The sequence below is a fragment of the Lycium barbarum genome, chromosome 8 (genome assembly GCF_019175385.1).
Source record: "Lycium barbarum isolate Lr01 chromosome 8, ASM1917538v2, whole genome shotgun sequence".
Lineage (NCBI taxonomy): Eukaryota > Viridiplantae > Streptophyta > Magnoliopsida > Solanales > Solanaceae > Lycium > Lycium barbarum.
Window position 1 is genome coordinate 9,418,277 of NC_083344.1, and position 105,713 is coordinate 9,523,989.

The 105,713-nt window shown below is 35.1% G+C and overlaps 3 protein-coding genes, 3 long non-coding RNA genes, 1 other non-coding gene and 3 pseudogenes across 9 annotated transcripts; 5 read left to right on the forward strand and 5 right to left on the reverse strand.

The window, feature by feature from the left end:
• The first annotated feature begins 1,580 nt into the window (after nt 1–1,580).
• LOC132607661 (pentatricopeptide repeat-containing protein At1g62670, mitochondrial-like) lies at nt 1,581–15,706 on the forward strand (annotated as a pseudogene).
• On the forward strand, nt 8,921–9,027 carry LOC132608423 (small nucleolar RNA R71). The gene has a single exon (XR_009570346.1). It is a non-coding gene; the product is annotated as a small nucleolar RNA R71 (small nucleolar RNA).
• A 1,271-nt stretch (nt 15,707–16,977) lies between the features above and the next one.
• LOC132607662 (pentatricopeptide repeat-containing protein At1g62930, chloroplastic-like) lies at nt 16,978–22,635 on the forward strand. The gene is made up of 2 exons (XM_060321755.1): nt 16,978–19,275; nt 21,585–22,635. Exon 1 carries the CDS (start codon nt 17,150–17,152, stop codon nt 18,008–18,010), a length of 861 nt encoding a protein of 286 aa, XP_060177738.1. The 5' UTR covers nt 16,978–17,149; the 3' UTR covers nt 18,011–19,275; nt 21,585–22,635.
• Nucleotides 22,636–27,786: 5,151 nt separating this feature from the next.
• LOC132607663 (11S globulin seed storage protein Ana o 2.0101-like) lies at nt 27,787–30,673 on the forward strand. The gene is made up of 4 exons (XM_060321756.1): nt 27,787–27,950; nt 28,996–29,223; nt 29,944–30,196; nt 30,439–30,673. Exons 1-4 carry the CDS (start codon nt 27,880–27,882, stop codon nt 30,568–30,570), a joined length of 684 nt encoding a protein of 227 aa, XP_060177739.1. The 5' UTR covers nt 27,787–27,879; the 3' UTR covers nt 30,571–30,673.
• A 724-nt stretch (nt 30,674–31,397) lies between these two features.
• On the reverse strand, nt 31,398–33,708 carry LOC132605891 (uncharacterized). Its single transcript, XR_009569491.1, has 2 exons — nt 33,394–33,708; nt 31,398–31,717 (listed from the first exon to the last, which is right to left on the reverse strand). It is a non-coding gene; the product is annotated as an uncharacterized LOC132605891 (long non-coding RNA).
• A 6,784-nt stretch (nt 33,709–40,492) lies between these two features.
• LOC132607664 (disease resistance protein RPP13-like) lies at nt 40,493–47,574 on the reverse strand (annotated as a pseudogene).
• A 6,478-nt stretch (nt 47,575–54,052) lies between these two features.
• Nucleotides 54,053–61,593, reverse strand: LOC132605892 (uncharacterized). 3 transcript variants are annotated; one of them, XM_060319165.1, is made up of 3 exons: nt 61,488–61,593; nt 59,951–61,417; nt 54,053–56,923 (listed from the first exon to the last, which is right to left on the reverse strand). In XM_060319165.1, exon 3 carries the CDS (start codon nt 56,372–56,374, stop codon nt 54,317–54,319), a length of 2,058 nt encoding a protein of 685 aa, XP_060175148.1. In that variant the 5' UTR covers nt 56,375–56,923; nt 59,951–61,417; nt 61,488–61,593; the 3' UTR covers nt 54,053–54,316. The 3 variants fall into 3 exon arrangements, with proteins under 3 accessions (XP_060175148.1, XP_060175149.1, XP_060175150.1); XM_060319166.1 differs by having other exon boundaries at nt 61,453–61,552; XM_060319167.1 differs by lacking the exon at nt 61,488–61,593 and having other exon boundaries at nt 59,951–61,079; nt 61,224–61,429.
• Nucleotides 61,594–61,828: 235 nt separating this feature from the next.
• Nucleotides 61,829–64,234, forward strand: LOC132605893 (uncharacterized). The gene is made up of 2 exons (XR_009569492.1): nt 61,829–62,241; nt 63,888–64,234. It is a non-coding gene; the product is annotated as an uncharacterized LOC132605893 (long non-coding RNA).
• Nucleotides 64,235–67,557: 3,323 nt separating this feature from the next.
• On the reverse strand, nt 67,558–68,618 carry LOC132605894 (uncharacterized). The gene is made up of 2 exons (XR_009569493.1): nt 68,024–68,618; nt 67,558–67,918 (listed from the first exon to the last, which is right to left on the reverse strand). It is a non-coding gene; the product is annotated as an uncharacterized LOC132605894 (long non-coding RNA).
• A 27,902-nt stretch (nt 68,619–96,520) lies between these two features.
• LOC132605895 (disease resistance protein RPP13-like) lies at nt 96,521–100,181 on the reverse strand (annotated as a pseudogene).
• Between the last annotated feature and the right edge of the window lie 5,532 nt (nt 100,182–105,713).

Genomic DNA, 105,713 nt, shown 5'->3' on the forward strand with positions numbered 1-105,713 from the left:
CTTCTATATTAAACATCCTAAACATGCCAGGTTCAACATACACATAGCATTCTTCGGGAATAGAACACATAGCAAAGACTAGCCGAAGAAGGTCCTAACACATACTTAATAATAAAAACAATACCAACAAAAACACACACAATAACAATTGTCCTAAACACATGCTTACTATCATAATTTGGGATAAAATACCCACCAAAAACAAAAACAATAAAAACAATATCCAGTATACTAAAATAGCAATCCCAATCAAACAATAGCAATTACCCACACCCCCAACTTAAATTCATGCATTGCCATCAATGCATCAATATAATGCATCGAAAGAACGGAGGGCCTCCCTGGAGCGCACTAGGCGCTCGGATCTGCAGCAGCATCACGAGGTGGAGTAGTGGTGGTGTCAGGCTGGCCAACACTGGAAGTCCCAGTCACAGTGGGGGGGGGGGGGAGAAGCATGGTGAGCCGGCTCAATGGGATGGGTTGAGCTAGAAGTAGCTCCTGCGGTGTCAGAACTCATCCGGGACTCTTGGCGGATCTTCTTCAAAGTACGCCGCTCCTCCTCCTCATTCTGTGGGCGCAAATCAGCAAATGGATCAAGGCTCTGGAGAATGGGGTCGAGGTTTTCATCATCTGGCGAGGCTCTCCTGCGCTTCCCTTTGGCCAAAGAGGGGATATCCTCTTCCAACTCCTCATCGTGCTCTTCCTCAACCATGTCCTCGATGTCATCATCCCCTAGCAGGCTCTGTACCGGCTGGTATAGGCTCTGTACCAACTCCGTGTGTACTTTAGGAAGTTGGTCCGTCGCCACAGCCACTTCCTGGGCCTTCAATTTCTGCACATCATCCTTGACAGACCGCAACTCACTTCGAATAGCGCCCAACTCCATAGCAGGGTGTGTCCTGGTCAGCTCAGTCATTCTGTTCTCAATACCATCTATCCGAGAGTGGATCCGTAGGTGGTCATCAGCCAGCTGTTCTTTGATTGGCCGCAACGCAGCATCAATGGCTCTTTTAGTGTACAATTTCAGCTCAGTCATGAGCTGTTTGACCTACCTATCTGTGCGATCTGCTTGCAGGACCACTGCCCCAAAATTCTCCCTATTGAACATCATTTTTCTCGCAAGCTCGGGTGGGACTCCCGGTATTGGCTGAGCCGATGCTGGGCTCGCTCCAGTCGACGAGGTAGGACCACCCGAAGTAGGTGCGGCTGGAGCTGGCATGGGCTGTGTAGCATAAGAAGCCGGTGGAGCCTCAGAATCTGTGGGCTGACCCGCAGCAGCTTCCTCAGCACCCATGATAGCCAAGGGGATAACATCTGATCCCGTTGGCCCCTCCGGGACCTCAGAAGACGATGCAGATGGCATTGAACCCTGGCTCAACACATCATCCTTCCCCTTTGTGATGTCATAAATACTTCTGGCGATCACACTGTGATCGATATGAGGTGGGGGTTCTAGTTCTGCACGCAAGCATAATAGCGTAAGCAGACATGGATGAATGAGTGAAATGGCCGGCTGAGTGGCTCTCTCTCGGAGATCTGCTGCTATCAGTCGTCCGAAGTTGATCTTATACCTCGACATAATGGTAGCTACAAGAACAGCCCTGTCCGGAGTCAAAACATTATCTGTCTGGGTAGGGCGGATGCGAAATAGAACAATCTGCCACCAAAACTTTGCCTCTGGCGTGAGAGTGTTTTTCCAAATTCGCGCGGTGGCTGTCAACTTTGGCACCAAGGCCCATTCGGGATCTGTTGTTCGTGCAATAACTGCAGCTACCCATTTTCGGACGGAGATTGTATCTTTCTGTTCAATTTTGTATACAAACTCCCCTTCTTCCGCTGCTGTAGGCTCTATATAATCCTCCCCGAATAGTATTTCATTGATAGCCGTCGGAGAGATATCTATCTTCTTTTTCCACATTATTACCTCGGTTATTGCCGGTACTTGACTTGCGCGCTGCCCCTTTTTTAGTGCTTTGAATACAGCAGCCCCGTACGAAGCGTAGAATTCCCGAACAAAAACCGGGATGTAAACCCCCACAGAGTTTTTCAGAAACTCTAATTTATGGAAGCGGATAGTGTCACGAATGCCTGGATAACCATCGAGACCGTCGAAACTGACGGTCCTCTCCTCAAAAATACTCCGCCTTGGGTCCTGCCCCTCATTCTTTACCAGGTCACACCCCTTGTTGTACAAATCTTCAGATCCCTCCACAGAAAATCGGAGGATCTTCTCATTCATAGCTTGCATCCGAATGTCAAGTTCTCTTCTTTCCTGCTCGCGCTCTTTTTCGCGCTCCTCGCAGTAGGCTGTCTAATAGATGGTTGAAATCAGTGTGGTGGGGTGGCAGCCTGTCGAGGTTCACTCTGGCTCGACGAACTCGACTCCTCAGCCGAGGAGGAACTTTCTGATAGTGGGTCTGGCCGGCTGGGTGCGACTGGTGGGGCTGGCCTGGTAGGTGCGACTGGCCGCTTTGTAGTCCTGGCGCCCTTGATTAGATCGTCGTCGCGCAGCCTTGAGGTTACTTTGCTGGAAGCACGACCTTTTCCTTTTTCCGCAACCTTAGGTGAAGCCTTCTTTGCTTGCCGTGGTTTACCCATACCTGTGTAAGGTAAAGTTAGATATAATACACGAGAAGCTATTCAATTACACAGTGTATTGGTTCAAATTATGGCTTCAATTAGCTCAGGCACCGTAACACAGTCGACGGACCGTCATACGCGTTACGGTTCGTATCATCAAACCGTAACTCAGTTTGTTCATTTCTAACACAGGGACCGTAACACAGTCGACGGTCCGTAACATAGGTTACAGTCCGTAACATCTCACCGTAACATGACCAAAATTTCCAGAAAAGTTACTGGAAATTTGAGAGGTGTTACGGTATGATGTTACGGTCCGTCACTCGTGTTACGGTCCGTAACACCTCACCGTAACGTCTCTCAAAATTCCAGAAAGTTTTCATGGAAACCATCGATGTTACGGTGTGGTGCTACGGTCCGTAACATCCCACCGTAACATCAGCCAAATTTCCAGAAAGTTTTCATGGAAATTATCGGTGTTACGGTGCTATGTTACGGTCCATAACACACGTTACGGTCCGTAACACAGAATGACGGGCAACAGATTAACAAACAAATGGCTTGGCCAAATTTTCTTGTTTTAAGCACGAGGCCAAGATTTTCGACTTAATGCTCCATGGGTATGTTGTAAAACAATATTTTATCCCCTCACATGCCTCGGGTTACTCATACTTCACCCGGTTTTACTAAAGTTTTTATTGGGGACTTTTATCTAACAGTTGGTGGGCAAACCGATTTAGTAATTTCACGAATGAAACTTTCAATCGGATTGCCCTCCAATTCAGTGGGAAAAAATGTGCTTGTGCCCACGAATCTTGAAAATAGCACACATGCCAATCCCAACCCCCATCCATTTTCAAACCCCGCACAATTAATCAATGGGAATTCAAACTAAATCAACACAGTCAAAACACTAATTTCAACACATATTATATGAATTCACGCATAAAGATCATAGCATTCGTCTCGATAAAAGAAGAAAGAGAGTTAAGACATGGTGATACCTGATCGTTGGCGATGATTTGACGAAACTCGAAATGCAAAGACGGGATTTTGAACGATAACAAAGCAACTAGGTTGAGAAAGATATTAAGGAGAATGGGATATGTAGAGAGGGGGAGATTAAGAGAAGAAGAAAGGATTTAATGAGAGAAAGGGAGTTAAGAAGGAGAGGGAAAAAAATATATGAAGGAGGCGGTTCGTTTGGTTTTTAAAAAAAATTGTAACCGTCGGGTTATGTATTTAAACATAACCGACGGTTACGTTCCCTGTTACGGACCGTAACATGAGATACACACCATATCACGTGTTACGGTCAACCATACGACCCCGTTTTATTTATTCATTAATGACCTGGCACTACAGCTGACGGACCGTAACTCGTGTTACGGTCCATATCACCTGGCGTAACATGTTCAAAATTTCCAGTGAATGCCCAGATTTTGTATCAAAGTTACGATCAGGTGTTACGGTCCGTAATACGTACGACGGACCGTAACTCATACAGTAACACTCTTCTTCATCCTTCAGTGATTTTTTGATTTTTCTTTTTGCTTGTTACGCTCCATGATACGGACCGTAACATGAGTTACGGGCCGTAACATGGAGCGTCTCGCCTTGGATCACTCAGCAGTTATTTGGCCTCTTCAGTTCTCAAAATCCTACCACATTAGCACATCAACAACACCAAAGAACACAAAGGAAATACAAAATTTAAACTACTTACAAAGCGGTAAATGTGGGTTGCCTCCCACACAGTGCTTGGTTTAACGTCACAGCTCGACGTGATACCTCATTTTCGAGTTCAGGAACCGTATTTCAGTCGATACCTATCAACGACCTTACCATCATCAATACACCAATGGTAATGCTTCACTCTTTGTGCATTCACCTTGAAAGTCTGAGTGCCATCCTCGGATTTCACCTCAATGACGCTTTCATTTGGGGAAACACTTGCGATTTCAAAAGGACCAGACCACCGAGACTTTAACTTGCCCGGAAAGAACTTTAGGCGTGAATTGTACAACAAGACCAAATCCTTTGGCTGAAAATCCCTTTTTAGGATCTTTGAGTCATGATACTATTTCATTTTCTCCTTGTACGGTGTTTCACTTTCATAGGCATTGTACCTAAATTCATCCATCTCGTTGATTTGAAACAACCTCAGTTTTGTCGCTTCATGCCAGTCCATGTTCAGCTTTTTCAATGCCCAAAGGGATTTATGTTCAAGCTCAATAGGCAAATGACATGCCTTCCCAAATACCAACTTATACGGTGAAGTCCCGATAGGCGTTTTGAATGCCGTGCGATATGCCCATAAAGCATCATCCAACTTTTTGGACCAGTCAGTGCGATTTACATTGACCGTCTTTGCCAAGATGCTTTTTATCTCTCTGTTTGAGACCTCAACCTGGCCACTTGTCTGAGGATGATATGGAGTGGCAACCCTGTGATGCACGCCATATTTTTCAAGAAGATCAGCAAATGGTTTGTTGCAGAAATGAGAGCCACCATCACTAATAATAGCTCTAGGCATTGACTCTCCTACCATCATTGTTAGGCAAGGCCACTGCTTCCAACCATTTAGAGACATAATCCACCGCAACAAGAATGTATTTCAGGCCGTAAGAGCTAACGAAGGGCCCCATAAAATCAATTCCCCATACATCAAAGAGCTCCACCTCAAGAACAAAATTCATCGGAGTTTCATGCCTCCTACTTATCGTACCCTGGCGTTGGCATTTATCACAAGAGTGTGCCAACATATTTGCATCACGATAAATGGCTGGCCAGTAGTAACCACACTCTAGCTCCTTGGCTGCGGTTCGATTTCCACTGTGATGTCCACCAACCGGAGAATCATGGCACGCCTTCAAAATATCCATCACCTCAGATTCCGCCACACATCTCCGGATCATATTGTCAGCACACGTCCTGAATAAGTAAGGCTCATCCCAATAAAACTGTCGGCAGTCTCTCAAGAATTTCTTCTTTTGATATGCCTTCAACTCGTCAGGAACGATGCCAGTTACCAAATAATTGGCAATATCAGCATACCATGGTGCCACATCATTGGAGATGACCAAGACTCTTTCATCCGGAAAAGTGTCATCAATATCCAGCACATCAATCGGTCTCCCTGGTGCTTCAAGTCTGGAGAGATGGTCAGCTACTTGATTTTCGGACCCTTTTCGGTCTTTGACTTCAAAGTCAAATTCCTGTAGCAACAAGACCCATCTTATCAACCGAGGCTTATCATCCTTCTTCGCCATCAAATAGCGCAATGAAGCATGGTCAGTGTGAACCACTACCTTGGCACCCAACAAATAATCCCGGAACTTTTCAAAGGCATAAACAATAGCAAGTAATTCTTGCTCCGTTACTGTATAGTTCAGTTGAGCTCCATTCAGTGTTTTGCTGGCATAATAAATTGGGTGCAGGATTTTGTTTAGCCGCTGACCAAGCACAGCACCAATTGCAAGACCACTGGCGTCACACATTAATTCAAAGGGAAGTGACCAATCCGGGGACACAACAATAGGTGCGGAGGTTAATTTCAACTTTAACTCGTCGAACGCCTTGTTGCACTTCTCATCAAAATTGAATTTGGACTCTTTTTCCAAGAGTTTGCACATTGGATTTGCAATTTTGGAGAAGTCTTTAATAAACCTTCTATAGAATCCGGCGTGTCCCAAGAAACTCCGAACTTCATTTACTGAAACGGGCGGAGGGAGTTGTGAAATCACATCGATTTTAGCTTGATCAACCTCAATCCCTCTTTCTGAAATCTTATGGCCAAGGACAATGCCCTCCTTGACCATAAAATGACACTTCTCCCAGTTGAGCACGAGGTTGGTCTCCTCACACCGTTGTAGCACCCGATCAAGATGACCCAAACATTGATCGAATGAATCTCCCACCACAGAGAAATCATCCATGAAAACTTCACGAAAGTTTTCAACCATATCAGAGAATATGGACATCATGCATCGTTGGAAGGTAGCTGGGGCATTGCAAAGACCAAATGGCATCCGGCTGAAAGCGAATGTCCCATAGGGACAAGTGAAAGTAGTCTTTTCATGGTCTTCCAATGCGATATTGATTTGGTTGTACCCTGAGTACCCATCCAAGAAACAGTAATAAGATCTTCCAGCTAGCCAATCAAGCATTTGATCAATAAAAGGCATAGGGAAGTGATCCTTGCAAGATGCGATATTCAGCTTCCGGTAGTCCATACACACTCTCCAACCGGTGACAGTCCTTGTTGGAATCAACTCATTTTTAGAGTTAGGGACAACTGTGATGCCCCCTTTCTTTGGCACATACTGGACTGGGCTTACCCATGGACTGTTGGCAATCGGATAAACTTCCCCAGCATCTAGCCACTTAATAATCTCCTTCTTCACCACCTCTTGCATCGGTGGATTTAATCTTCGCTGATGCTCAACACTTGGCGAACTTTCCTCCTCCAACTGTATTCGGTGCTCACAAATTCCGGAGAGAATCCCCCGGATGTCTGCAATAGTTCAACCCAAAGCTCTTAAATGCTTCCTCAATACTGCGATGAGTCTTTGGATTTGGCCCTCATTCAGAAGTGATGACACAATAACTGGGAGGGTGGCATTTGCTACAAGAAACACATATTTAAGATGGAATGGAAGTTGTTTGAGGTCCAACTTCGGTGGCTCAATAATTGATGGTTTTGCTGGAGGAGTTGTTCATTTCTCTAAATCAAGAGACAGTTTCTTGGGTTCATAATAATAATACCCCAGACCGATGAGTGCATTCACTGTCTCAGTATATCCCTCCATTTGTTCAGCATCAAAATTCACCAAGATGGCTGATAGTGCTTCACTCAAGCATTCTTCTTCCATTTTGAATTCCACCGCTTCATCCACCTCATCAACCGAATTGATGACTGAAATACTTTGATATGGACTAGGTAATTTCATGCCTCTGCTTGCGTGAAAAGTCACCTCCTCATCGTTCACCCGAAACTTTATTTCGTGCTTCTCAGAATCCATAAGAGCCCTCCCTGTCGCAAGGAAAGGTCTTCCCAGAATAATAGGAATTTCTTGATCAATAGCACAATCAAGAATCACGAAATCTACCGGCAGTAGAAATTCCCCGATTTGAACCAGCACATCATCAACTACCCCCACTGGCTTTTTTATCGATCTGTCAACCATCTGCAACCTCATGGTAGTTGGCCTTGGCATCGCTAGCCCCGATCTCTTGAAAATTTCCAGGGGCATAAGATTTATGCTAGCCCCGTTATCACACAAAGTCCTGGCAAAATCCTGCTGCCCTATGGTGCATGGAATTGTGAATGCTCCAGGATCTTCCTTCTTTTGCACTGTGGTCTTAGAAAGAATAACACTAACGCGGTGAGTGATACCCACAGTGTCGTGTTTCAATGGCTTTTTCTTCTTTGTTAAGAGATCCTTCAAATACTTAGCAAAGCCAGGCATTTCTTGGATTTGGAACTGTATCACTTGGTAGTTGTCCTCGTTGAGGAGTATGCACTTCTCGGGAAAGGTCTCTGAATTGTGTTTCAAGCTTCTGAATGGAAGCTGAATGAGATAGTTGGACCTGAGACATTCCCTTGATTGTGCTCTCTGTTCTGTCTTGATTCATTAGCATTTTCTGCATCATACTTTTCAGTTCCGCAGAATCATTAGGCGTGTTGCCAGCAGAGTTGCTAGCTGAATTATCTCTCCACTGTTGGGAATTAGATGCTTGCCCCCTAGGTGGAATGTAGGGGTTCGAGCTCTTGTTGCCATAATTATAGTTGTTGTAATTCCCTTGATTTGGATTGCCCTGATCATTTCTTCCATAATTGTTCCCTTGAAATTGTTGTTGAGGCTTTTTCCATGGGTGATTACCGGGACCTTGATAATTTTGCCTTTGATAGCCCCCTTGCGAGTTGTTGACATAATTCGCATCTTCATATTGTGGCTGCCCCTCTAGATAAGCTTCTTCAGAGACTTGGTACATTCCGGGAGCATGAGGTGGCATCTCCTCTACAACATTCACACCTTTGACTTCTTTCTCCATAAGCCTCTTCGATAATAAATCCACGGTGGTTTGCAATTGAGAAAAAGCATGATCTCGCTCATGGTTTTCTTTGGCCACCGCGGCAGCAGAGGGACTACCATATGACAGGGTTTCACTATCACTAGAATGCCAAGCTTGGTTGTGGGTAGTAAGCTTGTCGAGCAACCTGGTGATGTTGACAAATGATTTGTCCATGAAGCATCCCCCAGCTGCAGTGTTGACAGCAATTTGATTCATGGTATCTAACCCCTTGTAAAATTTCTCTATGAGGATAACATCCGGAAATCCATGATTCGGAGATTGAGCTAGATAATATTTGAAACGCTCCCATGCTGCATATAGTTGTTCCCCCGGAAGTTGTTTGAACTCAAAGATCTTGTCCCTAAGCTCAGCCTTTTTGCTTGGTGGAAACCACTTTTTCAAGAATATATTGGCTAACTCGTTCCAGGTATGAATGGTATTGCTGGGGAGCTTTTCATACCATTCCCTTGCTTGGCCAGCCAAGGAATATTTGAAGACTCGTAACCGCAGTGCATCAACAGGAACAGCACCTTGGGATTGTTGAGAACATACATGCAGGAAATTCTTCAGGTGTCGGAGTAGACAATCCTCCGAAGAATTTCAGAAATAGCCTTCAAGTTTCAATAGCTGATAGATAGAACTATCAATTTTGAAATTAGCATTTCCCGTTCTAGGAGGAACTACAGCAGAAGCATAATCAGCTTCGTCGATGAATTTCGCAAATACATTCTCATCCTCCTCTTCTTCTGGTGCATGATGGTTCACTTGGATTCCCCCTTGGTTTCCTTGATTGCGATTGTGTCTTCCTGCCATGTTCACCTGGTTCGCTACAACAGCAAACAAGGTGTGATGGAATAGAAAAAGTTTTAAAGAAGAGTACACAACAATTAGTAATTTCTAAACCGTATTCCCCGGCAACGGCGCCAAAATTTGATACGCTCAAATTACACCTATTAATGATGTAAAGCGGACGTTGTCAAATATAGTAACCCAACAAGGTTGGGGTCGAATCCCACAGGGAATATGGAGAGAAAAGAGTACTAATCGTATGCGATACTAGTCTTCAAAAGCTTTAATCCTATTCCTGATAGTTTGAAATAGTTGTTGAATAATGTAATTAAGTATTTTGACTGAAATTGTATTTAATGTGAAATAGAGACTAAGGTTGTGTTCCCCAATTTGATTAGATATTATGCTTCAGGTTTCAATGTGATATACTTCTAATGGTTGTTCTATGAATATGCACTTGGTCTCTTAAGAACTTCGTAATGTTTTCCAACAGTTAAGTCGTATTTCCTCTTTATGATTCTTCCGAATGTAAAAGAGTTGCAATCGAAGAATGACCAAAATGCCAATTTAGACTTGTTCTCATCCCTAAGTTAGTCTATTAAACGAGGGTTAACGCCTCGAGTCATTGTCATTCAATCTTACCAATACTAACTTTCTTTCCCAAGAAAAGTTAATATAATGGCTTAGGATAATGCTTGCAATCATCACCCAACGCTAAATCACAAAAACTGAATGAATACCAACAACCATTATGCATATATCAATAATAGAAACTCATTCACATAATATCCATCATGGGACTCACAACCTTAGCTTTAAAATTAGCTACTCATAATCTTGACTAGCAAAGAAAGCTTAAAAGTTGACATAATATACTTACAATGCAATTACAAGGTGGAATGAAAGTGAAGTAGTTTTCTTTAAATGCTCCAAAAACTTCTAATATGAAAAACATAGAGTTTATGCTCTCAAAAATATATCTGGCTGCTGAATTAAAACCCTACATTAAGTATTTATAGAGCCAAAAATCGTGCCAAGTTTCTGGACAAAAATGCCCTTACGCCGCATCGTTACGGACCGTAACTCAGGTTACGGTCCGTCCTTCATTTCGTCATTTGTCCACTTGTTGTTACGGCCACCATGGACGGACCGTAACCTGTGTTACGGTCCGTCCTTCGGAAGCGTAACTTGTGACAATTACTTGGCAACTCTGTGGAATTTTGGCTGATGTTACGGTGATATGTTACGGACCGTAACACGACATCGTAACACTGATGTTTCCATGAAAGCTTTCTGGAAATTTGGCTCCTGTTACGGTTCAATGTTACGGACCGTAACATGAGTTACGGATCCAGTTACGGTCCGTAACATGAGTTACGGACCGTCATTTAGCTCCAATTTGTCTGTTTTTCAGCATTTCATCTCATTTCCGATTCTTAGTTAACCAACCCTATAAAACACAAAAATAACATAAGAAACAATGTAAAAACACTTAAAAACAAGCAACACTTCTAGTTACAAAGGCATAAAATGTGCCGAAATTCACGGCACATCAAGCGGTTCTGATTAAGAATGGTGCGAATTGCCCTTCTTTTGGGTGGTCTTTAAATTTTGCTCCTCATATTTGTAATTTTTAAATTTTGCCCTTCGGCTAAAATTCATGGGTTCCAGGTTCAAACCCCCACTCAGTCAAAAATTTTAAAAAAATTCGCAAGGCAGACTTTAAATTTCGCTATGCCCCCACCGGCAGAATTTTAGTTATATTTAACCAAAAGTTTTCCTATAAGGCAGACTTTTCCTTGAGACATATATTTTTTTATTTTTTTTACTTTTCAAGGTAAACTTTTAGTTATGCCTTAACTAAAAGTGTGCCCCATAAGGCAAAACTTTTCCTTAAGGAATAACTAAAGTTATGTCAGACCCGGCATAACTATAAGTTCCGCCTTACAAGGAAAAGTTTATGCCTTAAGAAAAAGTTCCGCCTTAGGGGCATACTTTTAGTTATGCTTTAACTAAAAGTCTGCCCCATAAGGCATAACTAAAAGTAAGCCCTATAAGGCGGAACTTTTTTTTTAACTCATAACTAAAAGTTTGCCTTATAAGGCAAAGTCTATGTCTTAAGGAAAAGTTATGCCTTATGGGGCATACTTTTAGTTATGCCTTAACAAAAAATCTGCCCCATAAGGCATAACTAAGAAAAGACTTTTAGTTAAGGCTTACCTAAAAGTCTGTCTATAAGTATGCCGGACCCGGCATATACTTGTTAAAGAATAACCAAAGTTATGCCAAGCCTGCCCATAAAGCATGAGTATACCGGGTCCGGCATAACTTTGGTTATTCCTTAACAAGTGTATGCCGGGTCCGGCATACACGCGACCCAAACCTTGCCTTGCGATTTTTTTTTAATTTATGCTTGAGCGGGAGTTCGAACCCAAAACCTCATGATTTCTGCGCGAAGCTCAGGGTTGCAACGCGAAGGACAAAAATTAAAGACTAGCAATATGGGGGGCAAAATTTAAAGACTACAAATATGAGGGACAAAATTTAAAGACCACCCCAAAAGAAGGGCAATCCACGCAAAAAAAAAAATGATTAAGAATTGGATTGGGTTTAGGATGAATTGGGCCCTAAATAAATCTAAATAATGATTTTTATTCTTTAAATATTTTTTGAATTTTTTTATAGTTGTCTCATTATTAAATATGTACCAAAAGCTGTATTTCTGATTAAAAAGACCATGAAAGCTAACTAAGTAAAGTTGGATAAACATGGAAGGTTACTAGGTAAAGTTATGACTTTTGGAAGATAAAATAAATTTCAATTACTGGGTATACTGAGTGATCATTCAAGCATTTAACTCGATTATTTGGTCAAATATCCATTCGGGGACATTCGGCAAAAAAAAATGGTTACGATCAAACGGGTTAAAATAATGTAATATGCGAGTGAAAATGCAACTCAAATTCAAATATTCAAAATCAAATTTGGAATTTAAATATATTAGAAGAACATAAGCAAATAATTTAAAAGAATATATTATTAGGGGTGCTTATCAGATAATTTAGTTGGATAATTTCACTTAACGATTCAGCTTATTGGCTATCAGATTTTAAATATACTAATTTGCTACCCTAACTAATAAGATATCTATTGGTTCGATTTGAATTTAAATGTTATCAATCGGTTACCGATTGACTTACCAGTCAATCGAAAAAGTCTATTACGAAAATACTAACCCAAAAGACTCATCATTAAATTTGCTTGTGTGGAACAAACAGGGCCAAAATATGACTTTCAAATTTAATATTCTATGCTAGATAAAAACACACATATCTTGCTGAGTATTGAGGGAACCGGAAGGAATTCTAGAAACAGAAAAGGGCCAAATATACCTCTGTACTATCGGAAAAGGGCCAAATACACCCCTCGTTATACTTTGGGTTCAAATATACCCTTGCTGTTATACTTTGGATCCAAATATACCCCTCCTCCGTTAAAATTGTACATGGTGAACATCAGATCTGACGTGGCACTGAGAACTCGGTGAGGTGGACAACACGTGGCATACCACCTCACCATCCCATTGTTAATTTCCGCCATTTCCACTTACTTCACATTCCTCTTATCTTTAAATGTTTCCATACGAAAGTTTAATTTAGGGTGGATCTGAAGGAAATATGGGACTTATTGCATCCTACTGTTTATCTTAGTTTGAGTTTGACTGTTAACTCAACAAGAAATAAAATATGACATTTGAACCTATTCTGCTTAAGATTAGTTATCTTTAAGTCTTTTTTGGTCCAAACTCTATTCATTTGTGATGGAAGTCATTAAAATTGATGACTGTAGTCTTTATTAGGGGGATTTCTAGTAAAGCAAACTGGAATTCTGATATTAATTGTGTATAAGATCAGCAAACCGCCAACTGCCTGCAAATATCTGTACTTCTAACAAGTCGGAGTGGGTGGGTGTAGCTAGCTAGCTAGCTGCTGCACGGTGGTTTAAATAATTTAGTTTTGCCTACTGGAACAGAGACACAAGTGTGATGGTGAGGTGGCATGCCACGTGGTGTCCACCTCACCGAGTTGTCAGTGCAACGTCAGATTTGATGTCCACCTTAGACAATTTTAACGGAGGAGAGGTATATTTGAACCCAAAGTATAACACCAGGGCTATATTTGAACCCAAAGTATAACGAGGGGTATATTTGTGTCTTTTCTGATAGTACAGGGCTATATTTGGCCCTTCTCCGTTCTAGAAAAGACTAGGACTGTTGCTGCTCTACGTTTAGGACAGAGAATTTAGAGTGTAACATTCTTTTTAATAACCTTTGAGTTTAACATCTTAGTTTAGAGTTTCTAACTTTCCATATTTTCTAAGATGCTGTTGAATTGTTCAAAATATTGGTCAGAGAGAAGATTTGTGAGCCCGACGAAGTCATGTATGCAATTGTCATGAATGGGCTTAGCAAAAGGGGACATACTCACAAAACTTTTAGTTTGCTTCGGTTAATGGAACAAGGAAACACTAAGCCCGACATATACATCTACAGTATTGTTATAGATGCCCTCTGCAAAGATGGAAACTTAGATAATGCTGTCTATCTTTTGAACGAGATGAAGCAGAAAGGGATTCCTCCGGACATAGTCACGTATAATTCATTAATTGACGGTTTGTGTAGGCTTGGTCAGTGGGAAAAGGTTAAGATTTTGTTCTCCGAGATGGTGAACCATAATATTTATCCAAATGTGCGCACCTTCAACATAGTGATAGATGGATTATGCAAAGAAGGAAAAGTTGAAGATGCCGAGGAAGTAATGAGACACATGATCGAAAAAAGTGTAGAGCCTGATATAATCACCTACAATGCGATAATGGATGGATGTTGTTTGCGTGGTGAACTGGATAGAGCGAGGAGAGCTTTTAATTTCATGATAGATAGGAACATTGAGCCTGACATTATTAGCTATAACATACTAATAAATGGATACTGTAAGGAAAAGAAAGTGGTTGAAGCCATGCAATTGTTTCGTGAAGTTTCAGAAAAGGGATCAAAACAAGGGATCAAAACCTGATATCTTTACCTACAATACTATCTTGCAAGGTCTGTTTGAACTTGGAAGAATTGGCGATGCCAAAAAAAATTATTCCGAGATGCTATCTGTGGGTCCTATACCTGATTTATACACGCATGGCACTTTGCTCAATGGTTATTTTAAGTACAAACTTTTTGAAGAGGCTATGTCAATCTTTAATAAGTTGGAAAGAAAGAGTGAAAATGCCAATATTGAATTTTATAATGTTGTCATTAATGGATTGTGCAAAAATGGTGAAGTCAATAAAGCTCATGCTATTTTTGAGAAGCTTTCTTCAATGGGATTGCTTCCGAATGCGAGAACATACAATACAATGATTACTGAATTTTGTCTACAAGGGTTGTTAGATGAAACTAAAGATATGCTTAGAAAAATGGAGGGCAACGGTTGTTTTCCAAACAATGTCACTTATAATATTATTGTGCAAGGATTTCTCAGGTGCAACAAAATTAGTGAAATGACAACTTTCGTGAAGGGACTGGCTGGAAGGGGCTTCTCATTTGATGCAACTACAGTTGAGTTACTGGTAAACGTTATAAGGGAGAATCCTTCGGTGCTTGACATGATACCAGAGCTTCACACGAAAAATATGAAGTGAATATTAATTTCGCTTGGTTTATTCGGCTATGATACAATTTCCTTTTATCCCTGCATGAGAAATGGCATCCAATGCAATTGCAGAAGTTGAAAAAATAGCAATTAGAACATCGTTTGAGATTTCCAGGCAGGCCTACGGAGGAGGTGAATCACTTTTGATATTTTGATTGTTTTTCCACTCTTATTTTCCTTGGATATCGTATGTCATTGCATTCTTAATATGAGTAATAATGTAGGTTCCCTTATGTGGACATGTTATAAGTCTAAGGAATATGATCTTCTGTGTTATTTAGTTGTCTCGTGTACTAAGGAATAAGATTTTCTGTGTTATTTAGTTATCCTCCTCGTGTAATATCATTTTCTGTCATTTTGAGAATCAATAACTACTGCCTGTAACTTAGAAAATGTTAAGGAAACAATCCTTTCTGACAAGTTCAACCCATTCTCTTGTCCTGAAATTGAAACAGAACATGTTCAAACTAATAGGGTATACTATATCTGGACGATCAGCACAATATTCAAATTATCTTAGATATATTTCTAGAGGTTTATATATGATCCGAGAATACTGGATGCTTTATTGGGAATTTACATTTTTCATTTTAATAAATTTGTCAGAGATAACTTCATTGTCCCTTTGACTAATTGTCACTAGATTTCAGAAAGGGCTTGCTCCGTATCGTCATTTCCAACTAACTTAGAAGATGGAAGGAGCCGATTTCTTTTGAAGATGTAGAAATCTGTTTGCAATTCTCTACTGTAATTGTTTGTTTCTAATTTTAGATTATGGATTTTAAGTAATCTCTGCATGTTATTGCAAGAATTTGCCGAAAAAAGGGTTCTGTGTCTGATCTTATATTTCAACACTGTGTTATACCGCATAATTAGAACTTTGCATAATCATAGAAGGGAAGCTTGCGTTATGCTCTGTACTCACTGTATGTATGCAATAAGAAAAAGAAAAAAAAATGTATACCTTGTGATATTGGGATGCATTTTCATTTCTCCCACTGTTATTACTATGTAATCGAAGAAGACTTACTTCACATTTCAGTTTCTAAAAGAGTTCTGATTTTTCCTGTCTTTGCGGTGACATTAAATAACGGAGTAACATTTTCAATCTTTCTCATTTGCACTTGTTCCAAGTGTAACATGACCTCAACTTGAAGTTGGACACAATATAACTTTGCTTAATCATAGAAGGGAAGCGTGTGCTATGCTCTGTAACATGACCTCAACTTGTATCAGATAGGAGCAACAACAACAACTACTACATACCCAGTGTATTCCCACATGGTGGGGTCTGGGGAGGGTAGAGTGTACGCAGACCTTACACGTACCGTGGGAGGTAGGAAGACTGTTTCCGATAGACCCCCGGCTCAAGAAAAGATGCCAAGACAACAATAATAATAGGCAGTAATAGCAACATATAATAAGATAAATGACGTTAAAGAAAGAAAGAAAAAAACAAGCAAGCTATATGAGAGATCTAAAAAATAAGCGAGTGAACAAAGATAATAATACTCCTAATGCGGAAAAGAAATCCTCGCGGCCGCCTACTAGCCCTCTACCCTGAAGCTCGACCTCCACACCCTCCTATCACCGGTCATGTCCTCGGTAAGCTGAAGTAGCGCCATATCCTACCGAATCACCTCTCCCCAGGCCTTCTTTGGCCTACCCCTCCCTCTCTTCGGGCCCACCATTGTATCAGATAGGAGCATATATCTAAAAATGTCACTCTGCATAATTTACTTGTAAACGTGATACAGCTTCAAACAACAATTAGATTGTCTTCAGGTACAATACCTGCTCTTTATTTGCTTCGCAGATTATAAGAGTATCATCTGCATATAGGAGATGTGATATCATCATTGATCCGTGGTCTTTTGTATCTACTCGAAAGCTTTTTATCCAGCCAAGATGTGTTGCCTCGCTAGTCATTCTACCAAACCCCTATGACTAAAATAAAAAGTAAATAAGAAAGAGTGTCCCCTTGCCGTAAAACCCCTATGAGCAGAGAAAAACCTACCGGTGTACCATTTATCAAAATTGAGAATTTGACTGTGGATGGATATTGCTTGCGTGGTCAACTGGATAGAGCAAGGAGAGTTTTTTATTCCATGATAGATAAGACCATTGAACCTGACATTATTAGCTATAGCGTACTAATAAATGGATACTGTAAGAAAAAGAAATTGGCCGAGGCCATGCAATTGTTCCATGAAATTTCTCAAAAGGTATTAAAAACGGTTACTGTTACCTACAATACTATCTTGCAAGGTCTATTTGAAGTTAAAAGAATAGGCGATGCAAAAAATATCTTTGCTGAGATGCTATCTACGGGGCCCGTACCTAACTTATGCACTCATTGCAGTTTGCTCAATGGTTATTTTAAGTATGGACTTGTTGAAGAAGCTATGTTACTTTATAATAGGTTGGAAGGAAAGAGAGAAAATATTGATATTGAATTCTACAATGTTGTCATTAATGGATTGTGCAAAAATGGTATACTCGACAAAGCTCATGTGATTTTTGAGAAGCTTTCTTTAATTGGAGTGCTTCCGGATGTGATAACATACACTATAATGATAAATGGATTTTGTCTTGGAGGGTTTTTGGATGAAGCTAAAGATATGCTTAGAAATATGGAGGACAACGGTTGTTTGCCAGACAATGTCACTTACAGTGTGTTTGTGCAAGGATTTCTGAGGTGTAGCAAAATTAGTGAAATGACAACTTTCATGAAGGAAATGGCCGGAAGGAGCTTCTCATTTGATGCAACTACATCTGAGCTACTGGTAAAGGTTATAATTGAGAATCCTTCCGTCCTTGACATGATACCAGAGCTTTACTCGGATTATAAGAAGTGAATATTTCTTTTGCTTGGTTTATTCGGCTGTACAAAAGAAATCAGATTGCATTATCACATTTGATGCAATATCTTGAGCTTTCCAGGCAGGCTTATTAATGAGTTACATCACTTTTGATATTTTTATTGTTTTTCGAATCTTCTTTATCTTGGATATCATATCTTACTGCGCTTTTAATATGATAAATAACGTGAGTTCCCTTATGTGTACACATTATAAGTCTTGGGATATCATTTTCAGTGCTATTTATTTACCTTAAGGTATTATCATTTTCTATCTTTTTGAGAATCTATCACAACTGCCTGCAACTTATAAGTTGTTATAGAAATCGGAAACAATCTTTCTTTTTTGATATTTTGTAAAGCTTGGTACATCAACCATAATTGGAACACCAGATCTTATAAGATCAACCCCCTCGTTCTGTCCCTAAACAATATAGTATGAGTATTTGTGATTTTCCTGAAATTGAATTAGAACTTGTTCAAATTTAATGGGTTATACTGTTGGTGATAGATCAACACCATATTCAAATTATTTAAGAATATATTTTTGGAGGTTTATATATGATCTAAAAGTACTGGATGCTTTACTGGGAATTTACATTTTCATAGAACAATAGTTGTGTCTAAGATAATCTCATTGGTCCTTTGATAAGTCCTTGCTATTCGGAAAAGGTTGTGCTTCATATCGTCGTTGACAACTAACTTAAAAGATGGAGGGAAGGGATTTCTTTTTCAGATGTAGAAATCTGTTTGCAATTCTCTACTGTAATTGTTTATTTCTTTATTCTAGATTATGCATTTTAATTTGAATAGGGACCCATGTCTTGTCTTATACTTCAGCACTGTGTTGAAGTGTTGGTAACTTAGTGAGATGGACGCAATAGAGCTTTCCATGATCATGTCTGCACGTGTAGGCTACACGATATAGCTTCCTATTGGACACGATTAGATAGGAGTGAAGTATATCTAGGATTTTTTTTTTTTTTTGGGAGTATATCTAGTTTCTTCTATGTTTCGTACAAAATTAACCTCGTCTCTAGAATCATTTGAATGTCAATTGTCAGCTGTGATCTTTTGGTAATTTAATTCTCTTTCATTAATATAATAAAGTGCATTTGATGTATATGAATTTTTAGGTGACAATACCGACAATTCCAGGCTTAAAAGTTTTGCAAGATGAACGTCAGGAACTTCGGGACAGAAGAGGTGAATTCAAAGGCTCTTCTCATATGAAAGCAGCAATGTGCAGTATCGAGATGACAGGTGCTTTTTTCTGCTTCACTTCTCAAGCCTCTAGCCCATTTTTAGTGTACTTGCTTCAAACAAAAGAACATTAATTTAAATGTGGGATTCACCAAGTGTCCTTATATAAGTAGTTGACATAGTCTTTTGATAAGTAATAAAGAATTTTATTATTTGTTGCTCCCAAGGGGTGCTTAGGATGTGCAGTTACCAAAAAAAAAAAAAAAAATCAGTTCATTTGCTGCACATGAAATGAACTTGGAAAGTCTCCTCAAATCGTCTGTTCCCTATCCACCTATCTCTCAGTTTAATGTGAATGTGCTCTGAGAATTTCCCCTTAAGTTTCTAATCCACACTTTTCCATCCCATATTTTCTGTGATCAGTTGCTTCCACATGTCTTCTTACTACTATTTCGCCTTCCCTCTTCTTTGTTATCACAATCTTCCATTTAACTAGGTTGAAGGCTTTCTTCTCTGATCTCTACTAATATAGATATAGAGAGCGTCCAACACACTATTGGTTAGGATTGGTCTTCCCCTAAGTATAAATACAACAACAACATATCCAGTAAATCCCACAACGTGGGGTCTGAGGAGGGTAAAGCGTAAGCAGACCTTACCCCTACTTTAGGTAGGGAGGCTGTTTCCGGAAGACCCTCGGCTCAAGACCCCTAAGTATAAATATTGCTTCCAATTTGAGAGCATCTTCTCACACTTTTCCAGATTGGCACCTGGTGGCACTTCGGTTGGTAATTGTTCCACATTGCATCCCAGGAGTTCTACCAACTTTGTGTTATTTACCGGGACAATTTCACTCTGTATAATTTAGTTGTAAACCTGATACAACTTCAAACAACATTAGGTTGTCTTCAGGTACAATACTTGCTCTTCATTTGCTTCACACATTAAAGTGTATCATCTACATATAAGAGATGTGATATCATCATCGATCATTGGCCTCTTGTATCTACTTGAAACATTTTATCCAGCCAAGCTGTGTTGCCTTGCTAGTTATTCTACCAAGGCCCTCCATAGCGAAAATAAAAGTAAAAAAGAAAAAGGGTCACCTTTCCTTAAACCCCTATGAGCAGAAGAAAAAAACTAAATGTGTACCATTTATCAAAATTGAGAATTTGACAGTGGATTTAAAACTTTATCCAATATCTCCATTTGTTTCCAAAACTCGACTACCATTGAATTCATCACAAATCCCCAATTTACGTGGTCGTACACCTTCTATATGTCCAGCTTTATCAATAGCCAAGTGCTCTTTTGTATTTTCTTTTTTCCAAAGCGTCATTTGCTATTAACGGCTTAATGCGGCTTCCATTATTTGTCTATCTTTAGTGAATGCCAACTAGTTTCTGTCCACTTTGCGGATAAATTGCTTGAAATCTCTTTCCATCAATTTGGCTAATTTTATATATACTAGTAATCAAACTAATGGATTTGAAATCTTTTAACTCTTAGCTCCATTTTTCTTAGGAGTTAAGCTTAAATCTGACTTCTGAACTATGTGTGGTTGAAAAGAGTCCTATTTTCTGCTTCTTTGTCCAACAGCATTAACTTGTACAGTGCCTCTGATTTTCTCTCTCAATGTTGTATATTCCAGCCTATCAATTTTCATTTTGCTGGCCATATGAAATCTGGTTTCCTGTCACCTCAAATTTGTTCCACGATTTTTCTACCGTTTTCACAAAGCCATGTTAATATGTACTGAGAACTAATACATGTGTTATTAAACCTCTGTTTTCATATTGGTTTCTTCTTTTCGTATTATTTTTTATTGAATGATGTTAGCTAGTATCTGAAAGAGTCATCTTAGCTGTTTGAGAAATTTTACATTTTTTTACATCCTCTAAATGTGTAAATACAGTTTTGGTTGGTACAAAATGTATTCTCTTTGTTTGACGTTCAATTTGCATGTAGCATTTTTCTCTCTTATTTTCTGGGACATAAACATGGTCTTGAGGCACTTTTCAATTTACTGAATTATGGGGTTCCAAAAAGGCAGAAGTACTGAAGGTAGATCTATGGGCATTAAAGAGTGAGAACTTGAGGGCAAAAGGATTTAAGAAAATGAAAAATTTAGGGTGCTTAAAATCGACGAGTTACATATTAGTGGAGATCTTTAGCTGTTGTCTAAAGTATGTACCATCATGTTTTTCAGCTGAGAAACTTGTATTTCTAAATATCCAAGGGAGAGTAATATCCTAGAATTTGGTCTTAATTTGCAGGTTTGTTACTCAGTGTTACAATTTCTTGTGTACTGTTATTGCAACTGACGGAAAGAAAATCTTACTTGGAAACTATATTTGGTTTACTTGTAGTGTTGCAAAAGTTTGAAGAAGTTGGATCTCTCTGATTGCAAGCAACTCAGAAGAACTCCAAACTTCAATGGTTCATGAAGTCTAGAGACTTTGTTGTTCAAGGCTGACGGAGATCCACAAGTCAATAGGAAATTTGGACAGACTAATTGATTTATGGATCTTCCGAGCAACATATGCCAGCTAAAATCCCTTGAATCCTTGGACATTAGGAGCTACTCATCTATACAGACGCTGCCAGATTACATTGGAGAGATGCGAAATCTACAATATCTTTTTGTACTTGATACGTCTACAAAACAATGGCCTGGATCTATTGAAATGCTAAGAGATCTTGAAGTTTTGGAGGTGGAAGGTCATTATTTCCATAGTAATAATCTTGCATCTTGGTCTAATGTATTGCAGGAGTTAAATATTTATCTCCACTGCAATGGGATTCCAGATTTGCGCAACAATCAAGTAACAACTTCATCTCTCTGCTTCGCTATGGAGACACATAAAGAGTATCAAATTTTTAGAAATGATTGTCTCATGTGTTTGCAAGCTTGTCAATGTTCGCTTTTCTAGTGGTGGCCAAGGCTTCTGCTGCTGTACTATTGCCGATAAAGAGACAATGATGTACTGCCTGCTGCACAACTGTCATGTGTACTCTACAGATATTGCTTACAAGAATCTTTTGATGGCCAGATGAATTCGCTATGTGTCCGTAACTCAACGCAAGAGATTGTGATCCTCTGTCTTCATTTTTAAGTATCAATTCTGCAGATGACTTGTCATGTTATTTATCTTATGAACTGCTGCGTCCTTTCTGATACAAAGTTCGTGTCTGAAGCTTTTAATATTTATTCTCTTTTGTATCTTTAAGGGTGAAATAATTGATTTGTTGTTGAATTCAAGATTTTCCCATTGTTTAATGGTAGTAGCTAGTATGAGTTATGACTGAGGTGCGAATGGGGCTACAAGTTTAAACTTGTTCTTTGGTTACTGTTCATTTGGCTAAGTATAGGCCACTGCAACTCTCATTTTTACTAATAAAGTAATAATTCTTCATTCTTGTTCTTGGTGTTGTTGTTACTAGTATTTCTTTTGTGCTAACTTCTTGATCAACCACGAAAATGAATAAGCATATATGTCATTTGATTGTTGGCTATGCCTTCTTTACTTTTTCTTTTACTTTTTTTCATTCTTTTGTTGGAGACTCATTTAGTGATCAGTTGTATATATCCATCTTTTTCCTGCCATCAAATTGAATCTTATTTCAGTACTACGTTGAATACCAAGTGCAGATATATAATATTGCCCGGAGGACCCCAATTTTAAGAATATCCAAAGTTTATAAATGTTTTTAAGTGTAGCCGCTTTAAAAATAACTTATACTAGCACACCTACAAAAACTTTAGATATACGGGTTTGAAGTTGGACTTGCCAAAATTATTTGGTCAAATGAGTTAAAACAGCATAAATGCCTAGTGAAAGCGCAACTCAAACTCAAATATATAAAATAAATTGAGATTAAAAATTATGTAGATTGGAAGAATGTAAGTTAATAACTTAGAGCCCGTTTGGATTAGCTGAAAAAAGTGGCTTTTAAGCACAAGTGCTTAAAGTACTTTTTAATTGCTGAAAGTTATTTTATAAATAAGCAGTTATGTGTTTGGATAAAAGTGCTTAAAGGGTTTTTAGAAGTAAGGGTAGTATTGGAATTAACAGAAAATATAAGGGATAAAAGGGTAAATCTTACACCTCGGAAAATTTCATGTCGTCGTGCGGCAAATAGACTAACGCAGGGTAAGAAGTATATGATGTCCCTACAAGTAAGAAAGGGTACTTAGTGATTCTGATTAAGATTCCAAAGGCATTTGAGGCAAGAGAAGAAAGTTCGTTGAGGAAGGCAAAGTATAAGTCGTGTTTTGGAAGGGTTTTTGCGTGGTGAAAGTGGAAGAAGGTTAGAAACCGCGGGGTGGTGCCGGCTCCAAAGATACAGAAGGTTCATTTTCGGGCTAATGAAAATTATAAAATATATCCGATTGGCTATTATTTTTAATTTAGGGTTATTTTGAGTTTATGACTAAAATGAGTTGTTAATTATACAATGTATGTTCATCATAATTGCAGTGTTACCTGGATGAATAGGCAGATAACATGTTCAGATTGTCATCGCAATTACATCCATTTTGTGGCCAAAGATATTTATATTTTCTAGATCTTATTCCAATGTAAGAAATTTGATTAAATTATACTTTTTGTTAAATTAACCGTGATGGCTTGTGACTACACACGCATAGCTTCTTTTAATATACGTTTTAACAATTAAGTTAGTGACTATTTATGTATTTTCTTAGTGATATTTAATTTTATTTTAACTATATGTAATTTTCTTAGTCTATAAATAATTGATTGCTACTACTTTTTATCTTGGTAATTTGATAATATATGTGTGATTGAAGAAAAAAAATTACTAACTGACCAGGGATGTATGTGTGGTGCACGTGTGACTCATGGGATGTACATGCAACACACACAGAAGTTGATTTTATTAAATATACTTGAAGTTTCTTAATTTGTTTTAGGCTACCAATTGCATTAAATATTTTTCACTTCATTTGAAAATCAGTGTTTTATCTTGAAAATCCAAATCCAACTCGAAGTTGTATTTCAAATTTAGAGAACAACTTATTACATGTTTTCCAACTCACTTTTCACTTTTAAAATCAAACACAACTACATCTCCAACTCCAACTCCATAAATTTCAAATGAAGTGAAAAATATTTTAATTCTATGGCCAAACGCCTACTTAATTTCGATCCCACCTAGATGTTGTCTATATATGACATAGGAGGCTCTTTTGTTTGCTAGTCTATGTTATCTTTTCTTTCATTTTGAACTCATGAGTAGCTGAGTTTTGGCTGAAGTTTTGGGGAGTATGTCCATTTGTCAATCACAAAGTTTCTTATACAGATCATGTACTTTGGTACTAAATTTTAGGCATAATACATAGATAGATATTTTAAATTGGTCTCAACCGGCAACTATAAACGTTCTAACTTTGAGAATGCACATCTAGACACTTCAACTTGTCTCCATTGTTTCTCATGGACACTCGATGCTGACGTGATATATAAATTTTGGAGGTGCCTAGATGATCATTTTGTAAGTTGGAGTATTCAACTGACACAGTAAAGACAAGTTGAGGTGTCTAGATGTGCATTCTCAAAGTTGGAGTGTTTATAGTTGCCAGTTGAGGCCAAATTAAGGTGTCAATCTAGATATCATGCCAACATTTTATTAATTACTCAAAAAAAAAAAATGGGGTTTGAAAGGAATTTGGAAGTGTTTGGAACTAGATAATGTGTTTAGCTCTCGGAAATTTGGAATAATTAATCTGGATTCTAATAGCAATTCAGCAGTTTCTCCATTGCCTACCCAATTTTGGATATGCTTAAATTGCTATAACGAAATTATACACTAATCTCTTTACAAATGCTTGAGTCTAAGATAACAAAGCCTAGATTCTAGCAAAAAGACAACACAAATGATCCAACTTTTAATTGTTCCTTTCTTAAAAGTACTACCAATAAATAGCAATCAGGGGCGGAAGGAGAGTATTAATCATGGGTTCATATGATCCAATAAATTTTGTTATGAGTCTGTATTTGGATTAAGAAAGTTCTGTATTTGGATTTAGAAAGTAGTTAAGTATGTATAAATATTTAAATGTGAATCCATTAATTCTGACGACTAGCTATGAGTTTGGTGGCATTTCGAACCCCATAAACTCTAAATTATGACCCTCCTCTAATAACAATCTGAGTAACTGACATTTCACCTTCATTCGTTACCTTAAAAAATTAAAAAAAAAATACATACAAAGATGTAAGAAGCTAACTAGCTAGTATAGATTAAAACAGGTATGCCATTTTGCAAGTTTGCATGCATGGCTAGTACTAAGCAATTGATAGTGTAAATAAATCATATACTCAATAATTTTAGTGAGACTTCTTATTAATTTTTTGTATTTTATTCCTTTAAAAAAAATTGTGAGATATAATGAACTTCAAACATATTTAGAGACGGACTCATGATCTAAAATTTGTGGGGTTTGGCTACCCCTAGCTTGCAACAAGAACCCTGACCCATTTATGCTACTGGATCTGCAACTTATTATATATTTACATATCTATTGAATTTTTCAACACATATACATGATATGGGCTAACTAAAGCTACTGAATTCTGCTGAAAACTATGCAAAAACATCATATAAAAGCAACAGCTTCACCTGCATAATTTGGTACCGTATTCTCAGACCAATAGAGCCATTTTAACACGAGAAGTGTAGCTAAAGTATGACTTATGAAATCGCCAGAATTCAGTAGCTTTGAATCAAATCTTGTATTTATCTTAAAACCCTATTTAATATATACCAATTATTAATTTTAAGCCCATAAACTTAAAAAAAAAAATATCTCAAACCCATAAATTTTAAATTCTAGCTCTGCCCCGTGCTTAATTAACACAAGTGACCAAGAATGCAAAAGAAACTTATTATGTGTAAAGCAGCATGGTTTACTAGTCATGCACAGTGCAAGATGCAAAGCTTTTTACCCTCTTAGTGTAAGTTACTAGAATGTTTACTCTCTACCTGTATTTTAACCGATTGTAGCTGGTTATTTTAATTTATTCCATTTCTAAAAGCTACTAAATTAGGATTATAAACAACTGCTATTGTTAATGAGGGGGGTGTTAGCTAGCGTGTCAGAAGCGATTCGAAAAAACTCAATAATTTTGATTTAAATCCTATATTTGTATTAAGAATTTCATTTGATGTGTACAAATTATTAAATTAAAACCATTACCCAGTAATTCAAAATGAGTAAATTCCAAACCCATAAATTTTAAATTTAGGCTCTGCCTCTGTTATTAACTAAGGTATCTCATCAACCTATTGGTGTAAAAAACTAATATAATAGTATCTCTGATCATGAAGGGCAATCCATCTTGATTACGAATTTCACAATAACAAGAAATTAATATAAATCGTTCGACACCTATTCGTTCTCCACTCTTTAATTCCGAGCAAAGAACATAGTTTTGACCTATCATTTGTTCAATTTGGCCGATTTAATACTTAATGAATGCTTTTATGATGTTAACTTCATTTTCTTTGGTGATGGACTTCCTGTTTTTTCTTTTTTTTTTTCGAATTACTCTATTGAAATGATCATAATCTAATACAGTACATATTGAACTTTTAACACATGAACTACCATTTGAAACTAGAGGTGTCAAAATGGGCTGGTTTAGCCCAACCCTAAAGGGTTAGAGATTTAAATGGGTTAGGACGGGCTAACTCTTTTTTATGGAAGGGTTTCTAAGGTGGCAGCCCAACCCAACCCTACGCGGGCCGCTGGATAGGACGGGTCAGCCCTTTAACATTTTTGTTCTTCCGAAATAGCATTCAGGGATTTTTTTGGACAATCTGAACACGAAAATTTTGCAATCTGAAATAGAATTTTCTATTGTACCATTTTTGCACGAACTCACATTACATAAACAAAATAAATTCAAACGAACAAATATAAATTATTTTTTTGGTTCACTAATCCAAGTCATGTCCAAAAAAAAAAAAAAAAAAAAAACATAAAATGATTTCTGAGGCTAAAACATATAACTCTAACTTCTAGTTAGTCCATAATAACTTCTAATTTAGTCCATAGTAATTAGTACTTTTTTTTCCTCATTAAATTTTCTGTCTTTTTATTTAATTTACTCATAACTTCTTAAAAATTAACTAATTTATTATTATTTTTTCCCAGCCTCAAGGGCTGGCCTCGGCCCAACCCTTGAGGCTGGCGGGCCAATAGACTGAACTATTGAGCCTCACTTCTAAATGTGTTAAGCTTTGCTTAGCTCAACTGTATTTAAATAAAGAGTTGGGTTGGACTGGCCTCGCGGGTCAATCCCATTTTAACAGGTTTAATCGAACCATACAGATAAAAACGAAAACTTCACCTGCATAACTTTGTACTATTCTCAGAGCAATATAGCCAAGTAATTACACTAAAACATGCATGAAGAAAATTTGAACTTATTATGTGTAAGGCAGCAAGTTATAGTAGCCATGCAAAGTGCAAAATGGCAAAAAACTTTTTACATCTCTTTTGCAATGTGTCAATCTAAAATACTAATTCTCACTACTATCAAATTATCAATACCACTCATTTCCTACTCTCCACTTCCCCTCAGCTCAATAATAATCATTTGATTTCATCTTCGTCTACTACTAACAATTATAATAATGGCTACCACATGGTTTTCTCTTATCTTGAGTTTCCTTTTGCTTTTGCATGGCAACTTTGCTCAACAAAGGTATAATTCAAAGATTGGTGATTGATCTTGTTTGTTAAAATGGGCTACTATTTTTTCACAATTTGTTTGGGTCATTTGCACCTTTGTCCCTATTGTGTGCTGGTCTTTAATTTTTGTCCTTCAAATGGACTGGTCTTTAATTTGCGTCCTTCAAATCGAACTTATGCCTACATGGTCATAGGTTACGTACTATAATATCCACAAGTTATGCTGCGTCTTTAAAGCACTTGTGCCTCTCTAGGCATAATTTTGATTTTGAAGTGCAAAATCAAAGACCAGTCCATTTGAAGGGAAAAACCGTGCAATTACTTGTTTGTTAGTCAGGATTCAGGACTATAAGGATGTCAATTTACATCAGGTGGCCACGTCTGTAGTCTATATTTAAAATTTGTCTATTTTATGAGAAGAAAAAAAAGTTACAAAAGTGATTTGAATATTTGTTTTGAATTTTAAACTTCGGATTAGGTGGCCATTTTATAACTTTAGATCACTGGGCTGTAAAAGTTGCCAACTTCTTAATACAAAGCCATAAAAGTGGCTATTTGCTTTCAAACTTCAGACCGCTAGTCTAATTTTGGAAAACTAAAGTTGCCAACTGGCCATAAAAAGTGCTTATTTTTGCAAATCAGCAGAGTACATGTTCAAATTGTGCTAGTAGTTGAGGATTTTTCTCAAGTTTTTGTTTTGAATATCGGCCTATACGTAGGCATATTCACTTTAATGTTTTCCATGGCATGACCAAAGTTAATTTTTATCTCTCCCTTTATTCTCTTATACCTTGTTTGGATGGTTGTTACCTATGGTATCATATTGTGTTGTTAGTTTCAATACAAATTTGTTTTAATTTTCTTATTTTGTCTTTATTTATTATTTAATAATCCTATTTTATCATTTACCCTACCTTTTACAATTTATCCAAACGTTGTATTTGTCAAAGCAATATAATGCGATACAATACAATATATTATAAATCAATACGTAATGCCCATCCAAACAGTGGTAGACTTTGTTTCTAATGTTCATATTCTTTTTAAATTTTCAACAGGTACCAACAACAACAAGGCCAATGTCAAATTAACAGACTTAATCCACAAGAGCCATCTTTTAGAATGCAAGTTGAAGCTGGAGTTAATGAGGTTTTTGACCCAAATGATCTACAATTTCAGTGTGCTGGAGTTTCACTATTTCGACATGTTATTCAGTCTAGAGGCCCTCTTTTGCCTTCCTACACTAGTTCTCCACTACTTGCCTATGTTGTTCAAGGTGAACAAAAGTGTTAATATATATAAGTATTTATTATATTAATTATTAGATAAATAACATTAGCAATGAGATATAAAAAACTATTCTTCCACCTATGTCGATACGAACCTAGTCATCGTACTCTCTTTGTTCTATTTTTAATATCACGTACTCTTGATTTTTATTTAGTGAGTGCTATTACTATTTGAAGAGTCAAACTAAGTCTTTTTAACACAACTTTTTCATTCTATTAAATGTATTTTTAATTAGTTAAGATTTGTAATTTATAACAACAACAACATAACAAGTGAAATCCAACCAGAATAATTTATAATATGATTTTTTATTTAGTTTCTAATTAATAAAATTTATTTTAAGAAAATAAGAAATGATTATGTCTAAATCAAAATTGAAAAAATGAAAGGTTTAATCCCCGCATTCATTTTTTTTTTTTTTTTTTTTTTTTTTTGGTGAATGGAGGGAGTATTATTTTTGAAAAGATATAACACTAGTAAAAGTATAGCTTAAGCCAACGCCTAATCATTCATATATAATTCTAGAATTGATCATAAGTTCATGTTGATTTTTTGAAATCAACATTGTCATGATTTGAAGATCACTATCCATTTTGAATATAGATGAATCATGTTATAAGCTAAGATCTGGTACAAGTGAACTAGATAAAACAGAAGAGTACCATTTTTTTTCATTCAAGTGATGGTGTGTCTATGTGATTCGATGTAAATAACAGGTTGATGATTTTATGGCATAATGAACTCGGGTTGCCCAAGACATTCCAATCATCTCAACAAACTCAACAGGGAATTAGAAGCAGCAGATTCCAAGATTGCCATCAAAGAATTGAGCAATTTAGACGAGGTGATATAATGGCATTTCCAGCAGGTGCTGCACATTGGGTCTATAATGAAGGAAATCAAGAAGTTGTTACTGTTGTTCTTGAAGATGCTTCTAACAATGCCAACCAATTAGACCAAAACGCAAGGGTACGTAAGAAATTATGTCATTGATGATTTTTTGATTGTCTAATCAAACTTGAAATTATGTATCTATTTATCGTCTTTTCACCTCTGCTCATTTCTCACATTAAATTTGTTCCTTTTGATCTTATGAATAAGAAATGTTCTCTTGGCCCGCTATAGAGAAAATTAAAAAGACCTTTTACTTCTTCACATTATCTTTACGTAATAAATTTGATATGAATTTAAGTTATATACACTACGTACAGAGGTTCTTTATTGTTGGAAACCCGCAACAAGGACGACAACAACAACAAGAGAGGCAATACCGTGGCCCCATGAGAAGGGAGCAATGTCAATCTGGCAATGTTTTCAGTGGCTTTGATGTAGAAATTCTATGAGAAGCATTTGGTGTTGACAGGTCATGTTGGGTATGCGAACAAAGTACTATATTGGTAGTCGGAAAGAAAAAAGAGTTACTTATAAAGAGTTGGATACTTTGTTATACCCCTTTTTAACTTGGTTAAATTAGAAGTACGACATATTGGAGATTCCTGTTTTTATTTATTTTAAGGAGTCGCCACCTAATTATTTATGGTGAATTAGGACACCTAAAGTTTATTAAAGTTATTTTTAAAGTTAGCTCTGTTTAAGGTCTGCGAAATTTAAGATTCTAGGTAAGGGTTCAATTAGTCTAAAGGGAAGGTATTAGGCACCCTTTAAGACCCATTAACAATGGTTAGCCGACCGGACTTATGATTAGTTAGGCTAAGGGTAAATATAATATTATAAATGTTTGGGAAATAACTTATGAATATAGCTAAAGTTTTAAAGGAAAAGATAATAATGTTATTAGAAATAAGACTTGTAAAAATAATAATTTGTATAAAAGAGTTTAGTTATAAATTGAAGGAGCGCGGGATATATTTGAAAATAACTCAAAAAGGGGGGTACCTTAACTAATTTTGTTTAAGAGTACAGACAAGATGGAACTTTCCCTTCTTCTTTATTATGTTTGCTAAGTACGCCTAGCTAAAAATGTACGTGACTGATTTAAAGTTGGAGAGTTATTTATAAAATATACTTGAATTTATATTTGTATATCAATAATACTTTGAGATTTTCGATATAGTAGGAATGAAAATATAATTCAAAATATGTATTTATGGCTTTGCACTTGAAAATCAATGGCTTTAATATAGATAAATATTAGAGGTACTATAAATAATTTAATATGAAAGAAGAAAATGAAACTAAGGAATTAATTATTGTTTCTTCCTACCCATTTTGCTAAAATCAAACCCACTAGTACCGCTAAGGTTCACCTAATCTAAGCAAATAAAACAAGTAAAGTGTTAGTCATACAGTACAAATTAAATGCACAAAGTAAAAAAAAAAAAAAAAAAAAAAAGAGGAGTGAAATGATTTAAATGGGTTCAGCCCATTGAGGACTGTCGTTGTTCTGCTACTGTTGGGCTTCGGCCCAGCAAATTTTATTCATATATTGTTGCAGGTTGTCTCGAGAAGAGGATTCCGTTGGGCTTTGGCCTAACACCAAATGCGGGAGATGACGAGTCCGAGGGACTCGTATGCGATATTCATGCATAAAAATAAAAGAAAAAGAATTAGTAAAGTGAAGATATACAAAACATTCTTCAGATAGAGTGCAAAATAAGGACAAGATGTATATGCTAGTAGCACGCAGAGGGAGTCAATCACATCCGTGACAGAGTAATACATGCGGTGACACACTCAAAGGCAACAGACCCGTCATGATAGCATTGGGAGAAACAGGTTAGTCATGGTGAGGCTGGAAATAGGCAAGTGTGAAGAATTAACAAAACAGCATAGAGAGACCAAGGACTGAGTTAAAATTAAGGTAATATGATATATGGATGCATTTGAAAGAGCTATAAACTAGGCATGAGATCACAAATTGATTGCAAGTTGATCACGGAACTAAAAAAAAAACAGTCACAAACCATGTACAGAAAGATCATGGTCACCTTAAGTCCGGAATATGATATATGACATGCAAGTGGAACCAAGTGACAAATTGTTAAGTTGAGAAGAGTGCAGTGATCCAAATAGCACAGGTAGATTATTAAAGGGGTAGGAATAGTTACAGAGATTTCCTTATATCATACTACAAGAGTGCAGGAGATCGTGCATATTTTCTGAATTCCTAGCTAAATGCAACAACAACATATGCAGGAAGGAGAGAGCATTTAACTGATTTTATACAAACACGGGACAACAGTATCATGCATGAAAACCATATCAAATAAGTTTCCTTCAAGGCAATTATAACCTAAGGCAAAAGGATCATGTCTAATTTCATACAAGCAGTACCAACAGTAATTTTAGGCATAGAGTGTTTTAACTGTTTGATCAAACAACCAATAATGAACATGCGAATCAATATGAGGATATACATATTGGACAACTAGACTCAACTGCTGCATACTAATGCTAACGCAGATAAATAAACCAAGATAGAACTAACTTATATGCTAACATATATTAAGGCCAAACCAACCAACCAATTTATATGCTGAACATGTCCAGTAAACTACAAATTCAATGCTTAAAACAAACATAGTTAAATGAGCCTGATCAGGTACAAATTTAACAGAAATGATCATATACTATACAACCAGCAATTTTTGTCAACAAAGGACTTTAAACAGCCTTACAGGACTTAATAGGGCATTGGTGCAGGTTTGCAAACTATGAACTAGACAGATGTTAACCCAAATAACTTATACGACAGTCGAATTTTAAGTTAAAACTAAACACTTATGCATTTGAAAACCAAACCATATAATCTAGCAATCTTCACTAAATCATTTCAACAGATAAAAGCATATCATTATCCCTTAACATCGATCAGATTCTGTCTTTTAACAAAAAAAAACAATCATGATAATGTAAACTGGAGGAAATCACAACTAAACAAACAAGCGACTATCATCTAGCATTAATCGAATTCGACTTAAACCGTGCAGCGAAGACATGGTAAACTGGCCTAAGTCTCAAACTAGCCATTCAACATTAATCTTATCAGTTTAAACAGGCAGCCATGATCTTGCAAATAAAATAAAATCAACAACCAATATCGATATGTCGTATAATCATTTCGTCACATCTAAACCCAGGTAAATTACGTTCGTAACAGAATACGTTATTTCGAACAAATAGAGCGAAAGAGGGACATTGCTGACCTGTTTTGGGTACAGTGAACTGGGTATCGACGGCCTCGAATCTACTCGAACACGACGAGCTCGAACTCGAAAAGATTTTTTCGAATCGAAAACTTCGGTATCAGCCGAAACAGTATATTCTTATTGAAAGAAGAAGAAATTCCAAAAAATTCCCCTAATCAGTGTTCTCCTCCCTAAACACTCCATATCCCCTCTTCTAAAACAATGTTCAGTCCCCAATTAGTGTTTAATCCCCAAATCGTGTTGAATCCCCCGAATTTTTTTACATACTCGACTTCGAAATCGTAAAAGAGCGAACAGAAATATGGGTTTCAATTTTTTTCGCCCCCCCCCCCCCCCCCCTCAGACACTGAATAATCCCCTTTTAAAAAAAAAAAAATGATCCCCTCTGTTCTAAGACCAAATCCCCCTTTCTAAAACAATCCTCCCTCTCCTCCAAAACTGAATCCCCTCCGGTTCTAAAATAATGTTCCGTCCCCTCCCAAAACTGAATCATCTCCCCTTAAAACGATTCAACTCGCCTTGTATTTATAGGGTTTCATTTGTATTGACAAAAGAGAGGAGCGTATGAGAGAGACGAAAGAGCGGGGAACAGGCGTGGGGGACAGAGGCGACAGGAGCGTGGGGGGACAAGAGAACGTGAGGAGCAGTGATGGTGGAGATGGCAGAACGAAGTGGGGAGAACGTGAGGGAGAGGAGAAATGAGGTCGAGCGAGAGAGAGAAGAGAGGAGAAAGAAGAGGCGGCTGAAGAGGAAAATGAAAAGAAAAAGATTAGGTTTTGGTTTTAGGGGGTAAAGATTGGACCAGGTCGGGTATAAAATAGTGGGCTGATCCGAAATTAACATGTGGGCTGAACTGAAATGTTGGGGTGAATTAATTAGAGTATGGGCTAATAATTTGGCAGAAAAGTAATTGTTCCTTCCTCTTCTATTTAATTATTTTTTGGCTTCTAATTTAATAATTAGTACAATATATACTATGTGGGGACAATTAATAATTAATATGTAGAAAATAAAGATTTTACAAAGTGTTGTCTTGTAGTTAATTTAACGATTCCAAACCCGAAAATGAAACGATGACGAACACTTAAAATTTGTGATAAAGTAATGCTAGTAATGTTGATAGTAAACATAGTAAAAATTAATAATACTGAGCATAAAGTGTTTAACTTATCAATAAGTTTAGATGCCTGAGTAAATAAATTGAAATAAGGAGGGACAAAATTGGGTGTCAACATATTTTTAATGATGTGAGGCCTTTTGGGGAAAACTATGCGGGCTTGGCCCAAAGCGGACAATTTTACATCATGTTGAGAGTATCTTTGGGCCGTTTTAGCCCAACAACTGGTATCAGAGCCAATGATTTGGCGGGACGAGTATGAATATGGCAGAGTGTTGCGTGGGGCCCGGCTTAGTGTTTACCAATTGATCCTACCTTTATATTTCAAAACCTAATTGATACACCCTCTATTTTACTGGAAGTTGTACAGGATAGGTAAAGGTATACACCCAAATTTTTATGTGGCACTCTATGTGTGAATAATTGGAGCTCACTGAAACTAATGCTTTGGCCAAATTATAATTGAGGATGTATTCAATTCGTATCATGTTGAGTTTTTTCCGCATGTAATTCTTGTGGATTTTCATGCGAAAATCTAAAAATTTCTAATTTCTAGAATATTTACCTGTGGATACGATTTCCCTAGGTAAATCAGTGAGTAAATTTTGTGCCAAATAATTAACTGGGAATTTATGTGGAAAAATAATCCCCTAGTATCATTTTCGTAGGTAAACAACCAAAAATCTAAAAAACAAAAATCCTTGTGAACTCATAGGAAAATCCCAAGGTATTGGTACTTGTAGACTTACCTGGGGATTATTTGTTGGGAATTTAGCTGGGGATTTTATCATCTAGGAAATTACTTGGGGATTATGTTCCTGCGAATTTAGCTAGGGATTGTTTCTAGGGGATTTACCGAGGAATTTTACCTAAGGAATCACTTAGGAATTTTATTGCTGCGAATTTAGATGAGAATTATAACTTGGGGATGTATCTGGGGATTTTATTACCTGAAAAATTACTTGGGAATTTCGTTACTGTGAATTAGCTGGGGATTATTTCTTGGTGATTTACCTGGGAGTTTTATTACCATAGAAATTACTTGGGGATTTTATTGTTGTGAATTGAATTGGAAATTGTTCATTAGAGATTTAAGAAATTATATATTTTTAGAAGTTGCAAAAATTAGTGATTGTATACAAATTAAATGATTTATCCGCGGATACGATTTTGGATTTCCAAGTGAATTTTCAAGTGATCCTTTTGTTTGGATTTTCAAGTGGTCCTTTTGTATTTTCAAGCAGTCCTTTTGTTTGGATTTTCAAGTGGTCCTTTTGTTTGAAGATATCATTTGCTCAAATAGAACATTAATGTATATATCAAGGATTATCAAATCAAAAAGTACATAAGCTTATCCAATTTTATGTTAGAATGAACAAAATAGTAATTAAAGGGGGGCGGCTACTCATGCGCCCTTTTGAAAACCATTTCAGCTATTCTATGTTACATTTTCCATTAAGAGATAAGAATTTATGACTTTCCTTATGCTTCTTGCAGATCCCGTCATCTTCTATTGATCAACCATAAGGCACTAAAGTTTCATTACCATAGAAATTACTTGGGGATTTCATTGCTGTGAATTTAGTTGGAAATTATTCATTAGAGATTTAAGAAATAATATATTTTTAGAATTTACAAAAATTAATGATTGTATACAAATTAAATAATTTACCTTGCGGATATGATTTTGGATTTTCAAATGGATTTTCAAGTGGTCCTTTTGTTTGGATTTTCAAGTGGTCCTTTGGTTAGTATTTTCTAGTGGTCCTTTTGGATTTTCAAGTGGTATTTCTGTTTGGATTTTCAAGTGCTCCTTTTGTTTGAAGATATCATTTGCTCAAATAGAACATTAAAGTATATATCAAGGATTACCAATTTAAAAAGTACATAAGCTTATCCATTTTTATTGAAGGGGGGCGGCTACGCATGCCCTCTTCGAAAACCATTTCAGTCATTCCATGTTACATCTTCCATTAAGAGATCAAAATTTATGACTTTCCTTATGCTTCCAGCAGATTCCGTCATCTTCTATTGATCAACCGTAAGGCACTGAAGTTTTATAATCATGGAGATTACTTGGGGATTTTATTGTGAATAAATTTCTGGGATATTTTATTGCTGTGAATAAACTCCCAGGTAAATTTCTTGAGAGTTTAAGTGAATTTTCAAGTGGTCCTTTTGTTTGAAGTGGTCCTTTTTTTTGGATTTTCAAGTGGTCCTTTTGTATTTTCAAGTGGTCCTTTTGTTTGGACTTTCTCCATATGATTTGCTCAAATAGAACGTTAAAGTATATATCAAGGATTATCAATTCAAAAAGTACATAAGCTTATCCACTTTTATGTTAGAATGAACAAAACAGTAATTAAAGGACCGCGGCTATGCATGCCTCCCTTTAGAGATTTAAGAATTTAAGAACTTATATATTTTTAGAAGTTACAAAAATTAGTGATTGTATACAAATTAAATAATTTACCTGTTGATACAATTTTGAATTTTCAAGTGGTGCTTTTGTTTGAAGTGGCTCTTTTTTTTGGATTTTCAAGTGGCTCTTTTTTTTTGGATTTTCAAGTGGTCCTTTTGATTGAAGATATCATTTGCTTAAATAGGACATTAAAGTATCTATCAAGGATTACCAATTCAAAAAGTACATAAGCTTTTTCGTTTTTATGTTAGTTAGAATGAACAAAATAGTAATTAAAGGGCGGCGGCTATGCATGTCCCCTGTTGAAAACAATTTCAGTCGTTCCGTGTTACATTTTCCATTAAGAGATCAGAATTTATGATTTTTCTTATGCTTCCTGCAGATCCCGTCATCTTCTATTGATCAACCATAAGGCACTGAAGTTTCATTACCATACAAATTACTTGGAGATTTCATTGCTGTGAATAAACTTCCACGTAAATTTCTTGGAGATTATCTGGGAGTTTTATTACCATAGAAATTACTTGGGGATTTTATTGCTGTGAATTTAATTTGAAATTATTCATTAGGGATTTCAAAAATTATATCTATTTAGAATTTGCAAAAATTAGTGATTGTATATAAATTAAATAATTTACCTTGCGGACATGATTTTGGATTTTCAAGCAGTCCTTTTGTTTGGATTTTCAAGCGGTCCTTTTGTTTGGATTTTCTAGTGGTCCTTTTGGATTTTCAAGTGGTCTTTTTATTTGAAGATATCATTTGCTCAAATAGAACATTAAATTATATATCAAGGATTACCAACTAAAAAGGTATATAAGCTTTTTCGCTTTTATGTTAGTTAGAATGAACAAAATAGTAATTAAAGGGGGGCTGCTACGCATGCCCCCTTTGAAAACCATTTCAATCATTCCGTGTTACATCTTCCATTAAGAGACCAGAATTTATGACTTTCCTTATGCTTCTTGTAGATCCCGTCATCTTCTATTAATCAACCATAAGGCACTGAAGTTTCATTACCATAGATATTACGTGGAGATTTCATTGCTGTGAATAAACTTCCAGGTAGATTTCTTGGAGATTTTACCTAGGAGTTTTATTACCATATAAATTACTTGGAGATTTTATTGTTGTGAATTTAGTTTGAAATTATTCATTAGGGATTTCAGAAATTATATATTTTTAGAAGTTGCAAAAAATAGTGATTGTATATAAATTAAATAATTTACCTTGCCGATACAATTTTGGATTTTCAAGTGGTCCTATTGTTTGAAGTGGTCCTTTTGTTTGAATTTTCAAGTGGTCATTTTGTTTGATTTCTAGTGGTCCTTTTGGATTTTCAAGTGGTCCTTTCGTTTGAAGATATCATTTGCTCATATAGAACATTAAAGTATATATCAAGGTTTACCAATTAAAAATGTACATAAGCTTTTTCGCTTTATGTTAGTTAGAATGAACAAAATAGTAGTTAAAGTGGGGCGACTACGCATGCCCCCTTTGAAAACCATTTCGGTCGTTCCGTGTTACATCTTCCATTAAGAGACCAGAATTTATGACTTTCCTTATGCTTCCTGCAGATCCCATCATCTTCTATTGATCGACCATATGGCATTGAAGTTTTATTACCATAGAAATTACTTGGAGATTTCATTACTGTGAATAAACTTCAAGGTAAATTTCTTGGAGATTTACCTAGGAGTTTTATTACCATAGAAATTACTTGGGGATTTTATTGCTGTGAATTTAGTTTGAAATTATTCATTAGAGATTTCAAAAATTATATATTTTTAAAGTTGCAAAAATTAGTGGTTGTATATAAATTAAATAATTTACCTTGCGGATACGATTTTAGATTTTCAAGTGGTCCTATTGTTTGAAGTGGTCCTTTTGTTTGGATTTTCAAGTGGTCCTTGTGTTTGGATTTTCTAGTGATCCTTTTGGATTTTCAAGCAGTCCTTTCGTTTGAAGATATCATTTGCTCAAATAGAACATTAAAATATATATCAAGGATTACCAATTAAAAAAGTACATAAGCTTTTTTGCTTTTATGTTAGTTAGAATGAACAAAATAGTAATTAAAGAGGGGGGGCTACGCGTGCCCCCTTTGAAAACCATTTCAGTCATTCTCTGTTACATCCTCCGTTAAGAGATCAAAATTTATGACTTTCCTTATGCTTCCTGCAGATCCCATCATCTTCTATTGAACAACCATAAGGCACTGAAGTTTTATAACCATAGAGATTACTTGGGGATTTTATTGCTGTGAATAAATTTCTTGAATATTTTATTGCTGTGAATAAGCTACCATGTAAATTTCTTGGGAGTTTAAGTGGATTTTCAAGTGGTCCTTTTATTTGGAGATATCATTTGCTCAAATAGAACATTAAAGTATATATCAAGGATTACCAATTCAAAAAGTACATAAGCTTGTCCACTTTTATGTTAGAATGAACTTATATTTCTATACTGCCTCCGTTTTTTAATAAGTGGTGTTTTAGCTTATGCAGACCCCTTAAGAAATTGCTCACTCCTAGAAAATTAGGAGTGTGTTTACTAACTTACCCCTGATCAAATTTTACCTTTTTCTAAGTTACTTATTTCCTAGAAAAGTTACTTAATGATTCTTGATTATGTTAATAAGGGTAATTTTTAAAGAATAATATCAATTTCTTCCTTAAATCCTATGCACTACTTATTTAAAAACAAAATGAAAAAGCATAAAACACCATTTATTTAGGAACAAAGGGAGTATATATTATTATTTTTATTATTATTGTTATTATAGAAACCACAGTTGGGGGTGTACGAACACTGCATCACATGGTAGTACAAATAGCAGCGTAAAGTGTACAGTGAATTTGGACTGAAGTGAATTTCAGCCCTCTCATACTCCTCAACTTTCTGACACGTGTTTGGCCTTTGTTTTCCTTGCTCCTTTTTTTTTGCCTCCGATTCTAAAGTCATTTAAAAATTTCTGATCCCGTTAGTATTTGGATTGTTGAATTTCATTAATACAAAATATAGTGGAAAGTCTTCTCATACCTTCGCTCAAGGACCCTCTTATTATACCTTCTAAGCTAATAGATTACTCAAACAATCAATTGCTTGTTTTCAAGTATTTTTTTACTTACTCATGTCCTCGATCTGTTCGGAGAAAATTGATCCAGCAGCCATGACACAGACATGTCTGAGTGGAGAAATATCTAGGCTTATGTACTGAAAAGAAGTTATGTTGTGTTTGTGATTGTAATGGTTCAAGGTTTCTCACATTTAAAAGTTTTTTGATGTTCCTCTAGGGATACGCACTTTCTATGTTTTCTTAATGGAACAACATACTTGGTGGGTTCACGGTCTTTGAAAGTGGGAAGAGATTTATGATATTGTACTTGCACCTAATAATTATGATCACTATTTACGTGATTTGTATCTATCTATCTATCTAACTTCTTGTTCTCCTTATGAGACGAGAGATTTCATTATTTGACTTGAGTGATACATTATTTGACTTGAGTAAAGGAAACAATTGTTGTAGAGCAATTAATTAAAACATCACAAAATTATTCTTGCATAGAATCCCAGAAACAATTCTATTCAAAACAAAAGGAAATTAAACACTCAAAAACCAAAGCAAAATTTTCAAGTTTGAGATCAGCTCTCATTGACAACCCTGAAATCTGATTAATGCTTCTACAATGTGAATGTCTTCAAGTGGTTCACAACAGTGCCCAGATTTGCCATTTTATTTTTCCACTAATAGCTAGTTGATTCTCCTGTTTCACCCAAATTGTAAGACATAAATAATAATTAGTAGTATTCAATAAAAGACGATAGATTTATCAATTATCTAAATTAAAGAATAATTATAATGCTTACTTAATGGTGAGAGTCATTTTCTATAGAATTACATTTAACTTCATATTCGTTGCTCCAACCAATACTGAAACAGTTTTGATAATTTTTAGTATTCAAAAATTTTCGTCAAGAAACTCTCCAATGTGCTTTATTATTATTGCAATTGCATGATATATGTTTTTGAAGTTATTTTCATTCACCTACTAAACACCAACAAATATTTTTTAGGAAAGTATACCCCATGAAAATCAAAATAATCACTTTTGTCATACAAGATAAAATCTCAGCCATAATTAAATTACTTATAGCCAATTATTTGTAATTGACTTTTATTAGTAAGTTTGTGATGTAAAAAAAAATAAAAATTAAACCTAATACTAACAGATGTCCGGCAGAATGAGTAAAATCAATTAAAGAAATGATGATTAGGGATTGGGATCTTGTTACCTCTGCTACTATGAAAGAGGATATCATATATGCTTGAAAAGCTTCATAAAAAATCAGATCTCTTCCAACCTCTCCACGCCTTTCATTCTCTCTGGAATCTCTTTTAGCTTTGGACAGTGATGGATACCAAGACCTTTGATCAGAGGCATTGCACTTGTGCCTAAATCCCATATTTCTAGGTTCTCAAGATCTTGAAGACGAAGGAACTCTAGTTGACTGAAGCTGTTATCACTGCAGGTAATTTCTTCTCCAAGATAAGCTCCTACTAATTGGAGATCCCTTAGGTTTGGCAACATTCCCAGAATAGGCATCAGATCTTCCATGAGTTCTGGATACTCAAGGAACATCATTGTGATTGAATTTGGAAATGGGTTTGACAGGGGCAGTTTTTCTAGTCTCCCATATAACCCCAATTTCTGGAGCTTTTGACAAGAACTAAGAAATTCTAGGGCTCGGAATGATTCACGAGTTAGTTCACACCCCAATTGGAGAGTGCTAAGGTTTTTCAAGCTGCTAATGTTGTTTAGGGAGTAAGATTTCTTAATATCATACAAGTTTAATTCTCGAAGATTGACTAAATCAATAGGGTTAAGATCTCGCCACTGATCACAACAAATGACTCTAAGAACTTAAAGACTTGTGAGGTTGTTTATATGTTGGAGAGGTTCTGAATAATTAACGTCTAAATGTCTTAGATTTACTAGGTTAGCTATCTCAGGAGGTAGTCGGGATGCTCTATCAATGTTTTTAACCAAGGCGTGGAGTGTCAGTAAATTTTTGAGGTTGCCTATGGAGGAGGGGATATCACATCTACCTGTAAAGCCTAAGTATCTGAGGCTGTACAAACTTCCTATGGCATCTGGTAATGTAAATATGTCAGAACCAATCTCCAAGTATAGCACATATAAATGTTGGAACATATTGCGGAACTTTATCCTATCCAGCTTAAGACCTTCTTGATCAAAGAATGTAACTGACCTACACAAATTTATTTCCTCCATGCATTTTAATTTGCTCACTTTTGACTTTTCGCATTCTTTGGATTTAATAAATCCCACGTGGATATATGCCATGGTATTGAATATTTATTTTCTTCTCATGTATACACTTGTGCACTTCTATTTTAATTTTCCGACACATATTTATTTCCTCCGTGCACTTTTACTTTTCACGTTATTTAAAAATTAATAAATGAAGTACTCCTTCCGTCCCATATTACTTGGCCACATTACTATACTTGACTTTTCACGTTCTTTAAGAATTAATAAAAATGAAGTACTCCCTTCGTCCATATTACTTGGCCACATTACTAAAAATATATATCTATTTTTCTATTCTATATTTATCTTCTTTTCTATTTCTATTATGCCCATTTTTCTTCTTTGTCAACACTTTAAACTGAAGAGAGGATGAACAATAGCAATGCAAATTTGTATCAAAAGTTATTTTAATGCTCCTACACATAACTTGTTCACCTTTGACTTTTCACGTTCTTTGAAAATTAATAAATAAAGTATATATTTTATCATAATATCCATAATTATTGGTATATAGTCTCAATAGCCTCAGAAAATGATTTGAAATGAATAATTAATGTGAAGGGTAAAATAAAAAAATAAAAAGATTTTTTCTTTCCTTGATATGATAACGTCGACAAGTAAAAGTAAAGGGAGGGGGTGACATTTATTCCCGTTTTCCTTCACTGTCAATACTTTACTTATTTACTCTCCTTTGCAATCTCTGATTATTGTTTCTTTACATTTATAAAATGTATTACATTATATTTTCATTTCAGAATTAAAATTTGGTGATTAATGATATAACATATATCTTTCTAATTTTGATTTCTTTGTAACAATTAATATAAAAAGTTATAATATATTTTTTAATAAATTTAATAAAAATATTTTAATCCAATATACAACAAAATGGTTCTTATGTTTGGATCTGAACAGTTACTTAATTGAAATGGATATCAACTTGTTGGTATACATATAAAATATTAAAGAATTTAAAAGAAAACATTTAGAATCAAAATATTAATTTTCCCTCATATTCTTACTAATTTTCTTTTACATCAATGAACAACTTTCATTGTCATGATAATGATAAAAAAGTCCGCCTCTTTTTATCTCAAAGACTTTTAATTACAACTAAAGTGATGGTACATAAAATACATTTTGTATATATAATAACAATTAGAATGTTTTTACAAGTTATTTTCAAAATACAAACCTTAAAGACTGACTAATTAAAGTGAATAGACATGTTCGGCCCGTGCATCGCACGGGCATGTATTGCTAGTATATAGATAACTATAGTGGTTATGACTTAAAATTCTAAGGGGCAGTGATTAAAGGCGGATTCAGGATTATAATTTTATGGGTTCAGTACTCAAGTTTTAATTACTAAACCCATCATCTTATTTAAGTTATGGGTTCATAGTTCAATATTTACAAAAAAGAAATCTATTTTACATAGAAAATCTAGGTCTAGGCTAAAAGTTACGGGTTCATTTGAACCCATAACTATTACTCCCTCCATTTCAATGCATGTGAACCTTTTCGGATTACGAGGGTCAAATTTTATAACTTTGATTGTAAATTTTAACATAGATTTTTCAAATTGGTAAAAATAAAATTTATATATTTATAAAATACAGAAAAAGTACTATAAGTCATGATAATTTATAATTCAAATAATTTAGAAAAAATATAAGAAAAACGTGATCAAAAAACCATCTCGTGGACTCTCCAAATAAATTGAACGGAGGCAGACAGTGGCAGTGACCATCATCCAACTATCGCGAGATAGAGCGAACCCATAGGATACATCATAATTAACTTCATTAGCCAATCGATAACTAAATAATAGGGGAAATTTAATAAATCTCAACATATTAGTCATAGATAACAATATCTGAATCATCTTCCCATGCTGAGAGCATAATCCTCAACAAATACATAACCCGTAATGAAAACATCTAAGAATCTCTACCAGACAGACCCCGCATGATAAGTAAAGTCTAAGAATTAAAAAGCATAAGCAAGGATCTGCATTTAAGCAGTAAAAGAGAGTGAATGAAACCATTTTGCAGAGCAGTTAATTAAAAGATCACAATTTGCAGAACAATTAATTAAAACATCACAAAATCATTCTTGCATAGAATCCCAGAAACAATTCTATTCAAACCAATTCCACACACTCAATAAAACCAAAAATAAAAGGAATTAAACACTCAAAAACCAAAACAAAATATTCAAATTTGAGATAAGCTCTCATTGACAATCCTGAAATCTGATTAATGCTTCTACAATGTCAATGTCTTCAAGTGGTTCACAACAATACTCACATCTGCCATTTTATTTTCCACGAACAACTAGTTGCTTCTCCTGTTTCACCCAAATTGTAAGACATAAATAATAATGAGTATTCAATAAAAGACAACAGATTTATCAATTACCTAAATTAAAGAGTAATTATAATGTTCACTTAATGGTGAGAGTCATTTTCTATAGAATTATATTTAATTTCATATTAGTTGTTCCAACCAATACTGAAGCAGTTTTAATAATTTTTAGTATTCAAATTTTCATCAAGAAACTCTCCAATGTGCTATTAATATTATTATTATTATTAATTTGTAATTGTAAGATATATGCTTTCAAAGTTATTTTCATTCACCGACTAAACACCAACAAACATTTTTTAGGAAAGTATACCCATGAAAATCAAAATAATTACTTTTGTCATACAAGATAAATTCTCGGTCATAATTAATTTACTTATAGCCAATTATTTGTAATTGACTTTTATTAGTGTTGGTGATGTAAAAAAATAAAAAAATAAAAAATTAAACCTAATACTAAGATATGTGCGGCAGAATGAGTAAAAGCAATCAAAGAAATGGTGATTAGGGATTGGGATCTTGTTACCTCTGCTATTATGAAAGAGGCGAAATAGGATATCAATAATCAATTCTCTCCAACATCTCCACGTCTTTGATTCTCTCTGGAATCTCCTTTAGCTTTGGACATTCATGGATACCAAGACCTTTAATCAGAGGCATTGCACTTGTGCCTAAATCCCATCTTTCTAGCTCCCAAAGACCGCAAAGACGAAAGAACTCCAGTTGGCTGAAGCTGTTATCACTGCAGGTAATTTCTTCTCCAAGATAAGCTCCGTCTATTAATTGGAGATCCCTTAGGTTTGGCAACATTCCCAGAATAGGCATCGGATCTTCCATGAGTCCTGATCTCTGAAGGATCGTCATTGTGATTGAATTTGGAAATGGGGGCAGTTTTCCTATTCTCCCATATAACCTCAATTTCTGGAGCTTTTGACAAGAACTAAGAAATTCTAGGGCTGGAAATTCTAGTTCACTCCCCAATTGGAGAGTGCTAAGGCTTTTCAAGCTGCTAATGTTGTTTAGGGAGTAAGATTTCTTAATACGATCCATTGTTAATTCTCGAAGATTGACTAAATCAACAGGGTTAACATCTCTCCACTGATCACAATAAATGACTCCAAGAACTTGAAGACTTGTGAGTTTGTTTATATGTTGCAGAGGTTCTCTGTATGGAATGACTAAATGTCTTAGATTTACTAGGTTACCTATCTCAAGAGGTAGTCGGCAGTAGATTCTACTAGGATAATGTGCATCCAAGGCGTGGAGTGTCAGTAAATTCTTGAGGTTGCCTATGGAGGAGGGGATATCACATCTACCTGTAAATCCTAAGTATCTGAGGCTGTACAAACTTCCTATGGCATCTGGTAATGTAAATATGTCAGAACCAATCTCCAAGTATAGCACATATAAATGTTGGAACATATTGCGGAACTTTATCCTATCCAGCTTAAGACCACCTTGATCAAAGAATGTAACTGACCTTAAGTTCAATCTGGAAAAATCAAGAGTGAGGTACCTTTCTCCTTGACCATAGATGGTATGTCTGCTACATGAGGAGGGTATGGAATGCTTTCTCGGACCATAAGTGTCAAAGAAGTTTACCTCCAATGCCTTTTGTATGGCAAGATCCCGAAGTAGATCATGAATCCTACATTCAGAAACTTCTTCCCAAAATGTCTCTACCACTTGAACCAAGCTTCGCCTTATCAGCTCATTTAGGATGTCTTGAGCTACATCCTCCATTCTTTCTTCTCCTCTTGGTATCAATCCATCGGCCATCCACAGCCACGTTAGGTTTTCAGCATCAATCCGACGATCTTCTGGAAAAATACCGAAGTAAAGAAAACAGCGTTTGACCACAGTTGGCAAATCATTGTAGCTCAGTGATAATATGTCCGAGATTGCAATGAAGTCATCTTTCACACGGTTCCAAAGGTGTTCCTTCACCCTTTCCCATTCATTTAGACCCTTTTTATGTGAAAGAAGCCCGCTTAGTGCAGCAATTGCAAGAGGTAAGCCTCCACATTTTCCCACCATATCCCTAGCTAGCGTTTCCATTGCTGGGATCATTGCCTCAACGTCGAGTAGTTTCCTGCGAAAGAGGTCCCAACTTTCTTCTTCTCTGAGGAAACGAAGGTTGTAGGGAAGACCGTTGTCATCTGCTCTTTTGGCCACATCCGCATTGCGCGTGGTAATAATAACTCTGCTTCTATTATTGCTATCTGGAAGTGCTCTTTCCAGACTTTGCCATGCTTCTCTCTGCCATACATCATCCACCACCACAAGGTATTTTTTCTCTTTCAGTAGATCCTAAAGGTGCTTTTCTAGATCTATGATTGTCATCTTTTCTAGCAGATCTAGAGTTTCCCTGTCACGTCCTTGGATGGATTTGATGATATCCTTAAGGAGATCGATGGTGTTATACTGTTGAGAAACACATACCCAAGCACATGCATCGAAGATACCGGTTAGGCTAGGGGAGTGGTAGAGATGTTTTGCAAGAGTAGTCTTGCCTAACCCGCCCATGCCATAAATGGAGATGACGGTTCGGCGTGGCTCTTCTTTGACAAGTTCAGCAAGCAATCTTTCTACGACATCCTTAAAGCCAACAAAAATCTGATCTTGCTTATCCATATAGGAGGTAGTTCTCCTCAAGCCAGATCTCTGACTGTTTGGCCTATAATTATTTGGTCCTTCTCCTACATTATTGATATCTCTAATACCATAAGTCTCTCGTTTGCAAGAGATATCCTTGATTCGCTGCTTGAGGGATTGGATCTCCTTGCTAACGTTGTAGAATTTGGTCTCCTTCCTGCAGATGCAAGCGCAAGCCTTCAGACGACTAGCAAGTCCATCGCCATCACCTTCAGCAGCCTTCAGACGATTAGCAAGTCCATCGCCATCACCTTCACCTGCCTCTAAGCTGTAAGTCTCTAGTATATGTCATACCCCTTTTTAACCGGGTTAAAGTAAAAGTACGACATATTGGAGATTCATGTTTTTGTTTGTTTTATTTGTTTTAAGGAGTCGCCACCTAATTATTTTATGGTGAATTAGGACACCTAAAGTTTATTAAAGTTATGTTTAAAGTTAACTCTGTTTAAGGTCTGCGAAACTTAAGATTCTAGGTAAGGGTTCAACTAATCTAGAAGGAAGGTATTAGGCACCCTCTAAGATCCATTAACAACGGTTAACCGACCGGACTTATGTTAATTAGGCTAAATATAAATATAATATTGTGGAAAAGAAAATAGCTTTGTAAGTATTGCTAAAATTATAGATAGAAATAGAATGCTATTTAAAATAAGATTTGTAGAAAAATAATGATTTGGGTAAAAGAAGATTCTGAGTGTTAAACGCGAGACTAAAAAGATGTTGCTACAGGCCTTAAATGGAAAATATAGTAATGTTATTCAAAATAAGATTTGTAGAAAATAGGGTAATTTGCTTTTAAAAGACAATTTGACAAATGTGATATTTAAATAAAAATGATGTTATATGAATAGGATGGCATAGAAATGCCTAGAATTATATTCTTAAATATTATGAAAAGGCCATAAGTTTCTTTCTATTTTTTTTATCACTCTTTACTTAAACAATTTCGGCTAAAAATATATATAATTAGGTAAATCTTGAAAAAATATATCTCATGTGTTGGTGAGGTTTTGAAATTCCTAAGCTAGTGAGAAGGAAAGAATAATTCCTTTAACCCAAACCATGTAGGCATGCTAGTTAAAAATCAATTATTCAAATGAATGTTATAGATCCTACAAATAGTTTAAAAGAAAAAAATAAAAATAAAGTGATTGTAATTTATGGAATTAACTACCCATTACTAAACTAAAACCCTTAATGTCACTAAGGTTTATCTTAATCAACAAACAAAATGTTAGTCATACAATACACATTAAATGCACACGAAGAAATAAAAATGAAAGAGTAGATATAATGTAAATGGGCTCCGCCCATTTGGGAATGCTGTTGTCTGCTACTGTTGGGCTTGGCCCAGTGATGATGTTGAGTCCCAAATCTAACGACAGCATAGTCTCAAAATGAGACTACTCGGGCAGTGGGAGTCTTTATGAAGACTCCGTTTTGCTCCAGAGTGTGCATGTAAAGAAATAAGAAATAAAGATAAAGATTAGCGAGCAATTCTTGCACAAACCATATCTTGCGAAGAACATGAATAATTTAAACACAAGTCCTTTCCTTATTTGAATATCTTTCTCAGAGTTCAAACATGTTTTTTACAAACCAAATATGAATGCACACGAAAATCCAAAGATATGGCAATTGCATAGGCATGAGCTAGTATAAATCCAAACCATTATGTTGCAACAATGTTTAACCAGAATGCTAAAGACTAAGGATTAAAATGATATCTTACAGCAATGATATTCTCACATAGATCCTTAAAGGTCACAGTTTATATGTAGGGGAATTAAGGCATGATATTAGATATAAACTTAGTTGTCTTCAAACATGGTAAGAAAATTTATGTATTCTGTTCAAATTTTAACTTAAACTCATCAGTAGGAACTCAATACATGAATAAAAAAAAACTTCAGGCCAAGATTTCTAGAAATATGATTTTTACTGTATCAAAATGCTGGCCAAACCATATCTACATACAGATAATAACGTGTTCTACAGAGAGTTTTCTATCAAAAATACAGAATACATTTCACAATTTGCATTTATACACAATACAGATTAACGGAGAAAACACACCTATAACTCTTTTTTTATACTAGAAAAAGTGGAGCAAAACGACAACTATTATATTTCAACAACGGATTTGAACCCTATAGATATACGGAAGAGCATACTAATGGATTTATGAAACATTACCAAGAAAGCAACTATTTCATTAACATCATGACACAGTGTCTTCTAGAAAATATGATTTCAATTACATAACATCTTAAACATGAGAAGTTCAACTAAAAAAAAAAACCTTACAGAAAAAAAACAAAAAAAAAAACAAAGTGTTTTCGCTTAGGTATTTGGTCGAACACCTAGTAGTCACATTTTAATACTATATCATTTGAAACCAATTTACCACAACATATGATTCCTAAAACATGACAGCGGCAAAAAAAGTATTTTAACATGTGATTCTAACAAAAACCATGAATATAGAATGACGATTTAAGTCAATGGTCAAGTAAGATGTTGTATACTTATTTTTATTTTTCACTATCAGAACACAAAAGAAATTAAAGTTAAACTAACAATACGTCCATGACAGTATAAATGCAGATTCAACCGAATTTATAGAAATCAAAACGAAAGGAAGAGAGGCGACTGACCTTTTTTGGGTGCAGCGAACGGGTATGAGTCTCGGATTCGTACTCGAACTCGAAGAAACCAATTAAAATAACAAGAGTTTCCAAACAAAAAATAGAGTAATTATTGGCAGTTCTTTTTCCAGTCAGACTATCTTTTGGTTAAAATCTGTATTTGTAGGGTTCTTTTTGTTCCAGATCCTTCGATCCCCTTGATTTCATCTTTCCTCTCCCTTTATAGAGTGAGGAGAGAGGAGCGTATGAGAGAGAGGAAGCGGGGAACAGGCGTGGTGGAAGTGTCAGGGAATATGGCACAGGCGTGGTTGTGGGGAAAACGTGAGTGGAGGGGGTGTGAAGGGGTGAGAGAAGGAGGGAGAAATGGGTGAAGATGAAAGGAGAAAGAGAGGTGGCTGCCTCTTTGGTTGAAGGGATTAGGGTAAATGATGAAAAATGTTAAGTGGGCCGGTCGGGTTGGTTAATGGAGTTGGGCTGGACCAGATAAAATTAAAACATGGGCTGTTCATTTTGAGTTGGGGCTGGTTATTTAAAATGTGGGCTGATTAATTGGGTAGGGGAATAACATTGTATTTGTATTTTGGGCCATTAATTTGGCTGAAAATTGTTGATCCTTCCTCCTCTGTTTAATTATTTTTGGGCTTCTAATTTAATAACTGGTACAATATATACTATGTAAAGACAATTAATAATTAATATGTAGAAAAATAAAGATTTTGCAAAGTGTTGTTTTGTAATTAATTTAACGATTCCAAACCCCCCAAAAAAAATGAAATGATGACGAATCATTAAAAAAATTGTGGTAAAGTAATACTCGTAATGTTAAAAATAAAGGTAGCGAAAATAATAGTAGTGAAAATAAAGTATTTAGCTCGTCAATAAATTTAGACGCCCGAGTGAATAAAATTAAATAAAGGAGGGACAAAATTGGGTGTCAACAGATGCCCCTCTTCGACCGGAGATGATGTAAGAATCTTCGGGCGAAGAAGTTGACGTAGTAGCCAATTTTGTTTGGACCGACGAATATGAGTTTGTAAGAAAGTACGGTTTAGGAAAATTGATGAAAAATATTGTGAGGACCGAAGGAATTATGGAAAATTATGGCCGAATCTCAGTTTTGAGTTGCCTACATATCTCGGGCTGCACGAGAATCAGGCCATGTGTAGTTCGAAAGTTTTTGTGGATTCATAATCTTGCGGGGGTTGTAGACAGGTGACGCGAACGTTCAAGAATGGAACATATGCTTATAGCCTCCTAATTATAAATGTGGCGCACAACACACCTTTAAGTAGGACTCTACTAGGCACGATGTAAATTCTTCAAAGATGCCCCAGTGTTGAGTTATGGAAACGTTGGGGATGTAGAAAGGAATATGAGATTGTGAAAAGAGTTGATTGAAATAGAGTTTTAGTGGGAAATATGGAAGAGAAATTGACCTACGTGTCACATGTTTGTGGACGTAGGCGGAGTCGAGTTCGAGAGTAGATCCGTGACCTTTGCTTGTGAGTTTGGTACTCCTCTTCAGCAAATTTGCCCCAGTTCACTGCGTAAGATAAAGTTCCACGTTGTGTTGCGTCTCTGCAGGTTGTACTTTCTGCCAAAACTGAAATTCATGTCAAAATTAGTAATAAAGTTGAAATTGTAAAATTATAAAGGATAGTAAATATGAGTGCGGGCATGAAGATGAAGCCGTGTGGCCAATGCTGTCTCTGGTTGTCAGCAGGGACTTGAATGAATGTGTGATGTGTATGCCGAGGATGTGATAAGGTCTCTAGTTGCAGTTAAAGATGATAGTGATAAGGCCTCCGGCTGTCTTCCGGGACTTGTTGATGTCTGCGAATTTCAAGGTAAAATTGTGAAAGTAGGAAAAATAGATGATGAAATAAAGAAATGAAGTGAGGAGTAAAGTAAGTGTATAGCCGTTTGGCTTATGCGAGTGAGGCCGTCTAGCCATGCGATGTCTCCGGTTGTCTTCGGGGACTTGATGATGCGTCTCCGGTTGTCTTCGAGGACTTGATGCTATGTCTCCGGTTGTCTTCGGGGACTTGACAATGTGTCTCCGGTTGTCTTCGGGGACTTGATGATGTGTCTCCGGTTGTCTTCGGGGACTTGATGATATGTCTCCGGTTGTCTTCGGGGACTTGATGATATGTCTCCGGTTGTCTTCGGGGACTTGATGATACATCTCCGGTTGTCTTCAGAGATTTGATGATGTGTCTCCGGTTGTCTTCGGGGACTTGATGATACATCTCCGGTTGTCTTCGGAGGCTCAATGATAATTCCTATAAAGTTCAGGATAAAGTCGTTAATGTTGGTAAAGTAGATGATAAAGTAGAGGGTAAAGTCGTAGTGTAGCCGTCTGGCTTATGCATGTGAGGCTGTATAGCCGAATGATGCCCCGGGTTGTCTTCAGAGACTTAATGATGATCCTTATGCATATGAGGCTGTATAGCCAGATGATGCCCCCGGTTGTCTTTGGAGACTTAATGATAATCCCTGTAAAGTCCAGGATAAAGTCGTTAAAGTTGGTAAAGTAAATGATAAAGTAATGGATAAAGTAGGGGGTAAAGTAAGAGTGTAGCCGTTTGGCTAATGCGGAAGAGGCTGAATAGCCAACTGGTGCCTCCGGTTGTCTTCGGAGATTTAATGTTGATTCCTGTAAAGTTCAGGGTAAAGTGGTTAAAGTAGGTAAAGTGAATGATAAAATAATTGATAATGTATGGAGTAAAGTGGTAGCATAGCCGTTTGGCTGATGATGTTGACGGTATTGTGATAGGCTGAATTAATGACGCGTGATCCTAATTTGATTCGCCTTTAACCTACAAAACAGGTATATTTGTTAATGAAATCATAAAGTTGTTGTGATAAAATAAAATTAAAGATAGAGTTAGGAATAAAGCTGTTTGGCTTTTGAGGCGAGGCCATAATGAGCCAGAGGATGCTTTTCGATCGTGAATGATAGACTTGGATGTTGATCCCGCGGTCTTTTAATTCCTGCACTCAAAGAAAAATTCTTAGTTTGGGAGGGGGGAAGTTGATTCGTGTTGACTCGAAGCTTGACGTTGTTGGCGCTCCATTCGTCTTGTTCGTTTGGATCTTGTGATCTCCGTTCAAGCCTTGGTAGATGAACAGTAGTGAAAACAATTGCAGGAAAGTGTTTGATTTGAAAGGTAGGTATGTAAGTATATGTATAAGGAAAGATATATACGCAAGTATATGTATATAAGAAAAGATATATATGTAAATGTATATATACGTAAGTTATAAAATATTCTGCCAACTTCAGATTGTGACACTTCTGAAACAGTTGAAAAGTCATTTGTTTATACTATTTCTTGTCTGGTAGCCTTAATATTGTCGAGGCACAACTGTTCTTTTATCTATATTTTTTCAAAATATGCCCCAGTTTTGGGTTCAGAAGAATATGCTAAATTTATGTTGTGGTGTGACCGAACCTTATATAGGTTGCCTACGTATCCTTCCAGGGAATCAGGTCAGAACGTAGTTCGTAAGGTATATAAGAACGGTTTAAATTTTTTAATAAGGGACCGAACCCGATCTGGATTGCCTACGTATCCCGCCATGGGAATCAGGTCAGCGTAGTTCTGTTATATCTATGGTAAAGGATTTGTTGGATTTTATCTAGGTGTGACGGGTTCATATGTTAATAGTGTATGAATCCCGCCGAGGGAATCAAGCTCTGTGTGGTTTTCTTTGTGTAAGGATTTTTCGGATTTCCTGTTATAGCACAACCGAACCCTATGTGGGCTGCCTACGTATCCCACCACGGGAATCAGGTCGGAACGTAGTTCGTACCCATGCTGTTAAGGAAAGGTTGCGAACTAGGTTGTCTTACCTAATGTCGTACTTTGATTTCTTCTTGGATTGCTAGCTTTCAGGCTTATGTTATCACCTATCGGCTATTTCATTTTTTTTAGTGGAATCTTGTCTTGTCCCCTAGTTTCTTTGTTACTCTCTCGAGATGTATGTTGTCTATTCGTTCATTTCATGTCACAATCATAGAATTGACGGATTTGATAATTATAGTAGAAAATAATAATAGTAGATGATTAAAGAAAATCAGAAATGCATTCATAGATTTGCAATCCAAAAGATGAAGCAAAGCAACAAAAGTTTTGAACATGATTCAAGCCTTTAAAAATAAAAGTTCACTACATGTTCAGTCTACCAAGACTACCGGCGTATCAGAGACGGAGTACAAGTCCAATTCTTCAGAGTCTCTCCTGATTCGGCGCCCTATATTGTTAGTGCCTTGGTGTTGTGAGTAGTTGTATTAGATTGTTCCCACGGAAGCGACAAAGTTGATGATCTGGCCATTTCCAACCTTCTGATTGACACACTGGATTCTTTCAAAACTTAGCATCTTCGTGAGCAGGTAAAGGATTGTTGACCACATTGGGTTTAGCTTCAGCGAGCTGGATTACTCCTTCCTTAATCAGGGCTTCGATTTTGTTTTTAAGCCCATAACAATCTTCAGTGGCGTGCCCAACAACTCCAGAGTGGTATGCACAGCGTTTGGAACCATCAAACCATTTTGGGATAGGCTCGGGAATTTTCCCTTCAATCGGTTGTATTATGCCTGCTGCTTTCATTCTTTCGAACAATTGAGCCAAGGGTTCAGCGATCCGAGTGTAATTACGGGTGTTTTTGGTGTCAGGGTTCGGATGGGCTCTAGGTATAGTATGTGGTCGATTTTGGTAAGTTGGAGCTTGGTTGGGTTTATACGGACGTGGGTTTTGATGTGGAGGTGCTCGGGGTTGGTAGTAGTTAGCTTGGGTGTTGTAGACAGGGTAAGGAGATAGTGGAGCTTGGTAGGGTTCAGGGTAGTGGTAAGGGTAGAAAGGTTGTTGTGGGTGGCTTAAGTATGGAATGGCTTGGCTCGGCTCATGCCTTTGGATGTTCATGACTGCAGTGACATCTTCTTTCTTCTTTTTAACCCCGTTGATAGAACCGGATTGAATAGCTTTGTTTATTGCTTGTAAAGCAATAAGATCCTGAATTTTCCCCGATTTGATTCCTTCTTCTAAGGCTTCTCCCATTCGGACAACTTCTGTGAATTTTTGTCCCATCATACCTATCATTTTCTCGTAAAATATGCCAGCCTGGCATTCAATGAAGGTAGCAGTCATTTCTCTATCATTCATCGGAGGTTGAACCCTGGCCGCTTCTGATCTCCAACGTAACGCATACTCGCGAAATGTCTCAGCTACTTTCTTGGTCAACTTAGTCATGTAGACTCTATCCGGCGTGATATCGGTGTTAAAACTGAACCTGTCCATAAAGTCTTGTGCCATGTCACTCCAACCCCGCCATTTACGGACGTCCTGTTGTGTATACCAAGTAAGTGCTTCGCCGGATAAGCTTCTTATGAAGAGCTTCATTCTTATGTTCTGGTCTCTGCCCACTCCAACCAGTTTGTCACAATAAGCCCTTAAGTGTGTATGAGGGTCGCCTGTTCCATTGAATGTATCAAATTTCGGCGGTTTGTAACCTACGGGTAAATCGACGTCAGGTTGAACACAGAGATCCTCATATTCTACACTCTTAGTTCCTCTAGCAACTTGAAGGTTTCTCATTGCTTCTTTGAGACTGTGGATCTCTTTTAGCAATATGTTATCTGCCCCTGCCTTTGCATCCTTTTCCATTTCTTCGTATTGATCTACCTCGGGTTGGAACCTGACCGTTACTGGGTTGGTAAAGGCTTGTGTTTCTGTGGCATATACCGGAGGAACATATTGTGCATTTGGGGTGACAATGTGTGCCCCTTGTAGATGCTGGGTTGGATAAGTTTGGATGGTGGGGGTGTTTTGGACTGGAGGTGGTGTGTTATAAGTGGTGTTTGTAGGTGGTTGATTTGGTGGGTTTAGAGGAGTAGTTGTAGGTGGTGGATTAGTGTTGGTGGGCAAAGGAACATAGGGAGTGTGAACTAGCGATTGATTTGGTGGGTTGACGGGTGGTGGATTAGGAGTAGCATAAGTAGTGTAGGTGGGTGGTTGATTTTGTGGAGAAGTATAGTTAGTGTAGGTGGTTGGTTGACTTTGTGGGGGAGTATAGACGGATGTTGGATTTGGTGGATTTGCGGGGGTGATCGGAGGTAAGTTGTTGTTGGTAGGTGCATTGTTTCGGGGAGGAAAATGCTCAGGAACTGGGGATTCGAGTGATGGGAAACGAGGTGGGTCTGGTGCAGTATTTGTAGGTTCAGAAGGTGGACTTTGGAGTGTGATGGATAAATTGGTCAAGTCCCTAACCCGATTTAGTTCTCCACGTAGATTCTCAATTTCTTGAGTCAGGCGGGCGATATGTTCATCCCGTTGAATAGCAGTTCCGTGTTCGGAAGTCTCGGGCGGATCGCTAGAGATCACAATGTTTTCCACACCAGTTGAAATAGATGCGGTTGGATCAGACATAATAATTTCTTTTCCTTGAATAGCCCAACTACCTCGCGGTAATGATGATGTCTTTGACCTTGTAAGGTAAGGATGGTCAGCCAGCTCGAGTGTCAACACGAATCAACTTTTTTGGGAATAAAATAAAAGAAACATAAAGTATAAATGATGTTAGTCTCATGAACATCTCTAGGTAAAGTCAAGATCACGTAAAGTCAAGTAAGACATGTAGCAAATAATTCATCAAATAAAGTCAAACAAGTTGTCAAACAAGTATATCAAACAATAACGCGTCCTAATATGCATGTGACCTCTTTGTGCCAGAGGTAGGCCTAACGTTTGTTTGAAGGATAAAGTGTGTCATAATATGTCATCCCGTTGCTTTGATTAATTAAACAGATTCTATTTCTCAAATAAAGTACAAGATAATGTAATATTTATTACATGTCAAATGAATACAACATAAGGTGTTTCCTAATCTAAATAAAGTAAATAAAATTTCTATGCCTAACTTCTAGTTCCATTTGTGATGCCCTTCGTCATTTGTTGTACTCCGACGCAAATGCATACCTGTCATAGAAACGTCAGTCATTCCCCTCTTTTCTAAAGTTTAATTAATTAGAGCAAATAGTCAATATTTAGGCACAGTTATCCTTCAAACATGCACATAAAGTATGATTGGTATCACTCGGGGTCATGAACCCACTTGGACATTTTGGGTAAAGTCATCTAATGAATTTAATACACCAAGGGTATTAAACCTCCTAGGTCATGAAATGTATGCTCTTAATAAAGGGTGTTGGTTTAGCTCTATCTTAGGCTGACTAAGAACTGGCTTCCTATGACACAAGGTTCCCCCAAGCGGACAACTTGGGAGTGGAAAGTCCGTGGCCGTCGACTGCACCGCTGATCGACTAAATCCAGAAGATCGATCCAACTAAAAGGTAATTTAATAGTGAACGGGCGCGAACCGCGAAGCCGTTTTTAGTGTGTGAATATGTGTGAGTTTTCCAGGAGTGGAAGAAATATGAACGGAATGACAGTTTATCAAAGCAGTAACATATAAACAGTTTATATCAAACAAACAGTTTATATCAAGCAAACAATTAATAGCATGTAAAAACAGTTAACAAACAAATAAAGTAATTAAAATAAGCACACAAAATCTATTTAAACTAAGTCCGTTATGGTTAGAACCTAAGTAAATCCCCAGCGGAGTCGCCAAGCTGTCATACCCCTTTTTAACCGGGTTAAAGTAAAAGTACGACATATTGGAGATTCATGTTTTTGTTTGTTTTATTTGTTTTAAGGAGTCGCCACCTAATTATTTTATGGTGAATTAGGACACCTAAAGTTTATTAAAGTTATGTTTAAAGTTAACTCTGTTTAAGGTCTGCGAAACTTAAGATTCTAGGTAAGGGTTCAACTAATCTAGAAGGAAGGTATTAGGCACCCTCTAAGATCCATTAACAACGGTTAACCGACCGGACTTATGTTAATTAGGCTAAATATAAATATAATATTGTGGAAAAGAAAATAGCTTTGTAAGTATTGCTAAAATTATAGATAGAAATAGAATGCTATTTAAAATAAGATTTGTAGAAAAATAATGATTTGGGTAAAAGAAGATTCTGAGTGTTAAACGCGAGACTAAAAAGATGTTGCTACAGGCCTTAAATGGAAAATATAGTAATGTTATTCAAAATAAGATTTGTAGAAAATAGGGTAATTTGCTTTTAAAAGACAATTTGACAAATGTGATATTTAAATAAAAATGATGTTATATGAATAGGATGGCATAGAAATGCCTAGAATTATATTCTTAAATATTATGAAAAGGCCATAAGTTTCTTTCTATTTTTTTATCACTCTTTACTTAAACAATTTCGGCTAAAAATATATATAATTAGGTAAATCTTGAAAAAATATATCTCATGTGTTGGTGAGGTTTTGAAATTCCTAAGCTAGTGAGAAGGAAAGAATAATTCCTTTAACCCAAACCATGTAGGCATGCTAGTTAAAAATCAATTATTCAAATGAATGTTATAGATCCTACAAATAGTTTAAAAGAAAAAAATAAAAATAAAGTGATTGTAATTTATGGAATTAACTACCCATTACTAAACTAAAACCCTTAATGTCACTAAGGTTTATCTTAATCAACAAACAAAATGTTAGTCATACAATACACATTAAATGCACACGAAGAAATAAAAATGAAAGAGTAGATATAATGTAAATGGGCTCCGCCCATTTGGGAATGCTGTTGTCTGCTACTGTTGGGCTTGGCCCAGTGATGATGTTGAGTCCCAAATCTAACGACAGCATAGTCTCAAAATGAGACTACTCGGGCAGTGGGAGTCTTTATGAAGACTCCGTTTTGCTCCAGAGTGTGCATGTAAAGAAATAAGAAATAAAGATAAAGATTAGCGAGCAATTCTTGCACAAACCATATCTTGCGAAGAACATGAATAATTTAAACACAAGTCCTTTCCTTATTTGAATATCTTTCTCAGAGTTCAAACATGTTTTTTACAAACCAAATATGAATGCACACGAAAATCCAAAGATATGGCAATTGCATAGGCATGAGCTAGTATAAATCCAAACCATTATGTTGCAACAATGTTTAACCAGAATGCTAAAGACTAAGGATTAAAATGATATCTTACAGCAATGATATTCTCACATAGATCCTTAAAGGTCACAGTTTATATGTAGGGGAATTAAGGCATGATATTAGATATAAACTTAGTTGTCTTCAAACATGGTAAGAAAATTTATGTATTCTGTTCAAATTTTAACTTAAACTCATCAGTAGGAACTCAATACATGAATAAAAAAAAACTTCAGGCCAAGATTTCTAGAAATATGATTTTTACTGTATCAAAATGCTGGCCAAACCATATCTACATACAGATAATAACGTGTTCTACAGAGAGTTTTCTATCAAAAATACAGAATACATTTCACAATTTGCATTTATACACAATACAGATTAACGGAGAAAACACACCTATAACTCTTTTTTTATACTAGAAAAAGTGGAGCAAAACGACAACTATTATATTTCAACAACGGATTTGAACCCTATAGATATACGGAAGAGCATACTAATGGATTTATGAAACATTACCAAGAAAGCAACTATTTCATTAACATCATGACACAGTGTCTTCTAGAAAATATGATTTCAATTACATAACATCTTAAACATGAGAAGTTCAACTAAAAAAAAAAACCTTACAGAAAAAAAACAAAAAAAAAAACAAAGTGTTTTCGCTTAGGTATTTGGTCGAACACCTAGTAGTCACATTTTAATACTATATCATTTGAAACCAATTTACCACAACATATGATTCCTAAAACATGACAGCGGCAAAAAAAGTATTTTAACATGTGATTCTAACAAAAACCATGAATATAGAATGACGATTTAAGTCAATGGTCAAGTAAGATGTTGTATACTTATTTTTATTTTTCACTATCAGAACACAAAAGAAATTAAAGTTAAACTAACAATACGTCCATGACAGTATAAATGCAGATTCAACCGAATTTATAGAAATCAAAACGAAAGGAAGAGAGGCGACTGACCTTTTTTGGGTGCAGCGAACGGGTATGAGTCTCGGATTCGTACTCGAACTCGAAGAAACCAATTAAAATAACAAGAGTTTCCAAACAAAAAATAGAGTAATTATTGGCAGTTCTTTTTCCAGTCAGACTATCTTTTGGTTAAAATCTGTATTTGTAGGGTTCTTTTTGTTCCAGATCCTTCGATCCCCTTGATTTCATCTTTCCTCTCCCTTTATAGAGTGAGGAGAGAGGAGCGTATGAGAGAGAGGAAGCGGGGAACAGGCGTGGTGGAAGTGTCAGGGAATATGGCACAGGCGTGGTTGTGGGGAAAACGTGAGTGGAGGGGGTGTGAAGGGGTGAGAGAAGGAGGGAGAAATGGGTGAAGATGAAAGGAGAAAGAGAGGTGGCTGCCTCTTTGGTTGAAGGGATTAGGGTAAATGATGAAAAATGTTAAGTGGGCCGGTCGGGTTGGTTAATGGAGTTGGGCTGGACCAGATAAAATTAAAACATGGGCTGTTCATTTTGAGTTGGGGCTGGTTATTTAAAATGTGGGCTGATTAATTGGGTAGGGGAATAACATTGTATTTGTATTTTGGGCCATTAATTTGGCTGAAAATTGTTGATCCTTCCTCCTCTGTTTAATTATTTTTGGGCTTCTAATTTAATAACTGGTACAATATATACTATGTAAAGACAATTAATAATTAATATGTAGAAAAATAAAGATTTTGCAAAGTGTTGTTTTGTAATTAATTTAACGATTCCAAACCCCCCAAAAAAAATGAAATGATGACGAATCATTAAAAAAATTGTGGTAAAGTAATACTCGTAATGTTAAAAATAAAGGTAGCGAAAATAATAGTAGTGAAAATAAAGTATTTAGCTCGTCAATAAATTTAGACGCCCGAGTGAATAAAATTAAATAAAGGAGGGACAAAATTGGGTGTCAACAGTATAGCGACAGAGTCATTAGCAATCTCATTAATTTCAAACACCCATCGTCGAACTGTATGATCTTCAACTTGCTTTTGCTCTGCATCTTTGAGGAAAGACTGCATGAAGAGCAGCTCCTTTCTCAGCCACATCACATCCTGTCTCAGACTTCTGCGCAGGGAAACTTCCTGTATGAGGAAATCCCCCAGTTTTTGAACTGCATATGACACAAAGGCATCAACCATTTTCAAGAGTCTTGATATTGAGTATACTCAGCTGAAAAAAAAGATTGGAAGAAAGCTGGAGAAAGAGAAACAGTGACAGAAGCAATAGAGATAAAACTAAGATCAAGTTGAAGAACCTGTAGCCGTTGATTGTGAGTTTGATAAGGGATAAATACTGTTTTTGTGTTAATGAATTGAGTGTTTAAGATGGTCCATTAATAATGTGATTAAAGCATAAAAAATCCGACAGATGAACATGGGGCTTGTGGAAAAATATATGTGGGGAAAAGTTGAAAGTAACAATAATATGTGTTGTACAATGGTCCACCACCTAATAATTTTGTTTGGACAATAATGGTCCACCACCTAATAATTCTGTTTGGACAATAATGGTCCCCCACCTAATAATTCTGTTTGGACAATAATGGGGAAAATGATAAAGAAAAATTAGAGCAATGAAAGTGAAATGTGTACCATTTGACTCATTTGGAAAAAAGAAATATACGATAAAGATGGTATTGATGATCAGAGTTGATCTAATGGCAAAGCTATCAGGAATCATCGATCAGTTGGCATTGCTCTAGTCCGTTGATAATATTTATCTTCTATATAGAATAGGAAAGGCAAAAGCATGATGTGATGATCAACAGAAAATTTGTATTTAATAAATGAAATAAAATAAAAAAGACAACAAAAAATTAAAGCAGGTGATTTGAGTTGCTGTTTTGGAAAGATGGTATTGTACTTTTGGGTTTTGTCTTTATCTGGGTGTTTTTCTTTTCTTTTTTCCAATTTCGTGTTTCAGTTACAGGGATTTCAATTTAGTTTTCGTGTAATATACTTTTTCGTGAGTTAATCCAAAGCTGTATTTGAGATCAATTAAGCAATCTCAAGCATTATTATTGAAAGCTAGGAGATTTGATTAGCAGATTTGGGATGCAGTGTGACTTTTTGGCTTTTATCACAATCAGGACGTTCATGTAAATTCTAATTTCTTGCTTCCACTGCAGATTATTTATGTAAATTAAGGACTACCAATGAAGAAGTGTAAGGCTGTCTTTGAAGTTCAGACATTTTCTGTCGATATTTCCACTTTGAATTTCTGCAAAAGCTTCTGCCATGGTCCGTGTTTAACTCTGTCTCTTTATCCTAACAGTAAGTCTTTTATTATATGTTCTAATTCCGATTAAAACCGGTTGCACTTTTCAGGTTTGAAACTGGTACAACTTCTCACATTAGACATTGTAGATCTTTTTGAGCAATGTGTTAACGGGATGTATCGTCCCTCTAAGAGCTTTTGTAGCGGGTGAATTGAATTAGCAGTGGGTGACCGAACTGCATGTATTCTTTATTATTGATACTAGAGGAGAGGGAACTCTGCCTTCTGTTTCGGTAGATTAGATTAGTCAGAGAACTCTCTTTAGCTCTAAGACTAGGGATCCAAGGAATTGGTGGGAATCCTGAAGAAAGAAAATCCCACTCTTAGAACATATTGGTGGTTTTCCTTGTTGCTTACATCTAAACTGTTTTTACCTGTCATATGACATATCATGGGGTGCTTGGTTAACTGATATGTACCTTTTGAGATTTTAAGAAATGAAAGCTGATGTTAAGAACAATTAATCTATCCCCTGCTGACTACATGAACCAAAATGACGAAGCATGGTTTTTTCATGTCCTCAATGTTTATTCTTTGTTCCATGTGCATTGAGAGTGACTTCTCTATGTTCGCTAACTGCATATCCCACTTTGTCGTCTCTGTAGCTTGAATGCAGACGAAGCTCAAAGCAAGCTTTTCCTTCCCTTGAATAACTGTTGTATGTAGTATCTTGAGATTGTCGTGGCACAAGGTTGAACAAGCTTCTACTACGTTTGATTTCTTCTTTTGTATGTAGTATCTTGAGATTGATTTTGAACTACAAGCAGATCTTCCCTCTGCTACTTATATGTTGATGCTAATGATGATTTGTTCAACTTGTAATGAATATCCAGTGATACATGGAGAAAGGAAGGACACTATAAAAGCTGTTAATAATTTTCTGATATAGTGTCTAGTTTTGGAGGTTTTCTTGTTGCCAATATCTTACTGTTATTGCTTCGACTCTATCTTCTATTATTTTAGTTATACAATCAGTGGTTGTATCTTCCTTCACTTTAGCATTAATGTTGACATTAGCAAAATGGTTGAATGAGGAGAAAGCATTTAGCTGCTATGATCACGTGAGTAGATTGGGAATACCTGTGAACACGGAATGCTTGGAAAAATAAATCGGGTATGAGCTTTATTTAACGGGATCCTGTCGGCCCTGGAGTATATGAAAGTGCAAATGTTTGTCATCTTTGTCATTTCAAACTGGAAGGTTTCCGATATAATGAATTCTCTTATCTTGTTCTCAATAGAGCTAATTATATCAAAGTTGTCTTTTCAAGAATCTTCATACATTCTGTTTGAATCTTTCATGATATTAATAGTTCAAAAAGAACTAGGTGCTGTGGTTAGGATTTGGATCACAAAGTAAGATATGAAAAGCCTCGTCAAGTAAAACTCTACTTCGTAATGGTATCAACTATTTGCTGTGGCATTGTGAAAGTCTGATTCAAGCTATGGTGTCAACTATATGTTGTGGCACTGTGGAAATTTAATTCATGTTAAGAGCAACTAATTCATAGAATCAACTATTTGTTGTGGCGTAGTTTTCCTCTGTTCTTAATGTTCATTGAATATTCTCTTATTTCCATGTGCATAGACAAAGAGTTACGTGTGTTCGCTAATTGCATATCTCAATTTTTTGTTGTTGTAGCATGAACGCGTCGTGACAGAGTTGAACAAGCTTCTCCTTCTCTTGAATTTCTGGTGTATGCAGTATCTCGAGATTGTTGTGACAAAATGTTGAACAAGCGTCTCCTTGTATATAGTATCTTGAGATTGATCTGATCCCCCAGCTACTTACATATATGATGATTTTAGTGATGATTTGTTCAAATTTTAATGTTATTTTAGTCAAAGAAGTAGAAAGTATCCAGTGATGGCTTGTGAAAGGAAACTTATACAGTAATGTACTTGTCGATAACTTTCTGATGCTTTTGGTTTTAAAAAAATTCTGCTAATTAACTCTAAATTCCTTTATATAAGGCTCGAGTTAAGAGATATACATTGCCATCTTTTTACAGTTACAACTTACAATATCAACAAATGCATTGAGGAATGAGTAACTGATTTTGGTTAACCGTGGTGTACGAACTAGCTTGCGCACACCTCGAATATTATTCAATCTGCATTAAAGGGGCATGGTTAAGTTACCCCTGAAGTCTCACACCAGAAGCCAATGTGATTTAGGGGGAACAACCCTGCTTCCGAATGACACTCATTTTGTTGGCTGTGTATCATTGTAGACTCTGGAGTCTTAAGAAACATTCAGATATAGAGACATGCAAGTGAACCAAAATGTAGTGTGGCAAACGGACAGTGGATCATCTGCTTCTACTTTACAAAAGCTTTTATAAAGACTAAGGTTGTGTTTAGTAAGACAGAAAATGTTTTCTACGGAAAATAGTTTCTCAGAAAATAAGTGATTTTCTAGGAAAATATCATTTTGAAGAGCATTTGATATTCATAGCAAAATTTAGTTATGCTGACATTATTTTTATTGATTTTTTGGTTTGTGGTATTAAATAACATGCGTTTGCAGTTTTTTAATAGTATTGAATAGGGCCTATTAAAATAGAAATTGGTATGGTAATGTCGTGGTTTATTATGTATAAGAATAATATTTAAAAGGGTGTATAACTAATATACGTATTAGTTATGCATAGATTGATAACACCACCAAATAAAGGATTAAATAATACATGTGACGCCACGTTCAAATCATCCTAAGAGGGAAACCACTTTCTTATTGGACATGTGAAGCCATAGTAGAAGCTTCGGACAATGGCAAGTAGGGTTGTACAATGAAAACAGACAAACCGCACCGAACCGACAAACCGAACCAAACCGGAAAAAAAAACCCCGAGTAGTGGTTTGTTTGGTTTGGTTTGATGTTGAATAAAAAAATCCGATCATAATAGGTTTGGTTTGGTTTTAACTAAAAAGTCAAACCGATCCGATTATATATATACAATTTATAAATATTTTTATACATATATAATTTATAAATACGTGTATAACTTTATCACTTTTAAGCATTGATTAGTCGGCTTCGTTCTATGATGCAATCCGTTTAAGAATTGGTACCACATCCGATTGTATAATTAATTCTTTTTCGGCAATTAAAAGAGACTTTTTCATTACAAATAGCTAATGTTATCCAATGTCATAACACTAACATGGCAGAACAGCCTAGCAGTGATCAAAACTAGCCTTTATCACATCAAAACAACTCAAACAATAAACAAAACTGGTAGACTAAGGGTAGAAAATCAGCTCATCCAATTTTTTTGTAAGTGTTGTCCGCTGGGAATCTCTAACAAACGCCTCTTGTATAATCCTCCTTGTAAGTATTTGTAGTGTATAATTAATTCTTAATGCTAAGTTTGAGTTATAATCTTTTTGTTCATTTAGCGATAGGCTTTTTAAGTAAATGTTTAAAAGCTAACTAAAACTCATTTTACGGAACAATATTGAAGTTGTTTGTTACTACATTCTGTTTGATTGTTATAGTTATACATCACATGCATGTTCTATAATTATTTGATTCAATTGTTATGATTTTTTTATTTAATGAGTCAATGAATTCACCACACATTTTTCATTTTGCATAATTAGAAATAGAAGGGTAAGATGCTTATTTTTGGTCAAGCAAATGCTATTATAAGATGCTTCGTATTGAACCAAAAAAAAAACCCGAAAAAACCCGACTAACCCGAAAAATCCGAGAAAAACCGAGAGTGAAAAACCCGACTTTTGCTGGTTTGGTTTGGTTTATCGATTTAAAAACCCGATACAATTGGTTTGGTTTGGTATTTGAAAAATCCGAACCAAACCGGTCCATGTACACCCCTAATGGCAAGGATGAAGTATTGGGGTTTTCTAAATGTGGGTATAGGTTAACGGGTCGGGTTGTAAATTGATTGGGTCTAGTTACATATGGACCAATAAATTAATATCATATATATAATTAAAAATTTCATATATTCCACATCAGCTTCCGTTAAAAAGGACAACTTTAAGCTTAAATTTAACCTCGAGGGCAATTATGATCTAATAGGTGGAAGAAGGCTAATTTTGAACTATTTCCAAGAAGTTCAGGCATTTTTTATCCTTTCACTTTATATTTCAAGGCATAAGGCTTTTGATTAAGGGTAAATTAAGTAAAAACACATTGTTACTTTTTATTCATTTTCATCCTCAACTTTGCTCTAAAAATCAAACTCTCCCTTAACTTTGAATAATAGATATTCTCCCCCTTTAAAGCAAAGTTGAGGGGGCAGTTTGATTTAGTTTAGGGAAAAGGGTCAAAAAGACCCCCTATTTTGTTTTAATGGCTAAAAATATCCTCCGTTACAATTTTAGGTCACTTATGCCCCTGTTGTTATGAAAGTTAATAAATATACTCTTCGTTTGACGAAAATTCTCAAATTCATTCAAATAACCCAATTTCATAAAAAATAACCCACTTCATCTTTTACCCGTTCCGACCCACCTCCTAAAATAACCAAGTCCACCTTCCCTCATATTTTCTTCTCCGGCAACTCTACCGATTAACCTCATTTCTCTTTTTTTTTATGCTAAAAAGCTTCCCCTCTCTCTTCAAAGAAACCATTTTCCTTGAACACGGTTTTAGAATAACAAGCTACATTTGAGTAAAATTGAGCTACTAGGAGAATAAAGATATAAACCTCAGGTTAAGTATCAATTCTCTCAATCTCTCTTCTTAAAGGACCATTTGAATCAATAACTTCAATATATATGTATATATATGTATATATGTGTATGTATATATATGTATGTATATACACGGGCCCAACGCTGTATGCTCATGATTTTGTTATCTGCACTTTACATTAGAAAGGTTAACTTTTTCTATTTTGTGGTACTTGAATCCAGTTTTATTTCCTTTGTACTCCGACATACATGCATAATATTAATGAAAAAAAAATACCAAGAACAAAAAGTAGTATAGCAACATTTGTCACGTACGAAGTTACCAAACTATACAATTCAACTACAGTTAGCTTGAGCATCTCTTCGTGCAAACAATTTTCTTTTCGCATTAGCTGCGGTAAAGATATTAGCCAGTTCATGACACCGAGATCAACAAAAAACCAAGGATCTTCTTTTCTCCTATTATTATTAACCTTGATGCTAGTTGGTCAGAGATTCTTTTTAGTGATTTTGTAGAGACATGATTCAAGCTTCTCTTCACAGTTCCTTTTGTGGGTGGTGCTAGACCGATTCATGTGAACACTGCAACACAGAGGAGCAAAAAGAGCAAAGAAATAACAGAAAAATATGATACAATGAAGGGGATGTAAGGTCTCATCAGAAAGTAACACATTGAAACCAATAGGTACCCCCAAAGATCTTCAAATTCATATAATCCATCTTTTCTTGATTACTGATCCAAACTACAGTAAAACTACAAAAACAGAAGTATAGGACCTCATGAAGAAAGGATAAAATGAATCAAAAAATGAAAAAGGCATAGAGGAAAAAAAGAGGAAGGGGAACATATAAAATTCCCAAAACAAGAGCACTTACAAATTACCAGTGAATAAATGAAAGACCTGTAGATGAAAAGAACAAAAGTTTGTAGATCTTCTCAGCTTCCATGGCTTCAACACTTGACCAAAAAGATCTAGTATCGTCATTTTCTCCGCCCATAAACATCCACTGCATAAACAAAGAGAAGAGCATAAGAAAGTTGAGAAGCTAAAACAATGAAACAATAGTTTTAAAGATCGGAGAAGAGAGAAGTAGAGAATGAGCTTCACATACTCTGAATTTGAACAACAGAAGCAAAACCAAAGAGTACACACATGGTTTTACTGATGCAAACTGCAAACCACATGGTCAGATTGCTAGTGACCCGAAATTACTGCAACCCCTATATAGATTCTTATATGATTTTAAAGTTCAAAACACAATCAAGTGCTTTCATAAGGCATGAGCACATACACCAGGACTCTCGTGTAAAGCAGCACATATTGAACCACTCGGTCTATTTTTCAATCAAGTGTCTAAGAAATTGTTTACTCTTACTCAAGATCTGAGAAATAGCTCATCAGACCATTCAAGTTATATGGGAAGAGGAAAATAGTTTATTCATTATTATTAAGCAGCACAAAATTTATTGCAGACTCGATTTTTAGAAGAGCTGCAAACTTTAACAGCATACACTCAATAGTATACCTCTTAACTTTCCACCTTATAGTATATATTAATCATCTAAACTCATTCAGTAACCTCTAAATTCTCATAAGCAGCTACTTTTCCAACAGTTTGGTGTCTATAAAAACATAAAACTAACTCACGTCGCTCACTAATTACAGTTATCTAGTTTTATCTTTCCATGACCTTTTACTTGTTACTGGCAAAGTGTATTCATAAAGCTTACAAAAGTATTGAATGGAGAAGATGACAAAAGTAAAGTAATCTCTCTTAAAAGCTCCACCAAACAATAATAAATGAGCTCCACAAAAAAAATAACTTAAAATCTGTAGAATAATCTAAGTCCAAAATCCTAGAAATCTATTTATAGACTTTCCAAAACGGGAACAAATTCCAGATCAAAATACCCCTGCGCATCTGGTGCGAATCGCACTTGGTGTCGCACGTGCAACCTGCGACTCGCAGGTTGCACCAAAGTCTCGCAGGTACTGTATCTTCAAGCAGCTGTGGTGCAGGATCTGCTGCATCAGGTGCGACTCGCATGCACCACATGTGACTCGCAGGTGGTGCTCGCATGTGCTGCACCACTATCTTCAGTTCTAGCCATCTCTATCATCAGATGCTGCAGGACCTGCGACTCGCATGCAGTACATGCGACTCGCAGGTGATGTTTTGGTTCACTTTAGCTTGTTTTTTGCTTCATTTTGCCTCAAGTTGCTTCCAACGCTTGTTATTCTACAAATTATCACAAAAACACGAGAAATGACATTAAAAGTACTTGAGGATTCACAAAAGACTAAGCAATTGGCATCGAATGCGCCGTAATTTCACGGCACATCAACACCCCCAAACTTGTACTTTTGCTTGTCCTCAAGCAATTAAAGCAAAACTATAATATATAACAATTGCTAAGGTACTATAGTGATGATAGTGATCAGTTAAACACACCCATTTAAAATATGATATCCCCTCACTCTTGTTGCCAAACATGGTGCATTTCCTCGAAGGTCAAGCATTAACCAACCGCTTCACTTGGTGACATAATGTTACTGTAGCTTTTAAGGGAACGACTTTAAATGATGCGTCAAGAAGTGATTTTTTTTCCATTAAGCTTAGTAATCCACACGCTCTCACAAAGACCAAAGAAAGTCCCCCACACACATAGCAACTGGGACAAAAGACGAATAAGGAGAGAACAACTCACACTCAGAAAAGATGATGTGCAAGTACACAAATGCGATGCCATAAGCTTGCCCTTTAAGTATTTTTCCACTAATGTAAACACATTTTGTTCAAAATCAACTAGGACTTGCGTGTTATAATGAAGGTTCGGGGTTAAGGTGGGGTGTACTTTGGGTAAGAGTGACTTGATGTCTCCCTAAGCATTTTCGAACACGCTTCCTTCACCTAATTCGTCCCTTCTACATCATTTAAACATTTACCGCCCATTAGGACCTCCTTTAGCTAACACCATTATTACTTCCCTAGCTTCCCCATTTATTTCTTAAGTCACAACCATTACTTACACACTCGTGTTCACAACTACACATACAATCTATATGTACATATACACATCTTTCTTATACATATATATGCACATATACACCTTTTTTTTTTTTTTAGTGTGCCCTTTAACTTTCCATCACATACTGCATCATTTCTTGCCAACCACCACCCCCAAACTTAGGCGTTTTTACCTTTTTAAGCACATTCGAGTTACTTAGGGAGATAGGGTGCCAAAAGGTGAGTAAACAAGGGACAAAGCTTGTCACAAGGTCGAAATAAAGGAAAAGAAAAACAATGTTAAGGCTCAAAAAGGGTTTAACTAGGATAGATATGCAATGGGTAGGAATATTTAGGTTTAGTGGCGATCCAAAGAAAGCCTAATATCCTCTTTCAAACAAGTGTAGTTTAGGATTTCTCCTTGAGACACTTTCCGGGCAAGTTCTAGATCACAATTATGCACAAGACTAGAACAATAACATCTCACAACACATGGCATATGGATTACTTGACTATCTTCTAATTACTTCTCAACCCATCACTCTATGCTTTGCACAACAACTATGTCATCAGATAAGTCATGTTAGTGTTGCAAAAAAAAAAAAACAATTGGAAGGAGTATTATTAAAACAAGATGAAAACATTTATGCTATTAATTGATCAACCATCACTATCATACTTGGCAATGAAAAACTAAGAGTACACAAAACATAGCAACAAAATAAAACATGAATCATGAGCTATCCCACCCCCCAACAAAAGAATATGTAGTGTCCCCAATGCATCAAAATGTAGTACTAGAGATGAGTAGCTCACAAAAGACGCATCAGGTGTCCGGTGGTGTCTGATCAGCAGGAAGGACCTCCAATGAAGGCACTATCAACGGGACCGTCTCAGCAGCACCCCCCACCGACACCGCTGGCTCAGGTGACACTATATCAGGGCCTACTGATGGGGGTAATGGCATATCAGCTGGGGAAGCGGCCGATGAACTGGCCTCACCTGCCCTCGGAAGCTGCCCCCCCCCCCCCCCTCCCGACTCTCTGCTCTCCTCAAAGGATTGCTATATGGCCACAAATGTGTCAATCTCGTCCTCCGGAATACCAGCAGCCTGTGCTGAAGCACGTGCCTCCTTGAGGCGCTCTCTCTCTCTCTCTCTCTCTCTCTCTCTCTCTCTCTCTCTCGGGCTGCATGCTCTGTTACACCAGCTCGAGGGTCATTCTCAAACTCCTCTTCGGACTCTTGCTCACTGTTCTCTTCTTCCTCTTTTTCTTCCTCCTCATTTTCTTCTTCTTCCTCAGCCACCTCCTCAACTTCTTTCCTGGAAGGCATGACATGTGTTGTGGGCCTAGTGGAGAACAATGAGGCACCGGATGGTAGAATGGGTGCACTAAGCTCAATGTCCGGACCTTTCAACACCCGAATATCCTCCCTGACCTTTGCCAGGTCTGCCCGAATAGCTGGAAGTCCTCCTTCACCACCCCCCTCGATTCTCTCTAACCGAAGATCGATCTGGCATAAATGCTCCTTAATTTTGTCCTGCTCATTACGAATATCTTTGACAGCCTGAGTATATGGTGCCATCACTGCCTCAATAGCCTCTTTCACAAAATTAGGGAACTTCTCCACCAGCCAATTTACCTTAGCATTCGCTGCCCGAAGCACTCTCATACCCTCACCAGAAACACCACAAGCTGCTTTGGTGGATGGTGGAATAGGGGCAGAGGGACCTGAAGTGGAAGATGGAGCACTCGGAGGGTCAGGCCCCAGAGCGGGAGGCATAGAACTAGGAGCTATAGCATCATCATATGTGGCCAAATCCTCAGGCTCGAGAATGTGAGCATTAAGTACTGTTGCCGATGCTCTCGGTGCTGGACTCGTCCGCTTTCTCTTTCTAGTCCCTGTCCCCGGTTTCAACTTGGTGTAATCTATCGTTTGGTCAGCCTTTAGTATCCTATCCACCCGAGGAATATCACGAACCTGTTTTCTTCGGCATTAGCCAATCGATAACTAAATAACAACGGAAGTTTAATAAATCTCAACATAGTAGTCATAGATAACAATATCTTAATCATCTTCCCATGCTGAGTTATAATCCTCAACAAATACATAACCCATAATGAAAACATCTAACAGTCTCTACCAAACAAACCTCGTATGTTAAGTAAAGTCTAAGAATTAAAAAGCATAAGGTAGATGAAGGATCTGCATTTAAGCGGTAAAACAGAGTAAAGGAAATTATTTTTGCAGAACAATTAGTTAAAACATCAAAAATCATTCTTGCATAGAATCCCAAAAACAATTCTCTTCAAACCAATTGCACACACTCAAAAGCCCAAAACAAAAGGAAATTAAATACTCAAAAACCAAAACAAAACATTCTAAGTTTGAGATATGCTCTCATTGACTGCCCTGAAACCTGATTAACGCTTCTACAATCCAACTTCATCAATGTCAATGTCTTTAAGTGCTTCGCAACACTACTCGCATCTGCCATTTTATTTTCCACTAATAGCTGGTTGCTACTCTTGTTTCACCCAAATTGTAAGAGATAATAATAATTATGTAAAGTCTCGTATTTTCCTAATACTTATTTTGGGCTAATTACGGTTATAGGAAGGTATTTAAAGATATAGTCAAGGTGTAAACTTTGAATAAATTATATATGTGCATCAGGAAACTTTTTCTTTTTAGTTAAATGAGTATTTAATTTGCTGCTTGTCCGTGTGGTGTAGTAGCATATGCTACAGATATCAGTTAACAAAAAAACATAGAAAGAGGAATATAAGAGGAAGAATGATTCTACAGCTAAAGGGCTAAATAAAGTAAAGAATGGGTGAAGCCCACTCACATGACTGATGGGTCACGTGAGATATGGAAGGGCTAAGAAACAATATTTGCTAACAGAGGTTTAGGAATAAGGAGGCTTTAGAGGTACAACAGTTGATTTCACTTGAAGGCTATTCCACTCCCTGTTTCTCGCATTTACGTGATAAGAATTTCTCTACTAATTTCCGTTCCTGTGCCTTTTCCCTCTGTAACAGTCTACTATCTCGTAAAATAGTTATTTCTAGTTCTAATTAAATAGTTGAGATTTGGGTAGAAAAATTGATAATGGAGTTTGAATTGGTGGAAAAGATGGAGGCTTTAATTAGGTGTTGAATTTCACGTTTGAGGTGAGTCAAGACTTGTCTTTACTAAAGTTCTTTTCTCATGAAAGTCATGCTCAATTATGTAAGTTTGGAGTTTTCTTTGTACTTGTTGTGAAATGTGGAAGGATTTAACTTCTTTTTATGGTTTAAGGTGAAGAATGTCATGATGTGCTTGAAGTTAATTCTAACGTTAATTTAATGATAACCGTACGAAGTGTTGCTAATAATTTCATAATGAGGCATAACAGATTAGGTGGCCGTATAGAGGGCTCCGAGTAACCGTACAAAGGGTTAGCATTTTTTTTTTTTAATAATGAGGTGCAACGTGAATGGTAACTGCATAAAGGGTTACGAGCAACCGTATAAAGGGTTACTAATATTTTCATAATGATGTAAAAGATTTGATAGCCGTATAAAGTGCTACGAGTAACTGTATAAAGGGTTACTAAATGTTGTTCTGTCGACTAAAACAGCTTAAAGAAAGTGAAAGAAGGACCTAATGAATTAAGTTATATGTTTCAAGTGATTATGTTTCTGCTTCAGTGTTGTATGATTCTTTATGATAAATTATGACTTATTTCCTCTCTTATACCTTCATTATCTACATATTTTGATCCTAGATCTTATTCAGACTTTAGCGAGGAGAATGTTGAGACTCATCGAGTACGGTGATTGTACTGACGTTCTCTTTTGGGAACCTACGTTGGTCTGCGGTACAACGTGGGTGCCAGTTTTGCAGACAAACAGGCTTCACTCTCCATGCTTTTGGTAGCTCCACTTCTTGCTGTCGGTGGGGACTCGTATATGTTTATTCATTTATTCCTTTATTTAGCATTTGTTTTGGGATTAGCCAGGAACCCTATGCCCTGCGCATTTCCTTTAGTACTCCATTAGAGACTTCATAGACGTGTTTTAGTTGATAACGGTATTTGGTATCATTTTCAGTACGTTTGAGTATTTACGGATTTGGAGATTCATTTGGATTATTTTAAGGATTGTTTGCATTAAAGTTTTGAGAGTTTTAAGTTATTTATTTAAATGCACGTGGGTTATGTGTTATGAAAAAGTATAGGTTAGAATAGTCAAGTTGGTTCGCTGGGTCAAGGCATCGAGTGCCAGTCATGACTTGTTTAGAAAACGGATCGTGACAAATTAGTATTCAATAAAAGACAACAAATTTATCAATTACCTAAATTAATGATTAATATTATCAGGGCAATATCAAGTGGCAACCAAATAATAGTCTTCCAATAAAACTCAATGTGTTTTTGGCACGAAGAACGTCATTTTGGAGGAAAGTCTTTGACACTAGGAAGTCATCCTCCATCAAAATAGGGAAAACAATTTCCTCACTTAAGGGTGAGTCATTGTCCATAGAACTATATTTAACTTTATAATAGTTGCTCCAACTGACAAAGAGACATTTTTACTAACCATTAGTATTAAAAAATTTCAGCAAGAAACTCTCCGATGTGCTAATATTATTATTAATTTGTAAGATGTATTTTTCAAGATAATTTTTCATTCACCGACAAGACACGGATTAGCAGTTTTTAGGAAAATATTTCCCGTGAAATTGAAAATAAATTACTTCTGTCATACAAGACAAAATCTCAGACATTACTTATTTACTTATAGACAATTACTCTCTCCGTCTCAAAATATTTATCTTGGTTACTAAAAATAGTTATCTCAAATTATTTGTCGTTTTAGAAGTTCAATGCACAATTAATTATTTTTCTCCATTGTACCCGTAGTAGAATTTTGTCATTAATGGAGATGACACATAAATAGAATAAACATTTTAATGGGGAGAGGTTATAACTTAGACATAAATAAGGGTAAAGTTAGATAATACCCCTCCTGCCTCCTAATTAATATTTCTTAAAGGGCGTCTAAGAAAATGACAAATAATTTGAGGTGGAGGGAGTATTTATAGTTGACAGTTTTTAGTAAGTTGATAATATATAATAAAAAATATTAATCGTGATGGTATAAAAATTAAACCTAATACTAAAAATATGTGCCAGGGTATGTAAAAGCAATTAAAGAGTCATTAGGGGATTGAGATTTGTAACCTCTACGATTGTGAAATAGGACTGCTGACACTCAATTTTGACCTTCCACATTTTAAATTAATTAGTCGAGCTTCTTGAATTTCAAACAAAATGAAATATGTATTCGGAAAATTCAAAAATATATATTTTTTAAACTGGTTTTGGTGTTATTTAGCCATTTCACTTGGCAAAATATCCTAATGTATATTATGTATATTTTACGTAAATTTTAAGGATTAATTATGTTCAAAATAAGTGTTTAACTTAGTACTTATTTAAAATTGTCAAAATCAAAGTCACTTACGACTTAATTGCGATAATTATCCCATATTTGTGTAAAATAAGTACTTTACTTTGTTCAAATCAAGAAGCTTAATTAATTAATTGAGTGATTATTTCGCCTCATTTTGTCTCAAATTGGCCTAATCTCTTACAATTGAAACATAAAAGGTTACCTTTTAAACTAATTTTTAGCCACTTTTTAATTCTCAAAGCAGCTTTTCCTTCAGCCCAATTAACAATTCCCCAGCCCAGAATTTACGCAGACCCAGCCCATTACCTTTATTTTTTCTCCCAACCCCAATCACTTCCTCATTTCTCCACTGGCGAAAAAACCAAACGAAACCATAACTCAGCCCAAAATTTACCCAGACCCAGCCCATTAACTTTATTTCCGTGTATTTTCAGTTATGTGATTGGTTTAGTAAAGTTTTTATGTTGAGCCTACTGCTTTGGAGTTGATTCCTGTAGTTATGTATGAAGTATGAAATTGTTTATTATCGCTTTACGAATTCGTTGAGGATATAAAATGTGTTCTGGTATTGTTTATTTGTGGATAATCATCTTGGTTTAATAGTTCAAGCTAAATTAGGATATTCAAGTGCAGTTATTAAATAGTTGTGTTTTGGATTTACTTAGAAGAACAAATCACTTCCCCTTTCATTTTTATGTTCTGTTTTCATTTGGATATGTTGTTAAGTTTCCACATCTGTTTTGCTCGTTTACAATCAATTATTAATTTAGCGTGAGTAAATTTTGCTTAGTTTAAACGTTTATGTTTCTCTGAACATGATGTGCTAAGGTGTTCACTTCGCTTTAGGATAAGTTTAATCTCGAAAATGGCTTATCTTTTAAGTAAGACCAATGGTTTTGTGATACTATAAAGACTAACGTTTGTATCTTCGAGTGTTTACTTATCTTTCCATTGACTAAGAGCTAATGATTTTAGGTGTATGTTTCTTGTTAAGTTGTAACTCCATAGATAAATTTATGTTTCTTGTTGAAAACAAGTTTGTGCTGGTGATTTCACCCAGTAAATGTGAATGCTAGTTTTCCTCTTTGCATATGAAATCATGTTGAGTACTTTGGTAAAAAAAAAAAAAAACAGTAGCTAAATGGATTTATTAAAACCAAGTTTGTAATTGTCTACCAACCCCGTTTTGAGTTCAAAACTCTCTATTATATTGACTAAGTGATTTAAACAACTAACTAAAGAGATTGTTGAGTTCAAAAAATGATTTTTCATATCCTCCAGTACATGTTTGGTTGAAGTTTTATTTGCCCAGATCTTAAGAAGCCACTCAGTCCCAATCCTTCAAAAGAGACTGTTTCCTTCTTTTTTTTTTTGGATTCATGTAGCTTTCAAAATGTTTACCAGAGTTATTTTTAGTTTCAGTTTTTTCCTTCCTTGTTCTTGTTTCCTGCCAATGAGTGTGTGTTTAAATGTTGTTCTCTTTAGTTAAAATGTTTTCCCTAGCTAAAAATGAGTTATTTTCAACTGCTTTTGCTGCTTTTTATTTTATTTTATTAAGATGTTACTTGTTGATAACCATGTATTAATCAAAGGAACAAGTTTTGGACAGGGAAAGAATGTTACTGTTTAAATTTCAATCCATCCTAAAGTAATCTGTTGATCCTCTCCTTACGATTCTAGAGTGATCCAAGATTCCTACTCCTTTACCAGATTTAGAAAAATCATTGTTATAAGGTTCTGAATAGCTTTCTGTAACTATCCGGAGTTTAAATTTTAGTATTTTAACTAAGTTATTCCCTTTAATACATTTGAAGAAGTTGAGATAGTCCATTCCTTGTTTGAGATATTTTCATGTATGTTTTATTGACTGATAGTTTAAATTAGAACTTGAGCCCTCATTTTATAGTATAGCTTAAAGCTCATGAATACAACGTCAGTTTACTGGTGTTTATCTAGTATAGTGTGGCAAAGTGGTTGTTGCCCTTTTCAGTTGGTGCATGGCTGCAAATTAGCACTCTAAATCTTGTTTGAATTCAAAAGTAGATCCTGGGACCATGCCTTGCCTTACCTTTTTCACTTATGCAAATTGATGAATGATTGTAACAACTTATTCACCCCTCTGGTGAACTTGAATTCCCACGTTTAGAATTAATATTCTTATTTGCTGAAGTTCTTAAAGACTATTCGTATTTCATGTTTTGTTTGAACCTTATTAAGAGAAATCCCGAAAATGTGTTAGAGGCTGCTATTTGTCTTGCCTATATTCTCCAGTAAAGTATCTCATTTAATCTGGTTTTTGATTCCCTGTTTAAGAATGTATCAATGAATGAGCTTATAAGTTATTTTGAGGCTGTCTTACCAGATCATTAATCCTTTACTTTTATTTTTTCTATGCATCAACCTTGACGAGTCAATGAACTCCTCCTCCGTCATTGTGTGTTGGGCCGGACAGACCATTAATCCTTTACTTTTATTTTTTCTATGCATCAACCTCGTCGAGTCAATGGACTCCTCCTCCGTCATTGCGTGTTGGGCCTCCAGCCCAACATAATATATTCTCATCGAGTCAACCCCGTAGCCAGCGGCCCGTCAACATCAACAGTAGCAGCAGCTGTCCAGAGGCGCAAGTGGGCCCGAGCCCATAAGTTTGATTTTTCTTCTTCATTTATATTATACTAGTTATATGCTAGATTGTTGATTTGTAAAAAAATTTACTAACTCTCTACTTGTTTCTTTTCCTAAACCTCAGATGAATCCCAGGCAGAACGTGATTCTCAGTTGCTAAATTGAGTACTTTTCTCATAATAAACTTTGTCAAATGGTTTTTTTTTTCCTTTCGAAAATGGATTAAAGATCAAATGAGATTAAGTGTTGAGCACTAAAATGGAGTACGTTCTTTTGAACTGCTTACTCATAATATGATTTCAAAATGTTAGGCTTGAGTTCGAGAGATGTTTTTAAAGTTAGTAATGGCAGATTTTGTCCTTTTGAGCTGCGTGCAAATTTAAGAGAAATGAGGTCTTAAATTTAATGTTAACACATATCTTCCCAAAAACAAAAAAATATTACTACTTTATATAAGCACGGATGAAAATGTTTTGTCGTCCTCACATTCATCTTTGTCCTATTAAGCGCTTACACGTGGCCTGTTGCCCTCATTCCTTTTCCTCAGACAATTTTCACTTTGGCCTTTGTAATGATGCAGACACTAAAGCAATATTTTGTGGATTTCTTCTTATTCCTTACTCCCTCCGATTAATAATAAGTGGTCGTTTTAACCTTTTTATTTTGGTTCAAAATAAATGCTTACTTACATAATTAAGAAGAAAATAATTATTACAAATTTGCCTCTATTTAGATAAGTGAATTTGTAATCAAGAAACTATATTAGTTAGGTCTTTAATTAAGAATAGTTTAGTCAAAATATCTAAAACAAAATCAAAGAGTTAGTATTTTCTTAAGGAGTGAACCGGAGGAAGTATTAAATTACTCTTTTTTTTTTTTTTTTTACTTGCCCCTTATATTAAAAAAGTAATAAATTTTTATTTTCATTTATTTATTTTATCAAATTAAGATAGATTTATTGATTTTTTGTATATTATATACCACTAATTTCTCGATGTGTCTTTACTTTATACATTTTTTGTAAGAAAAGCAAAACCTACTCTTTTATGGGTTAAAATAAAATAAAAATTATTGGTCCAAAATACTCTGAAATCACTTAAGGATCTTGTACATGATATATAAATTTACAAAAAAAAAAAAAAAAACATATATTTCAATTATTATTTTGGATGTTAAAACTATCTTCAATTTTGATGATTGTATGATGTCATATTTTATTCGTGTTGAATCAGTATGACTCTCATGTAATTGCTTCTGTTGTCCTAACTTAATTATCTAAACTGCATAAAGGATTTTGTGAATAATTTTGTTGATCGCCTTTGAGATTACTAATTCTAAAAGTAAAAGTAATTAGTTGTTATCATATAGTGTTGAAAATGAAGGTAGTATTATCAGTCAAGATGGATTATTATTATTATTATTATTATTATTTATTGTTTGGTTAACCAAGAATGAATTTAAAGCACACATATATATTTAAGAATTAAATTAATTAATATCCAGGTTCATTTTAATGAATTTATTTTCCCTTAATTTCATTTAAAACTAAGTTTATGTTTTCCAATTTATGATCCTCACCGAGTCGTTATTATTTTACATACTTTAAATCATAAAGTAATATTGAATTTTGTATTCCTTTGTATTTGTTAATTCTCCTTCTAAACTTTCTTCCTCACAAATATTTTTCTTTAAAGAATATTCAATTATGTGACCAAGAAACTTTAATAATTACAAAAACTTATCAACAAGATATAACTAATGTACCATTATATTTCTTTAATTAAATTTTTTTTTTTTTATCATGAATTTGGGCCCGAACTTAGCACGGGCCTCATGGTCCTAGTAACCCTTTTTTTTTTTTTGGAAATTGAAATGTTGCACGAGTTGGACTTTGTCAAAGCCCAAACTTATTTAAACTCGAGAACTTGTTGAAATAACTTAAAGATTTCTCGTATTTTTGAGTTATGAACAAGTGAATTCATTAAGGGCCTGTTTGGAAAGACACTAAGGTAATTGGAATTGGGTGTAATTACACAGTTTGACCTATTTGTTTGATCAAGTAATTACATAGCTAGGCGGGAGTTGGGTGTAATTGAGAGGGTGTAATTACACTCTCCAATTATCGGGGGGGGGGGGGGGGGGGGGGGGGAGCAGAGAATTCGGTGTAATTACACCCTGTAATTACAGAGTTACTTTTTAGTTTATTTCTTTTTTATTTTCTTTTTATTTCTTTTCTTTTTTAATTTATTTTTTATTTCTATTAATTAATTTCTTTTTTATTTTAATTCCTTTTCTTTTCTAATTTATTTTTTTATTTCTATTATTTAATTTCTTTTTTATTTTTACTTTTTAATTATTTTATTTTTTAAAAATATTTTTTATAGTATTTATATTTCATTTCCTTTCTTCTCATTCCCAATCTTTACTTCTTGTGGTTCCATGTAATTGCTCGTATTTTTTTAGTTTTTTATTTTATTCATTTAACATAACCGTGTTAATATTCTAATTTTTGAAACTACATCTTATAATATTAGAAAGAATGAGTCATTAACAAACTTGGCATATAATGAATGAAATGAGGTTATAGACCTATATTTTTCCTTTCTTTTGAATTATAAGAGTATTACTTAGGTTACTTTGAAACTTACTTATGTTTTCCCTTTCTTTTGAATTATAGGAGTATTTACTTATGTTACTTTGAAACTTACTTATGTAACGTTAGAATTTGACATAAGAGTATTATGTTAAAAAAAATATCTTTTAGGTTATATTTTCGATTTTAAAAATATTTGCTTTAGTACTATTGACTTGTTATTTCACATTGTATGCTGTTTATTTTTCACTTACAGTTGATAAAATTATTGTCAAACATTTGAATAATGCTATGGCGTTATATTTATAGATATTTTTTTTTGTCAAACATCCAATCTCACGATGTTCTCACAAAAAAGGTATTCTTTTAAGTTTTATAATCAATTAAAATATTATTAATTTGAAATTATATATCAATTATTTTTTACAATATTAGTTACAAATATATGATTATTAATTAACATATTTTCAAGAAAAAATGCATTATTAAATAACTAATTTAATATCATTATATATGCACATTTTTTTAAATATTAATTTTAAATTTTTTATAATTAAATTAAATTTTAAATTAAACTAACTGCGTAATTACACTGTAATTACATTATGATAAACAAATAGGTCATTGTAATTACAATATTGTGTAATTATTAGGATAGTAATTACACCAATTCCAATTACCAGGTGGCTTTCCAAACAGGCTCTAACGAATTAAGAAGTTGGATTATATATATAATTCAAAATCTCGATAAGCCGTGCACATTTGAAGGAATAAAATCCTTCATAATTAGCTAAATTATGAGTTAATTCACTTGTTGAGTTAATGACGTAATTGCAACACTAAAAAAATGATTTTCAAAACTAAAACACCTCTTAAAGCTCATTTTTTAAATAAAATATACTTTTTTTTTCTTCTTCTAATTAGTTATCCATGAATATGCCCCTTTCAAACCATATACATATGAGTCTTAAACATATTTTACAAAACGAATTATACAAATTTTAGCCCTAAAATGTTAGATCGTAGGGGATCCTTAATACCGAGGTGCTTAAAACCTTCCTTGGGATCACCAGAACCCTTACCCGTTCTCTAGATTTTATTTAAAGGTTTTCAATAATTAATCTTTAAATTGGCTTCCTAGTTCTCATTCAATAAATTAGGTGGCGACTCTGTTTGTCCATGACAAAGAACCAAAGTTATGAGAACCTTTTATGCGCTAGCGTAAAAGCGAACTGTAACAAGGACATCATATATGCTTGAAAATGGGAGAAAGATGTATAACTCAGAAGCAGTAGACATAAAATTGAAAACAAACAGCGTGTTGAAAGGGTCTAGTTATGCAATTAAAGTTTAGAAAATCGAAACATGAACATGTGGTTTGTGGAAAAAAAAAATGAAAGGTCACATTTTTAAAATGGACAAAGATGCAAGCTAAGCGAAAGGTACATTTTTAAAAATATCCAAATTTCCAGTTGTGTGATTAAAGTTTAGAAAATCGAAACATGAACATGTGGTTTGTGGGAAAAAAAAAAGAAAATGAAAGGTCACAATTTCAAAGGGGACAAAGATGCAAGCTAAGGAATAGGTACATTTTTGAAAATATCTAAATTTCCAGTGGTCCTTGGCTAGGCCTTCAGAAAGAGTGGTTGAATATGCCCTTTGTTTAAACTTTTCTTTTGATATAGTGGAAAACATAAACTAAATAAGTAGGCATTTGGCCATGAAAAGCAAATATTTTTCATTTTATTTGGAATTTTGAAGTTGGAGTTGTGTTTGGTTATAGTTTTTGCGAAGAATATTTGGTCGTTTGAATTTACTGAAAGTGAAAAAAGTAAAAACTTCAAGTTATATTTGAAATTTTCATGGCCAAATGCTGATTTTCAAATAAAGTGAAAAAAAAAATCCGGAAAAAAGTGAAACTTTCTCATGGCCAAACGGGTCCTTAAAGATCTTAAAATCTTAATCATACTCGAATGCTCTGAGTTACTGTTGTGAAACAACCCTAGCAGATTCCTTGTTTCTTCTAAACTTGAATGATTTCTTTTTAAAACGGGTTCTACGCAGTGCAAATCTGGATTAATCGAACAGAACTATTTGCTGATTGTCACTTTTTTTTGGTTAACTGTTTGGTACCTTGCACTCTTTTTATTTTCTTGCATCTTATTAACAATTTACACCACAGTCTAAAAATTACTTTTGAGAAAACGTTAGATCACAATCTAATGTTTTAGGTTCAACAACTTATGAGCAGATATTAGACTCGAGTCTAATGTCTTGAATGGAACTTTTTCAAGGGCTATATTTACACAACTTTTCATAACAGCGATAATTTAAGTGATGACTCAAAAAGGGCTTTAAAAAAGGCACCCTGGTGCATTAAGTTCCCGCTATGTGCGGGGTCCTGACTGGTAACTTTTTCAAGGGTCATATTGTACGCAATCTTACCTTACATTTCTCTAAGATGTTGTTTCCACGGCTTGAACGTGTGATCTCCTGCACCGTGGTAACAATTTTACCTGTTACGTCAAATCTCCACTTAGACCTCAAAAAGGGCTATTTGCCTAAATCAACCTTAATGTTTAAGTGGATATCCACCTGATATCAGATGATTATACAAAAAAAAAAAACTAAAAATAATGACACCATTTATGTCACGATTCAACCTGGAATCCTCCGTAGTTTTGGTTTTCACTTCAATCAAAGCTGGAAAAAATCTGGGAAATGAGAGAAAGAGATAATATTAAGATCAAGTTGAAGAAACTGAAGCAGTTGATTGTGAGTTTGGTTGCATAATTGCAGAGGGTCCCATTCATTATGTGATTAAAACTTAACTAGAAAATTCGACACATGAACATGGGGCTTGTGGAAAAATATACACTATGTGGAACCAAGAGCTATGTTGCACAATGGTCGCTAAATTTGATTGGACGTCTTTGCTATTTTCGTCCACATTTTTATATTGAATTTAAAATTATACGAACCGATAATGAAAGTAAATATTTATGCGACTAGAATTAAATCATACTATCTTGGCTCTTTCGTTCTTCTTTTTATTTTTTTCCTTTTAATAGAAGTATTTTCTTGTTCTAATCTATCAATGTTTTATAAGTTTCTACATACTGGTAATTTGTTATAGACATTTCTCTCTCCGCGGACAATTGAAATTAATAAATGTCTATGTTTTTTTTTTGGTTAATTATTATAGGCAATGACAAAGATGAAAGCTAAGGGAAAGGTACATTAGACCTGCTCAATAGAAGGGTAGGTGGCCTGGTGGGGAAGGATTATATAAAGATGACGTTGATGATGGAGTTGAGGCTAAACGTAAAGACCATCAAGAAATCATCGATCTGTTGGCATTGGTCTAGTGATTTGTTGAGGGTATAATTAAGTAGCGTAAAGAAAAATGCATTTTATTTGATGGTTTAAGCTTTTAGATTAGAGAGTCACTTACTTTTACAAAGTACTCCCTCGGTCCCAATTTATGTGTCACTTTTCGTTTTTCGAAATTCAATTTGATTAAAGTTTAAAGCTAAATTTGATTAGATTAACTCAATATTTTAACATTAAAATTTATATATTTGAAAACTACATGAAAAGTAATATAAGTTGCAACTTTTCACATATTAATTTTATACATCTTAAAATATTGGTCAAAGTTCATGCAGTTTGAATCTCGAGAAACGAAAAGTGCCACATAAATTGGAACAGAGGAAGTATTAAAGTAGGCAAAAGTCATGAATTCGAGTCTCATCACCACATATTAAATTCACATGCTTCACCCATGAGAAAAAAAAATCAGGCCCACACATGAGAGAGCATGTTGAGAATATAATTAAGTAAATAAAAGTCTGTTATTTGTAACAACTTAAACTTTTAAATGAGACGGTTAAAATTCTACATTGTCTTGGTGGCCCTAGTTCTTGTATGTTGAGTCCCGCTTCATCAATCTCCTACCTTAAGCGCTTATATGTTACGGTTTAATCCGAAACTTTTACCGGCCTTAAAACTTATAACAAATAACATAACAAACAACTAGAGGTGGGCGAATAGCTTCATCTGTTTTTCTAATTAAGTTAGTTATTCTGCTTTCTTTTTTCAATATGTTACTCCCTCTATTATAAATTTATGTGATACTTTTCGCTTATCGAGATTGAAAGTTCTTGGTTATGACCATGAATTTGGACATAGAATCTTTAAGTTTTTTCAAAATAAAATTAAATATTTGGAAACTACGTAGAAAGTACAATAATTCACAATAATTAGGAAAATGAATGGTGGTGAAAGAAGGTTTTGTTTGACTCTCAAAAACCAAACACCCTCACATATGTTGGGACGGAGAAAGTATGTTTTTTTAAAATGAAACAAAACTCTCAAAATACAAGATTCATTAATCATTAGCACTTAAATTGTTTTCTTCAAGAAACGCACTTTGATTTGATAATATTATTAATTTTGATATATATTTTTTCAAAAACTTATTTTCACTTAATTATCCAAAAGTTTGGCCTGATGAAAACAAATTTGATGGAATTGAAGGATCGCCTCTAGCAATGGAAGGTCTAGCTAGGGAAATGGTGAAGAAATGTGGCCATTGTGGTACTAGGCAGGCTACTTTATATTACAATAATAAGTATATAGAAGCGTAGGTTTTAGGCAGAGATGGACACGTCTGTCTTTTCGTCATTTACTAGTTTAGCGTACGTGCGTTGCATGTGTGTATTGCATCAATGTTATTCCGTTTATTGTATTGTGATCAACTATCATACATCATATTAATGGATAATATTCCCTATTTAAGGATTGATTAAATCAACTAAGATTTCAAAAAAAAATGTTCGAAGGAAAATATCATTTTTTTCTCAATTTCAAAATTTTTGGGTTTAGAATGTGATTATTGTATATTCATTCAATGATTAGAGAATACAATATTATTAAAAATATCATTACAAATTAACTTTTATACTAGCTAAATATCCTTGGATTTACCATGGTACACATGTAAGCTCATGAGGACACAATTTTTGTTTAAATAAAGAAAGAGAGAGGCACATAAAAGTTGACTATCATGTGGTCTACTTCACTCATCAGCACCATCTTTATCTAGTTTTTTGATGAAAAAAATTTAACTGAAAGAAAAAACACAAGATATTATCAATAAAAGTAGAATCTATCGCCAATTGTTGATTTTTAGCTATGCACTTACACTATTGAGGTAATTAATATAGACAACTCATCGTACACTTAAGTCATAGAATTTCGAAAGTCATTGTTCTGTAAATAACTAGACAACATTTAAATTTGCAAAAAGGAAAAACAACAACCTAAAAATTAAACCTAATACTAACAAACTTGCTACAGAGTAAGTAAAAGCAATTAAAGAATCATTAGGCGATTGAGATTTGTAACCTCTGCGATTGTGAAATAGGACATCATATTTGCTTGAAAATGGGAGAAAGATGTATAACTCAGAAGCAGTAGACATAAAATTGAGAACAAACAGCATGTTGAAAAGGTCTAGTTATGCGATTGAAGTTTAGAAAATCAAAACATGAACATGTGGTTTGTGAAAAAAAAATGAAAGGTCACATTTTCAAAATGGACAAAGAAATGTTCAAATTTCCTGTTATGTGATTAAAGTTTAGAAAATCGAAACATGAACATGTGGTTTGTGGAAAAAAAGAAAGGGAAAGGTCACATTTTCAAAGGGGACAAAGATGCAAGCTAAGCGAAAGGTACATTTTTGAAAATATCCAAATCTCCAGTGGTCCTTGGCTAGGCCTTCAAAAAGAGTGGCTGAATATGCCCTTTTGTTAAACTTTTCTTTTGATATAGTGGGAAAAGAAACTAAATAAGTAGGTGTTTGGCCATGAAAACCAATTATTTTTCATTTTATTTGGAATGAAGTTGGAGTTGTGTTCGGTTATAGTTTTTCCGAAGAATATTTGGACGTTTGAATTTACTAAAAGTGAAAAAATTAAAAACATCAAGTTATATTTGAAATTTTCATGGCCAAATGCTGATTTTCATATAAAGTGAAAAAAAACCGGAAAAAGTGAAAATTTCTCATGGCCAAACGGGTCCTTAAAGATCTTAAAATATTAAACATACTCGAATGTTCCGAGTTATTCTTGTGAAACAACCCTAGCAGATTCCTTGTTTCTTCTAAACTTGAATGATTTCTTTTTAAAACGGGTTCTACGCAGTGCAAATCTGGATTAATCGAACAGAACTATTTGCTGATTGTCACTTTTTTTTGGTTAACTGTTTGGTACCTTGCCCTCTTTTTATTTTCTTGCATCTTATTAACCATTTAACCCACAGTCTAAAAATTCCTTTTGAGAAAACGTTAGATCACAATCTAATGTTTTAGGTTCAACATCTTATGAGCAGATATTAGACTCGAGTCTAATGTCTTGAATGACAATTTTTCAAGGGCTATATTTACACAACTTTTCATAATAGCGACAATTTAAGTGATGACTCAAAAAGGGCTTAAAAAAAGGCACCCTAGTGCACTAAGTTCCCGCTATGTGCAGGGTCCTGTATGGTAACTTTTTCAAGGGTCATATTGTACGCAATCTTACCTTGCATTTCTCTAAGACGGTGTTCCCACTGCTTAAACCTGTGATCTCCTGCACCGTGGCAACAATTTTACCTGTTACGTCAAGGCTCCACTTAGACCTCCAAAAGGGCTATTTACATAAATCAACCTTAATGTTTAAGTGGATATCCACCTGATATCAGATGATTATACAAAAAAAAAAAAAATGACACCATTTATGTCATGATTCAGCCTGAAATCCTCCGTAGTTTTGGTTTTCACTTCAATCAAAGCTGGAAAAAATCTAGGAAAAGAGAGAAAGAGATAATATTAAGATCAAGTTGAAGAAACTAAAGTAGTTGATTGTGAGTTTGGTTGCATAATTGCAGAGGGTCCCATTCATCATGTGCTTAAAACTTAACTAGAAAATCCGACACATGAACATGGGGCTTGTGGAAAAATATACACTATGTGGAACCAAAAGATATGTTGCACAATGGTCCACAACCTAAATTTGTTTGGATGTCTTTGCTATTTTCGTCCACATTTTTATATTGAATTTAAAATTATACGAACCGATAATGAAAGTAAATATTTATGCGACTATAAGTAAATCATACAATCTTGGCTCTTAAAAAAAAAAGGAAAAAGAAATACTATCTTGGTTCTTTCATTCTTGTTTTTATTTTTTTCCTTTTAATAGAAGTATTTTCTTGTTCTAATCAATCAATGTTTTATAAGTTTCTACATACTGTTAATTTGTTATAGACATTTCTCTCACCGCGGACAATTGATATTAATAAATGTCTTTTTTTTTTTTTTTGGTTCATTGTTATAGGTCATGACAAAGATGAAAGCTAAGGGAAAGGTACATTAGACGTGCTCAATAGAAGGGGAGGTGGCCTGGTGGGGAGGGATTATATAAAGATGACGCTGATGAAGGAGTTGAGGCTAAACGTAAAGAACATCAGGAAATCATCGATCTGTTGGCATTGATCTAGTGATTTGTTGAGGATATAATTAAGTAAAGAAAAATGTATTCTATTTGACGGTTTAAGCTTTTAGATTAGAAAGTCACGTACTTTTACATGGTACTCCCTCGGTCCCAATTTATGTGGCAGTTTTCGCTTTTCGAAATTCAATTTGACTAAACTTTAAAGCTAAATTGAATTAGATTAACTCAATATTTTAACACTAAAATTTATATATTTAAAAACTACATGAAAAGTAATATAAGTTGCAACTTTTGTCATATCAATTTTATACATCTTAAAATATTGGTCAAAGTTCATGCAGTTTGAATCTCGAGCAGCGAAAAGTGCCACATAAAGTGGAACAGAGGGAGTATTAGAGTAGGCAAAAGTCGTGAATTCGAGTCTCATCACCACATATGAAATTCACGTGCTTCACCCATGAAAAAAAAATAAGGCCCACATATGAGAGAGCGTGTTGAGAATATAACTAAGTAAATAAAAGTCTGTTATCTGTAACAACTTAAACTTTTAAATGAGACGGTTACCATTCTACATTGTCTTGGTGGCCCTAGTTCTTGTATGTTGAGTCCCGCTTCATAATCTCCTACCTCCGACGCTTATATGTTATGGCTTAAGCCGAAACTTTTACCGGTCTTAATACTTATAACAAATAACATAACAAACAACTAGAGGTGGGTGAATAGCTTCATCTGTTTTTCTAATTAAGTAAGTTATTCTGCTTTCTTTTTTCAATATGTTGCTCCCTTTATTATAAATTTATGTGATACTTTTCGCTTATCGAGATTGAAAGTTCTTGGTTATGACCTTGAATTTGGACATAGAATCTTTAAGTTTTTTCAAAATAAAATTACATATTTGGAAACTACGTAGAAAGTACAATAATTCACAATAATTTAGGAAAATGAATGGTGGTGAAAGAAGGTTTTGTTTGACTCTCAAAAACCAAACACCCTCACATATGTTGGGACGGAGAAAGTATGTTTTTTTAAAATGAAACAAAACTCTCAAAATACAAGATTCATTAATCATTAGCACTTAAATATTTTTCTTCAAGAAACGCACTTTGATTTGATAATATTATTAATTTTGATATATATTTTTTCAAAAAATTATTTTCACTTAATTATCCAAAAGTTTGGCCTGATGAAAACATATTTGATGGAATTGAGGGATCGCCTCTAGCAATGGAAGGTCTAGCTAGGGAAATGGTGAAGAAATGTGGCCATTGTGGTACTAGGCAGGCTACTTTATATTATAATAATAAGTATATAGAAGCGTAGGTTTTAGGCAGAGATGGACACGTCTGTCTTTTCGTCATTTACTAGTTTAGCGTACGTGCGTTGCATGTGTGTATTGCATCAATGTTATTCCGTTTATTGTATTGTGATCAACTATCATACATCATATTAATGGATAATATTCCCTATTTAAGGATTGATTAAATCAACTAAGATTTCAAAAAAAATGTTCAAGGAAAATATCATTTTTTTCTCAATTTCAAAATTTTTGGGTTTAGACTGTGATTATTGTATATTCATTCAATGATTAGAGAATACAATATTATTAGAAATATCATTACAAATTAACTTTTATACTAGCTAAATATCCTGGGATTTACCATGGTACACATGTAAGCTCACGAGGACACAATTTTTGTTTAAATAAAGAATGAGAGAGGCACCTAAAAGTTGACTATCATGTGGTCTACTTCACTCATCGGCACCATTTTTATCTAGTTTTTTGATGAAAAAAATTTAACTGAAAGAAAAAACACAAGATATTATCAATAAAAGTAGAATATATCGCCAATTGTTGATTTTTAGCTATGCACTTACACTATTGAGGTAATTAATATAGACAACTCATCGTACACTTAAGTCATAGAATTTCGAAAGTCATTGTTCTGTAAATAACTAGACAACCTTTAAACTTGCAAAAAGGAAAAACAACAACCTAAAAATTAAACCTAATACTAACAAACTTGCTACAGAGTAAGTAAAAGCAATTAAAGAATCATTAGGCGATTGAGATTTGTAACCTCTGCGATTGTGAAATAGGACATCATATTTACTTGAAAATGGGAGAAAGATGTATAACTCAGAAGCAGTAGACATAAAATTGAGAACAAACAGCGTGTTGAAAAGGTCTAGTTATGCGATTGAAGTTTAGAAAATCAAAACATGAACATGTGGTTTGTGAAAAAAAAAATGGAAGGTCACATTTTCAAAACGGACAAAGAAATGTCCAAATTTCCTGTTATGTGATTAAAGTTTAGAAAATCGAAACATGAACATGTGGTTTGTGGAAAAAAAGAAAAGGAAAGGTCACATTATCAAAGGGGACAAAGATGCAAGCTAAGCGAAAGGTACATTTTTGAAAATATCCAAATCTCCAGTGGTCCTTGGCTAGGCCTTCAAAAAGAGTGGCTGAATATGCCCTTGTGTTAAACTTTTCCTTTGATATAGTGGGAAATGAAACTAAATAAGTAGGCGTTTGGCCATGAAAACCAATTATTTTTCATTTTATTTGGAATGAAGTTGGAGTTGTGTTCGGTTATAGTTTTTCCGAAGAATATTTGGACGTTTGAATTTACTAAAGGTGAAAAAATTAAAAACTTCAAGTTATATTTGGAGTTTTCATGGCCAAATGCTGATTTTCAAATAAAGTGATAAAAAATTCTGGAAAAAAGTGAAAATTTCTCATGGCCAAACGGTCCTTAAAGATCTTAAAATCTTAACCATACTCGAATATTCCGAATTGCTCTTGTGAAACAACCCCAACAGATTCCTTGTTTCTTCTAAACTTCAATGATTTCTTTTTAACAAGAGTATTTGTTTATGAAATCTGACAAAATTTTAACTTCAATTTCATACCATTATTGAAATTCGAAATTTTCCAAAAAGTAGGATTTCAAATTATGATTTCAAAAAATTTTAAATGTTAAACTTGACCCATAAATTTATAATTTGCAAACAAAAACCCATAATTTTAAATTTTGCAAAAAAAAAAAAGAGTCTCATGCTTGATGTAATAGCTAGTTACTGCTAATGGTGATTTTTTGAACCAGTTAATCTTTGTAAAATTATGTATATTTTAATGTTTGTAATACTATGTAATTGCTAGGATTTATTTATTTTACAAAAGTAACATGAAGATATGTGATTTGTTAATGATGCGCCTTACGATATTCAATATCTTATTTATGAATTATGATTTGCTAATTTGGTTAGATTGTATAAAAGTTGAGAAAATTTTAATAGTTTTCACAAATTGTTGGGTTTTTATGCTTGTGAGAAAAAAAAAAAACTTAAGACATCCAAATTGCATGTCCAAATAAAATTTCAACTTCAAATCAACTTGATTTCAAATCATGTCCATATGAGCTCTAAATGTAGAGATAACTTTTTTAAAATAGACAAAAAAAAATTAAGACAAGTGTGGTAAATTGTGAATGGAGGGGTAATATTTTAAGTTCTTCTTCAACCCAACCAATTCATATTCATTCAAAATACTTTGGGATCTAAGGGGCTGATAACTTTGAATTGAAGAACAATTGGATTATGGGACTTCTTCTTTGAAACCTACGTTACTCTATTTGAGGTAAGAATTAAATCCTAAGCTATTAATTTAGCTTATAATCTTATGTGTATCATTATGTATGAAGTAGTATTGAGTTAAGAGATTGAATTCTGATATGACAACTTGTAAATTGTCTGTTTTCAGTGATATTTAATTGTGTTTTGGTGTCTAATTGATCATGGTGACATTAATCTAGTCACTATGAAAAACATAGTTGAGGTAATCTACATTGTGATTACTTTTCTGTTACTTGAATTGATTAAATTAATTATGAAGTTGTAGGGGTAACTCTAAACTAGGGGTGACAAATGGGTGGATTTTGTTGGATTTGGTTTGGTTGAAAATAGTTTGAACAAAAATGGGTTGGGTTTCAAACCGCCCATATTTTATGTGGGTAAATATGAGTTGGGTGATAAATGACTGGATTGGTTATGGGTTAACCCATATTATACAAGTGTACTATTATTTCAAGTGTATGTTTATAATTTGTTTTTTCTTTTGTCAAGTTAAGTTAATTTTTTCATATAAATTTCAGGGGTGAGGGGTGGGGGTCGTGGAGGGGGTGGGGTGGGGGTATGAAGTAAGAAAAAAATTTCTCATTTTTAAAATGACTTGTTATTGGTCTAGTGTGTTCTTATATGGATACCCATATTTTACTCATATTTGCCCATATTTTTATCCATTTGAAATATGAGTGACCCAACTCACTAACATGTGGGTAAAATGGGCTAATTTTCTAAATATAGGCTCAAATTGCCACCTCTACTCTAAACTATGTGTTGCTTTACGGATTCGTTTGACGAATTTGAGTAACTTGCCCAGGAATTGAGTTAGTTGGCATCTGGACCTGAATTGTGATTTATTTTTTTGTATACTGTTGTATAATATTATATATTGGGCTGTGTCGCGTAATAATTTGTGTTGGCTATACATTTTTGAAAAAATTCCCTTTTTCTTTTCTTCATAAGAAACTTGAGTTGGAATTTTTATTGTTTAACTAAGCATCTACGTTCTGATATCTCCTGTATTTAAATTTTCACCAATGTTTCAAATTTCAAGTAACACATGGAACTTCCCCTCTACTTTCTTAAGATATCTACTAAGTTGCTCGGACTAGGGTGCGGGTTTTTGATACAGGTACAGATTCGAGGGTCGGATTCGACAAAATCTAAATATTAGGATTCGGGGTGCAGATCCAGGTATGGATACGGGTGTTGGGATTTAGCTAAGAAAATTCAAAATTATGAAAATAAAGCACAACCCCTTGAATTCTTTGTTTATCTCTATTTGACCTGAAACATGAAACAACGAATATGAGACAAAAGTACTATAATATTGAAGGTATGCCATTTACCATATCTTAAATCTATTTTTTCTTTTATTTTGAGAAATCAAAATCTCAATTTTCTCCCAAATTTTTCAATGGACACGGGTCAAAGTATCCAAAGTTGGTTGACCAAATCCGAAACATATCCCGCACCCGTCAAGTCTCGTGAGGAGACGGGTTCAGAATAAAAAATGAAGAGTCCGTGCAACTTAGGATACCTATATATGTATATATCCTAAATGTCTATTAGCAGCAGCATGTAATTTGTCAACTGCCTTTTGTGAAAAACTGATGTGTGCCATCGTCTTTTGTTTTATTTTCTCTGTCGTGGTATTTATTGTTGTTTCTGTAATTGACACAATGTTGAGCTTAATTACTAGCACGAAATGAATGTGAATCAACATTTAAGTAGATGGAAGAGGGATCAAAAAGGGTGCCATCTGATAAGCTTAAAGCAAGACCTATATCAAAAACATGTAGACAGTTATGCTCTTTAGTGTGTTCATCGGAAGTGGGAGTTGTCCACGATGTTTGCCATGCAAAATGGCTTCTGTCATATCAAACACTCCATTATTTGATGTCACTCAAAGTTCGGTCCTTTTAAGGTTAGATCACGTCAGGCAAAGAAGGCATGTAATTAAATTTGAGTCTGTAAATTAGACTTCCAATGATTGATTATTTTGACATGCATTGCATGTCTGCTTTTGCAGTAAAAATGGTGTCCTTTATAGTTTGTAGAGTCTGTCTAAAACAAGAAACAACGAGGCAACGGATATTTGAGCTTGTCTGTACAGAATCAAGAAACTCAAAAAATAAGGGTCTACAATAAATCCACAAGGGATTTGGAAACTTGTAAATCGCATTGCACGAAATATACTAAAGCTAGTTAGATAAATGAACTCTTCTGCTATGCAAGTATGAGCGAAAAACATTAAAATGTAGACAACAATATCATATACCTTTTTTTAATTTTATTTTATAAAGAGTGCGTATACCATTTTTAATACATAATTTAACAAATGTATGACATATCTAATAAATTCTAAACTCTCATTATAATGTATTGATACCAAACAGAAATATAATAACTTATTTAGGAGTAACTATTTTTACTTAAAAAATCTCGATCAGATTATACAGCGGACCAAGACTCTCATTATTGCAGGTAAATTTTTCTTTCCATCTCAAGTACTTATTAAATTGACTCTTTAGAATTGGCAACATTTTTAGTGTAGGAGTTGGATCTTGAGTGCTGAATACATGCAGGCTAGCAGTTTGATGATACTTAGAGAGTAAGATTTCTTAATACCTTCCACAACTAATTCTCTAAGATTCGTTATAATCGGCATATTTCCTCTGATTATAACGAATGTATTTAAGTGTTTGTGGACGGGTTCATATACTGACAGAGTATCATAAAAGACTGGTTCATTCATTCAAAACTTAGAATCCTCTATGACACACACATGGTATATACCAGAAACTCTCAGGGTATCATAAAAGATTGATTCATCCTTTCAAGAAAAACACTCAATCCTCTATGACACACACATGGTATATACCAGATACTCTCAGGGTATCATAAAAGATTGATTCATCCTTTCAAGAAAAACACTCAATCCTCTATGATAGTAACCTGGTATACCATATACTAACAGGGTATCATAGAGGACTGACAGTAATTCCTTCAAGAAAAACACTTAATCCTCTATGATAGTCACCTGGTGTATATCATATACTGATCGGGTATCATATATGGCATATTCATTCCTTATAAACTAATACTACTCAATCTCTATGATACCCACATGATATAAATTATATACTGACAGAGTATTATAGAGGAATTGTTCATTTGTTCCAGAAAATAGTCCATTCCTCTGTGATACCAATATGGGATATATCATATACTCATAGGATATCATAGAGGATTGGTTCATTCCTTCAAGAAAAAACTTGGTCCTTTAAATACCAACCTGGTATATGTCATATACTAACAGAGTATCATCCTCATCGAGGATAAGTTCGTTTTGATATTTTAACTTTTATATTATTTTTAGTAACTTTTACTTGTGGAAAAAGCAGAAAAGTAGAGTCTTATTTTAGATATAAGTTTTATTTGCATTTTTAAAATAAAGAAATCATAAAAATATGTTTCAATTAGCTTTGGTTTTAATAAATAAGCTAGTTACTTTAGTCTAATTATTTTTTAATTACTTCTTGTTGTGATCGAATTATTAATTTTTTTATATTCTTATTAATCTATAAATAATTAGATTTGCACTGTATGTTGTTATTTTTGTTGTTGTATAAACAATTAGCTAATACTTTTGTTATTGTATTTTTTTTTTAAACCTTGAAAATATAAAACAAAAGACAAAAAAAAAAGGGAAAAGATAAAATAGAAAGAGACAAAAAGCAAATGGAAAAAAAAAACATATAAATACTATTTGGAAAATTTCTCCCATTTCAAATGAAGACAAATTCGTAAGTTAACATAAATGCATAGCGTTAGTCAAACTAACTACGTACATTTTTTGAACAATTAATAATGAAATAAGTGCAAGTGCACTACCAGGTGTCAGTAGAATGAAGGGGAACGCATGCTTTAGCTTCTTTTGTCAGTTGGGTACTCGGGTAATAATGATTGCCGAATGGGTAGCTACTGTATACGGATAATTATTTTAATTTCTGTGGGCATTTGAAGTTGTTTTCCCTTTATATATTTAGATAGATAACTATAGTGGTTATGACTTAAAATTCTAAGGGGCAGTGATTAAAAGCGGATTCAGGATTATAATTTTATGGGTTCAGTACTCAAGTTTTAATTACTAAATCCATCATCTTATTTGAGTTATGGGTTCATAGTTCAATATTTACAAAAATGAAATCTATTTTACATAGAAAATTTAGGTCTAGGCTAAAAGTCACGGGTTCATTTGATCCCATAACTATTACTCCCTCCATTTCAATGCATGTGAACCTTTTCGGATTACGAGGGTTAAACTTTATAACTTTGATTGTAAATTTTAACATAGATTTTTCAAGTTGGTAAAAATAAAATTTATATATTTATAAAGTACATAAAAAGTATTATAAGTCATGATAATTTATAATCTAAATAATTTTAAAAAAATATAAGAAAAACGTGGTCCAAAAACCACCTCGTGGACTCCCCTAATAAATTGAAACGGAGGCAGACAGTGGCATTGGCCATCATCCAACTACCCTGAGATAGAGCGAACCCATAGGATACATCATAATTAAAATTAACTTCATTAGACAATCGATAACTAAATAACAGGGGAAGTTTAATAAATCTCAACATATTAGTCATAGATAACAATATCTGAATCATCTTCCCATGCTGAGAGCATAATCCTCAAAAAATACATAACCCGTAATGGAAGCATCTAAGAATCTCTACCATTTTGCAGAATAATTAATTAAAACATGACAATTTGCAGAACAATTAATTAAAATATCACAAAATCATTCTTGCATAGAATCCCAGAAACAATTCTATTCAAACCAATTCCACACACTCAATAAAACCAAAAATAAAAGGAAATTAAACTCTCAAAACCCAAAGCAAAATATTCAAGTTTGAGATAAGCTCTCATTGATAATCCTGGAATCTGATTAATGCTTCTACAATGTGAATGTCTTCAAGTGGTTCACAACAATACCCGCATCTGCCATTTTATTTTCCACTAACAACTAGTTGCTTCTCCTGTTTCACCCAAATTGTAAGACATAAATAATAATTAGTATTCAATAAAAGACAACATATTTTTCAATTACCTAAATTAAAGAATAATTATAATGTTCACTTGATGGTGAGAGTTATTTTCTATAGAATTATATTTAACTTCATATTAGTTGCTCCAACCAATACTAAAATAGTTTTAATAATTTTTAGTATTCAAAAATTTTCATCAAGAAACTCTCCAATGTGCTTTCTTATTATTGCAATTGCAAGATATATGTTTTTGAAGTTATTTTCATTCACCTACTAAACGCCAACAAACATTTTTTTTAGGAAAGTATACCTCATGAAAATCAAAATAATCACTTTTGTCATACAAGATAAAATCTCAGCTATAATTAAATTACTTATAGCCAATTATTTGTAATTGAAATTTATTAGTAAGTTTGTGATGTAAAAATAATAAATAAAAAAATCTAATACTAAGAGATGTGCGGTAGAATGAGTAAAAGCAATAAAGGAAATGGTCATTTGGGATTGGGATCTTCTTACCTCAGAAATCAGAAGGCTCCAACTTCTCCACGTCTTTCATTCTCTCTGGAATCTCCCTTAGATAGTGACAGTTATAGATACGAAGACCTTTAATCAGAGGCATTGCGCTTGTGGCTAAATCCCATCTTTCTAGCTTCCCAAGATCAACAAGATGAAGGAACTCCAGTTGACTGAAGTTGTTATCACTGCAGGTAATTTCTTTTCCTTCATAAGTATCTACTAATTGGAGATCCCTTAGGTTTGGCAACATTCCCAGAATAGGCATCGGATCTTCCATGAGGAATGAGCCAACAAGGGTCATCATTGTGATTGAATTTGGAAATGGGTTTGACGGGGGCAGTTTTCCTATTCTCCCAACTAACTTCAATTTCTGGAGCTTTTGACAAGAACTAATAAATTCTAGGGATGGGAATGATTCATCTTGTGTACACACCAACATGAGAGTGCTAAGGTTTTTCAAGTTGCTAATGTTGTTTAGGGAGTAAGATTTCTTAATACGATCCATTCTTAATTCTCGAAGATTGACTAAATCAACAGGGTTAACATCTCGCCACTGATCACAATGACTGCCTCTAAGAACTTGAAGACTTGTGAGTTTGTTTATATGTTGCAGAGGTTCTTCATATAGGACATCTAAATGTCTTAAGATTTACTAGGTTAGCTATCTCAGGAGGTAGTCGGCAGAAGCCTCTACCAGAAGAGCCTGCCTGGAGTGTCAGTAAATTCTTGAGGTTGCCTATGGAGGAGGGGATATCACAACTACCTGTAAAGCCTAAGTATCTGAGGCTGTACAAACTTCCTATGGCATCTGGTAGTGTAAATCTGTCAGAACCATTCTCCAAGTATAGCACATATAAATGTTGGAACATATTGCAGAACTTTATCCCATCCATCTTAAGACCTTCTTGATCAAAGAATGTAACTGACCTTAACTTCAATTTGGAAAAATCAAGAGTGAGGTACCTTTATCCTTGACCATGGATGGTATGTCTGCGACATGAGGAGGATATGGATTGCTTTCTCGGACCATAAGTGTCAAAGAAGTTTACCTCCAATGCCTTTTGTATGGCAAGATCCCGAAGTAGATCATGAATCCTGCATACAGTAACTTCTTCCCAATATGTCTCTACCACTTGAACCAAGCTTCGCCTTATCAGCTCATTCAGGATGTCTTGAGCTACATCCTCCATTATTTCTTCTCCTCTTGGTATCAATCCATCAGCCATCCACAACCACGTTAGGTTTTCAGCATCAATCCCACGATCTTCTGGAAAAATACCAAAGTAAAGAAAACAGTGTTTGAGCACAGTTGGCAAATCATTGTAGCTCAGTGATAGTATGTCCGAGATTTCAATGAAGTCATCTTTCACACGTCTCCAAAGGTGTTCCTTCACCTTTTCCCATTCTTCTAGCCTCCTTTTATGTGAAAGAAGCCCGCTTAGTGTAGCAATTGCAAGAGGTAAGCCTCTACACTTGAGCACCATTTCCCAAGCTAGCGTTTCCATTGCTGGGATCATTGCCTCAACGTTGAGTAATTTCCTGCGAAAGAGGTCCCAGCTTTCTTCTTTTGTTAGGAAACGAAGGTTATGGGGAAGACCGTTGTCATCTGCTCTTTTGGCCACATCCGCATTGCGGGTGGTAATAATAACTCTGCTTCTATTATTGCTCTTTCCAGACTTTGCCATGCTTCTCTTTGCCATACATCATCGACCACCACAAGGTATTTTTTCTCTTTCAGTAGATCCTGAAGGTGCTTTTCTAGATATGTGATTGTCATCTTTTCTAGCAGATCTAGAGTTTCCCTGTCACGTCCTTGGATGGATTTGATGATATCCTTAAGGAGATCGATGGTGTTATACTGTTGAGAAACACATACCCAAGCACGTGCATCGAAGATACCGGTTAGGCTAGGGGAGTGGTAGAGATGTTTTGCAAGAGTAGTCTTGCCTAACCCGCCCATGCCATAAATGGAGATGACGGTTCGGCGTGGCTGTGCTTTGACAAGTTCAGCAAGCAATCTTTCTACGACATCCTTAAAGCCAACAAAAATCTGATCCTGCTTATCCATGTAGGAGGTAGTTCTCCTCAAGCCAGATCTCTGATTGTTTGGCCTATAATTACTTGGCCCTTCTTTTACATTATTGATATCTCTAATACTATAAGTCTCTCGTTTGCAAGAGATATCCTTGATACGCTGCTTGAGGGATTGGATCTCCTTGCTAACGTTGTAGAATTTGGTCTCCTTCCTGCAGATGCAAGCGCAAGCCTTCAGACGACTAGCAAGTCCATCGCCATCACCTTCAGCAGCCTTCAGACGATTAGCAAGTCCATCGCCATCACCTTCACCTGCCTCTAAGCTGTAAGTCTCTAGTATAGCGACAGAGTCATTAGCAATCTCGTTAATTTCAAACACCCATTGTTGAACTGTATGATCTTCAACTTGCTTTTGCTCTGCATCTTTGAGGAAAGACTGCATGAAGAGCAGCTCCTTTCTCAGCCACGTCACATCCTGTCTCAGACTTCTGCGCAGGGAAACTTCCTGTATGAGGAAATCCCCCAGTTTTTGAACTGCATATGACACAAAGGCATCAACCATTTTCAAGAGTCTTGATATTTAGTATGCTCTGCTGAAAAAAAGATTGGAAGAAATCTGGAGAAAGAGAAACAGTGACAGAAGCAATAGAGATAAAATTAAGATCAAGTTGAAGAAACTGAAGCTGTTGATTGTGAGTTTGATAAGAAATGAATACTGTTTTTGTGTTAATGAATTGAGTGTTTAAGATGGTCCATTAATAATGTGATTAAAGCATACAAAATCCGACAGATAAACATGGGGCTTGTGGAAAAATATATGTGGGCAAAAGTTAAAAGTAACAATTATATGTGTTGTACAGTGGTCCACCACTGTTTGGACAATAATGGGGAAAATGATAAAGAAAAATTAGAGCAATGAAAGTGAAATGTGTACCATTTGACACATTCAGAAAAAAGAAATATATGATAAAGATGGTATTGATGGTAAGAGTTGATGTAATGGCAAAGCTATCAGGAATCATCGATCAGTTGGCATTGCTCTAGTCCGTTGGTAATATTTAATAGGAGAGGCAAAAGCATGATGTGATGACAAGTGTCATCACCAGAAAATTCGTATTTAATAAATAAAATAAAATAAAATAAAAACAACAACAAAAAATTAAAGCAGGTGATTTGATTTGCTGTTTTGGAAAGATGGTATTGTGCTTTTGGGTGTTGTCTTTATCTGGGTGTTTTTGTTTTCTTTTTTCCAATTTCGTGCTTCAGTTACAGGGATTTCAATTTAGTTTTCGTGTAATATACTTATTCGTGAGTTAATCCAAAGCTGTAGTTGAGATCAATTAAGCAATCTCAAGCATATTATTGAAAGCTAGGAGATTTCATTAGCAGATTTGGGATGCATGGTGACTTTTTGGCTTTTATCACAATCAGGACGTTCATGTAATTCTAATTTCTTGCTTCCACTGCAGATTATTATGTAAATTAAGGACTACCAATGAAGTAAGTGTAAGGCTGTCTTTGAAGTTCAAACATTTTCTGTCGTGATTTCCACTTTGAACTTCTGCAAAAGCTTCCGCCATTGTCCATATTTAACTCTGTCTCTTTGTCCTAACAGTAAGTCTTTTTTATTATAAGTTCTAATTCCGATTAAAATCCTAACCGGTTGCAGTTTTCAGGTTTGAAATTGATACAACTTCTCACACGTTCCCCGCTCTCCTTTTTTCTTTTTTTTTTTAACTTTGATTCTTCTTCACTTTTCACTTTTCATATGTTTTTTCAAAACTTTGAAATCACATTCTGTATCTAACCAAATTAATATGCTAACTGGCTTTATCATAACCATACATTGATACAAGATAGAAGTCACAAGAATGTAACTGCAGATTAACAGTTTCTTCCCTATTGATACAAGATAAGATTGCCAACACGACAAAACATATATTTGGTGTCTTTTCCTTTTTCTTTTTGTCTCTTCACTTTTCTTTTTAAAAATGAAAAAAATATCAAAATATGTTTTGTACTTTTCTGTTTTACTTTGAAAATGCTCCAGTGCTTTCTTTCACCTCCTCTCTTTATTTTTTTCTTTTTCTTTTTGTCTCTTCACTTTTCTTTTTAAAAATGAAAAAAGTATCAAAATATGTTTAATATGTTTTATCCGTTTCTGTTTTATTTTGAAAATGCTCCAGTGCTTTCTTTCACCTCCTCTCTTTATTTTTTTCTCCGTCTTTTCCTTTTTCTTTTTGTCTCTTCACTTTTCTTTTTAAAAATTAATAAAAAGATCAAAATATGTTTTGTCCGTTTCTGTTTTATTTTAAATGCTTCACTGCTTTCTTTAACCTCCTTTCTTTATTTTTTTACTTTGTCTTTTCCTTTTTCTTTTTGTCTCTTTCACTTTTATTTTAAAAATGAAAAAAATCAAAATATATTTTGTCCTTTCCTGTTTTATTTAGAAAATGCTCTAGTGCTTTCTTTGACCTCCTTTCTTTATGTTTTTCTTTGTCTTTTCCTTTTTCTTTTTGTCTCTTCACTTTTCTTTTTAAAAATGAAAAAAATATCAAAATATGTTTTGTCGTTTTCTGTAGTAGAGAAAGCTAGATCGCGTGTAAGTAATTGACGCAACAACACAACAACATACCCAGTGTATTCCCACAAATGTTATGTTTTGTGGTAAATTTTGAGAAGTGTTTCCATTTTTATGCTTACTAGGCAGTGAATACAACAGTCTTGTTCTTTTTCCTTTTATTTGTCTGATTTGATCTAGTGTTGTTTCAAATGGGAAATTCTAATGTTATATTTCTTGGTAGTTTATCAGTGTAATTCAGTTCAATTTGTGATAAAAGTGAGAGTTTCAATCATCATGTGCTCAAAAGGCCAGTTGTTTCATCCTTTTCTATTTTTAGCTAGTTTGTCATGTGCATTATACGTGCAACTATTTCTAAGCATTGCGATCATGCGAGAATTTTGCTCTAATAGCTTGACCAGTCACTCATAGAAAGACTGTGTTCTTCTACTTTGTTGTGTTTAGGGAATGGGACTTGTAGTGTTCTGAAAGTTGGCAGAAATGGGATGGAAAGTGGTGAAGTTATGGCAAATGTTTTAGCTGCTATTGATGGTGTTGTTAAATTTGTTCCGAAAAAATTGAGTGGTGTTAGAGCTTTTGATTTGAAGTTTTCGGATTCATTAGCATTGCCTATTTATGAAGCTTTGCCTGATCAAAGAGAAGATACTGCGAAGAAAAAGAAGTAGAGAAAGTGAAGATTTTTCCAGCTAGAATTGACGCATAGGCTCGATCACTATCAAATGTTACTTTTTGTGGTAAATCTTGATGAAATGTTTCCATTTTTATGCTTACTTGGCAGTGAATACCACAACAATGTGTTCTTTTTCTTTTTGCTGTCCTTTTATTGTCTGTTTCGGGGTTGTTTCAATTGGGAAATTCTAATGTTACATCTCTAGCTTATCAGTGTAGTCAGTTCAATTTATGATAAAAGTGTGAGTTTCAATGGCCAGTTGTTTCAGCCTTTTCTAATTTAGTAGTTGTTGTGTGTATTATACGTGCAACTATTTCTAAGCATTGCGATCATGCGAGAATTTTGTTGTGTTGAGGGAGTAGGACTTGTAGTACCTTATAAAAAAAGGGAGTGGGACTTGTAGTACCTTCTAAAAAAAGGGAGTGGGACTTGTAGTGTTTTGAGGATTGGGAGAAATGGGATGGAAAGTGGTGAAGTTATGGAAAATGTTTTAGCTGCCATTGATGGGATTGTTGAGTTTGTTCCGGAAAAATTGGGTGGTGTTAGACCTTTTCATTTGAAGTTTTCTGATTCATTGGCATTGCCTGTTTATGAGGCTGTCAAAGTAATCAACGCATAGGCTCACAATCATTTTTTACATTTTTTTGGGGTAAATTTTCCATTTTTAATCTTATTACTAGGTAGTGAATAAAAAAATGTGTTCTTTTTTTGTTTTTGCTGTCCTTTCATTGTCTGATTTGATCTAGTGTTGTTTCAAAGTGAGAAATTCTAAATTCTAATGTTATATTCCTTGGTAGCTTATCAGTGTAGGCGGTTCAAATTATGATAAAAGCAGAGTTTCAATCATCATGCACTTCAAAGGCCAGTGTTTCATACTTTTCTATTTTAGCTAGTTGTTGTTGTGTATTATACGTGCAACTATTTCTAAACATTGGGATCATGCGAGAATTTTGCTCTAATATCTTGAGCAGTCATAAACTTTAGCTGATTCCTGATCACTCATATTTTCAGGTTTACAAAACTAAAAGCGTTGATAATTTTGGTTTTGGATTCTGCATAGGACAGCTATCTGTTATGACATTTTATATGTGGATTATGTATGCGCTTATTTTATTAGTCATAAATCCTAAGAAACAGCAGCGCGGGTATTATGCTGGGACAAGTTTCATTTTACTAATATGGTGATGAGGTAATCATTGGTATAGACAACAAAGGATCAGAACATGAGATACGAAAAATAAAACATCCAAGGTTCATTACAGAGCTTTTATGCAGAAATGTTGTATCTTAGATAGAAGTAATAAGGCCTCTCTCTTTGAGGAATGCGATGCAATCATCAAACATCTCTTCAGTGGACTTGAATTTCATTCCTAAGCCCTCTAGCTTCGAAGTGTTGAATTCATAGGGAGGTCGATCCAGTTCCTTAAACCTGAAATAGCAGTGTTGTCAAATGTGAATCTTCATCAAGGTACTACATTTCTTTCTAGTTCCTATTACTATATGATTTTAAAGATGTAGCTGTTGATATGTCTAGGTCACAGAGACGGATCCAAGATCTCAAAGCAGTGAAGTGCAATCTCTTTTCTTACTATACTCACATACATACATAGGTTTTACTTTTTCACTTCTATATGCATAGTAACATATACAGGATTTTGTGCAAGTGTTATTGCCCTATTAACAGAACTTGGCTTGTACATGTAGTTGTGACTTGAGCTGTAGGGCATTTAAGGCGTTACTTCATGTTCTAAATTAATGTTTACTTTGTATTATTTTGAAGTGGTGCTAACTTATTGTATTTGCACAAAAATTTTCTACAAAACATTGTATAGCGAAATTTTAGCAAAGCAATGTCAGATGACTACTTCTGCTATAATCCGCCACTACATATACAGTCAGACTTTTTTTTTTTTTTTTTAAAGTCAGACCTCTCTATAATAGTCATCCTCTATAACATCTCACTATAACAACCATATCTTCTGTGGAACTGATCTTTCATGTCATGTTATATATTCTCTATAACAACATTTCACTATAGCAGCCAAAAAATATCGGAATCGGAATAAACGTCACTGTTACAGAGAGGTTGACTGTATGTAACTTGAGTTTGAGACAATAGGTTCAAATGCACCCATAGTTTATATAATGAATACGCCTCTTCTCGAGATTATACCAACCTTTTAGGAATAGGCAAAGACGGGTAGTGCTCTGATAGAACTGAGACAAGTTGATTGTTGTCAAGAACCTTTGAGCTGCAAAGGAACCTCCCATGAGCATTTGGATGCTCTTAGACAAGTATATGATGTTGGGTGTGGAATTGGCCAAACAAGTCAATTCTTTTGTTCACATAGTCGTGATGTAAGCGCTTACCTCATGATAGTCGTGATGTAAGCGCTTACCTCATCATAGGAAATTCATTCCTATAAATAGGTAGCTTATGGTTCATTTGAAAAACACACCAAATAGAAGAAGACAACACATCCCAAAGAGAGAGAAAAATCTAAGAGAAATACTCTTAGTGAAAGGCCTAAGTAAGAGAAGGTCTTTGAGAGAATTTTCTGTGGTAAAATTCTTGAGTGTAATTGGGATTGGGGTTGTGAGGTTGAGTGTTGTAAACACTTGTAATATTTCTTCTTTAATAAGATCTGCAGCAGCAACGTAGACGTAGCTCTCACATTGAGGGTGAACCACTATAAATCTGTGTGTGCTATTTATTCTTCGCTTACATCACGGCGTAAGTAGGTTCTGTCTAAGGAGGTTGGTATTTAAGTGGTCCAGCTGTGACCCTCCAATCTTTCCTGGGAACCTGCTTATAAAGGTTGGATTTGGGATTCAAATCCTAACAACTGGTATCAGAGCAACAGGTTGTGTTGTGATTTAGAAACGATGGGAGGCGAAGATGGTACGACGCACGGCATCGGTAAATTCGATGGTACAGACTTTGCGTTCTGGAGAATGCAAATTGAAGATTATTTATATGGCAGAAAGCTTCATGAACCTCTGAGTCCGAAACCAGAGGAGATGAAGCAAGCAGATTGGAATCTCCTCGACAGACAAGTTCTGGGAGTCATTCGGCTGACGCTGTCGAAGAACGTTGCTCACAACGTGGCAAAGGAGAAGACC

Bases quoted from the DNA above. Each gene is read 5' to 3' on its own strand.
- LOC132607663 (XM_060321756.1), top strand. From the start codon at position 27,880: ATGGCTACCACATGGTTTTCTCTTATCTTGAGTTTCCTTTTGCTTTTG. The intron at 29,224-29,943 runs GTGTTAATATAT...TGTAAATAACAG, and splicing joins GTTGTTCAAGGTGAACAAAA to GTTGATGATTTTATGGCATA. The intron at 30,197-30,438 runs GTACGTAAGAAA...CACTACGTACAG, and splicing joins AATTAGACCAAAACGCAAGG to AGGTTCTTTATTGTTGGAAA.
- LOC132607662 (XM_060321755.1), top strand. From the start codon at position 17,150: ATGAGCAGAGAAAAACCTACCGGTGTACCATTTATCAAAATTGAGAAT.
- LOC132605892 (XM_060319165.1), bottom strand. From the start codon at position 56,374: ATGTCTGATCCAACCGCATCTATTTCAACTGGTGTGGAAAACATTGTG.